The following is a 137,060-nucleotide window of genomic DNA, read 5'->3' as shown; positions in this document are numbered from 1 at the left end:
TAAAACTACACACCAGTAGAGGCGAGGTGCTAAACTACACACCAGTAGAGGCGAGGTGCTGACCACAGGAGATAAAACTTTGACTAAAGAATAGAAGAAGAACCAACGTTTCGGCAGGAGGCCTTCTTCAGGGTATGATCATATAACAGATCTAACACTAACCCTAACCCAGGGTATGATCATATAACAGATCTAACACTAACCCTAACCCAGGGTATGATCATATAACAGATCTAACACTAACCCTAACCCTAACCCAGGGTATGATCATATAACAGATCTAACCCTTACCCTAACCCAGGGTATGATCATATAACAGATCTAACCCTTACCCTAACCCAGGGTATAATCATATAACAGATCTAACACTAACCCTAACCCAGGGTATGATCATATAACAGATCTAACACTAACCCTAACCCAGGGTATGATCATATAACAGATCTAACACTAACACTAACCCAGGGTATGATCATATAACAGATCTAACACTAACCCTAACCCTAACCCAGGGTATGATCATATAACAGATCTAACACTAACACTAACCCTAACCCAGGGTATGATCATATCATACCCTGAAGAAGGCAACCTGTTGCCGAAACGTTGGTTTATTAAAGTTTCTAGCATCGTGACTATGAGCTGTGCATCCTCTTTTCTTTAGTCAAAACAACACTGATGTTATCACTGTTTAAAGTGTTTAAACTATGACACTGATGATGTTATCACTGTTTAAAGTGTTTAAACTATGACACTGATGATGTGGACCCTGTTTAAAGTGTTTAAACTATGACACTGATGATGTGGACACTGTTTAAAGTGTTTAAACTATGACACTGATGATGTGGACACTGTTTAAAGTGTTTAAACTATGACACTGATGATGTTATCACTGTTTAAAGTGTTTAAACTATGACACTGATGATGTGGACACTGTTTAAAGTGTTTAAACTATGACACTGATGATGTGGACACTGTTTAAAGTGTTTAAACTATGACACTGATGATGTGGACACTGTTTAAAGTGTTTAAACTATGACACTGATGATGTGGACACTGTTTAAAGTGTTTAAACTATGACACTGATGATGTTATCACTGTTTAAAGTGTTTAAACTATGACACTGATGATGTGAACACTGTTTTAAGTGTTTAAACTATGACACTGATGATGTGGACACTGTTTAAAGTGTTTAAACTATGACACTGATGATGTGGACACTGTTTAAAGTGTTTAAACTATGACACTGATGATGTGGACACTGTTTAAAGTGTTTAAACTATGACACTGATGATGTTATCACTGTTTAAAGTGTTTAAAATATGACACTGATGATGTTATCACTGTTTAAAGTGTTTAAACTATGACACTGATGATGTGGACACTGTTTAAAGTGTTTAAACTATGACACTGATGATGTGGACACTGTTTAAAGTGTTTAAACTATGACACTGATGATGTGGACACTGTTTAAAGTGTTTAAACTATGACACTGATGATGTGGACACTGTTTAAAGTGTTTAAACTATGACACTGATGATGTGGACACTGTTTAAAGTGTTTAAACTATGACACTGATGATGTGGACACTGTTTAAAGTGTTTAAACTATGACAGTGATGATGTGGACACTGTTTACAGTGTTTAAACTATGACACTGATGATGTGGACACTGTTTAAAGTGTTTAAACTATGACACTGATGATGTTATCACTGTTTAAAGTGTTTAAACTATGACACTGATGATGTTATCACTGTTTAAAGTGTTTAAACTATGACACTGATGATGTGGACACTGTTTAAAGTGTTTAAACTATGACACTGATGATGTTATCACTGTTTAAAGTGTTTAAACTATGACACTGATGATGTTATCACTGTTTAAAGTGTTTAAACTATGACACTGATGATGTGAACACTGTTTAAAGTGTTTAAACTATGACACTGATGATGTGGACACTGTTTAAAGTGTTTAAACTATGACACTGATGATGTGGACACTGTTTAAAGTGTTTAAACTATGACACTGATGATGTGGACACTGTTTAAAGTGTTTAAACTATGACACTGATGATGTGGACACTGTTTAAAGTGTTTAAACTATGACACTGATGATGTGGACACTGTTTAAAGTGTTTAAACTATGACACTGATGATGTGGACACTGTTTAAAGTGTTTAAACTATGACACTGATGATGTGGACACTGTTTAAAGTGTTTAAACTATGACACTGATGATGTGGACACTGTTTAAAGTGTTTAAACTATGACACTGATGATGTGGACACTGTTTAAAGTGTTTAAACTATGACACTGATGATGTTATCACTGTTTAAAGTGTTTAAACTATGACACTGATGATGTGGACACTGTTTAAAGTGTTTAAACTATGACACTGATGATGTGGACACTGTTTAAAGTGTTTAAACTATGACACCGATGATGTGGACACTGTTTAAAGTGTTTAAACTATGACACCGATGATGTGGACACTGTTTAAAGTGTTTAAACTATGACACTGATGATGTGGACACTGTTTAAAGTGTTTAAACTGACACTGATGATGTGGACCCTGTTTAAAGTGTTTAAACTATGACACTGATGATGTGGACACTGTTTAAAGTGTTTAAACTATGACACTGATGATGTGGACACTGTTTAAAGTGTTTAAACTATGACACTGATGATGTTATCACTGTTTAAAGTGTTTAAACTATGACACTGATGATGTGGACACTGTTTAAAGTGTTTAAACTATGACACTGATGATGTGGACACTGTTTAAAGTGTTTAAACTATGACACTGATGATGTGGACACTGTTTAAAGTGTTTAAACTATGACACTGATGATGTGGACACTGTTTAAAGTGTTTAAACTATGACACTGATGATGTTATCACTGTTTAAAGTGTTTAAACTATGACACTGATGATGTGAACACTGTTTTAAGTGTTTAAACTATGACACTGATGATGTGGACACTGTTTAAAGTGTTTAAACTATGACACTGATGATGTGGACACTGTTTAAAGTGTTTAAACTATGACACTGATGATGTGGACACTGTTTAAAGTGTTTAAACTATGACACTGATGATGTTATCACTGTTTAAAGTGTTTAAAATATGACACTGATGATGTTATCACTGTTTAAAGTGTTTAAACTATGACACTGATGATGTGGACACTGTTTAAAGTGTTTAAACTATGACACTGATGATGTGGACACTGTTTAAAGTGTTTAAACTATGACACTGATGATGTGGACACTGTTTAAAGTGTTTAAACTATGACACTGATGATGTGGACACTGTTTAAAGTGTTTAAACTATGACACTGATGATGTGGACACTGTTTAAAGTGTTTAAACTATGACACTGATGATGTGGACACTGTTTAAAGTGTTTAAACTATGACAGTGATGATGTGGACACTGTTTACAGTGTTTAAACTATGACACTGATGATGTGGACACTGTTTAAAGTGTTTAAACTATGACACTGATGATGTTATCACTGTTTAAAGTGTTTAAACTATGACACTGATGATGTTATCACTGTTTAAAGTGTTTAAACTATGACACTGATGATGTGGACACTGTTTAAAGTGTTTAAACTATGACACTGATGATGTTATCACTGTTTAAAGTGTTTAAACTATGACACTGATGATGTTATCACTGTTTAAAGTGTTTAAACTATGACACTGATGATGTGAACACTGTTTAAAGTGTTTAAACTATGACACTGATGATGTGGACACTGTTTAAAGTGTTTAAACTATGACACTGATGATGTGGACACTGTTTAAAGTGTTTAAACTATGACACTGATGATGTGGACACTGTTTAAAGTGTTTAAACTATGACACTGATGATGTGGACACTGTTTAAAGTGTTTAAACTATGACACTGATGATGTGGACACTGTTTAAAGTGTTTAAACTATGACACTGATGATGTGGACACTGTTTAAAGTGTTTAAACTATGACACTGATGATGTGGACACTGTTTAAAGTGTTTAAACTATGACACTGATGATGTGGACACTGTTTAAAGTGTTTAAACTATGACACTGATGATGTGGACACTGTTTAAAGTGTTTAAACTATGACACTGATGATGTTATCACTGTTTAAAGTGTTTAAACTATGACACTGATGATGTGGACACTGTTTAAAGTGTTTAAACTATGACACTGATGATGTGGACACTGTTTAAAGTGTTTAAACTATGACACCGATGATGTGGACACTGTTTAAAGTGTTTAAACTATGACACCGATGATGTGGACACTGTTTAAAGTGTTTAAACTATGACACTGATGATGTGGACACTGTTTAAAGTGTTTAAACTGACACTGATGATGTTATCACTGTTTAAAGTGTTTAAACTATGACACTGATGATGTTATCACTGTTTAAAGTGTTTAAACTGACACTGATGATGTGAACACTGTTTAAAGTGTTTAAACTATGACACTGATGATGTTATCACTGTTTAAAGTGTTTAAACTATGACACTGATGATGTGGACACTGTTTAAAGTGTTCTAAACTATGACAGTGATGATGTGGACACTGTTTAAAGTGTTTAAACTATGACAGTGATGATGTGGACACTGTTTAAAGTGTTAAACTATGACACTGATGATGTTATCACTGTTTAAAGTGTTTAAACTGTGACACTGATGATGTGGACACTGTTTAAAGTGTTTAAACTATGACACTGATGATGTGGACACTGTTTAAAGTGTTTAAACTATGACACTGATGATGTGGACACTGTTTGAAGTGTTTAAACTATGACACTGATGATGTGTCCAGTAGATGTTTTAAAGACACGTAGATTCAGGACAGACAAAGTCCAACAGCAGATAAGAGACAATCTTCTAACTCCACACAGTCTGAAACTACTTCACTAAAATGAGTTTATATAGGATTATGTTTAGTTGAAACTACTTCACTAAGATGTGTTTATATAGGATTAAAATTATATTAAACTACTTCAATAAAATGTGTTTATATAGGATTATATTTAGTTGAAACTACTTCACAGGTATTTATTGTGTCCACCAGTGAGAAAGAACTACCTCGCCTCTGTTGGGAGTGACATGTATAGTATTTATCATAGTATTTATCGTAGTATTTGTATATAAAATGTATAGTATTTATCGTAGTATTTGTATATAAAATGTATAGTATTTATCATAGTATTTGTATATAAAATGTATAGTATTTATCATAGTATTTCTATATAAAATGTATAGTATTTATAGTAGTATTTGTATATAAAATGTATAGTATTTATAGTAGTATTTGTATATAAAATGTATAGTATTTATCGTAGTATTTGTATATAAAATGTATAGTATTTATCATAGTATTTGTATATAAAATGTATAGTATTTATCATAGTATTTGTATATAAAATGTATAGTATTTATAGTAGTATTTGTATATAAAATGTATAGTATTTATAGTAGTATTTGTATATAAAATGTATAGTATTTATCGTAGTATTTGTATATAAGTACCTGCGGAGGCTCCTGGCCTCGTACAGAGTCTCATCCTCGTCAGACTCCATTCCATCCAGATCCATGTTTGCCAGAAGACCGTACTTCTTCTTATGCTGAGGCTTCTTCATCCTACGCACACGCGCACACACGCACGCACACGCACACACACGGTTAACACATTCAGACCGTACGAAGTGTGGGAACGTCATAACTAATGCTACCCACTGATTGCGACGACATGTGTACACATCGTAGCGCTTTTTCATTGATATCAAACGGAGAAAATATATTCCGATTTTTTTTTGGGTTGGCCTATCCTTCTGCAATGTACTCCTTGCTTTTGGCGCCATGCGCGCTGCCGTTCACTTCCCTGTTTACGGCAAGGACAGTCTAAGAAGGACGAGACGCGAAGACCGTACGGGCGACGCCATGTTGCTTTGGAAGGAAAGAAACATGCGCAGTTGAGACCAAGGAAGCTGAACGCGGAAGTGTTGGCTGCATATAGCCCATTGCGCATGTTTCTTTCCTTCCAAAGCAACATGGCGTCGCCCGTACGGTCTTCGCGTCTCATCCTTCTTAGACTATCCTTGGTTTACGGATAAGATCAGGAAGGCTCGCCGCGCGTCATCTAAGGAGCTCTCTATGGTTTTGACCAGATGGATATACTTCAACATGCCTCTCGCCCGGAAAACGCTTCCTGAAATCCTGATTCATGAAAACGTCTTAAATCTCCTGTTAAAAACCAGAGTTCTTCATGGATTTCTCCGGTGTTGCCATGTCCGCTTGTTATAAGCGACTTTGGTCTTGTTTTTCAGTAAAGTTGCTTGAAAATATTGACAGGTTAGGTTGCGTTTTTTGGGGCTTGTTTCTAAAGTGTAGTTGCTTATTTTCCCTAATGTTGTTTAAACCTGTGATTCTGCTCAAACATTGTCATAAAGCCAAGGACCCCCATGTATTCGTGCACACGGACCCCCATCTGAATGTTTTGTGCCAGGTTTTTATTTCTTTATTTGTATAAAACAAAAACTGTTTTGGAAAGCATCGTGAGCTTGTAGATCTGCTATTCTCAAGTAGCTGCCGATGTCCTATAGTCTTAGTATATAAAAATGAAGTATAAAAGTAGCTCATTTGTGGAGTGGCTTCTTTTCATAGACCTGATTGCTTATTTCTCTCACACAATCTGGCAACACCGGTTGTTACACTGCTGTGTATAACAGCTGGAGACAGGTGTCGCCAGATTGTGTGAGAGAAATAAGCAATCAGGTCTATGAAAAGAAGCCAAGCTCCAAGTCGCTTATAACAAGCGGACATGGCAACGCCGGAGAAATCCAAGAAGAACTCTCGTTTTAACAGGAGATTTAAGACGTTTCTAACTCATGTCAACGTCGCAACACAAATAATACAAACTATGAAAAACTACGCCATCACATTATCAAATGAAATAGTGTTGTATAAAGTACTGAACTTTATTCCTACAAAATCACGACCGTACGTTCAAAGTGAATGAGTGGCTGCCGACGGGAAGCGTTCTGGTGGCCCAAACTGAATGCGGAAGTGTTGGCTGCATAGAGCCCATTGATCCAGAATGCCGCAGCAGGAACTATTGGTTCTCACAGCACAGACCAGGAAGTACAGAACTGGATAGGGACAGTAAGGATAGGTATAGGTTATGGATAGGGTTAGGTTTTAGGGAACTATAGGTTCCTACCTCACAGCACAGACCAGGAAGTAGAGAACTGGATAGGGACAGTAAGGTTAGGGACATGGAACAATTGGTTCCTACCTCGCAGCGCGTACCATGAAGTAGAGAACTGGATAGGGACAGTAAGGTTAGGGACATGGAACAATTGGTTCCTACCTCGCAGCGCGTACCAGGAAGTAGAGAACTGGATAGGGACAGTAAGGATAGGTTTAGGGACATGGAACTATTGGTTCCTACCTCACAGCGCGTACCAGGAAGTAGAGAACTGGATAGGGACAGTAAGTATAGGTTTAGGGACATGGAACTATTGGTTCCTACCTCACAGCGTGGACCAGGAAGTAGAGAACTGGATAGGGACAGTAAGGTTAGGGACATGGAACTATTAGTTCCTACCTCACAGCACAGACCAGGAAGTAGAGAACTGGATAGGGACAGTAAGGATCGGTTTAGGGACATGGAACTATTGGTTCCTACCTCACAGCGTGGACCAGGAAGTAGAGAACTGGATAGGGACAGTAAGGTTAGGGACATGGAACTATTGGTTCCTACCTCACAGCACAGACCAGGAAGTAGAGAACTGGATAGGGACAGTAAGGATAGGTTTAGGGACATGGAACTATTGGTTCCTACCTCACAGAGCGGACCAGGAAGTAGAGAACTGGATAGGGACAGTAAGGATAGGTTTAGGGACATGGAACTATTGATTCCTACCTCACAGCACGGACCAGGAAGTAAAGAACTGGATAGGGACAGTAAGGATAGGTTTAGGGACATGGAACTATAGGTTCCTACCTCACAGCGCGTACCAGGAAGTAGAGAACTGGATAGGGACAGTAAGGATAGGTTTAGGGACATGGAACTATTGGTTCCTACCTCACAGCGTGGACCAGGAAGTAGAGAACTGGATAGGGACATAGAGACACACGGGGACTACAAATTTCACGCCCCCAAATGAGACAGCGGCCCCACTTCTGGTCCGTTTCAACTGTGTACTGCAGCTGCCAATGCAATCCCTATGAGAGGCATCATAAAATACCCTAATTTCACTGGTTCATTACTGAGGCTACAGCGATTTTTTTTGTGTTCTAATAAAGTGTCCCATATGTTTAATTTGTCCTTTTCAATGTCACATACCTGCCATTTCAATATACATCCTACAATCCTTACTATAATATACTCCATCAGTTTGTGAAAAGTGCTAGCATTGTAAATCTCAAGTCAAAGTGGTCGCACGGTATATACGTCACGGATACATCCCTTGAGGTTTTCAATACCCAGATATATTTGTTGTATTTCGTTTTATATGCTATGTATTTGTTGAAAATGATCTAAACAGCATCTTGCAAGACTATTATTAATACTCATCTGGAGAATTCACTAGCTAGTTGAAAATGTCAGGATGTCACTCCTCCATTTAGCTGGGTTATTTTCCCATGCAACTATTCAGCAAAGTTAATTATACAACAAGTTGACAGCGGTAAAACACACCGTCGGAGCTCCGTGGTAGGTAGAACATATATAGTAAGCCTGTGACATGTTCAAAATATAGACATGAATAACAAAGTCAGTCGGGATCGGGATGCATATTGAGAATTCCACTCTTCAAGTCGGCGCTCGTAGCCTCGTAAAGGCAGTGACGTCCCGTAAAAGCGACAGGTTCTCTGTCTGCCGTCAACCCTCTGCTCCGTTAACATTATGGGTAACTCATTCAAGTGGTAAAATAAATGTGAAATACATCCTCTATTGAGAAAACAACAATATATGTTGACAAAGACACTACATACATTTGGAAACATATTTTTATTCAAATCAATTCAGTTAATTTGATATTATTTTAAAAGTAGGCTAACTACAGTTGAATTTCAATGGACTTCTATTGAAATTTGTAGTCCCCGTGTGTCTCTATGGAACTATTGGTTCCTACCTCACAGCACGGACCAGGAAGTAGAGAACTGGATAGGGACAGTAAGGTTAGGGACATGGAACTATTGGTTCCTACCTCACAGCACGGACCAGGAAGTAGAGAACTCCCACCCCGGTGATTCCGATCAGGACGTACATGGCTCTACGGATCATGGAGGGGTCGACGTTCAGACTCTTCAGGAGGTTGCTGGTTCGAACGCCGGACTCATCGCTGCCGTTGGTCGCCGGGCCTGGAGACAGTGGTGCTGCAAAGCATCCAAGTACATTTACTAAAGTACTGTGGTTACGTTAAGGTTACGCTGTTACCTCTTGACCTAAAGTACTGTGGTTACGTTAAGGTTACGCTGTTACCTCCTGACCTAAAGTACTGTGGTTACGTTAAGGTTACGCTGTTACCTCCTGACCTAGACACTTAAATAACACCATAAAACCACCCCTTGTATAATATACGCCAGTAACATAATTAATGTATAATAATATACGCCAGTGGTTCCCAAACCTTTTCATGTCAAGGAACCCAAATTGACACTAATCAGCCTGCAGACCCCCATTAGAAAATATATGCCAGGGACCCCCATTAGAAAAGATATGCCAGGGACCCCCATTAGAAAAGATATGCCAGGGTCCCCCATTAGAAAAGATATGCCAGGGACCCCCATAAGAGAAGGTTTTTACGGCTCTAGCAGTGATTCTCAACTCGTTTAATTTCAAGGACCCCCAGTTTGACATGCATTAGTCTACGGACCCTGAGACCCCCAATTTATATTGTAAAATCAATGTTCATTTAACTCCGAGTGTAGAAATGGAACCAAATGGACCCGTATGGACCCATGAGGGTCCATTTGGTTCCAAACTATCATTTAGCTGGGGACCCCCTGGAACTCCCTCAAGGACCCCTGGGGGTCCCCGTAACCCACGTTGGGACCCACTGCCCTACAGGGTCTGTATTTCTACATTATACACTTTTAAAGTATATTTTACTCAGCAACAGTAACAGATATAACTGTATTTGTACTTGTATAGTATTTAACTCACCCACTACAGACTGTTAGGGTTAGGTTGGTAACATATATAACTGTATTTAACTCACCCACTACAGACTGTTAGGGTTAGGTTGGTAACATATATAACTGTATTTAACTCACCCACTACAGACTGTTAGGGTTAGGTTGGTAACACAACAGTTTATAGTATTTAACTCACCCACTACAGACTGTTAGGTTGGTAACATATGGTTTTATAGTATTTTACTCACCCACTACAGACTGTTAGGGTTAGGTTGGTAACAGATATAACAGTTTTATAGTATTTTACTCACCGACTACAGTACTGTTGGTCGCAGATGGAGCTGTAGTTTTATCGGCTCCAGCTGTAGTTTTATCGGCAGCTGTAGTTTTATCGGCAGCTGTAGTTTTATCAGCCGTCACAGCCAAACAACACAACACCATCAGAACAATATTCTGGAGCAGCAACATGCCGGAGAGTTCAGAAGTCGGTTCGGGTTCGGATCGGGTCTGGTTCTAGTTAAACTCCGTTAGGAAGCAGAACTCTAGTCTCTAGTTATAATACAGTTAACTAACTCTAGTTATAATACAGTTAACTGTTCTGCTGATTCTGTCTGTTGTTCCTCCAACTAACCGACATGTAACACTCTATACAACCCATAGGCCGGGGGAACAGGACAGCCCTGCGGCGCTGTGATTGGCTGGTCCGTTGTCAGGGGCGACACACATTCCATGATGCTGTAGAAATGAATGGATGTTGTGTTGATGTAAATCATGATGTACAGTGAGTTACAGTAAAACATTAAAACGGTTAATAGTACGTTAAATTCTAAATATTATTAAAACTGCGTGATTGATTTGCTGCCTCTGGTTGCCCTGGTAACTCAGTAGCCAATCACAGCGTGAGCTGACCCTCCAGGCGATGGGATTAGTAGGAAAATTGGTTGCGGATCTTGAAGTACTTCCTGGTGATGACGTTGCCTCAGTTCCGTGTGTGCGTGTGTTTGTGTGCGTGCGTGCGTGCGTGCGTGTGTGTGTGTGTGCGCGCGCGAGTGTGTTCAGGGACAGGTCACCCAAGATTTCAAACTGGCCAAAGTAACCCCCTTGCACAAGAAAGGGAGTAAATTAGACCCAGGCAACTACCGCCCTATTTCTATTCTAAGCTCCATCTCGAAAGTGATGGAAAAAATTGTCTATGAACAGGTTGAAAAGTATCTTGCCACAAATAAATTAATGTACGAGTTCCAATCTGGTAATTGGTTTCGATAGCACATCAGTGAGGATGCAATCCTACCTGGAGGGGAGAGAACAGATGGTGGAGGTGAATGGAACACTGTCCCCCCCCCCCCCTCCCAGTGTAGCCTGGTTAATAAACCAGACCGAATCAGCCGTTGGCAAAAAAAAAATTGCCTGCCAGCGGATTACCGCGACAGTGTTGTGTGATATTAGTCTGGCTACTCCCAGTGAGCTTTGGCGTTCCACAAGGAAGCATACTAGGGACTTTACTGTTCCTAATATATGTTAACGACATGACTTCAGCTTGTGACTGCAACTTGTTCCTGTTCGCAGATGACTCGGCACTGCTGGTCTCGGACAGGAACAAACTGCAGGTTGAAAAGGCCCTCAGCTCTGAACTCTGCACCTGGCTCGCTGATAACAAACTATCTTTACACCTGGGAAAAACTTAATCCATTCTCTTTGGCTCTAATAGTAATCTCAGCAAGGCAAATGGCTTCTTGGTTAGAGTGGGTGACAATGTTATCACACGTAAAGATGAAATTACCTACCTAGGTTCCATCCTGGAGGCTAATCTTTCCGGTGATAAAATGGCCACCAACGTAATCAAAAAAGTCAACCAAAGAACAAGATTCCTTTACAGGATCTCCTCACTGGTCAACAAAAACACCTTGAAGACCTTAACAGGAGCCCTCGTACAAGGTTTTTTTGACTATGCATGCACCTCCGCATCTTGCAATGGGTCTGGTCCACAAGATTCGATACACCACCAAGATACCCATGTACCTGTCTAGATACTTCCTTAATGTTAACGAAGTCCACACCCACAACACCAGAGGGAGTGCAACGAACCATGTACAACCCAGATTCGGCACAAACAAGGGACTAAATTATTTTCGCTCCTATGCCATCAAAATGTGGAACGCCCTACCAACAGTCATTAAGACATGCGAATCCCTTGACTCCTTCAAAACCGCTCTCAAAGGGCACCTACGGACGGCTGCAATTCGAAACTGGCCCCCGTAAAATCTGAATCCCCCCCCACCGCCCCCCTCCCCCCCCCCCCTTTCCCCTCACTGTATATGTTTCTTTTCCCTTTTTACATCCATTATGATGAATTCCTGTTCTGTTCTTTGTCTATATAGAAGTGTCTATTTGTACGTTTCTAAATGTTTTGATGAATTGTACATGGTTGACCCTCTTGTAAACAAGTGTAATGCTTAATTGGGTCGTCCACTCACAGTTAACAGCCTTTGTATTGAGTTTGTGCTTGAAATGTAGCCTACTGTAATTCTGCAAACGGTTAATAAATATTTCAATCAATCAATCAAAAGAGTGTGCGTGCGTACGTGCGTGCTTGCGTGCATGCGTGCGTGCGTATTTACATTGTGTCTATGTTCACGTGTTTGTATTATACTGTCTTTGTCGCCCTCCTGTGGACAACATGAATCATTACAAGTGAAGTCGTCATTAAATCCAGTTTTCACTCATAAAATAAGAACGAGATGACGCAATATGGAGCTACATTATTAAAGGACCAAGCAGTTCTGAAAGGACTTGGTCCTTTTTTGAAATTGCTATTTATTTTCTTCCGCCAAAATAGCAGTTCTGGCTGAACCGTGCAGTCGGTTTTCGCGAAATTTGGAGATGAAATGAAATGAAATGAAATCTATATTTACCCAGGGTATCTGGGCTAAGCTCAAGAACTTGTTTCCAGCCAGGCCCTGCTCATAGAACACATTTCATCGTAGTGGTTGATGCCTTGTTCAAGGGCATTTCAGCGGTGGTAATTTTAACGTGTCGGACGGCTGATTCGAACTGGGAACCTTCCGGTATCTAGACCGCGCCGCTATCCGTTCGGCCACCGCTGCCACATACCAGATATGGTAGAGGGCCATGCCAAACGGTGAGGATGCGAAGCCCACAACCATTGGCCAAAGGGTGGCGCTATATTGAAAATGCAAATTTGACCAGGCATAGCTCATGAACTGTTTGACCGTCGGCAATGAAACCTCGACACACATATGCGTCTCCTCATGCCGAACAAGTTACGTGCTGTTACTTTTGACCTCTGACCTCTAGATCCCCCACCATTTTGAATTATATGAAAATCAATTAAAATGCATCTCCTCCCAGGACCTTTGATCAAAATGCACGAAAACTTCCACACGTGAACTTTGGACCTATACGGACATGGGAAAGTATAGTACGTTTTTGTAAGTGAAAAAATTAAGGTTTTATGAGCCAATGAAAATTGCCGGAATTGTAATTTATTTTCTTCCGCCAAAAATAGCAGTTCTGGCTGAACCGTGCAGTCGGTTTTCGCGAAATTTGGAGATATGGTAGAGGGCCATGCCAAACGGTGAGGATGCGAAGCCCACAACCATTGGCCAAAGGGTGGCGTTATATTGAAAATGCAAACTTTGACCACGCATAGCTCATGAACCGTTTGACCGCCGGCAATGAAACCTCGACACACATATGCGTCTCCTCATGCCGAACAAGTTCCGCACTGTTACTTTTGACCTTTGACCTCTAGATCACCCGCCATTTTGAATTATATGAAAATCAATTAAAATGCATCTCCTCCCAGGATCTTTGATCAAAATGCACGAAAACGTATACACGTGAACTTTGGACCTATACGGACATGGGAAAGTATAGTACGTTTTTGTAAGTGAAAAAATGAAGGTTTTATGAGCCAATTAAAATTGCCGTTTTGTGAAATTCTGTCTTTACTTTGTTCTGTTGTAGTGCCTGTGGCTTTGCTGACCTCTGCTGGTCAAAAGTGCCTCACCTGTCAATCACCTGAGCCACACCCTTAGTCAGCTGTTCTTGATTAGTTGCAGGCTATATAAGAGGACTTGTGGCCAGCAGCTCATTGTCTCCCAAACACCCAAACTGAACAGTTGTGTTCCCTTTTTGTTGCTGTTATTAGTTAAGTTTCAGATGGGCTGGTCGTAATTACTGTATTCTTGTCCATCAGTCCCTGTTTTGCAATGCAGGATTTTAAATACATGTGTAATATCTTTGTAAACCTTTGATCTGACTTTGTGTCCTTTTATGTTAGCCCTTGGTTGAGCCAAGTTTAAAGGGCCGTAACAATGCTAGAAACTGATTTGTTTAGTGAGAAACATGTATAAAGAACTTGATCCTGATCAAATCAGGTTCTTTACTCATGAATTGATAGATTCAGATTGATAGATTGATAGATTGATAGATTCATGAGCAGACGCTCTGGATTAAGAGCGTCTGCTAAATGCCTAAATTGTAAAATTGTAATTATTTGATGTTGTACAACAGTGATTTTGAAACGAAGACTGATTTGGACACCTGGCCTTTCAGTTCAGGTTTTTTGTGTCCTGAAAGGATTCCCTTGCATGGATGGTTCTGGTACCGGATGGTACCCACTACCCAGACCGACCCGGAACTCTGAACCCCCCCCCCCCCCCCCCCCCCCCCCCTTCACCCACAAATGTGGTAATCTGGTTCTCCAAATTGGAGAAAGAGACTGCTTTCCATGAACTGAACTGGGACTTTTCAAGTCAACAACTTAAAGTGGGCCCCATTTGTTTGTTTTTCATAAATGTTCAAAGCTGTTTATTTTCCCTGAAGTTTAATAATACATTTTCAGTTAACCTTTAATCCCTGTTTCAGACTCATTTCATTGCTGCTCATCCGAATTTGGTATATTTTCTGGTTTATACACAGTCAATTCATTAATCTTTATACCCACCTTATCAGTTATCCTTGCGCAACTTGCTACAAAAACACTGATTTTGCTTGTTAGCTCGGTAGAGCTCTTGCCTTTGCAACACAAGGTCATGGGTTCAAATCTGGGCACCGCCAACTCTGTGTATGAGTCTTCAAGAACCTTTACCTGCCTCCCACTATAAAAAACCGACCCTGTCACAATTCCATGGTCTTTTTCTCAAGTTTAGTCTTCCAAAGCGATCCTTTTCTAGTTATTATTATTATTATGATGTGTATGGACATAGTTTCTACAATATAACATGATAAAATCTACATTTATTATTATTATAAATCTTATTATGACCATTTAGATTTACAATGGAGGCATTTATCAGACTTAAATGAATCCATTTACAGGTGATTTTACAGCACTTGGTAATACTGTATATTACCATGTGCTGTAAATCACTCTGGATTACGAATACATACAATACATAGAAATAGTCATCAAGGATCATCAGTAAACCCAGAACCTAACATCTGTCTAACAGTAGAATATATAAATATATGTGACCGGATTTGACTGAGAGACTGCCATCGCGCAAATTACAGCTATTCACCATGAGGAGAAAAACTTTTTCCAAAATGAGTTAATAGCACAGGCAGACTCTTCACATACTAGAGCATGTCTGAAATAAGTGTCAGAGCTGAAATCGACATGTAAATATGAAACAAATGCCCAAACATATAGCTAGGTGTAATGTTAGAGACCACAGAAGTGAACCTTTCAAGCCTGTTTTCTCAACTCGCTGTTTTCTGCAAGACATTACTCTATAAGCCATATCTCCAAAACTGGTGGGTCAAACTGAACAACCAATATGTCAATTTGAAGCTATGATTCCCTGCTTTCATATGACATGAAAAAACGAAAATTCAAAAAAATCCAATGGCAGTCCCTAGTTTCTACAACATGTTAAAATCTACAAGCTCACAGGTCATGAGGTAACGCTAAAGAAAAGTGCTTTTTACCAACATCAGGATCGTGGATTAATTTACTCAATTATGACAGAAAAATAAGACAGAAAAGGGATTTAAAAAAAACACAAAGGTCTCCACCTGAGCAGTCCTTTTCTTCTCCCACAGTTTCCTCCATCCATCTTCAACCGCTTATCCGTAGTCGTGTCACGAGGGAATCACATCACTGTGTTCTGCTTTCCTCCATCCATCCATCTTCAACCGCTTATCCGTAGTCGGGTCACTGGGGAATCACATCACTGTGTTCTGCTTTCCTTCCCGTCAGAATGTCGCATCCTTTCTCCTGGTCTTTCCTGTTCTTCTGTTCCGTCGTCTGGAACTCCTTCTCTGACAGAACCATCTTTTATTTTCCTGTTGCTCTTGGTAGTCATGGCTGTCAATTCCTACCTGACGTCTGATTGGTCGGTAGTCATGGCTGTCAGTTCCTCCTACCTGATGTCTGATTGGTTGGTAGTCATGGCTGTCAGTTCCTCCTACCTGATGTCTGATTGGTTGGTAGTCATGGCTGTCAGGTTCCTATCTGACGTCTGATTGGTCGGTAGTCATGGCCGCCAGTTCCCAGCATACGTCGCGGGGCAGACCGGACTGCTCCAGACCGTCCTGAAGGACCGCTAGCTGACACAGCGTCTTCAGACTAGGACTCAGGTCTAGGATGTACAGGTCGTCGGAGACCTCGGGGTCATCTTGGACGTCCAGCGGAACGGACGCACCGTCTCGGTATCGGTATCCTCCGAAGAGGACCACGCGCTCTCCCAGCATGCAACAGCTCATCCGGGACATCCAGCACGGGCATTTCCCTTTAGGCTCCACCATCTTCCAGGAGAGGCTCTCCGGGTTGAACTTCCACAGGTCGTTGAAGGTCCGTTCCAGACGGAAGGTGTGGCCGCCGAATATGTACAGCTCTCCCCTGTAGGCAAAGGCCGAGTGACCCATGCGTCCTTCTGGAAAACACGGGGCGGAGTTAGGCATCTTCAGCCAGAGGTTGGTCTCCGTGTCAAACACCCTGACCATGTTGTGGTCCATCTCGTCTTGGTTCCTTTGGCCGCCGAATACAAACATCTTTGTGTCGATGATGGTGGCAGAGTGATACTGCGAGACCATGTGGTCACAGTTGTCCTGTGAAACGGGTCGTTGTGGAGTTCCTCTGCTGCTGATTGAAGTCCAGACCATTGCGGTGGTGTCCAGCTTGTAGACGTCGTCAGACTGCCCGCTCGTCAGGTTGAATCCTCCGAACACGTACATGACCTTCGCCGAGACGCAGGCGGAGTGGCCCCACCTCGCCTCGGGGACGCTCCCACGGACGCGAGGCTCGGACCAGGCGTGAGTGTCCACGCTAAACGCGTACAGCGCGTTGCATTTGTCCCCTCGGATGGTGGTGACGCCACTGCCGTCCATCTCTATCTCGATGTTCACGATTCCCCCGAAGATGTAGACCATGTCTCGTAGCAGCGCGGCCGTGTGAGCCACGCGCATGGAGGGAACCTCCTCTGGGGGGAGATGATCTCCTCCTTCGCTCCCCGCGGTCACCACCGAGGGGAGCAGCTCTTCTCCTTCGCTCCCCGCAGTCACTACCGAGTGGAAAAGCTCTTCACATTCGCTCCCCGCGGTCACTACCGAGGGGAGGAGCTCTTCTCCTTCGCTCCCCGCGGTCACCACAGAGGGGAGGAGTTTGGTCCAACGCAGAGACACCGTATTGAAGACGTGAACGTCCATCTGGCCCACGTTGTACGTGTGAGTCTCTCCATAGTCGTAACCTCCGAACGAGTAGACCTTGTGACCGACCGCTACAGCGGCGTGGTGAATCCTCTTTGAGCCTTTCTGGTGCACTGTCCAGCACAGCATGGCAGCTCTACTAGTACTACTAGTACTGCTAGTACTACTAGTACTACAGCTCTACTAGTACTACTAGTACTACAGCTCTACTAGTCTACTCTACTGCTGCACTGTCCAGCACAGCGTGGCAGCTCAGCTCAGATCCGAGCATGTCTTCTTGCGTAAAAACCTGAGGTCTGTTATATGAGCTACAAGACTTATATGCAGTTACAACGTCACCAATGACACACAAGGCTTGGCCAATCCTGCGGTACGGTGACCAAGGCTGACCAATAGGGCGACCAGTAGGGTGAAACAAAAGCAGTGATGAGTCCTTTTATGGGTGAACTAATGATGTCACAGACATGATGTCAGTTGTCACCGACATGATGTCACAGACATGATGTCATGGACATGATGTCACCACATGTGCAATCAGGAAACTCAGTTAATTGGTCCGCCTCAGCATCACGTTCTCATTCATATGATTCACTTCATCCAATCACACTCATTCACATGATTCACTTCATCCAATCACACTCATTCACATGATTCACTTCATCCAATCACACTCATTCCATCTTCATACCGGCTATTTAAACTGGAAGTTTGTACTGCTCATCCTGTCTCACCCTACTCCACCCCAGCTCCCACCTGTCTCACCCTCCTCCACCCCAGCTACCACCTGTCCCACCCTCCTCCACCCCAGCTACCACCTGTCCCACCCTCCTCCACCCCATCTACCACCTGTCTCACCCTCCTCCACCCCAGCTCCCACCTGTCTCACCCTCCTCCACCCCAGCTCCCACCTGTCCCACCCTCCTCCACCCCAGCTCCCACCTGTCTCACCCTCCTCCACCCCAGCTACCACCTGTCCCACCCTCCTCCACCCCAGCTCCCACCTGTCTCACCCTCTTCCACCCCAGCTACCACCTGTCCCACCCTCCTCCACCCCAGCTACCACCTGTCTCACCCTCCTCCACCCCATCTACCACCTGTCTCACCCTCCTCCACCCCAGCTACCACCTGTCTCACCCTCCTCCACCCCAGCTACCACCTGTCTCACCCTCCTCCACCCCAGCTACCACCTGTCTCACCCTCCTCCACCCCAGCTACCACCTGTCTCACCCTCCTCCACCCCAGCTACCACCTGTCTCACCCTCCTCCACCCCAGCTACCACCTGTCCCACCCTCCTCCACCCCAGCTACTACCTGTCTCACCCTCCTCCACCCCAGCTACCACCTGTCTCACCATCCTCCACCCCAGCTACCACCTGTCTCACCCACCTCCACCCCAGCTACCACCTGTCCCACCCTCCTCCACCCCAGCTCCCACCTGTCTCACCCTCCTCCACCCCAGCTACCACCTGTCTCACCCTCCTCCACCCCAGCTACCACCTGTCTCACCCTCCTCCACCCCAGCTACCACCTGTCTCACCTATGGTTGGGATTGATGCGCTTTATCTGAGTACCTAAAAAGCAGATCCAATTAATCACCAAACCATAATAAATATATTGCTCAGTTTATATTGAACTAGAAAAAGTGCCCTTCTGGGCACAGGTCTCCACCAGGAGGATAGGAGTGTGTGTGTGATGTTTGGCAAAATGTTTAGGAGCAATATAAACGTGTGTGTGTGTGTGTGACGCGGCTTGGCCTGTTGTAGCGCCACCATGAGGCTGATTTGAAAACTGTCAAGTGGCATTTCTTCCAAAGCCTAGTGGGAATATGCATGCACAGTTTCAACACAAACGGACGCTGCGTTGAGTAGTTGTGGCGATTTGTACAAAACGGGTACAAAGCGGGCTACTCCTGCAAAGTTTAGAAGCCAATCGTAGCCAATGAGGGTGGATTATGAGAAATCAAACAAACCCGTCTTGATCACATGACTATGAAGAGCATGTGTACCGATTTGTGTGAAATTTGGATAAAATCTGAAGGAGTAATATTAGAAAATGTGTTTTACATATGTCGGCCTCCTGGTGGCGCTATAAAGAGCAGATATGAAAAATTCCAGGCAAAGGTTTTTCCTTGGCCTCTAGGGAGTTGGCATAGAAAGTTATACACAGATCCGTGCAGTTAGAGGTAAAAACACTTTTCGGCCAGTTATAGCGCCACCATGAGGCTGAGTTGAAAATGTTCATGTGGCATTTCTTCCTCAGCCTAGTGGGAATGTGCGTGCACAATTTCACGGAAATCACACGATGTGTTCATGATTTGCAGCATTTTGTTTGAAACTGAGCACTCCTGCGAACTTTGGAAGCCAATCTTAGCCAATCTGGAAGGAGTCTGAGAAATCTGAAAGACCCGTTTCGTTGAATGGCTCTAGAGAGACTGTGTGTACCAATTTGCGTGATGTTTGGACAAAATCTGTAGGTGTACTGTCCAAAAACTTGTTTTGCACAAAGCGGCCTCCTGGTGGCGCTATAACAGGCCGTTCTGGACATTTTGGGGCAGTGGTTCTGGTTCATCGTTGGCATCCAGGGAGTGTGTGTGCAAAATTTGGCATCGACCGGGTTAACGTTGCCGGAGATTAGCTGTTCACAGACGGAATGACGGAAGGACGGACGGACGGACGGACGGACGGACGGACGGACGGACGGACACACACACGGACGGACGGACGGACGGACGGACGGACGGACGGACGGAGTGCAAAACATACTCTCTCCCCATGCCTTCGGCATGGTGGAGACAATAAATATATATTTCATCCATTCATGAGTTGTCCTGACTGAACTCCTATAAAGACTAATATTTCTAAAATATAATATAATATAATTTACTATAGCCAGTCATTTTGGCCACAAATAAGAACATGACTATAGCCTACATCATCATCATCATCATCATCATCATCATGTAGGCCTACTCATACTGAGTGGAAAAAAAACCTACTTTCTGGCCCTGACACTCACACTGATTGCCAGCCCATACATCCAACAGAAAAGTCCTATATATTAATAAAGTATTCAATCAATCAATCAATCAATCAATCAAACAAACATTATTATGGTTTTAACATTGAGGTGCTCCGGGCGTTCCGGCCTGGCGGAGATAATCATCTCTCTATATTTGCAGGAAGAGGATTGATGGAGAAACGAACAGAAGGCGAGATTAATCCACACACACGCACGCACGCGCGCACACACACACACACACACACACACACACACACACACACACACACGTACACGCCAGCGCCAGAGAAACAGCGCCAGAGAAACAGCCTCCTCCTGACAGCTGTCACATGGAGAATTGTGACTTAAATAATTGTGTGCCTGTGGAGGGGGTCCCCGACTCAGTGGACCGTGTGTGGGACGCATAATTCGATAGGTCACCGTTTGTAGTGTGACGTAGGAAGCGAAACCCAGCCCCGTCGGAGCATCTGTTCTGTATCCGTGTTGGATGTGAATGATCAGCGACACACAGCCAGGACTGCAGCCGCTCCGAGGACACTGTTTCTGAGCTTATGATCAGCGACACACAGCCAGGACTGCAGCCGCCCCGAGGACACTGTTTCTGGGCTTATGATCAGCGAAATGAAATGAAATGAAATGAAATGAAATGAAATCTATATTTACCCAGGGTATCTGGGCTAAGCTCAAGAACTTGTTTCCAGCCAGGCCCTGCTCATAGAACACATTTCATCGTAGTGGTTCAATGCCTTGTTCAAGGGCACTTCAGCGGTGGTAATTTTAACGTGTCGGACGGCTGATTCGAACTAGGAACCTTCCGGTATCAAGACCGCGCCGCTATCCGTTCGGCCACCGCTGCGACACACAGCCAGGACTGCAGCCGCTCCGAGGACACTGTTTCTGGGCTTATGATCAGCGACACACAGCCAGGACTGCAGCCGCGGATGGAGGGATTTGTGATGAAAATAAAGAAAGCGGAGGAGTGGAAGTGAAACGTCAGGAAGAAGACATGGATGGATGGTGTGTTTTATAACAACAGAAATATATCATTAGTCCAGATGTGATAATCAGGATGCTCTGCTAATCTATAAACCTAAATATATTATTATTCCAGATGTGATAACCAGGATGCTACTCTATACTATAGGCTAAATATATTAATCTATACTATAGCCTAAATATATTAATCTATATACTATAGCCTACATATATTAATCTATACTATAGGCTAAATATATTAATTTATCCTAAATATATTAATCTATACTATAGCCTAAATATATTAATCTATACTATAGGCTAAATATATACATTAGTCTATAGTCTAAAAAACTGTTAGTCTATATAACTACAGCATAATATTAATATAGTCTATAGCCTATATTCCATCAATCCATCCATCTTCAACCGCTTATCCGTAGTCGGGTCGCGGGGGCAACAGCTCCACCAGAGTGCTCCAGACTTTACTCTCCAGAGCAACATTAATGACTTCCTCCTGGGGGATTCCGAGACGTTCCAAGGCCAGTGAGTCGATGTGTTTCCTCCAACTGCGCCTTGGTCTGCCCCGGGGTCTCCTCCCAGTGGGACATGCGTCGAGGACCTCCCTAGGGAGGCGCCCGAGAGGCATCCTAACCAGATGCCCGAACCACCTCAGCTGACTCCTTTCCAGGCGAAGGAGCAGCGGTTCTACTCCGAGTCTCTCTCGTGTGACTGAACTTCTCACCCTATCTCTAAGGGAGATGCCAGCCACCCGTCGAAGAAAACTCATTTCGGCCGCTTGTATTCGCGACCTTATTATTTCAGTCATGACCCACACTTCATGACCATAGGTGAGAATAGGAACGAAGATTGCTCGGTAGACAGAGAGCTGTGCCTATATTGTTATATAGTATATAGGCACATATATTATAGCCTATATATAGAATGAGCGCTTCCGCATTCCATTGTTACAATGAGAGTCAACGGGAGTGTCATTACTCTCTTTTATACTACTCTGAGGTCAACACAACAACTGCTACGAAGATAAAACCAGGAAAAGCTCTAAGACTTGTTTCCATCAGGATCAGGGTCCTCCATGTTCAATTCATCACAACATTTAGAGACGTACCAAGAGATGGCCTATGTTTACAGTGTCTGTTGTTTACAGTGTATGTTGTTTACAGAATGTCTGTATGTTTACAGAGTGAATGTTTACAGTGTATGTTTATGTTTACAGAAGTTCGGTGTTGACTTCACACATCAACAACTGACATCCACTGTCTGCTGGACATACTGGACCGGGTCTGCTGGACATACTGGACCGGATCTGCTGGACATACTGGACCGGATCTGCTGGACATACTGGACCGGATCTGCTGGACATACTGGACCGGATCTGCTAGACATACCGGAGCGGATCTGAAGACTCCACCAGATCGGAGCGTTGAGGATTAACAGACTGTGTTATCATCCATCATGTTCCTTAATCTGGGAATTACTGACTATTGACACACACGCTCAGACGCACACACACACGCACGCACACACACACGCTCAGACGCACACACACACGCACACACGCACGCACACACACACGCACGCACACACACACACAGACTCACACACACACGCTCAGACGCACACACACACGCACACACACACACACGCTCAGACGCACACACACACGCACGCACACACACACGCTCAGACGCACACACACACGCTCAGACGCACACACACACACACGCACGCACACACACACGCTCAGACGCACACACCCACACACGCACACACACACACTCAGTGAACTGTGTGCATGTGACATCATCACCATGCCCACATCTCGGCCCTCTAGCGCCGCCCTGGTGGAGTTCTGGGTCGACGGATCCAGACGAGACGCCACAGTGGAGGAGTTCTACACCATGGGCTCTGAACTGGGCAGGTAAGAGTTAACCTGTGTTCTACACCATGGGCTCTGAACTGGGCAGGTAAGAGTTAACCTGTGTTCTACACCATGGGCTCTGAACTGGGCAGGTAAGAGTTAACCTGTTCTACACCATGGGCTCTGAACTGGGCAGGTAAGAGTTAACCTGTGTGCGTGCGTGCGTGCGTGCGTGCGTGCGTGCGTGCGTGCGTGCGTGCGTGCGTGCGTGCGTGCGTGCGTGCGTGCGTGGTAATATTAGGACCATAACATGTCAGAGGGCCACACTGTTGAGAACTGGGAATGTCGCCAGGTGTTGTTGTTCATCCAGACAGGTGTTGTTGTTGTTGTTCATCCAGACAGGTGTAGTTGTTGTTGTTGTTCATCCAGACAGGTGTAGTTGTTGTTCATCCAGACAGGTGTAGTTGTTGTTGTTGTTCATCCAGACAGGTGTAGTTGTTGCTGTTGTTCATCCAGACAGGTGTAGTTGTTGTTCATCCAGACAGGTGTAGTTGTTGTTGTTGTTCATCCAGACAGGTGTAGTTGTTGTTCATCCAGACAGGTGTAGTTGTTGCTGTTGTTCATCCAGACAGGTGTAGTTGTTGTTCATCCAGACAGGTGTAGTTGTTGTTCATCCAGACAGGTGTAGTTGTTGTTGTTGTTGTTCATCCATACAGGTGTAGTTGTTGTTCATCCAGACAGGTGTAGTTGTTGCTGTTGTTCATCCAGACAGGTGTAGTTGTTGTGCAGAGAGACAGTAAACTATAGGATCATAGAATGCAGAGAGACAGTGTAGCGTCTCAGTAAACTATAGGATCATAGAATGCAGAGAGACAGTGTAGCGTCTCAGTAAACTATAGGATCATAGAATGCAGAGAGACAGTGTAGCGTCTCAGTAAACTATAGGATCATAGAATGCAGAGAGACAGTAAACTATAGGATCATAGAATGCAGAGAGACAGTGTAGTGTCTCAGTAAACTATAGGATCATAGAATGCAGAGAGACAGTGTAGTGTCTCAGTAAACTATAGGATCATAGAATGCAGAGAGACAGTGTAGTGTCTCAGTAAACTATAGGATCATAGAAAAGAATGCAGAGAGACAGTGTAGCGTCTCAGTAAACTATAGGATCATAGAATGCAGAGAGTTTGATTGATTGATTGAAAATTTTATTAACAGTTTGCAGAATTACAGTACATTTCAAGCACAAACTCAATACAAAGGCTGTTAACTGTGAGTGGACGACCCAATTAAGCATTACACTTGTTTACAACAGGGTCCACCATGTTCAATTCATCAAAACATTTAGAGACGTACAAATAGACACTTCTATATAGACAAAGAACAGTACAGGAATTCATCATAATGGAGGTAAAAAGGGAAAAGAAACATATACAGTGAGGGGAAAAGGGGGGGGGGGGCGGTGGGGGGGGATTCAGATTTTACGGGGGCCAGTTTCGAATTGCAGCCATCCGTAGGTGCCCTTTGAGAGCGGTTTTGAAGGAGTCAAGGGATTCGCATGTCTTAATGACTGTTGGTAGGGCGTTCCACATTTTGGTGGCATAGGAGCGAAAATAATTTAGTCCCTTGTTTGTGCCGAATCTGGGTTGAACATGATTCGTTGCACTCCCTCTGGTGTTGTGGGTGTGGACTTCGTTAACATTAAGGAAGTATCTACACAGGTACATGGGTATCTTGGTGGTGTATCGAATCTTGTGGACCAGACCCATTGCAAGATGCTGTACTCTGTCGCCGACCCTAAGCCATGCCAGTCTGTCAAAGTGGGCAGGGGTGAGGTGGGTTCGGGGGGTGAGGCCAAGTAGGAGCCTGACCAGTTTGTTTTGGGAGGTCTGGAGCCTAGTTTTAAGGGCCTTTGAGGTGCTGTGGTACCAGGAGGTGCATGCATAGTCAAAGAAGCCTTGTACAAGGGCTCCTGTTAAGGTCTTCAAGGTGTTTTTGTCGACCAGTGAGGAGATCCTGTAAAGGAATCTTGTTCTTTGGTTGACTTTTTTGATTACGTTGGTGGCCATTTTATCACCGGAAAGATTAGCCTCCAGGATGGAACCTAGGTAGGTAATTTCATCTTTACGTGTGATAACATTGTCACCCACTCTAACCAAGAAGCCATTTGCCTTGCTGAGATTACTATTAGATCCAAAGAGAATGGATTCAGTTTTTCCCAGGTGTAAAGATAGTTTGTTATCAGCGAGCCAGGTGCAGATTCTACCGAGTTCAGAGCTGAGGGCATTTTCAACTTGCAGTTTGTCCCTGTCCGAGACCAGCAGTGCCGAGTCATCTGCGAACAGGAACAAGTTGCAGTCACAAGCTGAAGTCATGTCGTTAACATATATTTGCAGTGTAGCGTCTCAGTAAACTATAGGATCATAGAATGCAGAGAGACAGTGTAGCGGCTCAGTAAACTATAGGATCATAGAATGCAGAGAGACAGTGTAGCGTCTCAGTAAATTATAGGATCATAGAATGCAGAGAGACAGTAAACTATAGGATCATAGAATGCAGAGAGACAGTGTAGTGTCTCAGTAAACTATAGGATCATAGAATGCAGAGAGACAGTGTAGTGTCTCAGTAAACTATAGGATCATAGAATGCAGAGAGACAGTGTAGCGTCTCAGTAAACTATAGGATCATAGAATGCAGAGAGACAGTGTAGCGTCTCAGTAAATTATAGGATCATAGAATGCAGAGAGACAGTAAACTATAGGATCATAGAATGCAGAGAGACAGTGTAGCGTCTCAGTAAACTATAGGATCATAGAATGCAGAGAGACAGTATAGCGTCTCAGTAAACTATAGGATAATAGAATGCAGAGAGACAGTGTAGAGTCTCAGTAAACTATAGGATAATAGAATGCAGAGAGACAGTAAACTATAGGATCATAGAATGCAGAGAGACAGTAAAAGAGTAAACTAGAAAAAGTGCCCCTCGAGGCATAGGTCTCCACCAGGGCAGGTCAGGTTGTGGCCTCCTGGTGGCGCTATAATAGGCCAATGTGAAAAGGGTGCCATTTCTTCATACGCCTTTGATGGCAATTGGATGATTTGAGGCATTTTGTTCCAAAAATGTGTTTTGCAAAAATCAACCTGTTGGTGGCGCTATAACAGGCCAATGTGAAAAGGGTGGGATATATTCCTCAGCCTAGTAAGAAAATGTGCTACACTATAGTTTACTGAGACGCTACACTGTCTCAGACTCTGCATTCTATGATGCGTGTGTGTGTGTGTGTGCGTGTGTTTGTGTGTGCGTGCGTGCGTGCGTGCGTGCGTGCGTGCGTGCGTGCGTGCGTGTGTGTGTGTTTGCGTGTGTGTGTGTGTGTGTAGAGGAGCTACCTCTGTGGTGTTTCGCTGTGAGGAGAAAGTGACCCAGAAAGCTTACGCAGCAAAAGTCCTGAAGAAAACCGTGAGTTAAATATGTATTATTTTATTATACGTTCAATATGTAACATTTTATTATACGTTCAATATGTAACATTTTATTATACGTTCAATAACATTTTATTATTTTATTATTATGTTAAAGGTTCAAACGGGCAGTGATTAACGCAGATCAAAGAGCGGCGCGACGACGCAAGTGTAAAAAATAGCTGAACAGAATCCAGGTCTGGTGAGTCGCGGGGGGCGTGTGCACGTCGTAACGTGCACGCGCCCGACAATTTCACGGGACCGCGCCCACGTAAATACGCTTGCGTTGTCGTCCCTCTCCGCACGACGCACGTACATTTAAACCCTAAATCACTGCCCGTTTGACCTAAACCCTAAATCACTGCCTGTTTGACCCAAACCCTAAATCACTGCCCGTTTGACCCAAACCCTAAATCACTGCCCGTTTGACCCAAACCCTAAATCACTGCCTGTTTGACCCAAACCCTAAATCACTGCCCGTTTGACCCAAACCCTAAATCACTGCCCGTTTGACCTAAACCCTAAATCACTGCCTGTTTGACCCAAACCCTAAATCACTGCCCGTTTGACCCAAACCCTAAATCACTGCCCGTTTGACCCAAACCCTAAATCACTGCCCGTTTGACCCAAACCCTAAATCACTGCCCGTTTGACCCAAACCCTAAATCACTGCCCGTTTGACCCTAAATCACTGCCCGTTTGACCCAAACCCTAAATCACTGCCCGTTTGACCCAAACCCTAAATCACTGCCCGTTTGACCCAAACCCTAAATCACTGCCTGTTTGACCCAAACCCTAAATCAAACCCTAAATCACTGCCTGTTTGACCCAAACCCTACATCACTGCCTGTTTGACCCAAACCCTAAATCACTGCCTGTTTGACCCAAACCCTAAATCACTGCCCGTTTGACCCAAACCCTAAATCACTGCCCGTTTGACCCAAACCCTAAATCACTGCCCGTTTGACCCAAACCATAAATCACTGCCCGTTTGACCCAAACCCTAAATCACTGCCCGTTTGACCCAAACCCTAAATCACTGCCCGTTTGACCCAAACCCTAAATCACTGCCCGTTTGACCCAAACCCTAAATCACTGCCCGTTTGACCCAAACCCTGAATCACTGCCCGTTTGACCCAAACCCTAAATCACTGCCCGTTTGACCCAAACCCTGAATCACTGCCCGTTTGACCCAAACCCTAAATCACTGCCCGTTTGACCCAAACCCTAAATCACTGACCGTTTGACCCAAACCCTAAATCACTGACCGTTTGACCCAAACCCTAAATCACTGCCCGTTTGACCCAAACCCTAAATCACTGCCTGTTTGACCCAAACCCTAAATCACTGCCTGTTTGACCCAAACCCTAAATCACTGCCTGTTTGACCCAAACCCTAAATCACTGCCTGTTTGACCCAAACCCTAAATCACTGCCTGTTTGACCCAAACCCTAAATCACTGCCCTTTTGACCCAAACCCTAAATCACTGCCCGTTTGACCCAAACACTAAATCACTGCCTGTTTCAAAGAACCATTATGTATGTTTTTATTATGAAGTAAAACTGATTTTCTTTTGTTAAGATGTCGTTCAGGAAGATTAGCTGTTGTCATGGCAGCAGCTAATGCGATCCTAATAAACAATACGCACGCACGCACGCACGCACGCACGCACGCACGCACGCACGCACACACACACACACACACACCACACACACCATGTAAGCTTTGACCTCTGACCTCAGATGTGTTTCACAGATCGACAAGAAAATCGTGCGGACGGAGATCGGAGTCCTGTTGCGTCTGTCTCACCCGAACATCGTGAGTTAAACCTACGTATACCCACCGTACCCTAAACCCTAAACCCTATACATACCACCACCGTACCCTAAACCCTAGACCCTATACATACCACCACCGTACCCTAGACCCTGAACCCTAACATACTGTACATACTACCACCTTCACTACTGTATACACTATAGGCCTCCATTTACCACCTTCACTACTGTATACACTATAGGCCTCCATTTATACTACCACCTTCACTACTGTATACACTATAGGCCTCCTCTACCACCTTCACTACTGTATACACTATAGGCCTCCATTTACCACCTTCACTACTGTATACACTATAGGCCTCCTCTACCACCTTCACTACTGTATACACTATAGGCCTCCATTTACCACCTTCACTACTGTATACACAATAGGCCTCCTCTACCACCTTCACTACTGTATACACTATAGGCCTCCATTTACCACCTTCACTACTGTATACACTATAGGCCTCCTCTACCACCTTCACTACTGTATACACTATAGGCCTCCATTTACCACCTTCACTACTGTATACACAATAGGCCTCCTCTACCACCTTCACTACTGTATACACTATAGGCCTCCTCTACCACCTTCACTACTGTATACACTATAGGCCTCCTCTACCACCTTCACTACTGTATACACTATAGGCCTCCTCTACCACCTTCACTACTGTATACACAATAGGCCTCCTCTACCACCTTCACTACTGTATACACTATAGGCCTCCATTAATTCTGATGTAGCCTCAGTCTTTTGAACACAACATGTAGCTTTAACAACATGTTAAAGATGGATTGATGAATGTGACTCAATTAATGACAAAACAATATTACTTTTGTTAATTGCGTGCGTGCGTGCGTGCGTGCGTGCGTGCGTGCGTGAGAGCAGATCAGACTGAAGGAGATCTTTGAAACAGAGACAGACATCTCTCTGGTTCTGGAACTGGTGACTGGAGGAGAGCTGTTTGACAGGTACATGCACGTACACACACACACACACACACACACACACACACACACACACATGTACACGCACACACACACACACACATGTAAAGTACACGCACGCACACACACACACACACGTGTAAACACGCACGCACGCACGCACGCACGCACGCACGCACGCACGCACGCACACACACAAACACTTATTTTGCATACTATTAATACAGTATTCAATCAGTCAATCAATTAGACATCCATTCATCTATTATATATGATCTATTAAAATTATATCTATAATTATATGATGATGATACTCCAGTGATCACTGGAAAAAAGTAAGTACTCAATTAACATAGATTTTACAATATTAATATAATATAAATAGAAATTCCATTAAATGTGTGTGTGTGTGCGTGTGCGTGTGCGTGCGTGCGTGCGTGCGTGTGTTCCAGGATCGTGGACAGAGGTTATTACAGTGAGAGAGATGCAGCGCACGTCATTAAACAGATACTGGAGGCTGTAGCGGTAATTCTTTATTATTACACATATAGTGGAGGATTTCACAGCTAGAAGGTCCTGGGTTCGATTCCCACCCTAACCCTAACCCACCGGGGACGCTGTGGACGCTGTGGGCGCTGGGGGCGTGTTCTCTCCTCCACGTCATCAGTGCCCATACCCGAGGCGGGGTTGGTGAAAGGGCCTTTCGGAGTTTGCATGTTCCCCCCGTGTCCCCTAGGGTAGGTACCCTCACATGTTCTCCCCGTGTCCCCTAGGGTAGGTACCCTCACATGTTCTCCCCGTGTCCCCTAGGGTAGGTACCCTCACATGTTCTCCCCGTGTCCCCTAGGGTAGGTACCCTCACATGTTCTCCCCGTGTCCCCTAGGGTAGGTACCCTTACATGTTCTCCCCGTGTCCCCTAGGGTAGGTACCCTAAAAAAAACATGCAGTAATCCTGGTCTCTATACTGCCCCCGCCTGGCCGGCCGGGGCGCCTGATGGAGGGGAAAGGAACTGGTCGGAATAACGTGTTCCTTCCACGCGCTACGTCCAGCCGGGGAAACTCTCCATCCTGTCAGGTGAAAAGAAGCAGCTTGGTTTAATGCCGGGATCCCGGGATTCCGGTCCTCCCAGGTACAGGGCCTCCCGGGTACAGGGCCTCCCGCGTACAGGGCACGCAATTTCCCGCCCGGAAATGGCTTCGGGACCCGTCGTCCCGGAGGTTGTTGTTTTTTCTTGTTAGAAATGACACTAAAGGAGTTTTCACACAGTGCGTTCTTTCCCCTGATCTATGAGTGGTCAAATGTCCAATCTAAACCCTCCCATCATTTTCAAACATGTTTGATGATATTTATATGGAATTATGGATCACACTCAAAGGGCTGCAACGGGAACGGGAGCCAGCGGGACGCAACGTAAATGTTAGCGGCACGGGCGGTATTTAAATACCTGCGGGCGGGCACGGGCGGTATTTAAATACCTGCGGGCGGGCACGGGCGGTCGAGATAAAATCCGCGAATCCTGCATCCTCCCGCAATTAACCAGATACAGATACACTTTAGCAAAATATGAATGTCTGAGGAGAACGTATAATGTCCTGTCTGCGCTGGACAAGCACCGAGTCACTCTCTCCAGAACTGTGTTGGACATCTTCAGGCACGCTCCCAAAGCTGCTGCACCTGTCAATCATTAGTAGCCTAATCAGTCTCTGTGAGAAGTGTGTTTTACCGACGGAGCGAGCTGAGTTTCCTTTCCCCGTGATGGACATTGTCACTTCTAAACCACACACTGAGTTCTAAACCACACACTGAGTTTCCTTTCCCCGTGATGGACATTGTCACTTCTAAACCACACACTGAGTTCTAAACCACACACTGAGTTTCCTTTCCCCGTGATGGACATTGTCACTTCTAAACCACACACTGAGTTCTAAACCACACACTGAGTTTCCTTTCCCCGTGACATTGTCACTTCTAAACCCCTTTTATGGACATGGTCACTTCTAAACCCCTTTTTGCTGCCTGCATGTGTGCATCACTCAGCAATAACGTGAAACGGAACACAAACAAAGATGAGTATAGGCTACAATTTGTTTTATAATAACCACCAGCACGCAGCCTCTCTCTCTCTGTCTCTGTCTCTCTCTCTCTCTCTCTCCCAATATAATAATCACTAATCAGTGTGCTGTGCTGCGCAATGGCCGTGCTGGCTATTTTAACACCCAATCAGACTTTTCATAAAGTAGGCCTACAAAGCGGGATGATCATATTCTCAACATTATCTGCAGCGGAGAAGGGGACCCAGCAGCACTGCTCAAAGGGTGAAAGACCATAGCTAATCTATGTGAAAGACGTGAGGTTGTTTATTTTTTTCCCTGTGCTTCGACAGTCACATTAGGCCGTTAAGTATCTTAACACTTGGGCCGCTATCATTTATTGAAAAATTAGGATCTAATTCACGCCAGCATTTTTTTATTTTGAAAAGCCGCCATTTCCGGTCCATGAGCAGTAGTCATAACCTTGGAATCTACACGGAGCTAGGCAGGCCTTGTTTACAATCTGAATCCAGCCCGGAGCTCTGGAGAGCTCTACATCGTCAGATCTGTGCCGTCAAAGAAACGCTGTTTTGACCAAAATGCCATCTGGGACAAGGAATAGGAGATACAGGCGATTGAAAGAAATGGATAGAATGGATTCTTATGGCGACGACGATCTAAGATGGGCGATCCAGTGCTGTGCTAACAACACAGCTAGCTAACCGGCTAACGTGAGTAGCATTTTGGCTCGAGCAATCGAACGCGCTATAAAAGCTCAATTGCCGAAGGCCGTCGGCAATGGCGTTAAGCGTCACTATCAAAATTAGGCGTCAATTGACTTTAATCGTCGGCAATGGCGCTGAAAGTGTCACTTTTTCTGAATAGCGTAGTAGGCCTATAACATATTTTAATTTAATAATTTTATTGTAGGCTATATGTTCATATTTCGTTCAAATAAAAACCAAACAATATCACTATTCTATTGAACATATGAAGTATCTATACATATAAATGCATTTTGGTGGGCACTCTTTTTCTTCTCTTATTTTTTTTCTGACAGGAATTCCCGCGGGAGCCCGGGAAAAGGTCTGCAAATTCCCGGGAATTAAAATGAGCCAAATCTGGGAAAATATTAAACCCTAGCTTGGACTCCTCATGCATAGAAGGAAGCATGAGGTCAGTCCGTTTCTCTCCCCAAGTTGGCAGAGGAATTGTAGCGCCCAGGATTACATTAGATAATTATTGACACTGTGTAAAAAATTACATAAAACATTGTGGGAACAATGTAAGAATAAACAAGTCTGCTAGAGGCTGTAGCAGAATCAAGATATATATATATATATATATATATATATATATATATATATATATATATATATATATATATATATATATATATATAATGTAAGGCATTAAAGGTCAAACTAGTGGATTAATGTTGCACAGATTTACCATGAAATGGTTTGTAATCCCCCCCCCCACACACACACGCAATTTCACGCACAAACACACACACACACACACACACACACACACACACACACACACACGCAATACACGCACGCACACACACACGCACGCACGCATGCACGCACGCACGCACGCACGCACACACACACACACACACACATACGCGCACAAACCGTTCACTCATACTTCACTACTAATATTAAAAGCAGACATACTGTCAACATCCTGACTATGGGACCCTAATGGTCACTTAGTGTAACTACACTAAATGCACCTATGCTATTCACCTATTCAACTAACATTAAATATTATATTATTAATAAATAGTATAACACAGGACATTAAAACCACAAGATTCACATTCAAACTATCAATATCTTAGTCTTATCACCATAGTCTAAACACCCACCTGTTCACACTCCATCCCCCCCCCCACACCACCCACCCCTTTTCCCCTCACTGTATATTTTCCCTTTTTACCTCCTTTATGATGAATTAGACATAGAACTCTATAGTGTGGACTCATAGTTTAATTATATAGATATTGTACTGTTAGACAGATGTTAGGTTCTTATCTTCCTTATGATCCTAGATGACTATTTCTATGTATGTGATGTATTTTATCACCATGTGTTGTTCTTGCTTAATGTAAATCACTCTGGATTAAGAGAGTCTGATAAATGACTACATTGTAAATTGATTTTCTGTACGTACATGCGTGCGTGCATCGTGCGTGCGTGCATCGTGCGTGCGTGCGTGCGTGTGCGTGCGTGCGTGCGTGCGTGCGTGCGTGCGTGTGTGCGTGTGTGTGTGTGTGTGTGTGTGTGTGTGTGTGTGTGTGTGTGTGTGTGTGTGTGTGTGTGTGTGTGTGTGTGTGTGTGTGTGTGTGTGTGTGTGTGTGTGTGTGTGTGTGTGTGTGTGTGTGTGTGTGTGCGTGTGTGCGCGCGTTCCAGTATCTTCATGAGAACGGAGTCGTTCACAGGGATCTGAAACCAGAGAATCTTCTTTATGCTGATCTGAGTCTGGATGCTGCTCTGAAGATAGGTAAATACACCCCCCTAGTGGAACCTTAATGTAACTACACCTGATACACCTGAAGATAGGTAAATACACCCCCTAGTGGAACCTTAATGTAACTACACCTGAAGATAGGTAAATACACCCCCCTAGTGGAACCTTAATGTAACTACACCTGATACACCTGCAGATAGGTAAATACACCCCCTAGTGGAACCTTAATGTAACTACACCTGATACACCTGAAGATAGGTAAATACACCCCCCTAGTGGAACCTTAATGTAAGTACACCTGATACACCTGAAGATAGTTAAATACACCCCCCCCTAGTGGCACCTTAATGTAACTACACCTGATACACCTGAAGATAGTTAAATACACCCCCCTAGTGGAACCTTAATGTAACTACACCTGATACACCTGAAGATAGTTAAATACACCCCCCTAGTGGAACCTTAATGTAAGTACACCTGATACACCTGAAGATAGGTAAATACACCCCCCCTAGTGGCACCTTAATGTAACTACACCTGATTCACCTGAAGATAGGTAAATACACCCCCCCTAGTGGAACCTTAATGTAACTACACCTGATACACCTGAAGATAGGTAAATACACCCCCCCTAGTGGCACCTTAATGTAACTACACCTGATACACCTGAAGATAGGTAAATACACCCCCCCTAGTGGCACCTTAATGTAACTACACCTGATACACCTGAAGATAGGTAAATACACCCCCCCCTAGTGGCACCTTAATGTAAGTACACCTGATACACCTGAAGATAGTTAAATACACCCCCCCCTAGTGGCACCTTAATGTAACTACACCTGATACACCTGAAGATAGTTAAATACACCCCCATAGTGGAACCTTAATGTAACTACACCTGATACACCTGAAGATAGTTAAATACACCCCCCTAGTGGAACCTTAATGTAAGTACACCTGATACACCTGAAGATAGGTAAATACACCCCCCCTAGTGGCACCTTAATGTAACTACACCTGATTCACCTGAAGATAGGTAAATACACCCCCCCCTAGTGGAACCTTAATGTAACTACACCTGATACACCTGAAGATAGGTAAATACACCCCCCCCTAGTGGCACCTTAATGTAACTACACCTGATACACCTGAAGATAGGTAAATACACCCCCCCTAGTGGCACCTTAATGTAACTACACCTGATACACCTGAAGATAGGTAAATACACCCCCCCTAGTGGCACCTCAATGTAAGTACACCTGATACACCTGAAGATAGGTAAATACACCCCCCCCCCCTAGTGGAACCTTAATGTAACTACACCTGATACACCTGAAGATAGTTAAATACACCCCCTAGTGGAACCTTAATGTAACTACACCAAATACACCTGAAGATAGTTAAATACACCCCCCTAGTGGAACCTTAATGTAAGTACACCTGAAGATAGGTAAATACACCCCCACTAGTGGCACCTTAATGTAACTACACCTGATACACCTGAAGATAGGTAAATACACCCCCCCTAGTGGAACCTTAATGTAACTACACCTGATACACCTGAAGATAAGTAAATACACCCCCCCCCTAGTGGCACCTTAATGTAACTACACCTGATACACCTGAAGATAGGTAAATACACCCCCCTAGTGGAACCTTAATGTATCTACACCTGATACACCTGAAGATAGGTAAATACACCCCTCCCCCCTAGTGGAACCTTAATGTAACTACACCTGATACACCTGAAGATAGTTAAATACACCCCCTAGTGGAACCTTAATGTAACTACACCAAATACACCTGAAGATAGTTAAATACACCCCCCTAGTGGAACCTTAATGTAAGTACACCTGATACACCTGAAGATAGGTAAATACACCCCCCCTAGTGGCACCTTAATGTAACTACACCTGATACACCTGAAGATAGGTAAATACACCCCCCCTAGTGGAACCTTAATGTAACTACACCTGATACACCTGAAGATAGGTAAATACACCCCCCCTAGTGGCACCTTAATGTAACTACACCTGATACACCTGAAGATAGGTAAATACACCCCCCCTAGTGGCACCTTAATGTAACTACACCTGATACACCTGAAGATAGGTAAATACACCCCCCCTAGTGGCACCTTAATGTAACTACACCTGATACACCTGAAGATAGGTAAATACACCCCCCCTAGTGGCACCTTAATGTAACTACACCTGATACACCTGAAGATAGGTAAATACACCCCCCCTAGTGGCACCTTAATGTAACTACACCTGATACACCTGAAGATAGGTAAATACACCCCCCTAGTGGAACCTTAATGTATCTACACCTGATACACCTGAAGATAGGTAAATACACCCCCCTAGTGGAACCTTAATGTAACTACACCTGATACACCTGAAGATAGTTAAATACACCCCCTAGTGGAACCTTAATGTAACTACACCTGATACACCTGAAGATAGGTAAATACACCCCCCCCTAGTGGCACCTTAATGTAAGTACACCTGATACACCTGAAGATAGTTAAATACACCCCCCCCTAGTGGCACCTTAATGTAACTACACCTGATACACCTGAAGATAGTTAAATACACCCCCATAGTGGAACCTTAATGTAACTACACCTGATACACCTGAAGATAGTTAAATACACCCCCCTAGTGGAACCTTAATGTAAGTACACCTGATACACCTGAAGATAGGTAAATACACCCCCCCTAGTGGCACCTTAATGTAACTACACCTGATTCACCTGAAGATAGGTAAATACACCCCCCCCTAGTGGAACCTTAATGTAACTACACCTGATACACCTGAAGATAGGTAAATACACCCCCCCCTAGTGGCACCTTAATGTAACTACACCTGATACACCTGAAGATAGGTAAATACACCCCCCCCTAGTGGCACCTTAATGTAACTACACCTGATACACCTGAAGATAGGTAAATACACCCCCCCTAGTGGCACCTTAATGTAACTACACCTGATACACCTGAAGATAGGTAAATACACCCCCCCCCCTAGTGGAACCTTAATGTAACTACACCTGATACACCTGAAGATAGTTAAATACACCCCCTAGTGGAACCTTAATGTAACTACACCAAATACACCTGAAGATAGTTAAATACACCCCCCTAGTGGAACCTTAATGTAAGTACACCTGAAGATAGGTAAATACACCCCCACTAGTGGCACCTTAATGTAACTACACCTGATACACCTGAAGATAGGTAAATACACCCCCCCTAGTGGAACCTTAATGTAACTACACCTGATACACCTGAAGATAAGTAAATACACCCCCCCCCTAGTGGCACCTTAATGTAACTACACCTGATACACCTGAAGATAGGTAAATACACCCCCCTAGTGGAACCTTAATGTATCTACACCTGATACACCTGAAGATAGGTAAATACACCCCTCCCCCCTAGTGGAACCTTAATGTAACTACACCTGATACACCTGAAGATAGTTAAATACACCCCCTAGTGGAACCTTAATGTAACTACACCAAATACACCTGAAGATAGTTAAATACACCCCCCTAGTGGAACCTTAATGTAAGTACACCTGATACACCTGAAGATAGGTAAATACACCCCCCCTAGTGGCACCTTAATGTAACTACACCTGATACACCTGAAGATAGGTAAATACACCCCCCCTAGTGGAACCTTAATGTAACTACACCTGATACACCTGAAGATAGGTAAATACACCCCCCCTAGTGGCACCTTAATGTAACTACACCTGATACACCTGAAGATAGGTAAATACACCCCCCCTAGTGGCACCTTAATGTAACTACACCTGATACACCTGAAGATAGGTAAATACACCCCCCCTAGTGGCACCTTAATGTAACTACACCTGATACACCTGAAGATAGGTAAATACACCCCCCCTAGTGGCACCTTAATGTAACTACACCTGATACACCTGAAGATAGGTAAATACACCCCCCCTAGTGGCACCTTAATGTAACTACACCTGATACACCTGAAGATAGGTAAATACACCCCCCTAGTGGAACCTTAATGTATCTACACCTGATACACCTGAAGATAGGTAAATACACCCCCCTAGTGGAACCTTAATGTAACTACACCTGATACACCTGAAGATAGTTAAATACACCCCCTAGTGGAACCTTAATGTAACTACACCTGATACACCTGAAGATAGATAAATACACCCCCCCTAGTGGAACCTTAATGTAACTACACCTGATACACCTGAAGATAGTTAAATACACCCCCTAGTGGAACCTTAATGTATCTACACCTGATACACCTGAAGATAGGTAAATACACCCCCCCTAGTGGAACCTTAATGTATCTACACCTGATACACCTGAAGATAGGTAAATACACCCCCCCTAGTGGAACCTTAATGTATCTACACCTGATACACCTGAAGATAGGTAAATACACCCCCCTAGTGGAACCTTAATGTAACTACACCTGATACACCTGAAGATAGTTAAATACACCCCCTAGTGGAACCTTAATGTAACTACACCTGATACACCTGAAGATAGATAAATACACCCCCCCTAGTGGAACCTTAATGTAACTACACCTGATACACCTGAAGATAGTTAAATACACCCCCTAGTGGAACCTTAATGTATCTACACCTGATACACTGAAGATAGGCAAATACACCCCCCTAGTGGAACCTTAATGTAACTACACCTGATACACCTGAAGATGGGTAAATACACCCCCCCCTAGTGGCACATTAATGTAACTACACCTGATACACCTGAAGATAGTTAAATACACCCCCCTAGTGGAACCTTAATGTAAGTACACCTGATACACCTGAAGATAGTTAAATACACCCCCCCCCCTAGTGGCACCTTAATGTAACTACACCTGATACACCTGAAGATAGTTAAATACACCCCCCTAGTTGAACCTTAATGTAACTACACCTGATACACCTGAAGATAGGTAAATACACCCCCTAGTGGAACCTTAATGTAACTACACCTGATACACCTGAAGATAGGTAAATACACCCCCTAGTGGAACCTTAATGTAACTACACCTGATACACCTGAAGATAGGTAAATACACCCCCCTAGTGGAACCTTAATGTAACTACACCTGATACACCTGAAGATAGGTAAATACACCCCCCTAGTTGAACCTTAATGTAACTACACCTGATACACCTGAAGATAGGTAAATACACCCCCTAGTGGAACCTTAATGTAACTACACCTGATACACCTGAAGATAGGTAAATACACCCCCCCCTAGTGGAACCTTAATGTAACTACACCTGATACACCTGAATATAGGTAAATACACCCCCTAGTGGAACCTTAATGTAACTACACCTGATACACCTGAAGATAGGTAAATACACCCCCTAGTGGAACCTTAATGTAACTACACCTGATACACCTGAAGATAGGTAAATACACCCCCTAGTGGAACCTTAATGTAACTACACCTGATACACCTGAAGATAGGTAAATACACCCCCCTAGTGGAACCTTAATGTAACTACACCTGATACACCTGAAGATAGGTAAATACACCCCCCTAGTGGAACCTTAATGTAACTACACCTGATACACCTGAAGATAGGTAAATACAGATAGGGCTGCACGATTATGAAATTATGACCGATATCCGATCTCTGATTATCTGATTATCTGATTATCTGCAGGGTCATTTCTGCCGATACCTATTCTGACCCATTCTGATATTATACAGAGACCACAATGGAAACAAGCCTAGGCCCTATAGGGGCTTATTATTATTAGGGCCGAAGGCATGGGGAGAGAGTATGTTTTGCACTCCGTCCGTGTGTGTGTGTGTGTCCGTCCGTCTGTCCGTCCGTCCTTCCATCCGTCCGTTACCAGCTAATCTCCGGCACCATTAACCCGGTCGATGCCAAACTTTGCACACACACTCCCTGGATGCCAACGATGAACCTCTGCCCCACATTTTCCAGAACGGCCTGTTATAGCGCCACCATGAGGCAGCTTTTCACATTTTTTACCTACAACTGCACCGATCTGCGTGAAATGTTGCATACACACTCCCTAGAGGACAAGGTCAAACCTTTGACCTGAATTTTCCGCATCTGCCTTTTATAGCGCCACCAGGAGGCCGACTTTTGTAAAACACATTTTTTGATATTACTCCTCCAGATTCTGTCCAAAAATCTCACAAATCGTTACACAGTATCTCTATGGTCATGTGCTCAAGTCGGATCTGTCCGATATTTCATATTCCATCCTAATTGGCTATAATTGGCTTTCACAGTTTGCAAGATTGCCCCGTTTTGAACAAAAGCCTCAAATCATGAACGCAGCATGCAATTTACGTGAAATCTTTCACACATTTTCTTACTAGGCTGAGGAATATATCCCACCCTTTTCACATTGGCCTGTTATAGCGCCACCAACAGGTTGATTTTTCTAAAACACATCCAATTGCCATCAAAGGCGTATGAAGAAATGGCAATCGGTACACATGATCTCTGTAGTCATGTGATCAAGACGAGTCTGTTGGATTTCTCAGATTGTACACTGATTGGCTAAGATTGCCCTCCAAAGTTTTCAGGAGTGGCCCGTTTTGAGACAAAATGCTGCACATGTCCTGCTCATCCAGAATTCTATCCTCAGAGATTCTATGAGTGATCTGGCTCTGCATTTCCTCAACAAAATGAAGACAATTGTTGCAAAAACAAAACAAAAAAAACATCCTCCTAAACATTTTGCCAAACATCACACACACTCCTGTGCCCGGAAGGGCTGTTGTCAGAAGAAGTGAAAATAACTTTTACTTTAACAGAGTACTCTTTATTGTTTGATTGACAGCTGACTTCGGCCTGTCTAAAATCATTGATGAACAAGTTACTATGAAGACTGTCTGTGGAACCCCAGGATACTGTGGTGAGACACCTGTCTGTCTGTCTGTCTGTCTGTCTGTCTGTCTGTCTGTCTGTCTGTCTGTCTGCCTGTCTGCCTGCCTGCCTGCCTGCCTGCCTGCCTGTCTGCCTGCCTGTCTGCCTGCCTGCCTGTCTGTCTGTCTGTCTTTCAGAAATATCAGCAATTTACTCACCAAGCGTTGAAATGGATGATGAAACGTTACAGAGCTGTCCGTCTACCTGTCTACCTGTCTGTCTGTCTGTCTACCTGTCTGTCTGTCTGTCTGTCTGTCTGTCTGTCTGTCTGTCTGTCTGTCTGTCTGTCTGTCTGTCTGTCTGTCTGTCTGTCTACCTGTCCGTCTACCTGTCTACCTGTCTACCTGTCTGTCTGTCTGTCTGTCTGTCCGTCTACCTGTCTGTCTACCTGTCCGTCTATCTGTCCACCTGTCTGTCTGTCTGTCTGTCTGTCTGTCTGTCTGTCTGTCTGTCTGTCTGTCTGTCTGTCTGTCTGTCTGTCTGTCTGTCTGTCTGTCTGTCTGTCTGTCTGTCTACCTGTCTGTCTGTCCGTCTACCTGTCCGTCTACCCGTCTACCTGTCTACCTGTCTACCTGTCTGTCTGTCTGTCTGTCTGTCTGTCTGTCTGTCTGTCTGTCTACCTGTCTGTCTCCCTGCAGCTCCAGAGATCCTCAGAGGAAATGCTTACGGTCCAGAAGTGGACATGTGGTCAGTCGGTGTCATCCTGTATATACTGTAAGTATTAATACTACTGTAAGTATTAATACTACCTGTAAGTATTAATACTACTACTATTAATACTACCTGTAAGTATTAATACTACTGTAAGTATTAATACTACTGTAAGTATTAATACTTATACTACTACTACTATTAATACTACCTGTAAGTATTAATACTACTGTAAGTATTAATACTACTGTAAGTATTAATACTACTACTATTAATACTACCTGTAAGTATTAATACTACTATTAATACTACTGTAAGTATTAATACTACTACTATTAATACTACTGTAAGTATTAATACTACTACTATTAATACTACCTGTAAGTATTAATACTACTACTATTAATACTACCTGTAAGTATTAATACTACTACTATTAATACTACCTGTAAGTATTAATACTACTACTATTAATACTACCTGTAAGTATTAATACTACCTGTAAGTATTAATACTACTACTATTAATACTACCTGTAAGTATTAATACTACCTGTAAGTATTAATACTACTACTATTAATACTACCTGTAAGTATTAATACTACTACTATTAATACTACTGTAAGTATTAATACTACTACTATTAATACTACCTGTAAGTATTAATACTACTACTATTAATACTACCTGTAAGTATTAATACTACTACTATTAATACTACTGTAAGTATTAATACTACCTGTAAGTATTAATACTACCTGTACGTATTAATACTACTACTATTAATACTACCTGTACGTATTAATACTACTACTATTAATACTACCTGTAAGTATTAATACTACTACTATTAATACTACCTGTAAGTATTAATACTACCTGTAAGTATTAATACTACCTGTAAGTATTAATACTACCTGTAAGTATTAATACTACTACTATTAATACTACCTGTAAGTATTAATACTACTACTATTAATACTACCTGTAAGTATTAATACTACTATTAATACTACCTGTAAGTATTAATACTACTGTAAGTATTAATACTACTACTATTAATACTACCTGTAAGCGACCCTGGCTTTTTAAAGGATGGACTCTTGAACTGATGATGTAGAATGTTTAATTCTGGTAACACCGTAAGAGCTAGGTGAGAAAACAACAGAAAAATAGACAAAATGTTACATATATGGCAACAGACATAAGTTGTCTGACGAAAATGTTCTATACAAAGACATTTCAATAAAATAATCAATACAGAATAAATCAAAATGTATGATTGTAACCTGTCAGTTACCAAATAACACCTTGAATAGCTCAAAACAAAGACAATCTCCCTTTAGAGTGTAAAACATGAAATATAAAACACTAAAGTGTAATTTTATCCTTTTAACCAAAAACCATGAAATGTATCCTTAGTTTAGTCCATAGAATCACTGTCTAAACCCATCTATTTATTCATTGAAGTTACCCAAGGCTTCCCAAAATGTCCCAAAACAGATATCATGCAGCAATAACAAACTGTACTGTACCTTGTGGCCTAAGCCAGGTGCTTAAACAAAACGAACATTTGTGGCGTTGTAAACACTAAACACTGAAGTGTTCCTTTGCTGGTGTTGTTTACATTACTCTATTCGGCTCTGTACGAGTGCCATGTCATTGTCGCGCCAAATGGTACTCTTACTGAACCACTTCCTTCCGGTCTCTCAGTTTCTCAGTTTCAAAACAAAAGCTTGCCCAAAACAGTGTAACAAAACAAACTCAAACACAACCATGTCAGGCAAAACACAATACAGAAGTAGGTTGAGGCACTGACAATAAACCATCACATAAGCACGAAAACAGTTTCAAGACCTCAAAGAAAGAGAAAAGAATAAAAGTAGTCCAGCGTAACTTTGAAGGTCCAAAGGCTAGATTGTCCCAAAAGGCAACAGCGCCCTCCTCTGGTCAGGATGAGTAACTGTAGGGCCACTTATGGAAAACAACACTTCATACTAAAGATAGCTCTTAAATGGTTAGTTACACTACCTACACATACTTGCAGGCCCCAGAACCAAGTGCATAACAATTATGCACTTGGTGACAAGTTCTTGATTTTTGGTATGGTGTTAGGGATGGGCATAAGGTTTTCAAAAACCATCGCAAACGAGTTGGGCTCGCCCCCTAGTGGTCCGTTTGCAATTAATCTAATATTAAATGGGCCAGTATATGGTTAAAAACCATAATAATGGATAAAAGAAAAAATTCAATGGATTCTATTAGTATTGGGTGTGCTAAATAACATACTAAAAATGTAGGATAAAATTACTTCTGGAAAGGCATCATTTTCAAGATTGCGTCCACAATAGCTGCAAAATGCCTATAAAGCTTGGATTTAATATGTAAAAAAATAATAATAATAATTGATAAAATAGATTTTCCAATGGATTCTATTAGTATTGGGTATGCTAAATAACATATAAACATTTTGGGTGAAAATAACTTCTGGAAAGGCATCATTTTCAAGATGGCGTCCACGGTGGCCTCAGTAAGCTTAAAATGCCTATAAACTGGGATTTAATACATAAAAAATCATAACAATTATGCACTTGGTGACAAGTTTTAGATTTTTGGCATGGTGTTAGGTATGGGCATGAGGTTTTCAAAAACCATCGCAAACGAGTTGGGCTCGCCCCCTAGTGGTCTGTTTGCAATGAATCCAATGTTAAATAGGCCAGCATTGGATTCATTGCAAACAGACCACTAGGGGGCGAGCCCAACTTGTTTGCGATGGTTTTTGAAAACCTTATATCCATACCTACCATCATACCAAAAATCAAAAACTTGTCACCAAGTGCACGATCTTGTTGATTTTGGACGAATTCAGACCCAGCTATCAGACTACTTTTACTTTAATTAAAAGGTAAGATGCAGTGGCTGTAATTGGGTCAAGGATCTTGCTTTCGTGAGCAATGGTGTAGGAGATTGGTAATACATTGGTCAAATCATGACATTGTTAGACCATCTGGGGGAAATAAATAAATAAATCTGCGTCGTCGTCGTCCCACCTAGCTAAAGGTAAAATCCACCCGCCGCTTATGGCTGAAACAATTTAATTATTTACTGTTGATCATGCTGAAATGTTGAAACAAGATGCTGAAACAATTGAATGTGTTCGTTAATCGTATTTATTAGCAAACTGTAAATAAAGTACAAAAAAAAAAGTTTTTTCCCGCGCTGCGGCCGGGGGGGGGGGGGGGGGGGGGGGGTTGGCTGGGGGGCGGGGCGGGGGGCACCCACTGCCGTTATAGGAACCTTCCGCCACTGTGTGTGTACGAAGCCTAACACAGTGTGTGTGTGTGTGTGTGTGTGTGTGTGTGTGTGTGTGTGTGTGTGTGTGTGTGTGTGTGTGTGTGTGTGTGTGTGTGTGTGTGTGTGTGTGTGTGTGTGTGTGTGTGTGTGTGTGTGTGTGACAGACTGTGTGGGTTCGAACCATTCTTCGACAGTAGGGGGGATAACTTCATGTATTCGAGGATCCTGAACTGTGATTATGAGTTTGTGTCTCCGTGGTGGGACGATGTTTCTGTCAACGCCAAGGACTTGGTGAGACGCACGCACACACACACACACACACACACACACACACACACACACACACACACACACACACACACACACACACACACACTAGAGACCTGCAAGCTCGTTGGGACCCGACCAGGACCGTGTCTGTCCGTGACCAACGGGCCCATGGCCGGGCCGGGCCCATGGCCGGGCCGGGCTCACGCGCCGTTATGTTAATTTTCCGATGTGAATTTCAGCCAGACTGGACTTGCTTCTGCAGCATGGAAGCATGTCCGTTCCACCCCCCACCCCTCCCCCCACGCACACACAAGCACAGTTAATCTGGTAAAGACTTTTAACAAACAGCGTGTTGAATTCTCTTCAGACATAAAACATTTCTCCTTCCTTCTCTGTGTCCGTGCTACAGTGCTCTCATCCTCTCTCTCTCTCTCTCTCTCTCTCTCTTCTAATTAGTTATGCACTGCAGCTGCACACACTCACACACACACACGCACACGTGCACGCGCAGGCACACATGCACGCAGGCAGGCGCGCACGTACACCATAACATCTTCAAATAATTAAAAGCAGGTGCCGCTTCCTCTGCTAACTATAAACAAACTGTATAATAGCATCCTTAAGGCGTTGGTACTTTAGCACCTTGGTAAGGAATGGGTTAACCCTAACCCTAACCTTGGTAAGGAATGGGTTAACCCTAACCCTATACATCCTGACTCCACTACCAATCTATCAGTCAATAAACCTTTCAAGTGTGTGCGTGCGTGCGTGCGTGCGTGCGTGCGTGCGTGCGTGCGTGCGTGCGTGTGCGTGTGTGTGTGTAGGTCAGTAAGCTGATAGTCTTAGATCCTCTGAAGCGTCTCAGCGTCCAGGAAGCTCTAACTCACCCCTGGGTTCTGGGGAAGGCAGCTCGTTTCTCACACATGGACTCAACGCAGAGGAAACTGCAGGAGTTCAACGCCCGGCGCAAACTCAAGGTTCAACTTTAACCCTGAATCTAACCCTGAATCTAACCCTAACACTAACCTGAACACCCGACGCAAACTCAAAGTTCAACTTTAACCTTAAAATAACCCTAACACTAGTCTTGCGTTGCCAGACTGTTGCCTCTCACAATTTCCAAATGCTTCCGTCGTACAGTCTGGAGCAACGGAAGCTCTGATCATGAGTCAAATATAAATGCTTCCGTCGTACAGTCTGGAGCAACGGAAGCTCTGATCATGAGTCAAATATAAATGCTTCCGTCGTACAGTCTGGAGCAACGGAAGCTCTGATCATGAGTAAAATATAAATGCTTCCGTCATACAGTCTGGAGCAATGGAAGCTCTGATCATGAGTAAAATATAAATGCTTCCGTCGTACAGTCTGGAGCAACGGAAGCTCTGATCATGAGTAAAATATAAATGCTTCCGTCATACAGTCTGGAGCAACGGAAGCTCTGATCATGAGTAAAATATAAATGCTTCCGTCGTACAGTCTGGAGCAACGGAAGCTCTGATCATGAGTAAAATAGAAATGCTTCCGTCGTACAGTCTGGAGCTACGGAAGCTCTGATCATGAGTAAAATATGAATGCTTCCGTCGTACAGTCTGGAGCAACGGAAGCTCTGATCATGAGTAAAATATAAATGCTTCCGTCATACAGTCTGGAGCAACGGAAGCTCTGATCATGAGTAAAATATAAATGCTTCCGTCGTACAGTCTGGAGCAACGGAAGCTCTGATCATGAGTAAAATATAAATGCTTCCGTCATACAGTCTGGAGCAACGGAAGCTCTGATCATGAGTAAAATATAAATGCTTCCGTCGTACAGTCTGGAGCAACGGAAGCTCTGATCATGAGTCAAATATAAATACTTCCGTCGTACAGTCTGGAGCAACGGAAGCTCTGATCATGAGTAAAATATAAATGCTTCCGTCATACAGTCTGGAGCAACGGAAGCTCTGATCATGAGTAAAATATAAATGCTTCCGTCATACAGTCTGGAGCAACGGAAGCTCTGATCATGAGTAAAATATAAATGCTTCCGTCATTGTAAAATAGCTCAAACCAGTGCTGGTTATTTAGTTAGGACCCACGACAGTGGTGTTCGATACGAACTTAACCGGGATGTTGAAACCTCCAATGAAAAGCTCTATAATTTGCTTGGCCAGATATTCCGTCCTATCCAACTGACTCAGGCCAAAGATATTAGAAGATATTCTGGCCCTTAAGTCTCTGACTGTAATCCTTTTATACTTTTTAGTTATATGTGTGTCATAATGACAATGCTATCCAATCGCATATGACGATGACACACGTGTACATCCCTATATGGGGTTCCCACATCAATCCGATGTCAGCATTGGATATTTCCATTATCTCCACATATGGGCCATAAATCATCATCATATGTGGAGATCCAAGTGACAGCCTTTTATCCCCATATATGGAGATCCATTTGAGAGCCTTCGCAACAGTCATACAGTCTGGAGCAACGGAAGCTCTGATCATGAGTAAAATATAAATGCTTCCATCGTACAGTCTGGAGCAACGGAAGCTCTGATCATGAGTAAAATATAAATGCTTCCGTACAGTCTGGTCGAGGGTTGGGAGGGTTGGGATTCGGAACCGGGTCCATTTCAGACCCGGTTCCGACATTGCGGATCCGGAGCCGGTTCCATCGTTTTTTTATTAACGGTTCCCCAAACGTATCTAATCAGTCGTCATTTAGCTCCGCTGTGTCTGTGCATGCATGCAAGCAGAGCCAAGTTACTGGGGTGACGTCACCCAACCTACATGAGTAAGTGAGTGAGTGAGTGGGGTCGGGGAGGATACGCCCACTGTTCTGTGCATTCAGCGACCGCTCGGCGGTCACCGCCGCGGAGCGAGTGTGGTTAACAGAGAGGGAAATGACTCTGAGGCTGAGCACGCAAAGTACAATAAATGCGATGCTATAGTTCCCTGGCTGCAAAGGTTGTTGCAACTTGTACCAGTTGCAGTTTTGCACCACGTCCACATTGAGGAAACATCTCAAAATCAATATGCCTACACGAGTCCACAACTCGAGAGAATAATCTGGCACATCGCGTTTGTGAGCCATGCGGAAAGCCGTGCCTGCACTCCCCGCAACTCCACCACAGCTAGCCGGCGGACGAGGATGATGCAAGGCTCGTTCACTTTCGCGTGGCTGTTGAGAGCCCAGCGTTTAGGTGCATGTACCTCCATAGATTGATTACTTTATAAACAGTTTGCAGAAAAAAGCACAGGAACGTAGCCTACAGTTCAATACAAGGTCTGCTAGATTTTATAATCCAAGAAAGCACTATGGCTTGTTTCCATTAGGGTAAGGGGTCCTTCATATTAAATTAATCTGAACATTAAAGACAACATTTGTCACCACAACAATATCATTATTGCAATGTGTACTGTAGGCTATATTTAATATACAGTACAAATTGCAATATACAGTACAAATTGCAACAATGATATTGTTGTGGTGTCTAGCTGGTGGTGGTGGTGGTGGTGAAGTTTAAATAATAGTGCCACCTCATAATTGTAAAGTGCATTTTCAATAATTGAATGAATGAATTTGTGTTTATTATGTACTTGGTTAAGTTAGTTATAATATAAGCATAATCTATGTCAGAAAAAAATAATATTAGGATCCGTTAAGGGAACCGTTAGGAACCGGAACCGTTAAGAGGGATCCGGGAAGGATCCGGAACCGTTCAATTCCTAACGAATCCCAACCCTAGTCGTCGCCACCAGTATGTTATTTTATATAAATTATAGCGTTATTTACCGTTATTTTCCAGGCTGTGGTGAAAGCGGTCGTCGCCACCAGTATATTTTAACGTTATTTAACCTATAAATCGTATATTAAAGGTACATATCGTATATTTAACGCAGGCTGCGATGAAGGCCGTCGTCGCCACCAGTCGGATGCACGAGAGTTCTCGCCGTCGAACCGACAGCTGCGAGATGCCTGGCTCCGCCTCCAGACAGGGCAGCATGCAACAGGACACGCCCCCTGAGGCAGAGGACACACCCTTTTCCCAGGAGGAGGAGGATCAGAGCTCCGCCCCCAAACCCCCTGCGGCCAATCAGGTCCTTCCTCCCAGACCTCCTCTGAAGGCCGATAGGCTGCACCGGGCGTCCGTCGTCCCCGCCCTCACGGCCGGCGGCCAATCGCGGCTGCCCCAGAGGAGCTGCTCCTCGGTAGACACGCCCCCAAGTCCCATGAATCTGTCCAATGGCGCCGCAGGAGGGGAGGGGGTTAGCAGTAAGACAGCCATCTGACCAATGGCGTCGCATGAGGGGAGGGGCTTAGCAGTAAGATAGCCCACTGCCAGTGAGACACACTGTCTGTCTGTCTGTCTGTCTGTCTGGGGGTGGAGCTGTTTGGTTTACAGACAAAATGTTGTCAGATTTTTCTATCGTTCTTTCTACTGTAAAATATTTTAATTAGTGGTTCATTATGTTATTTCTACTGTAAAATACTGAATAATAATTAGGTGTTAATTCATTATGCAACAAAGTGTATAATATGCTGTATATAGTACACATATAATATATAGTAAGATGTTTACGTTGGACCTAGTCTAGTGTATTCCAATAGATCACCCGTTTTGCAACCAGAGCTTATTTTAATGTTTAGGAAACAAGAAACACTTTCCTGAGGTTTGTGTCATTTGTGTTTTTAGATATTTTAGTGACGCCAACATGTTCATGACCAAAAACATGTCATGGAAATGTGCTCTCACTTTCTTCCTGGACTACAAAGCCACATGTGTTGGTTCATCATGTCTTGGTTCATCATGTGTTGGTTCATCACGTGTTGGTTCATCATGTGTTGGTGTTGGTTCATCATGTCTTGGTTCATCATGTGTTGGTTCATCATGTGTTGGTTCATCATGTGTTGGTTCATCATGTGTTGGTCTGACATGTCTTGGTTCATCACGTGTTGGTTCATCATGTGTTGGTCTGACATGTCTTGGTTCATCATGTGTTGGTTCATCATGTCTTGGTTCATCATGTGTTGGTTCATCATGTGTTGGTCTGACATGTCTTGGTTCATCATGTCTTGGTTCATCATGTGTTGGTTCATCATGTGTTGGTTCATCATGTCTTGGTTCATCATGTGTTGGTTCATCATGTGTTGGTTCATCATGTGTTGGTTCAAAGTCTTTCTGGATCAAAACACTCATTATTTATTATTAAACTCTGATGTATTTATTATTTATTATACTGATGTATTTATTAACTGATGTATTTATTATTTTTCAATTAAGATTCAATATGTATATTGACACTGATTGGCAGTGGTGGAAAAAGTAGTCAAAGTTTTTACTTATGTAAAAGTATCGATACTGCAATTTAGAAATACTAACACACATTTGAAGCTACTAGACCTGTACGTGCCCGTCGCAGTCAGCCACTGGCCTACTTGGGTACGATGCAACTTGGGAACCTAATGATATACGTTGTCATAGCACCCGTTTTAACTGTCAGCCGGTGTCCCATATGGAGATATGTGTATGTGCCTGTGTGTGAAGACTGCAAACTGACTGTGAAAAGTGTACTTGGCAATCAATTCGGCCCACTAGCAGAGCCTGATTGGTTGAGCCTCAATTGGCTGAGGCAGAGGCTGGAAATTGCTCAGGTGAAAGGAGTTGGCCTCATTAGGCCCACTGGCAGAGCCTGGCCCAGGTGAAAGGAGTTGGCCTCATTAGGCCCACTGGCAGAGCCTGGCCCAGGTGAAAGGAGTTGGCCTCATTAGGCCCTGGCAGAGCCTGACCAGAGCCTTTTGTGGTGGTTCTGGAGAACCGTGGGTCCGACCGACTCGATACCTGGCACTACACTCACTGTGGGGGTGTGGAACGCGTGTGTCGAATGTGAAGTCGGTGGACCAAACGGTTCTCGAGTTACGTGCATTACACACACGTACACACACACGCAGACAGAGGCGTGGCACATTTATAGTGTGCTCTCTTGTCGTTCGTTTATTCAGTGCACTCGTGTGTTGTCGTTCGAAAATCCCGCACTGAGCAACCCTACCCTGAAGCTGGGGTTGTCCGGTGTGAATCGGTGTGATTGCGTCACAGCTGTGGTCGTTCGTAAATAAGGCACACTGAACGCACTCTGTGACGTCACCGCCCACCACACTCAACAAACTGACCACATTCCCGGTGCGCATTTCCGAACGCACCCATAGTAGGATGATTCGCTGCTTTCACATGACATGAAAACACAAAAATTCAAAAAAATCCAATGGCAGTCCCTCAGTCAAATGTGGTCATAGTCTCTGAGATGTAGTGGATTAGAAGTCAAAATATTGGAAATTGGAATTAATAATTATTATAGAATTATTATTAAAAGTCAAAATATTGGAAATTGGAATTACTCAAGTAGGCCTACCTAGTACAAAATTACAAATACCTCAAAAATACTTGTAAATGTATGTAGCTACTTTCCACCACTGCTGATAAGAGATTAACTATAGTTATAATTGATTAACGCTGACTCTGCATGTTGTGTATAAACCTAGCGCTGCATCTTCACTCACTAACTGCCAAATGTTATATAACGTATTACTAGCCTAGCCTAGCCTAGCTTAGCCTAGCTTAGCCTAGTGCTGCATCTTCACTAACTTACTGCCAAATGTTATGCATCGTATAACTTATTACTGTCACGTTAAAGTTACGCATCGTATAACTCATTTAAAGAAATGCTTCCTTGACTCAAATACACCAGAGTAAGGCCGAGTGTGGACAAGGATGGACGCATGCACAGACGCACAGACACACACCGCACAGACGCACAGTCTGGTGAGACGTAGGAGGACACTAGGCAGGAGGAAGACCACAATCCTAGAGACCTCTCAGTGCCTGCAGTCCCCCAAGAACACACAAGGCAGAGAGAGCCTCCTGTTGGTTCTGGCATGAGAGAAAGGACAGTGGGCGGGTCCGCGAAGAGGGGGGGTCGGGGGGAGGGCCTGGGTGCGGTGGTCGCTGGGGTGTGGTCAGCACTGGTTTGCTGCACCTGGCCGGCAGGACTCTGACTTCCCTGTTGGCCGGGTGTGGCCAACGCTACAGCTGCACCTCGGTGGTGGTGGGGCGCCCTCTGCTGACTCATCTATAGCTGGAAGCCTGGAGGAGAGGGGCAGTGACTGGCCAATCACTGGAGGAGAGGGGCAGTGACTGGCCAATCACTGCTGACCCGCCAACTGGAGAGTGTAGTGGTTGAAACACTGAGAAGGTTGGAGACCCCCTGATGACCTCTCTTCAGGGTCAGGGACCCCCTGATGACCTCTCTTCAGGTCAGAGACCACCTGATGACCTCTCTTCAGGTCAGGGACCATCTGATGACCTCTCTTCAGGTCAGGGACCATCTGATGACCTCTCTTCAGGTCAGGGACCACCTGATGACCTCTCTTCAGGGTCAGGGACCCCCTAATGACCTCTCTTCAGGGTCAGGGACCCCCTGATGACCTCTCTTCAGGTCAGACCACCTCACATCAGTACAATCATGTAAAACAATATGAATATTTTAGCTTATATGCACAGCAGTTTATGCTGTGAGAAGCATAACTGTTTTATTTATATTTATCGAGGCCTGTGAGAAGCATAACTGTTTTATTTATATTTGTCAAGGCCTGTGAGAAGCATCAACTGTTTTATTTATATTTACCGGGGCATATGAGAAGCATAACTGTTTTATTTATATTTATCGAGGCCTGTGAGAAGCATCAACTGTTTTATTTATATTTATCGAGGCATGTGAGAAGCATCAACTGTTTTATTTATATTTATCGAGGCATGTGAGAAGCATCAACTGTTTTATTTATATTTATCGAGGCATGTGAGAAGCATCAACTGTTTTATTTATATTTATCGAGGCATGTGAGAAGCATCAACTGTTTTATTTATATTTATCGAGGCATGTGAGAAGCATCAACTGTTTTATTTATATTTATCGAGGCATGTGAGAAGCATCAACTGTTTTATTTATATTTATCGAGGCATGTGAGAAGCATCAACTGTTTTATTTATATTTATCGAGGCATGTGAGAAGCATCAACTGTTTTATTTATATTTACCGGGGCATGTGAGAAGCATCAACTGTTTTATTTATATTTATCGAGGCCTGTGAGAAGCATCAACTGTTTTATTTATATTTATCGAGGCATGTGAGAAGCATCAACTGTTTTATTTATATTTACCGGGGCATGTGAGAAGTATCAACTGTTTTATTTCAACATTCATACTAATTATTCCACCAGGTGAACAGTGTATTGCTCTAGTGTTATATTTACACATCAGATGATTGACTGTATGTACAGTATCTATTCTACACTCTGTTCTCGTTCTAAAGAAATAAAACTTTGATTTGGATCCAGAAATGTTGCTAATTTCATTATTTAATGTTATCCTGCTGCTAAAGTGTCTTAATACATTCTTTAATAATGTTATTCTGGAGCTAAAGTGTATAATACATTCTTTAATAATGTTATTCTGGAGCTAAAGTGTCTGATAGATTCTTTAATAATGTTATTCTGGAGCTAAAGTGTCTGATAGATTCTTTAATTATGTTATTCTGGAGCTAAAGTGTCTGATAGATTATTTAATTATGTTATTCTGAAGCTTAAGTGTCTGATAGATTATTTAATGTTGTTAAACTAACTACCGTAATACAGTGTGATAAATATGTAGTTCTTAGAGGCTTAGAATGTAGTTTTTCCAGCGTCCCGTGGTCCATGGAACATGTAGTTCTTAGAGGCTTAGAATGTAGTTTTTCCAGCGTCCCGTGGTCCATGGAACATGTAGTTCTTAGAGGCTTAGAATGTAGTTTCTCTTGCGTCCCGTGGTCTACATGTAGTTCTTAGAGGCTTAGAATCAAGGGGCCAGTGCAAGCTCACAACGTGTCTCACTGTGAGCTTGTAGATCTAACATGTTATTGTAGAAACTAGCTCCATATTGTGTCTGTCAGTAGCCTATAAGTGATTTATTTATCACACTGTATTGTTTAATAACATTATTAAAGAATATTAAATAATCTATCAGACACTTTAGCTCCAGAATAACATTATTAAAGAATCTATTAGACACTTTAGCTCCAGAATAACATTATTAAAGAATCTATCAGACACTTTAGCTCCAGAATAACATTATTAAAGAATCTCAGACACTTTAGATCCAGAATAACATTATTAAAGAATCTCAGACACTTTAGCATAATCCTCGTGAGCTCTGGAAGCTACTAAACAATCAACTAGGCTGCGGTCAGAAAATAAAAAACAGGTTTTCAAACATAAACATCAAATCGAACGACACTCTAATCACTGACAAGCTTGATGTGGCCAACTACTTGAACATCTTCTTTACAAACATAGCAACAACTCTGGTAAACAAACTGCCCTCCCACTCTGGGCTCTTTGGTGTAGAGCACATTAAAACCTTCTACAGAAACCTAGGTGTTTGTAAAGATGATTTTAAACTAGTTATGGTAACAACTGATGAGGTAATTAAGAAAATGAGTGCCCTCCAACCCCACAAGGCCACTGGCCATGACAATATTCCCTCCAAATTTCTCAGAGACTCAGCCATTTCTATAGCTCCAATTATCACCCACATAGTAAACCTCTCCATCAAACAGGGACAGGTCCCCCAAGATTTCAAACTGGCCAAAGTAACCCCCTTGCACAAGAAAGGGAGTAAATTAGACCCCGGCAACTACCGCCCTATTTCTATTCTAAGCTCCATCTCGAAAGTGATGGAAAAAATAGTCTATGAACAGGTTGAAAAGTATCTTGCCACAAATAAATTAATGTACGAGTTCCAATCTGGCTTCAGAACATCCCACTCCACTGACACATGCCTTCTCTATTTGAGCAACCACATCAAACATGAGGTGGATGCTGGCAAATACTGCGGCATGGTCATGCTGGACCTCCAAAAGGCTTTTGACACCGTGAACCACTCCATACTGGTTAACAAGCTTAAAGCAATTGGTTTCGATAGCACATCAGTGCTATCGAATCCTGCAATCCTACCTGGAGGGTAGGTTCACACTCTATAACATACGACGAATTAGACCGTTCCTCACCCAGGAATCAGCCCAGCTCCTAATCCAGACAACAGTCTTGTCAAAACTTGACTATTGTAATTCGCTCCTTACTGGCCTACCGGCATGTGCACTTAAGCCTCTCCAAATGATCCAAAATGCCGCAGCTCGTCTGGTCTTCAACCAGCCAAAATTCTCACATGTCTCCCCCCTGCTCCGCTCCCTGCACTGGCTCCCAGTCGCTGCCCGCACAGAATACAAAACTCTGATGCTGGCATTCAAAGCAACCAAAGGTATGGCTCCCCCATATCTTGCAAGCATGATTGAACCCTCCCGCGCACTCAGATCAGCCAACGCAGGAAAGCTGGAAGTACCCTCACTAAAAACGCCGGGCCAACGCTCCACACGTCCCAAACTCTTCTCCCTTCTGGCCCCAAAACTGTGGAATGCACTCCCCGTTGCAGTCAGAACTGCGGCATCACTCCCAATCTTCCGCCGTAGTCTGAAGACCTTTTCAGACTCCATCATGGCCCATAGCACTTATCCTACCCCCTTAGATAGCACTTTTTAGACTTAGATAGCATTTGAAACAGACTTATAGCATGTCATGTAGACAGCACAATAATTGCATTGTATATAGTCATAGCACATCATAGTAGCCTACATATGTATAGCATAGTATAGTATATATGTATAGTTAATATGTATAGTGTCATTATATAGATATGTTCTAGTTACGTTCTTAGCTTACGCATGTTTCTTGATAAATGCATTTTATATATGTGATGTATTCCCATACTTTTGTTCCTGCCTAATGTAAGTCGCTCTGGATTAAGAGCGTCTGCTAAATGCCTAAATTGTAAATTGGAGGGGAGAGAACAGATGGTGGAGGTGAATGGAACACTGTCCCCCCCCCCCTCCCAGTGAGCTGTGGCGTTCCACAAGGAAGCATACTAGGGTCTTTACTGTTCCTAATATATGTTAACGAATAACGACATGACTTCAGCTTGTGACTGCAACTTGTTCCTGTTCGCAGATGACTCGGCACTGCTAGTCTCGGACAGGAACAAACTGTAGGTTGAAAAGGCCCTCAGCTCTGAACTCGGTAGAATCTGCACCTGGCTCGCTGATAACAAGCTATCTTTACACCTGGGAAAAACTGAATCCATTCTCTTTGGCTCTAATAGTAATCTCAGCAAGGCAAATGGCTTCTTGGTTAGAGTGGGTGTTCCGCTGGATATAGTAATTAGCGTTTGGTTTCTGTTAATAAATATGCACTGTACAACTTGCCAATAGTTATCAGTACTAAACATGGGAGTGAGGGCCTTCACTGGGCCTTTCACCCAAAAGCAAGCCCTGACATTGCTAAAGTTAACAGGGAGGTGTGAAATGTGACACCTCTCCATCTCAATCTTAAGGAAAGAGAACATGCAGATGTTTGTATCAATGATTGTCTACTAATACTCCTCAAGTTATCAATTATCCATTGAATGTCTAATTATTGTAATGTAGCAGTAATGTCATGGGTTGAACTTGTAGTCAGACAAAGAACTGCCATAAATAGAGCAAGCCGGAGAACTTCCTCAAATAGGCCTCACACACAGCGGGGGTTCTGATAACCACAGAACCACTAGTAAGTTCCACCAACAAACTGCTTCTCCCATGCCAGACCTCATGGCTAGCACATGTCAGTGGGAAAATACTTCCTGGTCTTTCAACCAATAGTAAGGCACAGGAAAGGCTGTTACAATGTGCTCAGCAGCCAATAATGCCAAGCACTAAACAGAGTTTTTATAAGGCCTTGCGCCGGTTTCAGTAAGTTAGATTCAGCAACCAAGGAATGAATCCATACCTCTCCAGAAACCTGGAGAAGAGAGACTCGGATGGGGATCTGGTAATTACTGTTTATACTGCCTACTATCTCTGTTTAATACAAATGATTAGAACGTATTATGGGAATGTAACAAATGTATATTCTTGTGTTTCTATATCTATTTCAGGTTTAAAATCTATGCCTATGCCACCAGCATATAAACTATGCCACTAAGCCATACCTGACACTAACATCTGTCCATTTAAGACTACTTATAATTGGTTATGATAGACACTTTTCACTGTCTTTAATAGCTCAATTAATCTGTTACCATACTTATCTAAAACCAGGCAGTCTGTGCAGATAAGCCATTTATAGATGTGTTTAACTAAATGTTGTTTGTTGAAACCGATGAATTAATAATAAAGTTTATAAAATACACTCTGTAGTCCTAAAAGTATGTTGGCATGAATATTAGCTACTGCTCTTCCGAGTTCTCAATCTAGGTGTCTTCTACCTATAGTATAATGTGACAACCACAGAGTGCTAGAAAGATGTACAGTGGGTGATAATGTTATCACACGTAAAGATGAAATTACCTACCTAGGTTCCATCCTGGAGGCTAATATTTCCGGTGATAAAATGGCCACCAACGTAATCAAAAAGGTCAACCAAAGAACAAGATTCCTTTACAGGATCTCCTCACTGGTCAACAAAAACACCTTGAAGACCTTAACAGGAGCCCTCGTACAAGGTTTCTTTGACTATGCATGCACCTCCTGGTACCACAGCACCTCAAAGGCCCTTAAAACTAGGCTCCAGACTTCCCAAAACAAACTGGTCAGGCTCCTACTTGGCCTCACCCCCCGAACCCACCTCACCCCTGCCCACTTTGACAGGCTGGAATGGCTTAGGGTCGACGAATGGCTTAGGGTCGACGGACCAGACCCATTGCATCTTGCAATGGGTCTGGTCCACAAGCTTCGATACACCACCCAGATACCCATGTACCTGTCTAGATACTTCCTTAATGTTAACGAAGTCCACACCCACAACACCAGAGGGAGTGCAACGAACCATGTACAACCCAGATTCGGCACAAACAAGGGTCTAAATTATTTTCGCTCCTATGCCACCAAAATGTGGAACCCCCTACCAACAGTCATTAAGACATGCGAATCCCTTGACTCCTTCAAAACCGCTCTCAAAGGGCACCTACGGATGGCTGCAATTCGAAACTATATAGAAGTGTCTATTTGTATGTCTCTAAATGTTTTGATGAATTGAACATGGTGGACCCTCTTGTATACAAGTGTAATGCTTAATTGGGTCGTCCACTCACAGTTAACAGCCTTTGTATTGAGTTTGTGCTTGAAATGTAAACTGTGCAAACTGTTAAAAATTATTTCAATCAATCAATCAATCAATGTATTACTCGACGACACTGAAAATTAGTTTAATTACTTGTCCAGGAGGGCGACAAAGAGCGTTGAATACAAACAGATGAACGTGACGCTAGAGATAAAGTAGAGTCTATAGACTCTAGACTATACTGTATCTCTAGCCCAAACATTTAGACTCTCGTAGAGGTTTTTTTCGATTCTGACGAATCTCTCTACGAGAGTCTAAAAGGGATAGTCCCTTAAAAAAAGTTGCGTGTTTACGTTTGTGCTTCAAAATCACTCTTACCTTGTACAAATGCACAATCTAAAATCTAAATCGTTTTGCCCCACATGTCCGGCGGGTGTTCGGCAAACAATTACACCCAGAGGGACCGTAGTTTTCAATAAAAATAATATTTTAATCCACTCTGTCCATACTCTGTCTCGGAATCTGGCGGCCATCTTGGTTTTCTCTCCATTGTAAATGCGCAACAGAACCCTGGCCGCTAGGGGCGCGGCCAATGTTCTGTTGCATTTACAATGGAGGAGTATGGACGGAGTGGATTAACGCACGCACGCACGCACGCACACACACACACACACACGCACGCACACACACACACACACACACACACACACACACACACACACACACACACACACACACACACACACACACACACACACACACACACACACAACATAAGTCATTAATCCTCATGTTTTAAATGTTTCCATTCCTTACATGTTTTTATTCATGCAAAGTTTGTTAGCACTTTGAGGAATGTAAAGTGAATTAATTATACATGAAATGAAAATTATTATTATTATTATTATTATTATTATTATTATTATTATTATTATTATTATTATTATTATTATTAACTCCAGAGGAATCAGAAGTGTAGTGCTCACTCCAGTCCAGTAGGGGGTGTTTGCAGTGTTTGCGATACAACAAAGCGGCGGCAGGCAGCGTCATAGATATATATATATATCTATGGGCAGCGTGGTGTTGTGAACTACATTCAAGATGGCGGCGCCCATGGAGGTGGTGTTGTGCTGCGATGCTGCAGGTCTGTTTATCTTACATATCTTTATTATATTATATTATATTATATTATATTATATGTTGTAAAGACCCATCCGTAAGTCGCTCCTTCAAAGGGAGATAAAGCTCTCTTGGCTCCGTGGCTGGTACCCCCCCCCCCCCCCCCTCTGGGCTGGTAGCCCCGATAGTTCCCTCAGTGAATACCCGTTACCCCCTCAGTCCCTCCGCTCCGTTAGATAATACCCGTTACACCCTCAGTACTATATAGTAGTATAGTAGTATTAGTCGTAGTATAGTATAGTACTAATACCCGTTACCCCCTCAGTCCCTCCGCTCCGTTAGATAGTTCCCTCAGTCCCTCCGCTCAATGTGATGCTCCGTTGTTCCAGTTCTAGTGCTGGTTGCCCATGTTATGTTTAATATGTTATCTCTATCACGAAGCCTTCCGCAGATCATGTTGTAGAAACAAGTCAATGATGTTGGTAAATGGTGTGAAACACAACAAACTGTAGTTGGACCCATGAAGTCTGTCGGACACATGATGCACAATAGCATATTCTACATTTATATCGAGGCTACTGCAGTAACAGAATAGCATATTCTACATTTATATCGAGGCTACTGCAGTAACAGAATAGCGTATTATACATTTATATCGAGGCTACTGCAGTAACAGAATAGCATATTCTACATTTATATCGAGGCTACTGCAGTAACAGAATAGCATATTCTACATTTCTATCAAGGCTACTGCAGTAACAGAATAGCATATAAATGTATAATACGCTATTCTGTTACTGCAGTAGCCTCGATATAAATGTATACATTTATATCGAGGCTACTGCAGTAACAGAATAGCGTATTATACATTTATATCGAGGCTACTGCAGTAACAGAATAGCATATTATACATTTAAAATGTATAATGTGCTATTCTGTTACTGCAGTAGCCTCGATATAAATGTAACATTTATATCGAGGCTACTGCAGTAACAGAATAGCGTATTATACATTTACATTTATATCGAGGCTACTGCAGTAACAGAATAGCGTATTATACATTTATATCGAGGCTACTGCAGTAACAGAATAGCGTATTATACATTTACATTTATATCGAGGCTACTGCAGTAACAGAATAGCGTATTATACATTTATATCGAGGCTACTGCAGTAACAGAATAGCGTATTATACATTTACATTTATATCGAGGCTACTGCAGTAACAGAATAGCGTATTATACATTTACATTTATATCGAGGCTACTGCAGTAACAGAATAGCGTATTATACATTTATATCGAGGCTACTGCAGTAACATAATAGCATATTATACATTTACATTTATATCGAGGCTACTGCAGTAACAGAATAGTGTATTATACATTTATATCGAGGCTACTGCAGTAACAGAATAGCGTATTATACATTTATATCGAGGCTACTGCAGTAACAGAATAGCGTATTATACATTTACATTTATATCGAGGCTACTGCAGTAACAGAATAGCGTATTATACATTTATATCGAGGCTACTGCAGTAACAGAATAGCGTATTATACATTTACATTTATATCGAGGCTACTGCAGTAACAGAATAGCGTATTATACATTTATATCGAGGCTACTGCAGTAACCGCCACCATTTGAATTGCTGCAGCTTAATATAGGATGTACTGGATGTACTGGACAGCAGGTGGTGCTGTTTTATGTCCACATTGCTCGATATGTGTTGAAACGATTAATATGCTGTTCTGCATTTGTCAGACTTCACAGAAGAGTTTGTGTTTCATGGTGTGACTATCTCTCTCTCTCTCTCTCTCTCTCTCGCTCTCTCTTTGTCTCTCTCATACCAACATCTCTCTCTCTCTCTCTCTCTCTCTCTCATACCAACATCTCTCTCTCTCTCTCTCTCTCTCTCTCTCTCTCTCTGTCTCTCTCTCTGTCTCTCTGTGTCTCTGTGTCTCTGTGTCTCTGTCTCTCTCTCTCTCTTCTCTCTCTCTCTCTCTCTCTCTCTCTCTCTCTCTCTCTCTTGTCTCTCTCTCATACCAACATCTCTCTGTCTCTCTCTCTTCTCTCTCTCTCTCTCTCTCTCTCTCTCTGTCTCTCATACCAACATCTCTCTCTCTCTCTCTCTCTCTCTCTCTCTCTCTCTCTCTCTCTCTCTCTCTCTCTCTCTCTCTCTCTGTCTCTGTCTCTCATACCAACATATCTCTCTCTCTCTCTCATACCAACATCTCTCTCTCTCTCTCTCTCTCTCTGTCTCTGTCTCTCATACCAACATCTCTCTCTCTCTCTCTCTCTCTCTGTCTCTGTCTCTGTCTCTCTCTCTCTCTCTCTCTCTCTCTCTCTCTCTCTCTCTCTCTCTCTCTCTCTCTCTCATACCAACATCTCTCTCTCTCTCTCTCTCTCTCTCATACCAACATATCTCTGTCTCTCTCTGTCTCTCTCTGTCTCTCTCTCTCTCTCTCTCTCTGGTTACTGGTCCATAGCTCTAAGGTTGGGGTCCATTAGGTACTGGTCCATAGCTCTAAAGGTTAGGGTCCATTAGGTTACTGGTCCATAGCTCTAAGGTTAGGGTCCATTAGGTTACTGGTCCATAGCTCTAAGGTTAGGGTCCATTAGGTTACTGGTCCATAGCTCTAAAGGTTAGGGTCCATTAGGTTACTGGTCCATAGCTCTAAAGGTTAGGGTCCATTAGGTTACTGGTCCATAGCTCTAAAGGTTAGGGTCCATTAGGTTACTGGTCCATAGCTCTAAGGTTAGGGTCCATTAGGTTACTGGTCCATAGCTCTAAAGGTTAGGGTCCATTAGTTTACTGGTCCATAGCTCTAAGGTTAGGGTCCATTAGGTTACTGGTCCATAGCTCTAAGGTTAGGGTCCATTAGGTTACTGGTCCATAGCTCTAAGGTTAGGGTCCATTAGGTTACTGGTCCATAGCTCTAAGGTTAGGGTCCATTAGGTTACTGGTCCATAGCTCTAAAGGTTAGGGTCCATTAGGTTACTGGTCCATAGCTCTAAGGTTAGGGTCCATTAGGTTACTGGTCCATAGCTCTAAGGTTAGGGTCCATTAGGTTACTGGTCCATAGCTCTAAGGTTAGGGTCCATTAGGTTACTGGTCCATAGCTCTAAGGTTAGGGTCCATTAGGTTACTGGTCCATAGCTCTAAGGTTAGGGTCCATTAGGTTACTGGTCCATAGCTCTAAAGGTTAGGGTCCATTAGGTTACTGGTCCATAGCTCTAAGGTTAGGGTCCATTAGGTTACTGGTCCATAGCTCTAAGGTTAGGGTCCATTAGGTTACTGGTCCATAGCTCTAAGGTTAGGTTCCATTAGGTTACTGGTCCATAGCTCTAAGGTTAGGGTCCATTAGGTTACTGGTCCATAGCTCTAAGGTTAGGGTCCATTAGGTTACTGGTGGGTCTGGCTCTAAATGGTAAATGGTGCATTTATATAGCGCCTTTATCCAAGGCGCTTTACATAGATTGTGCATTACATTCACCCATTCATACACACATTCATACACCATGCAAGGTGCCAACCAGCACATCGGGAGCAATTTGGGGTTCAGTGTCTTGCCCAAGGACACTTTGACATGTAGACAGGAGGAGCCGGGATTCGAACCGCAGACCCATGGATCATTGGATGACCTGCTCTACCTCTTGAGCCACAGTCGCTGCACTAATGATCTGCACTAATGATCAGTGCAGTGGATCCGTGGGTCGGGCTCTAATGATCAGTGCAGTGGATCAGTGGGTCGGGCTCTAATGATCCGTGCAGTGGATCAGTGGGTCGGGCTCTAATGATCCGTGCAGTGGATCAGTGGGTCGGGCTCTAATCAGTGCAGTCGATGCATTCAAAACGAAGCTGGATTTGTGGAGCTCACAGATTCCACGTGGAAGGCTTCAGAAAAACCTCACAAATCTTGAGAAGGTGTTTAATGACCAACGGAGCGGAACCAACGCCATGTTGTATATATACATTTATATATATATATATATATATATATTCAAAACAACGTTACAAAGTGCTTTACAAAAGGAAACAGCAAAAGTAAACAGCACACAGCAGGAAAAACACAAACAATGCAAAGCAAATAATAATAATACAAGGCAGAGTAAACAATCAATAGAACACAATCAGGAGAAATCAGAATTAAAAGCTAGTCTATAAAAATGAGTTTTAAGTAGAGATTTAAAATGTGGCCCAAGGACATATGTATATTTCAGGTACATTAATGAACACCAACGTCACAGACCGGTCCTTCAGAGTGGAACCAACGTCATGTTGTGTATATATATATATATATATATATATATATATATATATATTTATATATTTATAGATATATTTATATATGTATTTATATTTCAGGTACATTAGTGAACACCAACGTCACAGACCTGCAGAGTGGAACCAACGTCATGTCGTATCGAGGAGGAAACACCACGCCTAGAACGCTGACCGTTCTGAACGGACAGTTTATTCTGGGAGCTCAACTCCACAAGAACTACATTAATGTGTGGGAGATACAGAGAAAGGTAATACTATTACTAATACTACTATAACACTACTATAATACTACTACTTTAATACTACTACTACTACTACTACTTTAATACTACTACTACTAATACTACTACTACTACTATTAGAAGTACATTAATGTGTGGGAGATACAAAGAAAGGTAATACTATTACTAATACTACTATAATACTACTATAATACTACTACTTTAATACTACTACTACTACTACTTTAATACTACTACTACTACTACTACTACTATAATACTACTACTTTAATACTACTACTACTACTACTACTACTTTAATACTACTACTACTACTACTACTACTAATACTACTACTACTACTATTAGAAGTACATTAATGTGTGGGAGATACAGAGAAAGGTAATACTATTACTAATACTACTATAATACTACTACTACTACTACTATTAGAAGTACATTAATGTGTGGGAGATACAGAGAAAGGTAATACTATTACTAATACTACTATAATACTACTACTACTACTACTACTTTAATACTACTACTACTACTAATACTACTACTATTAGAAGTACATTAATGAGTGGGAGATACAGAGAAAGGTAATACTACTATTAGTGGGGGGAGGGGGAGAGTAGTGTACCAAACTTTGGGTCGTCTTTTTTTCGCATAATCCCATTAATTAAAGTCACTGAATTCACTAATAAATTCATAGTAATTAAACTATTGAAGATATCTCAAGCCAGATGTCAAATCCACACCCGGGTTCATCGGGAGAACATGGCGTGTCCGTCCAGGCATCGCTGTGTGTTTACATTATTAAATATTAATGTTTGTTTGTAATGTTTTATATGTTTAGGACCAGGTGCAGCAGAACATGGTGTGTCCAGGCATCGTAACGCATCTATATATGTATACTTATATTTATATGTTTAGGACCAGGTGCAGCAGAAGATGGTGTGTCCAGGCATCGTAACGCATCTATATATTTATACTTATATTTATATGTTTAGGACCAGGTGCAGCAGAAGATGGTGTGTCCAGGCATCGTAACGTGTCTATATATTTATATGTTTAGGACCAGGTGCAGCAGAAGATGGTGTGTCCAGGCATCGTAACGTGTCTATATATTTATATGTTTAGGACCAGGTGCAGCAGAAGATGGTGTGTCCAGGCATCGTAACGTGTCTATATATTTATATGTTTAGGACCAGGTGCAGCAGAAGATTGTGTGTCCAGGCATCGTAACGTGTCTCACTGCGTCTCCTGATGGTCTTTGGCTTCTGGCTGGAATCGCTGAGTCCCTCTACCTGTGGGAGGTATGAATTACACCATTTATTAATATAATACTGTGTCCCTCTGCCTGTGGGAGGTAAAAGTTACCCCCCCCCCCCCCTCATAGGACTGGGCAGTTCAGAAACCAGTCTGTGTCTCATAGGAGGGCTGTGGGCAGTTCAGAAACCAGTCTGTGTCTCATAGGAGGGCTGTGGGCAGTTCAGAAACCAGTCTGTGTCTCATAGGAGGGCTGTGGGCAGTTAAGAAACCAGTCTGTGTCTGTGGGCAGTTCAGAAACCAGTCTGTTTCTCATAGGAGGGCTGTGGGCAGTTCAGAAACCAGTCTGTGTCTCATAGGAGGGCTGTGGGCAGTTCAAAAACCAGTCTGTGTCTCATAAGAGGGCTGTGGACAGTTCAGAAACCAGTCTGTGTCTCATAGGAGGGCTGTGGACAGTTCAGAAACCCGTCCACCAGTGACATCATCGATGGGGAGTCCAAGCTAATAGAAACTGCAGGCTTTCTATTCCTGAAAAGTTACATTGTTCTCACAATGATAGAAATCACACCTGTGTGAAGTGAGGGGCGCTTTGTGTTGCCACATATTCACGTGGTATTTGGCGGTCATTTGACTTAATTTCGCCTTGTCGTGTGGGGGTGAGATTTAAAATGATAAATATATTATTGTGTTGTGTTTATAAAGTTTTAAATACTAGTCCTTACTAGAGACCTGCAAGCCCGTCGGGACCTGATGGGGCCCGACCCGGCCCGTTTGCCGGGCCGTCTCTGTCCCTGACCAACGGGCCGTGGGCCGGGCGGGCTCACGCGCCGTTATATTAATTTTCCGATGTGAATTTCACCCAGACTGGACTTGCTTCAGCAGCGCGTCAGCATGCTGCTGCCTGCTCCATAGTGACGTGACAATAACCCCCCCCCCCCCCCCCCCCCCACCCACACACACACAAGCACACTCAAATCTGGTAAAAACTATAAAGACTTTGAAACAACGTTTTACATTCTCTCTCGCTCCGCGTCTAAACTCTCTCTCTCTCTCTCTCTCTCTCTCTCTCCTAATTATTATGCAGCGCAGATGTGTGCGCGCACACACGCACTCGCACAGCACACACACAAACACACACACCGACTCCGAGTAGGCTACCGCTAGGTCCGCGTCCGCAATAAAAACAATCTAAATACGGCGGGAGCATTATTACCACACTAAACAAAGTTGGATTTGTACAGTGCAGAAACTGCAGATACATAACGTAAGTGTTCTTATTATTGTGGGTCTGGGTTTTATAATGCAGCGTGAGTCCGCGATAGCCGATCTACAAGCTCACAACGCGTTGCGCTGATTGACAGTGCACGTGCAGCAGTAACTGTATAAAACTATAATTAAGTAGGCTACTTTTTAGTGTGATTTAGTTATTGACTTCTTGTTCTTAATGTGGGTTTATCAGAGCGCCAGATAGTGCAGCTGTAAGAGTGGCTGCTGCTGCTGCATCCGTGCACCAATAAAGCGACCGCGGCGGCACGCATGCTAGAAATAATAAATAAAAATATGTCAGGCTTCGGGCCGGGCCCGGGCCGTTTCTGGACTTTACCAACGGGCTTAGGTCCGGGCCGGGCCTTAACTCCACGGGCCCGGCCCGGGCCAGGGCCTATATTTTAGGCCTGTGCAGGGCTCTAGTCCTTACCCGTTCTGAATATAATAACTTGTGGGTAATGTGATGTAATAGATCTGAATATATGAACTTGTGGGTAATGTGATGTAATGGATCACATTACTGATGGGGGGGGGGGATTGTTTACAGATGGTCTTGGGAAGTTGGGTTGGGCACAAAAGTAGGCTAAGAAAATGCTGCAGTACAATCATAAGTACACCATTGATGTGTGATGTAAATTTGGTGATGCTATTCTGCCTATAAAAGTTATTGAATATTTTCACGTTCGGTGTTGCACTTTACAATTTACAATTTAGGCATTTAGCAGATGCTCTTAATCCAGAGCGACTTACATTAAGCAAGAACAAAAGCATGGGAATACATCACATATATAAAAAGCATTTATCAAGAAACATGCGTAAGCTAAGAACGTAGCTAGAACATATCTATATAATGACACTGTACATATAAACTATACATATATACTATACTATGCTGTACATATGTACTATGAAGTGCTATGACTACATACAATGCAATTATTGTGCTGTCTACATAACATACTATAAGTCTGTATCAAATGCTATCTAAGTCTAAAAAGTGCTGTCTAAGGGGGTAGGATAAGTGCTATGGGCCATGATGGAGTCTGAAAAGGTGGGTTTTCAGACTACGGCGGAAGATCGGGAGTGATGCTGCAGTTCTGACTGCAACGGGGAGTGCATTCCACAGTTTTGGAGCCAGAAGGGAGAAGAGTTTGGGACGTGTGGAGCGTTGTCCCGGCGTTTTTAGTGAGGGTACTTCCAGCTTCCCTGCATTGACTGATCTGAGAGGGTTTGTAGGGTTCAATCATACTTGCAAGATATGGGGGAGCCATACCTCTGATTGCTTTGAATGCCAGCATCAGGGTTTTGTATTCTGTGCGGGCAGCGACCGGGAGCCAGTGGAGGGAGCGGAGCAGGGGGGAGACATGTGAGAATTTTGGCTGGTTGAAGACCAAGCGAGCTGCGGCATTTTGGATCAGTTGGAGAGGCTTAAGTGCACATGCCAGTAAGGAGGGCGTTACAATAGTCGAGTTTTGACAAGACTGTTGTCTGGATTAGGAGCTGGGCTGATTCCTGGGTGAGGAACGGTCTAATTCGTCGTATGTTATAGAGTGTGAACCTGCAGGATCGAGTGACAGCTGTGATGTGAGTTTTGAACGAGAGCTGACTGTCCAGGACAACACCAAGGTTCCTGGCTGTTGGGACAGACGTTACCAGGGCGTTGTCTACGGAAATAGTTAGCTCCCGCATAGGGCAGGACTTAGCTGGGAAGAAGAGAAGCTCAGTCTTGTCTGGGTTCAGCTTGAGGTGGTTAGAGGACATCCACTGTGAGATGTCAGCCAGGCATGCAGTGATGCGCTCTTCCACCTGAGAGGCAGAGGGGGGGAAGGATAGAAACAGTTGTGTGTCATCGGCGTAGCAGTGATTTAGGAATGCACTTTGTAGACGGTCCCTAACCGCTCACCGTCTGATATAAGCTATTCAACGGTGAACGCGGAGGTTGGCTTTTTGGGCTGCAAAGCAAGTTGTAGTTTGTCCTTTATATAATCAGGTTAACAGCTTCCGCGCCATTGCCGACGATTAAAGTCAATTGAAGCTTAATTTTGATACTGGCGCTTAACGCCATTGCCGACGGCCTTCGGCAATTGAGCTTTTATAGCGCGTTCGATTGCTCGAGCCAAAATGCTACTCACGTTAGCCGGTTAGCTAGCTGTGTTGTTAGCACAGCATTGGATCGCCCATCTTAGATCGTCGTCGCCATAAGCATCCATTCTATCCATTTCTTTCAATCGCCTGTAACTCCTATTCCTTGTCCCAGATGGCATTTTTGGTCAAAACAGCGTTTCTTTGACGGCACAGAGCTGACAATCTAGAGCTCTCCGGAGCTCCGGCCTGGATTCACATTGTAAACAAGGCCCATCCAGCTGTGTGAAAACTCCTAACGTAGGACTACCGGTTGTGGACCGGAAATGGCGGATTTTCAAAATAAGAGCTCAAATTAAAAAAATGCTGGCGTGAATTAGATCCTAATTTTTCAATAAATGATAGCGGTCTAAGTGTTAAGAATGAGATGTTTTGTGTGATTTAGGAATGTGTCGTTCGTGAGCTACTGAGCCAGCGTTGGTCATTGCATCTGTCTGTATGTATTTTTATCATTGTGTTGTTCCGACGGCACAGGATCTGTCTTCCCTGGATTATAGTATTCATATGTTATGATCCAACAGATATAAAAGTGCACAGTATTGTAACTGTTGCCAAGGCAATGCCCCGTCCGGGTGGAGTTAAACCCTGTTGTTGTTGTGTGCTAACGGTAGGCGGTTAAGAAAACGTCTATTTGGCCACCCCGAGTCCCCGACAGATAAGCATTCCGTTGTGATGTAGCTGTTCAGTGTGTCACGCAGCCACGCTGGGTGATGGAGCTGTTCAGTGTGTCACGCAGCCACGCTGGGTGATGGAGCTGTTCAGTGTGTCACGCAGCCACGCTGGGTGATGGAGCTGTTCAGTGTGTCACACAGCCACGCTGGGTGATGGAGCTGTTCAGTGTGTCACGCAGCCACGCTGGGTGATGGAGCTGTTCAGTGTGTCACGCAGCCACGCTGGGTGATGGAGCTGTTCAGTGTGTCACGCAGCCACGCTGGGTGATGGAGCTGTTCAGTGTGTCACGCAGCCACGCTGGGTGATGGAGCTGTTCAGTGTGTCACGCAGCCACGCTGGGTGATGGAGCTGTTCAGTGTGTCACGCAGCCACGCTGGGTGATGGAGCTGTTCAGTGTGTCACGCAGCCACGCTGGGTGATGGAGCTGTTCAGTGTGTCACGCAGCCACGCTGGGTGATGGAGCTGTTCAGTGTGTCACGCAGCCACGCTGGGTGATGGAGCTGTTCAGTGTGTCACGCAGCCACGCTGGGTGATGGAGCTGTTCAGTGTGTCACGCAGCCACGCTGGGTGATGGAGCTGTTCAGTGTGTCACGCAGCCACGCTGGGTGCGCGCAGGGCTGTAACCTGTCGTTGTCAGTGTCCAGGCTTTCAGCGTGCTTGTAGCCCATGTGTACGGCACTGCGAAGGAGGTGGTAGAGGAGGGAGCGGACAGTGTGGTTACGGCACGGCGAAGGAGGTGGTAGAGGAGGGAGCGGACAGTGTGGTTACGGCACGGTGAAGGAGGTGGTAGAGGAGGGAGCGGACAGTGTGGTGTCGAAACAGCGCGTGTGTTCATGTGAACATGCCCCGTCCAACTGTCAGAGCTGGCTTTCAGGTGCCTGTGCCACGCAACCCCCGCGTTGGCCGCGATGCTTCCCCAAAGAAGAAGTTATGTCGACGGACGCAAGAGTAGCTGTAGGCTACTATGGGTCCGAGTTGTTTTCCCCCTGTGGGTCTGATGTATAGGTCTGATGCCTGCCTGGGGGCAGTGTGGAAAAGGGGAGGTGCGTTGGAGAATTCAAGGAGGATGTTGCGTGGAAAACTATGTCCCAGTATTAATCAGTGTCCGTCCCAACATGCATTTCACTGGTGACACTGGTGACACGTGATTTGCGGGGAGATGAGTTGTTTTTGACGCAAATTAATTTAATTAAGATGATTGTTAGAATGTTTGGCGTGTGTAATGCAGGGCAGATTGAGGGTGGAGGACAGGGCTGCCCGGCGCTAGGTTCCGTGAGGCTGTCCGTGCGTTGTGGCGTTGTGAGGAGGCGCTGGAAGCGAGCAGCTGCCTTGCTCTATGCTAGGGAAGTGGATAGACAGACAGCGGTTCTTGAATTTAGAAGACATTATTGTATTGTATAACAGTATATTACATTATAATAAATGTAAACAGAGGCTATAGATATACACCCGACGGACCACAGACTTATTATTAAAACAGTATATTATATATAATACTTATTACTTATATATAAAAACAGTGTTATTGTGTATATTGTAGGTTTCTTCAGGCAGTCTGCTGGCAGTTCTCTGTAGATACTATCAGGACCTCACCTGTACATTAATATGGTGTTTCCTCTGTAGACACTATCAGGACCTCACCTGTACATTAATATGGTGTTTCCTCTGTAGACACTATCAGGACCTCACCTGTACATTAATATGGTGTTTCCTCTGTAGACACTATCAGGACCTCACCTGTACATTAATATGGTGTTTTCTAATGTATATTATATTATATTGTAGGTTTCTTCAGGCAGTCTGCTGGCCGTCCTCTGTAGACACTATCAGGACCTCACCTGTACATTAATATGGTGTTTCCTCTGTAGACACTATCAGGACCTCACCTGTACATTAATATGGTGTTTCCTCTGTAGACACTATCAGGACCTCAACTGTACATTAATATGGTGTTTCCTCTGTAGACACTATCAGGACCTCACCTGTACATTAATATGGTGTTTCCTCTGTAGATTCTATCAGGACCTCAACTGTACATTAATATGGTGTTTCCTCTGTAGATTCTATCAGGACCTCAACTGTACATTAATATGGTGTTTCCTCTGTAGACACTATCAGGACCTCACCTGTACATTAATATGGTGTTTCCTCTGTAGATTCTATCAGGACCTCAACTGTACATTAATATGGTGTTTCCTCTGTAGATTCTATCAGGACCTCACCTGTACATTAATATGGTGTTTCCTCTGTAGACACTATCAGGACCTCACCTGTACATTAATATGGTGTTTCCTCTGTAGATTCTATCAGGACCTCAACTGTACATTAATATGGTGTTTCCTCTGTAGACACTATCAGGACCTCACCTGTACATTATATTATATTATTATTATATTGTAGGTTTCTTCAGGCAGTCTGCTGGCCGTCCTCTGTAGACACTACCAGGACCTCACCTGCATAAAGTTCACAGACGACAGCAGCCATTTTGTTTCTGGAGGAAAGGACAACGTAGCGCTGATCTGGAGTCTGTACAGGTAATAAATACTACCTTAATACTGATCTGGAGTCTGTACAGGTACATTCATACTACATTAATACTGATCTGGAGTCTGTACAGGTACATAAATACTACCTTAATACTACCTTAATACTGATCTGGAGTCTGTACAGGTAATAAATACTACCTTAATACTGATCTGGAGTCTGTACAGGTACATTAATACTACCTTAATACTGATCTGGAGTCTGTACAGGTACATAAATACTACCTTAATACTACCTTAATACTGATCTGGAGTCTGTACAGGTAATAAATACTACCTTAATACTGATCTGGAGTCTGTACAGGTACATAAATACTACCTTAATACTGACCTGGAGTCTGTACAGGTAATAAATACTACCTTAATACCGATCTGGAGTCTGTACGGGTACATTAATACTACATTAATACTGATCTGGAGTCTGTACAGGTACATAAATACTACCTTAATACTACCTTAATACTGATCTGGAGTCTGTACAGGTAATACATACTACCTTAATACTGATCTGGAGTCTGTACAGGTACATTAATACTACCTTAATACTGATCTGGAGTCTGTACAGGTACATAAATACTACCTTAATACTACCTTAATACTGACCTGGAGTCTGTACAGGTACATTAATACTACCTTAATACTGATCTGGAGTCTGTACAGGTACATTAATACTACCTTAATACTGATCTGGAGTCTGTACAGGTACATTAATACTACCTTAATACTGATCTGGAGTCTGTACAGGTACATAAATACTACCTTAATACTGATCTGGAGTCTGTACAGGTACATAAATACTACCTTAATACTGATCTGGAGTCTGTACAGGTACATAAATACTACCTTCATACTGACCTGGAGTCTGTACAGGTAATAAATACTACCTTAATACTGATCTGGAGTCTGTACGGGTACATTAATACTACATTAATACTGATCTGGAGTCTGTACAGGTACATAACTACTACCTTAATACTACCTTAATACTGATCTGGAGTCTGTACAGGTAATAAATACTACCTTAATACTGATCTGGAGTCTGTACAGGTACATTAATACTACCTTAATACTGATCTGGAGTCTGTACAGGTACATAAATACTACCTTAATACTGATCTGGAGTCTGTACAGGTACATTAATACTACCTTAATACTGATCTGGAGTCTGTACAGGTACATAAATACTACCTAAATACTACCTTAATACTGATCTGGAGTCTGTACAGGTACATTAATACTACCTTAATACTGATCTGGAGTCTGTACAGGTACATAAATACTACCTTAATACTGATCTGGAGTCTGTACAGGTACATAAATACTACCTTAATACTGATCTGGAGTCTGTACAGGTAATAAATACTACCTTAATACTGATCTGGAGTCTGTACAGGTACATTAATACTACCTTAATACTGATCTGGAGTCTGTACAGGTACATAAATACTACCTTAATACTGATCTGGAGTCTGTACAGGTACATAAATACTACCTTAATACTGATCTGGAGTCTGTACAGGTACATAAATACTACCTTAATACTGATCTGGAGTCTGTACAGGTACATAAATACTACCTTAATACTGATCTGGAGTCTGTACAGGGGTACAGGCGGTGGCTCAGGGGTAGAGTGGCTGGATGGGAACCGTGAGGTTGCCAGTTCGAACACGGGCTCCCCCAGAGTTACTGTCGAAGTGTCCTTGAGCAAGACACTGAACCCCAAATCGCTCCCGATGTGCTAGTTTGTGCCTTGCATGGTTTCCGCTGCCATCGGTGTATGAATGGGTGAATGTAATGCACAATCTCTGTAAAGCGCCTTGGATAAAGGCGCTATATAAATGTAGCCTGGCTAATAAGCCAGACTAATATCACACAACACTGTCGCGGTATATCAGTCTGGGCTGGCTCCACTTGGATTTCATTTCCCGGGGAACATTTTCTCTTTGACGCAATTGGTCAGAGCTACTGTCAGTCAAAAGTCTCAAGCATTGAACGTCACTGTACCAAAGCCCGCCTATATTGCATACCGTGTCCCGATTGGTCCGACCTGTTCTCTGCTGTAGGAAAGAGGCGTGCTACTGAGCCTCGCCAGACCGTAATCCGCTGGTAGGCAACTTTTTTTTGCCAACGGCTGATTCGGTCTGGTTTATTAACCAGGCTAATATAAATGCACCATTTACCATATAAATGCACCATTATAAATACTACCTAAATACTGATCTGGAGTCTGTACATACATACTACCTTAATACTGACCTGGAGTCTGTACAGGTACATAAATACTACCTTAATACTGACCTGGAGTCTGTACAGGTACATAAATACTACCTTAATACTGATCTGGAGTCTGTACAGGTACATAAATACTACCTTAATACTGATCTGGAGTCTGTACAGGTACATAAATACTACCTTAATACTGACCTTGAGTCTGTACAGGTACATAAATACTACCTTAATACTGACCTGGAGTCTGTACAGGTACATAAATACTACCTTAATACTGACCTGGAGTCTGTACAGGTACATTAATACTACCTTAATACTGATCTGGAGTCTGTACAGGTACATACATACTACCTTAATACTGATCTGGAGTCTGTACAGGTACATAAATACTACCTTAATACTGATCTGGAGTCTGTACAGGTACATAAATACTACCTTAATACTGATCTGGAGTCTGTACAGGTACATAAATACTACCTTAATACTGATCTGGAGTCTGTACAGGTACATAAATACTACCTTAATACTGACCTGGAGTCTGTACAGGTACATAAATACTACCTTAATACTACCTTAATACTGACCTGGAGTCTGTACAGGTACATAAATACTACCTTAATACTGACCTGGAGTCTGTACAGGTACATTAATACTACCTTAATACTGATCTGGAGTCTGTACAGGTACATAAATACTACCTTAATACTGATCTGGAGTCTGTACAGGTACATAAATACTACCTTAATACTGATCTGGAGTCTGTACAGGTACATAAATACTACCTTAATACTGACCTGGAGTCTGTACAGGTACATAAATACTACCTTAATACTGATCTGGAGTCTGTACAGGTACATAAATACTACCTTAATACTTGATTGATTGATTGAAGAATTTATTAACAGTTTGCAGAATTACAGTACATTTCAAGCACAAACTCAATACAAAGGCTGTTAACTGTGAGTGGACGACCCAATTAAGCATTACACTTGTTTCCAATAGGGTCCACCATGTTCAAATCATCAAAACATTTAGAGACGTACAAATAGACACTTCTATAGACAGAACAGGAATTCATCATAAAGGAGGTAAAAAGGGAAAAGAAATATATACAGTGAGGGGAAGCGGGGGGGGGGGGGGATTCAGATTTTACGGGGGCCAGTTTCGAATTGCAGCCATCCGTAGGTGCCCTTTGAGAGCGGTTTTGAAGGAGTCAAGGGATTTGCATGTCTTAATGACAGTTGGTAGGGCGTTCCACATTTTGGTGGCATAGGAGCGAAAATAATTTAGTCCTTTGTTTGTGCCGAATCTGGGTTGTACATGGTTCGTTGCACTCCCTCTGGTGTTGTGGGTGTGGACTTCGTTAACATTAAGGAAGTATCTAGACAGGTACATGGGTATCTTGGTGGTGTATCGAATCTTGTGGACCAGACCCATTGCAAGATGCTGTACTCTGTCGTCGACCCTAAGCCATTCCAGCCTTTCGAAGTGGGCAGGGGTGAGGTGGGTTCGGGGGGCTAGGTCAAGTAGGAGCCTGACCAGTTTGTTTTGGGAAGTCTGGAGCCTGGTTTTAAGGGCCTTTGAGGTGCTGTGGTACCAGGAGGTGCATGCATAGTCAAAGAAACCCTGTACAAGGGCTCCTGTTAAGGTCTTCAAGGTGTTTTTGTTGACCAGTGAGGAGATCCTGTAGAGGAATCTTGTTCTATGGTTGACTTTTTTGATTACGTTGGTGGCCATTTTATCACCGGAAAGATTAGCCTCCAGGATGGAACCTAGGTAGGTAATTTCATCTTTACGTGTGATAACATTGTCACCCACTCCAACCAAGAAGCCATACTACCTTAATACTGATCTGGAGTCTGTACAGGTACATAAATACTACCTTAATACTACCTTAATACTGATCTGGAGTCTGTACAGGTACATAAATACTACCTTAATACTACCTTAATACTGATCTGGAGTCTGTACAGGTAATACATACTACCTTAATACTGATCTGGAGTCTGTACAGGTACATTAATACTACCTTAATACTGATCTGGAGTCTGTACAGGTACATAAATACTACCTTAATACTACCTTAATACTGACCTGGAGTCTGTACAGGTACATTAATACTACCTTAATACTGATCTGGAGTCTGTACAGGTACATTAATACTACCTTAATACTGATCTGGAGTCTGTACAGGTACATTAATACTACCTTAATACTGATCTGGAGTCTGTACAGGTACATAAATACTACCTTAATACTGATCTGGAGTCTGTACAGGTACATAAATACTACCTTAATACTGATCTGGAGTCTGTACAGGTAATAAATACTACCTTAATACTGATCTGGAGTCTGTACAGGTACATAAATACTACCTTCATACTGACCTGGAGTCTGTACAGGTAATAAATACTACCTTAATACTGATCTGGAGTCTGTACGGGTACATTAATACTACATTAATACTGATCTGGAGTCTGTACAGGTACATAACTACTACCTTAATACTACCTTAATACTGATCTGGAGTCTGTACAGGTAATAAATACTACCTTAATACTGATCTGGAGTCTGTACAGGTACATTAATACTACCTTAATACTGATCTGGAGTCTGTACAGGTACATAAATACTACCTTAATACTGATCTGGAGTCTGTACAGGTACATAAATACTACCTTAATACTGATCTGGAGTCTGTACAGGTACATTAATACTACCTTAATACTGATCTGGAGTCTGTACAGGTACATAAATACTACCTAAATACTACCTTAATACTGATCTGGAGTCTGTACAGGTACATTAATACTACCTTAATACTGATCTGGAGTCTGTACAGGTACATAAATACTACCTTAATACTGATCTGGAGTCTGTACAGGTACATAAATACTACCTAAATACTACCTTAATACTGATCTGGAGTCTGTACAGGTACATTAATACTACCTTAATACTGATCTGGAGTCTGTACAGGTACATAAATACTACCTTAATACTGATCTGGAGTCTGTACAGGTACATAAATACTACCTTAATACTGATCTGGAGTCTGTACAGGTAATAAATACTACCTTAATACTGATCTGGAGTCTGTACAGGTACATTAATACTACCTTAATACTGATCTGGAGTCTGTACAGGTACATAAATACTACCTTAATACTGATCTGGAGTCTGTACAGGTACATAAATACTACCTTAATACTGATCTGGAGTCTGTACAGGTACATAAATACTACCTTAATACTGATCTGGAGTCTGTACAGGGGTACAGGCGGTGGCTCAGGGGTAGAGTGGCTGGATGGGAACCGTGAGGTTGCCAGTTCGAACACGGGCTCCCCCAGAGTTACTGTCGAAGTGTCCTTGAGCAAGACACTGAACCCCAAATCGCTCCCGATGTGCTAGTTTGTGCCTTGCATGGTTTCCGCTGCCATCGGTGTATGAATGGGTGAATGTAATGCACAATCTCTGTAAAGCGCCTTGGATAAAGGCGCTATATAAATGTAGCCTGGCTAATAAGCCAGACTAATATCACACAACACTGTCGCGGTATATCAGTCTGGGCTGGCTCCACTTGGATTTCATTTCCCGGGGAACATTTTCTCTTTGACGCAATTGGTCAGAGCTACTGTCAGTCAAAAGTCTCAAGCATTGAACGTCACTGTACCAAAGCCCGCCTATATTGCATACCGTGTCCCGATTGGTCCGACCTGTTCTCTGCTGTAGGAAAGAGGCGTGCTACTGAGCCTCGCCAGACCGTAATCCGCTGGTAGGCAACTTTTTTTTGCCAACGGCTGATTCGGTCTGGTTTATTAACCAGGCTAATATAAATGCACCATTTACCATATAAATGCACCATTATAAATACTACCTAAATACTGATCTGGAGTCTGTACATACATACTACCTTAATACTGACCTGGAGTCTGTACAGGTACATAAATACTACCTTAATACTGACCTGGAGTCTGTACAGGTACATAAATACTACCTTAATACTGATCTGGAGTCTGTACAGGTACATAAATACTACCTTAATACTGATCTGGAGTCTGTACAGGTACATAAATACTACCTTAATACTGACCTTGAGTCTGTACAGGTACATAAATACTACCTTAATACTACCTTAATACTGACCTGGAGTCTGTACAGGTACATAAATACTACCTTAATACTGACCTGGAGTCTGTACAGGTACATTAATACTACCTTAATACTGATCTGGAGTCTGTACAGGTACATACATACTACCTTAATACTGATCTGGAGTCTGTACAGGTACATAAATACTACCTTAATACTGATCTGGAGTCTGTACAGGTACATAAATACTACCTTAATACTGATCTGGAGTCTGTACAGGTACATAAATACTACCTTAATACTGATCTGGAGTCTGTACAGGTACATAAATACTACCTTAATACTGACCTGGAGTCTGTACAGGTACATAAATACTACCTTAATACTACCTTAATACTGACCTGGAGTCTGTACAGGTACATAAATACTACCTTAATACTGACCTGGAGTCTGTACAGGTACATTAATACTACCTTAATACTGATCTGGAGTCTGTACAGGTACATAAATACTACCTTAATACTGATCTGGAGTCTGTACAGGTACATAAATACTACCTTAATACTGATCTGGAGTCTGTACAGGTACATAAATACTACCTTAATACTGATCTGGAGTCTGTACAGGTACATAAATACTACCTTAATACTGACCTGGAGTCTGTACAGGTACATAAATACTACCTTAATACTGATCTGGAGTCTGTACAGGTACATAAATACTACCTTAATACTTGATTGATTGATTGAAGAATTTATTAACAGTTTGCAGAATTACAGTACATTTCAAGCACAAACTCAATACAAAGGCTGTTAACTGTGAGTGGACGACCCAATTAAGCATTACACTTGTTTCCAATAGGGTCCACCATGTTCAAATCATCAAAACATTTAGAGACGTACAAATAGACACTTCTATAGACAGAACAGGAATTCATCATAAAGGAGGTAAAAAGGGAAAAGAAATATATACAGTGAGGGGAAGCGGGGGGGGGGGGGATTCAGATTTTACGGGGGCCAGTTTCGAATTGCAGCCATCCGTAGGTGCCCTTTGAGAGCGGTTTTGAAGGAGTCAAGGGATTTGCATGTCTTAATGACAGTTGGTAGGGCGTTCCACATTTTGGTGGCATAGGAGCGAAAATAATTTAGTCCTTTGTTTGTGCCGAATCTGGGTTGTACATGGTTCGTTGCACTCCCTCTGGTGTTGTGGGTGTGGACTTCGTTAACATTAAGGAAGTATCTAGACAGGTACATGGGTATCTTGGTGGTGTATCGAATCTTGTGGACCAGACCCATTGCAAGATGCTGTACTCTGTCGTCGACCCTAAGCCATTCCAGCCTTTCGAAGTGGGCAGGGGTGAGGTGGGTTCGGGGGGCTAGGTCAAGTAGGAGCCTGACCAGTTTGTTTTGGGAAGTCTGGAGCCTGGTTTTAAGGGCCTTTGAGGTGCTGTGGTACCAGGAGGTGCATGCATAGTCAAAGAAACCCTGTACAAGGGCTCCTGTTAAGGTCTTCAAGGTGTTTTTGTTGACCAGTGAGGAGATCCTGTAGAGGAATCTTGTTCTATGGTTGACTTTTTTGATTACGTTGGTGGCCATTTTATCACCGGAAAGATTAGCCTCCAGGATGGAACCTAGGTAGGTAATTTCATCTTTACGTGTGATAACATTGTCACCCACTCTAACCAAGAAGCCATACTACCTTAATACTGATCTGGAGTCTGTACAGGTACATAAATACTACCTTAATACTGATCTGGAGTCTGTACAGGTACATAAATACTACCTTAATACTGATCTGGAGTCTGTACAGGTAATAAATACTACCTTAATACTGATCTGGAGTCTGTACAGGTACATTAATACTACCTTAATACTGATCTGGAGTCTGTACAGGTACATAAATACTACCTTAATACTGATCTGGAGTCTGTACAGGTACATAAATACTACCTTAATACTGATCTGGAGTCTGTACAGGTACATAAATACTACCTTAATACTGATCTGGAGTCTGTACAGGTACATAAATACTACCTTAATACTGATCTGGAGTCTGTACAGGGGTACAGGCGGTGGCTCAGGGGTAGAGTGGCTGGATGGGAACCGTGAGGTTGCCAGTTCGAACACGGGCTCCCCCAGAGTTACTGTCGAAGTGTCCTTGAGCAAGACACTGAACCCCAAATCGCTCCCGATGTGCTAGTTTGTGCCTTGCATGGTTTCCGCTGCCATCGGTGTATGAATGGGTGAATGTAATGCACAATCTCTGTAAAGCGCCTTGGATAAAGGCGCTATATAAATGTAGCCTGGCTAATAAGCCAGACTAATATCACACAACACTGTCGCGGTATATCAGTCTGGGCTGGCTCCACTTGGATTTCATTTCCCGGGGAACATTTTCTCTTTGACGCAATTGGTCAGAGCTACTGTCAGTCAAAAGTCTCAAGCATTGAACGTCACTGTACCAAAGCCCGCCTATATTGCATACCGTGTCCCGATTGGTCCGACCTGTTCTCTGCTGTAGGAAAGAGGCGTGCTACTGAGCCTCGCCAGACCGTAATCCGCTGGTAGGCAACTTTTTTTTGCCAACGGCTGATTCGGTCTGGTTTATTAACCAGGCTAATATAAATGCACCATTTACCATATAAATGCACCATTATAAATACTACCTAAATACTGATCTGGAGTCTGTACATACATACTACCTTAATACTGACCTGGAGTCTGTACAGGTACATAAATACTACCTTAATACTGACCTGGAGTCTGTACAGGTACATAAATACTACCTTAATACTGATCTGGAGTCTGTACAGGTACATAAATACTACCTTAATACTGATCTGGAGTCTGTACAGGTACATAAATACTACCTTAATACTGACCTTGAGTCTGTACAGGTACATAAATACTACCTTAATACTACCTTAATACTGACCTGGAGTCTGTACAGGTACATAAATACTACCTTAATACTGACCTGGAGTCTGTACAGGTACATTAATACTACCTTAATACTGATCTGGAGTCTGTACAGGTACATACATACTACCTTAATACTGATCTGGAGTCTGTACAGGTACATAAATACTACCTTAATACTGATCTGGAGTCTGTACAGGTACATAAATACTACCTTAATACTGATCTGGAGTCTGTACAGGTACATAAATACTACCTTAATACTGATCTGGAGTCTGTACAGGTACATAAATACTACCTTAATACTGACCTGGAGTCTGTACAGGTACATAAATACTACCTTAATACTACCTTAATACTGACCTGGAGTCTGTACAGGTACATAAATACTACCTTAATACTGACCTGGAGTCTGTACAGGTACATTAATACTACCTTAATACTGATCTGGAGTCTGTACAGGTACATAAATACTACCTTAATACTGATCTGGAGTCTGTACAGGTACATAAATACTACCTTAATACTGATCTGGAGTCTGTACAGGTACATAAATACTACCTTAATACTGATCTGGAGTCTGTACAGGTACATAAATACTACCTTAATACTGACCTGGAGTCTGTACAGGTACATAAATACTACCTTAATACTGATCTGGAGTCTGTACAGGTACATAAATACTACCTTAATACTTGATTGATTGATTGAAGAATTTATTAACAGTTTGCAGAATTACAGTACATTTCAAGCACAAACTCAATACAAAGGCTGTTAACTGTGAGTGGACGACCCAATTAAGCATTACACTTGTTTCCAATAGGGTCCACCATGTTCAAATCATCAAAACATTTAGAGACGTACAAATAGACACTTCTATAGACAGAACAGGAATTCATCATAAAGGAGGTAAAAAGGGAAAAGAAATATATACAGTGAGGGGAAGCGGGGGGGGGGGGGGATTCAGATTTTACGGGGGCCAGTTTCGAATTGCAGCCATCCGTAGGTGCCCTTTGAGAGCGGTTTTGAAGGAGTCAAGGGATTTGCATGTCTTAATGACAGTTGGTAGGGCGTTCCACATTTTGGTGGCATAGGAGCGAAAATAATTTAGTCCTTTGTTTGTGCCGAATCTGGGTTGTACATGGTTCGTTGCACTCCCTCTGGTGTTGTGGGTGTGGACTTCGTTAACATTAAGGAAGTATCTAGACAGGTACATGGGTATCTTGGTGGTGTATCGAATCTTGTGGACCAGACCCATTGCAAGATGCTGTACTCTGTCGTCGACCCTAAGCCATTCCAGCCTTTCGAAGTGGGCAGGGGTGAGGTGGGTTCGGGGGGCTAGGTCAAGTAGGAGCCTGACCAGTTTGTTTTGGGAAGTCTGGAGCCTGGTTTTAAGGGCCTTTGAGGTGCTGTGGTACCAGGAGGTGCATGCATAGTCAAAGAAACCCTGTACAAGGGCTCCTGTTAAGGTCTTCAAGGTGTTTTTGTTGACCAGTGAGGAGATCCTGTAGAGGAATCTTGTTCTATGGTTGACTTTTTTGATTACGTTGGTGGCCATTTTATCACCGGAAAGATTAGCCTCCAGGATGGAACCTAGGTAGGTAATTTCATCTTTACGTGTGATAACATTGTCACCCACTCTAACCAAGAAGCCATACTACCTTAATACTGATCTGGAGTCTGTACAGGTACATAAATACTACCTTAATACTACCTTAATACTGATCTGGAGTCTGTACAGGTACATAAATACTACCTTAATACTACCTTAATACTGATCTGGAGTCTGTACAGGTACATAAATACTACCTTAATACTACCTTAATACTGACCTGGAGTCTGTACAGGTACAAGTAGATACTACAGATGCAATACTACCTAATATCAATAATATACTACCCTTAATATTAACTTATGCATTTTAGGCAGCATTTTAGGCATTTATCAGACGATCTTAATACAGTGTCGTTAAGTGTGTATTATAACATATACATGTGTATGTGTATATGTGTATATATATATATATACATATACATATATATATTAGAGATACCCGATACTGTATCGGATCGGCCCTTATTTGGTGATATCGGGTCATATTGGTGCCAGTCTAACCAGCGATCCACTGGTGGAGGGAATGTCCCAACGGGCCCTGATGGAGGCCCTGGTGGAGGGAATGTCCCAACGGGCCCTGATGGAGGCCCTGGTGGAGGGAATGTCCCAACGGGCCCTGGTGGAGGGAATGTCCCAACGGGCCCTGATGGACTGGTGGAGGGAATGTCCCAACGGGCCCTGATGGAGGCCCTGGTGGAGGGAATGTCCCAACGGGCCCTGATGGACTGGTGGAGGGAATGTCCCAACGGGCCCTGGTGGAGGGAATGTCCCAACGGGCCCTGATGGAGGGAATGTCCCAACGGGCCCTGATGGAGGGGATGTCCCAACGGGCCCTGGTGGAGGGAATGTCCCAACGGGCCCTGATGGAGGGAATGTCCCAACGGGCCCTGATGGAGGGAATGTCCCAACGGGCCCTGATGGAGGGAATGTCCCAACGGGCCCTGATGGAGGGAATGTCCCAACGGGCCCTGATGGAGGGGATGTCCCAACGGGCCCTGGTGGAGGGAATGTCCCAACGGGCCCTGATGGAGGGAATGTCCCAACGGGCCCTGATGGAGGGAATGTCCCAACGGGCCCTGATGGAGGGGATGTCCCAACGGGCCCTGGTGGAGGGAATGTCCCAACGGGCCCTGATGGACTGGTGGAGGGAATGTCCCAACGGGCCCTGATGGAGGGAATGTCCCAACGGGCCCTGATGGAGGGAATGTCCCAACGGGCCCTGATGGACTGGTGGAGGGAATGTCCCAACGGGCCCTGATGGAGGGAATGTCCCAACGGGCCCTGATGGAGGGAATGTCCCAACGGGCCCTGATGGAGGGAATGTCCCAACGGGCCCTGAAGGGAATGTCCCAACGGGCCCTGAAGGGAATGTCCCAACGGGCCCTGGTGGAGGGAATGTCCCAACGGGCCCTGATGGTGGAGGGAATGTCCCAACGGGCCCTGATGGAGGGAATGTCCCAACGGGCCCTGATGGAGGGAATGTCCCAACGGGCCCTGAAGGGAATGTCCCAACGGGCCCTGATGCCAGATTGACAGCCCAGGTTCAGTCAGCAAATACGTCTGTACTCTCTAACGCGCAGCCAGACCAGACAGCCAGCCAGCCAGTAAGCAGCCCCGTTTAAACACTTTCTCTAACGCACAGCCAGACCAGACAGCCAGCCAGCCAGTAAGCAGCCCCGTTTAAACACTTTCTCTAACGCACAGCCAGACAGCCAGCCAGCCAGCCAGTAAGCAGCCCAGTTTAAACACTTTCTCTAACACGCAGCCAGACCAGACAGCCAGCCAGCCAGTAAGCAGCACCGTTTAAACACTTTCTCTAACGCACAGCCAGACCAGACAGCCAGCCAGCCAGTAAGCAGCCCAGTTTAAACACTTTCTCTAACGCGCAGCCAGACCAGACAGCCAGCCAGCCAGTAAGCAGCCCAGTTTAAACACTTTCTCTAACGCACAGCCAGACCAGACAGCCAGCCAGCCAGTAAGCAGCCTAGTTTAAACACTTTCTCTAACGCGCAGCCAGACCAGACAGCCAGCCAGCCAGTAAGCAGCCCAGTTTAAACACTTTCTCTAACGCACAGCCAGACCAGACAGCCAGCCAGCCAGTAAGCAGCCCAGTTTAAACACTTTCTCTAACGCGCAGCCAGACCAGACAGCCAGCCAGCCAGTAAGCAGCCCCGTTTAAACACTTTCTCTAACGCACAGCCAGACCAGACAGCCAGCCAGCCAGTAAGCAGCCCCGTTTAAACACTTTCTCTAACGCGCAGCCAGACCAGACAGCCAGCCAGCCAGTAAGCAGCCCAGTTTAAACACTTTCTCTAACGCACAGCCAGACCAGACAGCCAGCCAGCCAGTAAGCAGCCCCTTTCTCTAACGCACAGCCAGACCAGACAGCCTGACCGACCAGACAGACAGACAGTAAGCAGCCCAGTTTAAACTCTATTTCCGGCGGGCGCCGTCAGTCAGTCAGTAGTGTACTGTATATTATATGTACAGTGTGTATTATATGTATATATTTATGTATATATGTGTATATATATTTCCAGTGTCATACAGTGTGATGGGAGTCAGTCTTCGGAGCCTCGCCACGTTCTGTCTCGTCACTCTCTGCCAATCACTGACCTGCACTGTGGCATGATGGGAACTCAGGCCAGAGTGGCTACGAGCTCATTGGACCAGACCGCTAAGGTAATAGAACTACAAAACTACAAAACACTGTGGCATGATGGGAACTCAGGCCAGACTGGCTACGAGCTCATTGGACCAGACCGTTAATTCTTTCAGGGCCATTGCCGTAGATGTAGGTCAATTGAAGCCTATTTTTTGATATTACGCTTATCGCCATTGCCGTTGATTAATGGCAATTGCGCTTTTATAGTGCATTCGATCGATCGAGCCATAATGCTACTTACGTTAGCCGGTTAGCTAGCAATGTTGTCACAGCACTGGATCGTCCATCTTAGATCGTTGTCGCCATAATAATCCATTCTATCCATTTCTTTCAATCGCCTGTATCTCCTATTCCTTGTCCCAGATTGCATAACGTTTCTTTGACAGCACAGAGCCGACGATGTGGAGCCCTCCAGTGCCCCGGTTTGGATTCATATTGTAAACAAGGCCTGTCCAGGCTCTGTTGAGCTTACTAGGATAATACTACTTCCGGTAGACTGGAAATGTGGCTTTTCAAAATAAGAGCTCAAATGGGAAAAATGCTGGCGTGACTTAGATCATAATTTTTCGTGTGTGTGTGTGTGCGTGTGCGTGTGCGTGTGCGTGTGCGTGTGCGTGCGCGCGCGCGCGTGCGTGCGTGTGTGAAGACTGCAAACTGAAAAGTGTACTTTGCAATCAATTCGGCCCACTGGCAGAGCCTGATTGTTTGAGCCTCAATTGGCTGAGGCAGAGGCTGGAAATTGCACAGGTGAAAGGAGTTGGCCTCATTAGGCCCACTGGCAGAGTTGGCCTCATTAGGCCCACTGGCAGAGCCTGGCCCAGGTGAAAGGAGTTGGCCTCATTAGGCCCACTGGCAGAGCCTGGCCCAGGTGAAAGGAGTTGGCCTCATTAGGCCCACTGGCAGAGCCTGGCCCAGGTGAAAGGAGTTGGCCTCATTAGGCCCACTGGCAGAGCCTGGCCCAGGTGAAAGGAGTTGGCCTCATTAGGCCCACTGGCAGAGCCTGGCCCAGGTGAAAGGAGTTGGCCTCATTAGGCCCACTGGCAGAGCCTGGCCCAGGTGAAAGGAGTTGGCCTCATTAGGCCCACTGGCAGAGCCTGACCAGAGCCTTTTGTGGTGGTTCTGGAGAACCGTGGGTCCGACCGACTCGATACCGGGCACTGCACTCCCTGTGGGGGTGTGGAACGCGTGTGTCGAATGTGAAGTCGGTGGAGCAAACGGTTCTTGAGTTACGTGCATTACAACCACATGCACACACACACACGTACGCACACAGACGTGACGCATTTATAGTACTGTAGGATGTGTGTCTCTTCCAGGTATGGGAACTATCCTTGGGTCAGATGTTAGGTGAATATTTAACATTAATGTGTGTGTATATATTTAACATTAGTGTGTATGTGTGTCTCTTCCAGGTATGGGAACTATCCTCAGGTCAGATGTTGCTCTCCGTTCTCTTTGATGTCGGCATCATGTCGGTGACCTTTGACCCCTGTGAGTACTTCTTGTTCTGTGGAGGAAGTGACGGGAACATCTTCCAGGTGTCACTGTCCAGCCAGGTAATTATTAATGTCACCACTAGGTGTCACTGTCCAGCCAGGTAATTAAACACTTTTTTTGCCGGGAATTCTTCATAATAAAGGCTCTAGAGTGCCACGCAGATGAGGCAGATTTTACTCTGAAATTCCCCGCCTTTTCATTTCCCCCAAAAAACCGGGAGGCATAATGTTCCCTCAGTACCTCAACGCTACCTCGTCTGATGTCTCTGTAGAAGTGTTAATATTCCACTACCTCGTCTGATGTCTCTAGAAGTGTTAATATTCCACTACCTCGTCTGATGTCTCTAGAAGTGTTAATATTCCACTACCTCGTCTGATGTCTCTATAGAAGTGTTAATATTCCACTACCTCGTCTGATGTCTATAGAAGTGTTAATATTCCACTACCTCGTCTGATGTCTGTAGAAGTGTTAATATTCCACTACCTCGTCTGATGTCTGTAGAAGTGTTAATATTCCACTACCTCGTCTGATGTCTCTGTAGAAGTGTTAATATTCCACTACCTCGTCTGATGTCTCTAGAAGTGTTAATATTCCACTACCTCGTCTGATGTCTCTATAGAAGTGTTAATATTCCACTACCTCGTCTGATGTCTCTATAGAAGTGTTAATATTCCACTACCTCGTCTGATGTCTCTCTAGAAGTGTTAATATTCCACTACCTCGTCTGATGTCTGTAGAAGTGTTAATATTCCACTACCTCGTCTGATGTCTCTAGAAGTGTTAATATTCCACTACCTCGTCTGATGTCTCTATAGAAGTGTTAATATTCCACTACCTCGTCTGATGTCTGTAGAAGTGTTAATATTCCACTACCTCGTCTGATGTCTCTAGAAGTGTTAATATTCCACTACCTCGTCTGATGTCTCTATAGAAGTGTTAATATTCCACTACCTCGTCTGATGTCTCTGTAGAAGTGTTAATATTCCACTACCTCGTCTGATGTCTCTATAGAAGTGTTAATATTCCACTACCTCGTCTGATGTCTATAGAAGTGTTAATATTCCACTACCTCGTCTGATGTCTCTGTAGAAGTGTTAATATTCCACTACCTCGTCTGATGTCTCTATAGAAGTGTTAATATTCCACTACCTCGTCTGATGTCTCTAGAAGTGTTAATATTCCACTACCTCGTCTGATGTCTCTAGAAGTGTTAATATTCCACTACCTCGTCTGATGTCTGTAGAAGTGTTAATATTCCACTACCTCGTCTGATGTCTCTAGAAGTGTTAATATTCCACTACCTCGTCTGATGTCTCTGTAGAAGTGTTAATATTCCACTACCTCGTCTGATGTCTCTATAGAAGTGTTAATATTCCACTACCTCGTCTGATGTCTCTGTAGAAGTGTTAATATTCCACTACCTCGTCTGATGTCTCTGTAGAAGTGTTAATATTCCTAACGAGGTGCTGCTGAGGTCAGAAATGAAGACAGAACATCGTTCTGATCTAAACCATGGAGAGCTCCGTAGATTTAGAGTTATGAGCAACTTTAGTCGGCCCGTAAACAAGGAAGTGAACGGCAGTGAAACCGTTCTAGGATCGCTGAAGAAGGAAAGAAAAAAAAATTATATATATATATATTTGGAAGAATGAAAAAAATAAATATGTATCTCAGACATTCTAGGGCTATACACGTCATTAGCATAATAAGTGTTAATATAATATAATAATATATAATAATGTCACCACTAGGTGTCACTGTCCGGCCAGGTAATTTATAATTGTTTGTTGTGTTTATTTTTATTCAGAGTTTAAGTCGTGAAAAAACCTTCCAGTCCGACAACGATGGAAACCAAGTGTTCAAAGGACACAGGTAGGAAATACTGCCCCCTAGTGGTCTAACCCTAACACTACTGCATGTCTGATCGAACCCTACAAACCCTCAGCGCGCTCAGATCAGCCGACGCAGGGAAGCTGGAAGTACCTTCTCTAAAACACCCTGGACAATGCTCCACACGTCCCAGACTCTTCTCCCTTCTCTAAAACACCCTGGACAACGCTCCACACGTTCCAGACTCTTCTCCCTTCTCTAAAACACCCTGGACAACGCTCCACGCGTCCCAGACTCTTCTCCCTTCTCTAAAACACCCTGGACAACGCTCCACACGTCCCAGACTCTTCTCCGTTCTCTAAAACACCCTGGACAATGCTCCACACGTCCCAGACTCTTCTCCGTTCTCTAAAACACCCTGGACAATGCTCCACACGTCCCAGACTCTTCTCCGTTCTCTAAAACACCCTGGACAACGCTCCACACGTCCCAGACTCTTCTCCCTTCTCTAAAACACCCTGGACAACGCTCCACACGTCCCAGACTCTTCTCCCTTCTCTAAAACACCCTGGACAATGCTCCACACGTTCCAGACTCTTCTCCCTTCTCTAAAACACCCTGGACAACGCTCCACGCGTCCCAGACTCTTCTCCCTTCTCTAAAACACCCTGGACAACGCTCCACACGTCCCAGACTCTTCTCCCTTCTCTAAAACACCCGGGACAACGCTCCACACGTCCCAGACTCTTCTCCCTTCTGGCTCCAAAACTATGGAATTAACTTCCCATTGCAGTCAGAACTGCAGACTCACTCCCAATCTAAACTATGGAATGAACTTCCCATTGCAGTCAGAACTGCAGACTCACTCCCAATCTAAACTATGGAATGAACTTCCCATTGCAGTCAGAACTGCAGACTCACTCCCAATCTTCCACCTCTTCAGACTCCATCTTAGCCCATAGCACTTGCCCTAGCCTCGACGACCTTACAGGCATATAAAAGGCTCAATTTATGTAACCTAGATAGCATTTTATGTAGACACACTAGACAGTATATATGGATATTTTCATTATATAGATATTCCACTGTTACGTTCTTAGCTTACGTATGTTTCATGATAACTACTTCAATGTATGTGATGTATTGCCATGTTTTTTGTAAGTCTGTAAGTTTTGTAAGTCTCTCTGGATTAAGAGCGTCTGATAAATGCCTTCATTGTAAATTGCCTGGTGCGTGCGTGTGTGTGTGTGTGTGTGTGTGTGTGTGTGTGTGTGTGTGTGTGTGTGTGTGTGTGTGTGTGTGTGTGTGTGTGTGTGTGTGTGTGTGTGTGTGTGTGTGTGTGTGTGTGTGTGTGTGTGTGTGTGTGTGTGTGTGTGTGTGTGTGTGTGTGTGTGTGGGAGCATGGTGACGTGCCTCTAACCCTAACCCTGTGTGTAGGAGCATGGTGACGTGCCTCTAACCCTAACCCTGTGTGTAGGAGCATGGTGACGTGCCTCTCTGTGTCGATGGACGGTACTCTGCTGCTCTCTGGGTCACATGACGAGTCTCTGAGGCTGTGGGACGTCCTTAGCAAGCAGACCATCCGATGCTCCCCCCACAAAGGTACTGTATTAGACCATCCGATGCTCCCCCCACAAAGGTACTGTATTAGACCATCCGATGCTCCCCCCACAAAGGTACTGTATTAGACCATCCGATGCTCCCCCCACAAAGGTACTGTATTAGACCATCCGATGCTCCCCCCACAAAGGTACTGTATTAGACGGCTCGGGGTTAGGTTAGGTAGGTATGGTAGGGTGGGTTAGGTAGGTTAGGGTTAGGTTAGGTAGGTATGGTAGGGTGGGTTAGGTAGGTTAGGGTAGGTAGGTACGGTAGGGTGGGTTAGGTAGGTTAGGGTTAGGTTAGGTAGGTATGGTAGGGTGGGTTAGGTAGGTTAGGGTTAGGTTAGGTAGGTATGGTAGGGTGGGTTAGGTAGGTTAGGGTTAGGGTAGGTAGGTACGGTAGGGTGGGTTAGGTAGGTTAGGGTAGGTAGGTACGGTAGGGTGGGTTAGGTAGGTTAGGGTTAGGGTAGGTAGGTACGGTAGGGTAGGGTGGGTTAGATAGGTTAGGGTAGGTAGGTACGGTAGGGTGGGTTAGGTAGGTTAGGGTTAGGTTAGGTAGGTACGGTAGGGTGGGTTAGGTAGGTACGGTAGGGTGGGTTAGGTAGGTTAGGGTTAGGGTAGGTAGGTACGGTAGGGTAGGGTGGGTTAGATAGGTTAGGGTAGGTAGGTACGGTAGGGTGGGTTAGGTAGGTTAGGGTTAGGTTAGGTAGGTACGGTAGGGTGGGTTAGGTAGGTTAGGTTAGGTAGGTACGGTAGGGTGGGTTAGGTAGGTTAGGGTTAGGTTAGGTAGGTACGGTAGGGTGGGTTAGGTAGGTTAAGGTTAGGGTAGGTACGGTAGGGTAGGGTGGGTTAGATAGGTTAGGGTAGGTAGGTACGGTAGGGTGGGTTAGGTAGGTTAGGGTTAGGTTAGGTAGGTACGGTAGGGTAGGTTAGGTAGGTTAGGGTTAGGTTAGGTAGGTACGGTAGGGTGGGTTAGGTAGGTTAGGGTTAGGTTAGGTAGGTACGGTAGGGTGGGTTAGGTAGGTTAGGGTTAGGTTAGGTAGGTACGGTAGGGTAGGGTGGGTTAGATAGGTTAGGGTAGGTAGGTACGGTAGGGTTACAATTTACAATTTAGGCATTTATCAGACGCTCTTAATCCAGAGCGACTTACATTAAGCAAGAACAAAAAGCATGGCAATACATCACATATATAAAAAGCATTTATCATGAAACATGCGTAAGCTAAGAACGTAACAGTGGGATATCTATATAATGAAACTATACATATATACTACTAGAATTTCGCGGGCCTTCGGCCCGCTCATCCCAGAGTTGCGTTGCCCCGCGTTGCGATACAGAAGTCCACAGATACAGAAGTCCACAGTGACACGCGTTTTATGCAGGCGTTTTGTGTTGCAGCGCGTGCGCGCGCGCGTGTAGTGTTGTTGTTCTTATCCATATATGCGCCTCGGTTCGTCCCGTTTGTTCCACACCAGGTGTCGACGCAGTCGTTCGCGCAATTTTCGTGTTTGCATTATTTTAACTGTAGGCATACCATATTCTGAATTACCAAAAAGAGGACACATGCGCGCGTGCATGTGCATGTGTGGTGCGTGGGCGGTTCTGTTAAATTCAGATGTCAAAATAATCTATAGCCTAACAATAAATTGATCAAATATGCTCTATATGAGTTATGTATTTATTTAAAGCAGTGGCTGTCAAAGGTGTGATCCAGGGACCCTCATGGTTCCTTGAGGGGGTTCCAAATGGACCCATTATAGGTCTGTAACTCTGAGAGTGTACAAATGGAACCAAGTGCACCCTACAGATCTGTAACTCTGAGAGTGTACAAATGGAACCAAATGGACTCTTTTATAACTTTTAACTGTGATACTGTACAAATGGAATCAAATGGGACTCTTATGGGTCCATTTGGTTTTACTCTCAGAGTTATGGGGGTCCTTGAAATTAAAAAGGTTGAGAACCTGTATGCAATGGCTTATGTCTTGTAAAAAGAGAGACCAGCCTATTCTCCAAACCATCATATGTTATGCTTTGCTAGGTTGTACAAAATAATATTGGGTCAATATAATTTGCAGGACTCACCGCGCGCACAGCTGCCTTGTCTGTGTTGACATGACATGGGCTTGCAGGACAGAACTTTTATTTGTGACAGACACATAGTTCCTTTGCAGACAATACAATCTGCTTCTCATTGGTCAGTCACAAAGCTAAGAAAACAATTTGAGGAAAAATGTAAGGACTGGAAAGCTCTGTCTTTCTCTATCTCTCTCCCTTTCTCTCTGTCTCCCTCCCTCGCTGGGGTGAAGACGTGTGTGCTCTCTCTCTCTCTCGCTCTCTTCTCTCTCCTCCCTCTCTGGGGTGTGTGGGGGGGGGGGGGATTAGTTGCGCTGCCTTCGACAGTGCTATACTTCTCCAGCAGCGGTGCAGAACCGAGAGAGTGACACATTCTTTTGGATGTAAACTGCGCAACTTTTAGCTTTAAAGATCGGATTGTGTAGTCGCACCGGTGCTACAAAGTGAATGTTACAACTCGCACGGTGATATGTTAAGTCGCAAATGCGAGTACGTAGTCGCACTTTCGAGCCCTGTGTAGTGTAGTGCCATTTGCGCTGCATCGCGAGGCGATCCAAAAAACCCCCCCGCGCACGCACGCACGCACACACACACACACTGTACGTAGCTGTTTGTTGTTGCAGCGCGCGCGTGTGCGTGTAGTGTTGGTGTTGTTGTTCGTATCCATATATGCGCCTCGGTTTGTCCCGCTTGTACCACGCCAGGTGTCGACGCGGTCGTGTTTGCATTATTGTAAGTGTCCAAGTTAGAATCAGTGTGTGCGGTGTGTAGTTCTTCTTCTACTTTTGGTATGTGTGTGTGTGGGTCACGTGGTGGGCTTTGAGCAAATGGGAGAGGGAATGTAGTGTTGCCAGGTCCGCGTATTGTAAGCGAGTGGTAGTGTGTGTAAGTAGCGTGTTGAATGGCATTTTTTCTGTGGTTGTTTTCATAGACGTGGCAACAAATTAGGCGGGGGTGTCGGTGCTTGTGGCGTGTTTGTGTTTGTTATTGATATTGATATTGTTTGTGAGTCTGGACGGGAGCCGGCTTTAGTGGCAGTGCAATGACAATGTTTACGTGGGTGGTGTTGAGTGTGGGCGTGCGGCGCGCCATGAGGAGATAGGCGTGGATCGACGCGGAGGGTAAGTCTGTGACGTGTTAGTGTGTTGTTGCAGTGTGTGTTGCTCCTGCTTCGGCTTCGGCACCCAGCGTGTCGTGACGTAGTAGCTGGTGACTTTGGGTATTGGGTTGCGTACATGTTTTCAATTGTATAATAAATACTATGCTATACATATGTACTACAAGTAAGACGCGCGAACGCGGGAAGCGAACGCAGCTCGTAAATTGCAATAACAACAATTAGAATAAATTACGTACTTTTTTAAGGTTTTTTTGTTTTGATTTTTTTAAGATTTTTTTAAAGGTTTTTTTTTTAAAGTTTTTTCTATTTAAGTTTTCTTTTTAAGTTTTCTTTTTAAGTTTTTTTAAGTTAAGTTTCTTTTTAAGTTAAGTTGTGTGTGTGTGTGTGTGTGTGCGTGCACGTGTGTTTGCAATAACAACAATTAGAATAAATGACGTACTTTTTAAAGATTTTTTTAAAAGTTTTTTTTTTAAAGTTTTTTCTATTTAAGTTTTCTTTTTAAGTTTTCTTTTTAAGTTTTTTTAAGTTAAGTTTCTTTTTAAGTTAAGTTGTGTGTGTGTGTGTGTGTGTGTGTGCGTGTGTGTGTGCACGTGTGTTTTTGTGATACAGCTGCGCCCTCTGGTGGCGGGCAGGTGGTGTTACAGCGTGACACACACAGACAGACAGACATGATCTGCTGGGTCTCATAGTAAATGCTCACTGCGTTTGCAATCACTGCGTTCGCAATGACGTGCTATGGCTACATACAATGCAATTATAGTGCGGTCTACATAACATGCTATAAGTCTGTATCAAATGCTATCTAAGGGGGTAGGGTAAGTGCTATGGGCCATGATGGAGTCTGAAAAGGTGGGTTTTCAGACAACGGCGGAAGATTGGGAGTGATGCTGCAGTTCTGACTGCAACGGGAAGTGCATTCCACAGTTTTGGGGCCAGAAGGGAGAAGAGTTTGGGACGTGTGGAGCGTTGTCCCGGCGTTTTTAGTGAGGGTACTTCCAGCTTCCCTGTGTTGGCTGATCTGAGTGCGTGGGAGGGTTTGTAGGGTTCAATCATACTTGTAAGATATGGGGGAGCCATACCTTTGGTTGCTTTAAATGCCAGCATCAGAGTTTTGTATTCTGTGCAGGCAGCGACTGGGAGCTGATGGAGGGAGAGGAGCAGGGGGAGGGGCAGCGACCGGGAGCTAATGGAGGGAGAGGAGCAGGGGGAGGGGCAGCGACCGGGAGCCGGAGCAAGGGGAGGGGCAGGGGGAGGGGCATCGACCGGGAGCCAGTGGAGGGAGAGGAGCAGGGGGAGGGGCAGCGACCGGGAGCCGGAGCAGGGGGAGGGGCAGGGGGAGCGACCGGGAGCTGATGGAGGGAGAGGAGCAGGGGGAGGGGCAGCGACCGGGAGCCAGTGGAGGGAGAGGGGCAGGGGGAGGGGCAGCGACCGGGAGCCAGTGCAGGGAGAGGGGGAGGGGCAGCGACCGGGAGCCAGTGCAGGGAGAGGGGGAGGGGCAGCGACCGGGAGCCGGAGCAGGGGGAGGGGCAGCGACCGGGAGCCAGTGGAGGGACAGGGGCAGGGGGAGGGGCAGCGACCGGGAGCCAGTGGAGGGAGAGGGGCAGGGGGAGGGGCAGCGACCGGGAGCCAGTGGAGGGAGAGGGGCAGGGGGAGGGGCAGCGACCGGGAGCCAGTGCAGGGAGAGGGGCAGGGGGAGGGGCAGCGACCGGGAGCCAGTGGAGGGAGAGGAGCAGGGGGAGGGGCAGCGACCGGGAGCCAGTGCAGGGAGCGGAGCAGGGGCAGGGGAGGGGCAGGGGTAGGGGACCACCTGGAACTCCCTCAAGGACCCCTGGTTGAAAACCACTGGCTTAATGTATAATACAATAATATATATATATATTTTTTTTTTTCTTCCAGGACCAATCACCAACGCTGTCATCATGCCGTGTCCGGCCAACATGATGACATCATCAGACAGCCGTCCAGTCATATCTCTCCCTCGCTTCAGTCGTCACCTGATAAGCTCCGTCTCCCAGCAGCAGGGGGAGGGGCTGGGGGGGGAGGCGGGGGTGCTGAGCCTCAGACTGGGTCTTAATGTACAGGTAATAATAATAATAATAATAACTAGAAAAGGATCGCTGCAAGCAGCGATAAGGCCGGACCAAGCATGAAGGCAATAAGAATAATATGCACAAGAAACATGGAAGACTAAACTTGAGGAAAAGACCATGGAATTGTGACAGGGTCGGTTTTTTTATAGTGGGGGGCAGGTACAGGTTCTTGAAGACTCATACACAGAGTTGGCGGTGCCCAGATTTGAACCCATGACCTTGTGTTGCAAAGGCAAGAGCTCTACCTACCGAGCTAACAAGCAAAATCTGTGTTTTTGTAGCAAGTTGCACAAGGAGAACTAATGATAAAGGTGGGTATAAAGATTTATGAATTGACTGCGTATAAACCAGAAAAATATACCAGATTCGGATGAGGAGCTCAATGAGTGAAAACCAATGAAATGAGTCTGAAACAGGGATTAACTGAAAAAATATTATTAAACTTCAGAGAAAATAAACAGCTTTGAACATTCATGAAAAACAAACAAATGGGGCCCACTTTAAGTTGTTGACTTGAAAAGTCCCAGTTCAGTTCCTATTCAGTTCAGGGAAAGCAGTCTCTTTCTCCAATTTGGAGAACCAGATTACCACATTTGTGGGTGAAGGGGGGTTCAGAGTTCCGGGTCGGCTAGCCAGGTCTGGGTACCATCCGGTACCAGAACCATCCATGCAAGGGAATCCTTTCAGGACACAAAAAACCTGAACTGAAAGGCCAGGTGTCCAAATCAGTCTTTGTTTCAAAATCACTGTTGTACAACATCAAATAATCTATCAATTCATGAGTAAAGAACCTGATTTGATCAGGATCAAGTTCTTTATACATGTTTCTCACTAAACAAATCAGTTTCTAGCATTGTTACGGCCCTTTAAACTTGGCTCAACCAAGGGCTAACATAAAAGGACACAAAGTCAGATCAAAAGTTTACAAATAAATTACACATTTATTTAAAATCCTGCATTGCAAAACGGACTGATTGACAAGAATACTTACAACCAGCCCATCTGAAACTTAACTAATAACAGCAACAAAAAGGGAACACAACTGTTCAGTTTGGGTGTTTGGGAAACAATGAGCTGCTGGCCACAGGTGACTAAGGGTGTGGCAGCCAGAAATCTCAGGTGATTGACAGGTGAGGCACTTTAGACCAGCAGAGGTCAGCAAAGCCACAGGCACTACAACGGAACAAACTAAAGACAAAATTTCACAAAACGGCAATTTTCATTGGCTCATAAAACCTTCACTTTTTCACTTAAAAAAACGTACTATACTTTCCCATGTCCGTATAGGTCCAAAGTTCACGTGTAGAGGTTTTCGTGCATTTTGATCAAAGATCCTGGGAGGAGATGCATTTTAATTGATTTTCATATAATTCAAAATGGCGGGTGATCTAGTGGTCAGAGGTCAAAAGTAACAGTGCGGAACTTGTTCGGCATGAGGAGACGCATATGTGTGTCGAGGTTTCATTGCCGACGGTCAAACGGTTCATGAGCTATGCCTGGTCAAAGTTTGCATTTTCAATATAGCGCCACCCTTTGGCCAATGGTTGTGGGCTGCGCATCCTCACCGTTTGGCATGGCCCTCTACCATATCTCCAAATTTCGCGAAAACCGACTGCATGGTTCAGCCAGAACTGCTATTTTTGGCGGAAGAAAATAAATAGCAATTTCAAAAAAGTCCTTTCAGGACTGCTTGGTCCTTTAATAATAATGAGCCTCAGACTGGGTGGTATGCAATTATATAATAATAATAATAATAATATGTAAGATAGCTCTTCTAATATAATTATTCAATTCAACTTAACACAAGTTTTCCTAAGGACATGTATAGGTGCCTTTTGGTCTAGAAATGTCCCAAACCTTACTGTGTGTGTGTGTGTGTGTGTGTGTGTGTGTGTGTGTGTGTGTGTGTGTGTGTGTGTGTGTGTGTGTGTGTGTGTGTGTGTGTGTGTGTGTGTGTGTGTGTGTGTGTGTGTGTGTGTGTGTGTGTGTGTGTGTGTGTGTGTGTGTGTGTGTGTGTGTGTGTGTGTGTGTGTGTGTGTGTGTGTGTGTGTGTGTGTGTAGGACCAACCACAGTCCTACCTGGATAGATCTGACAGACTGTACTCTCTGATGAGCGCTGTGACCAACAAGGTATGTATAACCTGTCTGTCTGAATATACCTGTCTGTCTGTCTGTCTGTCTATACCTGTCTGTCTGTCTATACCTGTCTGTCTGTCTGAATATACCTGTCTGTCTGTCTGTCTGAATATACCTGTCTGTCTGAATATACCTGTCTGTCTGTCTATACCTGTCTGTCTGTCTGTCTATACCTGTCTGTCTGTCTGAATATACCTGTCTGTCTGTCTGAATATACCTGTCTGTCTGTCTGTCTGAATATACCTGTATGTCTGTCTGAATATACCTGTCTGTCTGTCTGTCTGAATATACCTGTCTGTCTGTCTGAATATACCTTTCTGTCTGTCTGAATATACCTGTCTGTCTGAATATACCTGTCTGTCTGTCTATACCTGTCTGTCTGTCTGTCTATACCTGTCTGTCTGTCTGAATATACCTGTCTGTCTGTCTGAATATACCTGTCTGTCTGTCTGAATATACCTGTCTGTCTGTCTGAATATACCTGTCTGTCTGTCTGTCTGAATATACCTGTCTGTCTGTCTGAATATACCTGTCTGTCTGTCTGTCTGAATATACCTGTCTGTCTGTCTGTCTGAATATATCTCTATACAGGTCCATCTCAACGAATTAGAATCGTTTTCTTCCATAATATAATTCAAAAAGAGAAACTTTCTGCATAAAGTGAAGTATTTAAAACCTTTTTTATTTTTAATCTTGATGATTGTGGCGTACAGCTCATGAAATCAAAAAATCCTATCAATGAATTAGAATATTTTACGAGACCACTAAAAAAATGATTTTTTTTTTAACGAGAAATGTCGACCATCTGTCAAGTATATTAATGTATGCAGTTAATACTGGTCTGGGCTACTTTTGAACAAATAATTTCATCAATGATATTTTACACCACTGTGTGCCTCCGTACACTGACCAGCTTTATGTTGATGCTGATCTTCCTTTTCCAGCAGCGTGTGTTGAGACTCAACACAAAACACACTGATGATTTAGGCCAGGGGTGCCCACACTTTCTAGACTTGAGAGCTACTTTCAAAATGACCAGCTCAACCAGATCTACCCACCCAAAATATATACATATATTATCCCATTGCTGAAAATACAAATGCACTTCTTTTCCTTTTTTGTAATATTGATGTTTGTGCCAACACTTTTGAAAACACGGTAGGCCTGTTGCATTGTCACCTTAATGTGTGGCAGATGCCAAAAATAGTTTATTATTTATTTTTAATTGTATATTTTTAGGGGCCATGTCATGTGTTCTACCTGCACAGCCTGTGTGATCTACTGGTAGATCACGATCTACCTTTTGGGCACCCCTGATTTAGGCCATGTTATCTGCTATGTTGATGTTGATCTCTCTCTCTCTGTCTCCCTGTGTCTCTCTCTCTCTGTGTCTCTCTCTGTCTCTCTCCCTGTGTCTCTCTGTCTCTCTCTCTGTGTCTCTCTCTCTCTGTCTCTCTCCCTGTGTCTCTCTCTCTCTGTCTCTCTCCCTGTGTCTCTCTCTCTCTGTCTCTCTCTCTCTCTCTCTGTCTCTCTCCCTGTGTCTCTCTCTCTCTGTCTCTCTCTGTCTCTCTCCCTGTGTCTCGCCCAGGGTGTGTATGGTGAGGGAGAGAACACCATGGTCAGAGTTTCCGAGTTGGAGGAAGAAGTGAAAACTCTGAAGAAAGTCAACAAAGATCTTTACGACTTTTCTACACAGCTGTTAACCAAACCTACATAGACACGCACGCACGCACGCACACAAAAACACACACAAACACACACTTTTCTACCCAGCTACCAGCTGTTAACTAAACCTACATAAAACAAGCATGCTCACGTGCATGCGCGCGCACACACACACACACACACACACACACACACACACACACACACACACACACACACACACACACACACACACACACACACACACACACTCACTGTCTCAACTATATGATAATAAAGTTGGTTAAAGTGTGAATTGAAGGTTTTATTTGGGGGTTTTGTTATTTGGTTTTATTTGTTCTTGACTTTTAATTCAGTGAATTATGTCTCTGACGACCTGTCTGTCTGTCTGTCTGCTGACACCCATCTGGCTGTCAGATAGATAGATAGATAGTTAGATAGATAGATAGATAGACTAAGGCCCCATTTAGACTGCAGTCAAATCTGATTTATTTCTCAAATCTGATCTTTTCGTTCACACTGCATCTGATCTGTCACAGATCTGTGTTCAGACTGGCAGCTGAATCCAGCCTGAATCAGGTCTGTGTTCAGATCCAGATTGAAATGCGATCTGTTTAAAGAAGTGACTCTAAACACAAACAAGTCACATGGAATCCGATTTAGATCAGGTTACTGCGCATCTTTATCACTGCGTTCAGACTGAGACGGATCTTTATCACTGCGTTCAGACTGAGACGGATCTTTATCACTGCGTTCAGACTGAGACGGATCTCCTGAATCCGATTTGAATCGGACTTGAAACCACCTCTGAATGTGGCTCAAGTCGCATTTGTAAAAATCGGATTCCACTTGTTTGTGTTTAGACTTAATGCAATCAAATCGGATTCCAGTCTGGATGTGGCACAGATCTGATTCAGATTCTTTTTTTTTTCTTCTCAAAAGTGTTTGAAGCGCAATTAATCTTTGTTAGAGGTTTGGGCTGTGTTAACAACATCATGATGTTAACTCCAAGTTATCCTAATGGTACCAACATCAATACAGCATGGAATTGTGGACAATGACAACAAAATAGTGCATAGTTCCAACATTCTGCCTGTCTGTCTGTCTGTCTGTCTGTCTGTCTGTCTGTGTCTGCCTGCCTGCCTTTCTGTCTGTCTGTCTGTCTGTCTGTCTAGCCGCTGCCACACTATCGAAAGAGCTGCGCACGTTCTCGGCTGCGCGCAGCTTAAAGCTTGAGTTTTTAGACAGCTGGTGCTGGAAATTAAGCTCCACCTCCGTGGAATTCTTGCGCGACGGCCAGATTCCCAGAAACGCTCTCCTCCGCTCAAGTCTTCCGCGGAGGTGGAGCTTCTTTTCCATCCACCAGCTGTCTAAAAACTCAGAATTTAAGCTGCGCAGCTTAAGACCGTTTTGCGCTAAGGTGTGGAGACGGTGACTCTGCCTGCCTGCCTTTCTGTCTGTCTGCCTGCCTGTCTGCCTGCCTGCCTGCCTGTCTGTCTGTATGTCTATCATCAGAATGTTAATTTAAAAATAATCCATTCATTATATTAATAATTATGAATAATTCATATTTTATCACCATGTGTTGTTCTGCTTACTGTAAATCACTCTGGATTAAGAGTGTCTGATAAATGACTACTTTGTCATTTAAATACTAGTTTACTATAGTTGTATTATATACTAGTTAAATTCACAAACATTGATTTAAAGTTAAAGTTGTGGTGATCTTTATAAGTTATAGCTATATTATAGCATTTCATATATTATACTACATTCATCTAAAGTCTGTAAGTGCTGTCTTAAAACATAAATCTTTAATAGTGATTCCATTATTCATAATAAATTGATTTCACGTGAGATTAAAAATGTAAAAACATGATGTGATGATAACATTCTGAGGCAGAACAAACGTTCCCTGTCTGTCAGTAACGCTACACTGGACCATTGATTGATTGATTGCAGTCATTGAACACAGCTGGTGCAAACATTTCGTCTCACTCAGGAATCTGTACACTACTATAATATATTACTACATAGCCTACATAGTTACTGTACTATACTATAACTGTACACTTGCAGCTTATATTGTTAGTGTTTAGTTGTTATTTATAATAATAATAATAGTTATTATATATCGCGCTGCTAAAGACGTGTGAAGCCATGGAAGGACAGACGCTCCAACATTCTGAGAACTTCAACAACTCCAGAAGAACAGAACGGGTTTTTCCACAACAAGAAGTAAATGTATTTATAAAGAACGTCTTTTCCACAACGAGAGGCCAAACAGGTAATAATAATAATAATAATAATAATAACAATAGCGGTCAACGTAACGAGGTATTTTATTTTAGAGTTCTCTGTGTTGTGTTTGTGGGACGAGTTCAGCTGCGCATGTTTTCTATTTACATTTATGTGCGTTTGGTCAGTCTAATGTTGGACCGTTGTTCAGCTGCGCATTATTTCTACATGTTTTCTCTATTTACATGTTTCTACCGTATGTTAATTTGGTCAGTAATATTGGGCGCGTTCTGAAATGAGCAACAATACAAACTAATAGGCGAGTTAATGCTTTAGCTCCGAGAGGAGGTTGTCAGGATATCCCTGCCCAGGTAGAAATGGATACCTCGTCAATAAACAGTGGATTACACCCTTTTCACAGTATCGTTTCCCAAACGTAAAGGTATCAGAACCGAGATACAGTTGATAAACTTAACACGGGAACGTAACATTTTAAGACGGGGGTGAAACAACCGCTTACAAAGCTTATGAAGTCAGACAGTACCATGTTTTCACAATGCAATCTTACGGAAGCAGAACTGCGCATGCGGACGAGGGTTGACTGGACTACATTGTTATTTAAGTCTGATTTAAGCGCCTGTTTCACCCCTGACTTCACATTTTACATTCCTGTGTGAAGTTTATCAACTCTATCTCTGTTCTGATATGTTTACTTTTAGATAACGATACTGTGAACAGGGTTTAATCCACTGATTGTGGACGGTTCGACTACATTTCTACCTGGGCAGGAATATCCTGACACGGAACCTCGGCTCGCCTGTGTGTGTGTGTGTGTGTGTGTGTGTGTGTGTGTGTGTGTGTGTGTGTGTGTGTGTGTGTGTGTGTGTGTGTGTGTGTGTGTGTGTGTGTGTGTGTGTGTGTGTGTGTGTTTTGATTGATTGATTGAAGAATTTATTAACAGTTTGCAGAATTACAGTACATTTCAAGCACAAACTCAATACAAAGGCTGTTAACTGTGAGTGGACGACCCAATTAAGCATTACACTTGTTTCCAATAGGGTCCACCATGTTCAAATCATCAAAACATTTAGAGACGTACAAATAGACACTTCTATAGACAGAACAGGAATTCATCATAAAGGAGGTAAAAAGGGTAAAAAGGGAAAAGAAACATATACAGTGAGGGGAAAAAAAGGGGTGGGCGGTGGGGGGGATTCACGTTCAGCTCCGTTAATTTGTTTGTTTTCCTTGGAGGAGCTGCGTTGGGTCCCCAAGTCGGCTCCGTGGCCGTACCTTGAGTTGGCTGTGTGGCCGTGACCGTCTCTTGTGTTGTCCTTGCGTTGGGTCCCCAAGTTGGCTCCGTGGCCATACCTTGAGTTGGCTGTGTGGCCGCGACCGTCTCTTGTGTTGTCCTTGCGTTCGTGTTTGAGGGATTCCGATTTTACAGGGGCCAGTTTCGAATTGCAGCCGTCCGTAGGTGCCCTTTGAGAGCGGTTTTGAAAGAGTCAAGGGATTCGCATGTCTTAATGACAGTTGGTAGGGCGTTCCACATTTTGGTGGCATAGGAGCGAAAAGAATTTAGTCCCTTGTTTGTGCCGAATCTGGGTTGTACATGGTTCGTTGCACTCCCTCTGGTGTTGTGGGTGTGGACTTCGTTAACATTAAGGAAGTATCTAGACGGGTACATGGGTATCTTGGTGGTGTATCGAATCTTGTGGACCAGACCCATTGCAAGATGCTGTACTCTGTCGTCGACCCTAAGCCATTCCAGCCTGTCGAAGTGGGCAGGGGTGAGGTGGGTTCGGGGGGCTAGGTCAAGTAGGAGCCTGACCAGTTTGTTTTGGAAAGTCTGGAGCCTGGTTTTAAGGGCCTTTGAGGTGCTGTGGTACCAGGAGGTGCATGCATAGTCAAAGAAACCCTGTACAAGGGCTCGTGTGTGTGTGTGTGTGTGTGTGTGTGTGTGTGTGTGTGTGTGTGTGTGTGTGTGTGTGTGTGTGTGTGTGTGTGTGTGTGTGTGTGTGTGTGTGTGTGTGTGTGTGTGTGTGTGTGTGTGTGTGCCCGTGTACGCGCCCGTGTTTGCGCGTACCTGCACGTGCGCAGATGTTAAGGTACAGTGTAAGAAAAGAGAAAGTACTGTCACTTAATTTCAGCTCCGTTTACATTACAACATATAGAGGAAATATAGGCTTTGCTGCCACCTAGTGGTGACAACGGACAATCACAGAATGATACATCAAGTGCTGTATGCGTCTGCGTTAGTTTTATTTTATCTTTATTCATATTAATACAAACGTGACGTCACGTTACAAACGGCTTAATGTTGTTCTAAAAGACAGAAGATGATTTAACACAAACTGTCGATTAAAATAAAGAACGTTTTATTACAAATAAACACTTGTTTTTATTATGTTTACAGTTCTGAGAAACTAGCTAGCTGGCTGACTAATAGCTCCTACAGCTAGCGGATGTAAACACGGTCACGTGACTCTGGTCACATTAGAAAACAGAGGTTTTCGGTGTGTTGCGTTGAAATCTGTGAACCTACCGAATTCTGTGACTCTGTACTGCGGCTGCGCCGTCGTTGCCATGGTGTTTGGGAAATGTAGCCATTGAATGTAGTTTTACAGGCCCATCCCTATGTTTTATAGATCTGTTCTAAAAGCCAATCCCCATGTTCTATGGATCTAACCATATGTTTTACAGATAATATGAATTAAAAATAAATAAATCATCATATATACAGTTAAACAAAGTAGAAAAAAATCACACCTGTGTGAATTGAGGGGAGCTAATATATTAAAGTCTAACTCATGTTGATTAGGTGATGTAATGGTGATGTAAAACAAACGGTGCCAACACAAACATTAAACGCCTTTAACAATAAAGAGAATATGACATAATGACGCACATTTTTATGTACATTTTCCCTTCATTGTCAATGGCCTTTACAAAACAAACATTGAACTAAAGAAAACATTAAACCTGTATATAGGAAATGAAATGAAATGAAATCTATATTTACCCAGGGTATCTGGGCTAAGCTCAAGAACTTGTTTCCAGCCAGGCCCTGCTCATAGAACACATTTCATCGTAGTGGTTCAATGCCTTGTTCAAGGGCACTTCAGTGGTGGTAATTTTAACGTGTCGGACGGCTGATTCGACCTAGGAACCTTCCGGTATCAAGACCGCGCCGCTATCCGTTCGGCCACCGCTGCCACTAGGGCTGCCACTAGGGCTAGCACCCCTCAAAAAGGGAAAAACATGTACAGTATGGACAAATGGGGGGGTGACGTTTTTTTTTACAGGGGCCAGTTTAGAATTGCAGCTGCCCATAAATTGAGAGCGGTTTTGAAGGAGTCTAGGGATTCATTCTTAATGTCTGTTGGTAGGGCATACACCGTTTTAGTTGCATAGGAGCGAATTTAAATGTAATCCCTTGTTTGCTGAATCTGGGTTGAACATGGTTTGTTGAACTTTTTTGTGGTGCTGTGGTACCAAGAGGTGCATGCATAGTCGAAGAGACCTTGTACGAGGGTTCCTGTTAGGGTCTTCAAGGTGTTTTTGTTGACCAGTGAGGAGATCTTGTACAGGAATCTTGTTCTTTGGTTGACTTTTTTGAATACGTTGGTGGCCATTTTATCACCGGAAAGATTTGCCTCCAGGAGGCATTTTCCCGCTTTCTCCTTTTCTCCTATAGCGTTCACAAACGTCTTACACAAACATTAAATTCCCATTGACAATGAATGGAGAATTTTACGTCATAGTATCTGAGCAAATAGGCATAGTGTCTATTTTACGTCAGGTGTGAGGTGGGTTTTGGGAGGCCAAGTAGCTTGACCAGTTTGTTTTGGGAAGTCTGGAGTCTTGTTTTAACCCATTCATGTTATTTAAGTTATACTTTTAGCTATTGAAAAATAGCAGATCTACAAGCTCATAGATCTAAAAGCTCATAGCACGGCACTCTGTGCCGCACTATGAGCTTGAAGATCTGCTATTTTTGAAAAATCGTGAAATTGTGGCGCACATTTTTAATATATATATTCTTTTACAGTGAACGTTTAACTCAAATCTTTGCTTCTGGGGGTCCCTGGAACAACATATTTTGAGATGGGGGTCTGCGGCCAAATACATATCATTATGGGGCTCCTTGACATGAAAAAGGTTGAGCATCACTGATATAGAAACATAGGGTTTTTCAGAAAACTGTCTACAGGTGTTTGTGGTGATGTTACAACGTTACTTCCTGTCTACATTGTAGGATCCTCTCTGATTGGCTGGAGGTGAAGCTGGGCGGAGACAAGAGGTCAGAGGTCACAGAAGCAACCGGATCAAGGTACACACACACACACACAGGGGTTCAACCCAGCTCAACTCTAGATTTCATTTCAAGGACCCCCAGTTTGACATGCATTAGTCTACAGACCCCCATTTAATGACATCTCTATCTCTGGGACCCCCAATTTAGATTGTAAAATCAATGTTAATTTAACTCTGATTTGGTTCCATTTGTACACTCTCAGAGTTAAAGACCCATAAGGGTCCATTTGGTTCCAAACTATCATTTAGCTGGGGACCCCCTGGAACTCCCTCAAGGACCCCTGGGGGTCCCCAGACCCCACTTTGAGAACCACTGTTGTAGACCAGCCAGAGCTATTCAACCAAATTGTTCAGGGGGCCACATTGCCAGAAAGTCAAAGATCACATCGGGACTTGGTTTGAAAATCATTTTCAGTGTATGTCTGTTGCTAGGGCGTTCAATGTTTTAGTTGCATAGGATTGACATTAATTTAGTCCCTTGTTTGTGCTGAATCTGGGTTGCACATGGTTTGTTGAACTCCCTCTGGTGTTGTGGATGTGAACTTCGTTGACATTAAGGAAGTATTTAGACAGGTACATTGGTATCTTAGTGAAGTATTTAGACAGGTACATGGGTATCTTAGTGAAGTATTTAGACAGGTACATGGGTATCTTAGTGAAGTATTTAGACATTTACATGGGTATCTTAGTGAAGTATTTAGACAGGTACATTGGTATCTTAGTGAAGTATTTAGACAGGTACATGGGTATCTTGGTGGTGTAGTGAATCTTGTGGACCAGACCCATTGCAAGATGCTGTACTCTGTCATCAACCCTAAGCCATTCCAGCCTGTCAAAGTGGGCAGGGGTGAGGTGGGTTTTGGGAGGCCAAGTAGCTTGACCAGTTTGTTTTGGGAATGGGTTTTAACCCATTCATGTTATGTAAGTTATACTTTTAGCTATAGAGGGTATGCGCGTGACATCATCATCATACCAGGAAGTTATGCGGGAAAGCCTACTGAGTGGCAAAAAACTACTTTCTGGCCTTGATAGCCCACATCCAAACAGAAAAGTCCTATTTGATTGCATGAAATTACTTTAAACAATATTAAATTCCCTTTGTCACTCACTTTGCCACTCGATTTGCCACTCGATCTGCCATTCACTTTATGCATGCGCATACCCTCTATTAAAAATAGCAGATCTACAAGCTCATAGATCTACAAGCTCATAGATCTACAAGCTCATAGATCTACAAGCTCATAGATCTACAAGCTCATAGCGCGGCACTTGGTGCAGCGCCATGAGCTTGTAGATCTGCTATTTTTGAAATATCGTGAAATCGTGGCACACATTTTTAATATATATTCTTTCACAGTGAACCTTTAACTCAAATCTTTGCTTCTGGGGGGTCCCTGGAACAACATCTTTTGAGATGGGGGTCTGCGGCCAAATACATATAATTCTGGGGCTCCTTGACATGAAAAAGGTTGAGCATCACTGATATAGAAACATAGGGTTTTTCAGAAAACTGTCTACAGGTCTAAATGGGTTAACACTAGGATGTCTGAAAAAAATGCACTACTACTATGACGGCTAACGGTCAGGATGACCGTATTTTTCGTGCTATTTGATTGGCCATTCTCTCCCCCACTGTCTAATGATCTTCACACCTCTCTCTGCACCCGTTGACGGCTTGCCATTGTCTTCTAAATGTTACATTCCAACAAATTCAAGGCAGCAGTTTCAACTCGACAGGACAACTCAAGTTATTTTTTATTTCAGTTTACCAAACTATAATTATAGTGACGGTGTGAGCGCTATATTGAATACCCTTGCGCAGCAAACACTGTCCGACTTTGTATTGAGCCAATAAAATAGGCTACCACACGTTATTGCCAGAGCCAGGCACATTGCTCAGACGAAATACGACATTAGTTATATATTGTCATTTTTATATAGAGGGGGAAACATCGATGTAATTAATATATATTTGATTGATTGTGCCAAAAAAAGGAAAGAGCTGTGCGTGCGTGCGTGCAAATCAGAAAAGTTTACAGACAAAGGAGTTGGGAGTTTGGGAGCGGCTAGCCTTCTATATAATGCTGCGCACATATTAGCCTATATATATTTGACAGGACAACTCAAGTTATTTTCTTTTTCATTTCAGTTTACCAAACTATAATTATAGTGACGATGTGAGCGCTATATATTCAATATAGCGCTCAGGGTTAGGGTTAGGGTTAGGGTTAGGGTTATAATTAATTACCCTTGCGCAGCAATTACACTGTCCAACTTTGTATTGAGACAATAAAATAGGCTAACACAGCCAGAGCCAGGCACACACAGATAAATACGACATTAGCGTTAGCGTTTTGTCATTTTTATATAGAGGGGAAACATTATAGGGAGGGAGGTCTATCGCGTTGGAATGATTCATGTCATTGATGTCATTTTTACACTGTTCGTTTAGCGTGCCCTCCGAAAAATAAAGTAAAAAAAATGTCTGTTTACTTGGATCCATGAACATAAAAAGAGAGACGTGTTTTGCCGATTCAATATACCCTGCAGAAGGCAACCTGTTTGCCGAAACGTTGGAATAATAACGTTTATAGCATCGTGACGAGCTGTGGACCTCTTTCCTTTCTTAGTCAAAGGCTGTTTTCAATGAAATGACATAATATGAATAAATTATATGGTGTGGTATGGTACAGAAACTATGCACAATGTAGGATGTAGCATTTATTCAAGTCATTTCATTGAAAACAGCCTTTGACTAAGAAAGGAAAGAGGTCCACAGCTCAGGGTATATTGAAAACGGCCTGGGGAAAAAAAATCGCATCGGCAAAACATTCTCGCTCCAAGGAAAGGAAATGTCATGCACAGCTCAGTCACAATGCTATAAACTTTATTATCCCAACATAATTATGCTAAAGATGGCGTCTATAGTCAACATGTATTTATTTAGCTATGCTCAATAGATAGGTGGAAACAATACGCCAGTCAGTCAACACACCATATTTCACCATATTTTTGATGCGCTGATATATGAAATGAATATGCGCGACATAGTCACAATGCTATAAACTTTATTATTCCAACATAATTATGCTAAAGATGGCGTGTATAGTCAACATGTATTTATATCTATTGAGCTATGCGCTTGGTGGAAACAATACCACACACCATATTTCTTTTTCCGTTTCGAGAAATAAAGTCAGACATCGTTATTTCTGCAAACCGCATATAACAAATATAACATCTAAAACAACATTTAGTTTATGTAAGTTTGTAATGTAAGTTTGCCTACATGTGGAAGTAGTTGGAATGCAAATGACACATTAGCTTGAACAATGCCCGTCTCCAGCCGGGAGGGAGGTGTGAACAGCACTGCTTGTGGGGGAGAAAGGGTGAGGAGTCTATAGAGCGGTCCCACAGACCGAAAAAGAGCAGACATTTTAGTAGAATTATGTCTAAAATCATATTTCTAAAACGTTTCAGATGGAAAAAAAAACAGAGATGGTTTGAATCGAACATTTAGAAAAAGTCATGCAAGGGGAACTTTCTCAGGACTTCATGGGCAAAGAAAATCCACTTCAAAATTTCAAAATCGGTCAGCCTGACCGCTCCGACGCGCTAGTGTTAAGGGCCTTTGAGGTGCTGTGGTACCAAGAGGTGCATGCATAGTCGAAGAAACCTTGTACGAGGGCTCCTGTTAGGGTCTTCAAGGTGTTTCTGTTGAACACACACACACACACACACACACACACACACACACACACACACACACACATGCTCTCTCTCTCTCTTTCAAGCCGGATCTGTCTGATATTTCATATTCCATCCTTATTGGCTAACATTGGCTTTCAAAGTTTGCAGGACTGGCCCGTTTTGAACAAAAAGCCTCAAATCATGAACGCAGCGTGCAATTTACGTGAAATCTTACAAGCACTTTCATACTAGACTGAGGAATATATCCCACCCTTTTCACATTGACCTGTTATAGCGCCACCAGGAGGCTGACCTGTGTCCCGAGGGGAACTTTTTCTAGTTTGGTCTTGTTTCTAAAGTGTAGTGTTTATTTGATCTTGTTTCTAAAGTGTAGTAGTTTATTTGGTCGAGTTTCTAAAGTTTAGTAGTTTATTTGGTCTTGTTTCTAAAGTGTAGTTATTTATTTGGTCTTGTTTCTAAAGTGTAGTAGTTTATTTGGTCTTGTTTCTAAAGTGTAGTTGTTTATTTGGGCTGGCTTCTAAAGTGTATAGTTTAGACCATGAATGAGACTATATATTTATATTGTTTAATACAAAATAAGAATGTATAGTTCGACAGTGATAAGTGGCATTACTATCATTATGTAGCTATATGATTGTGAATGTATGTACGCACACACACACACACACACACATGCAGACAAGCGGCTTTGGGTTAGATTGAGAAAATAATGCACTGTGCAACTCAATAAATGACAAAAATAATAATTGATAAAAGACCAGTAATGCATCAAAGGTCAACACACTGACTATACAATACAAATCCATCAAACATGAATTGTCAAATGACACTCACTCATGCACGCACGCACGCACGCACGCACGCACGCACGCACACACATTTACTTTGTAGATTTTGATTAATATTGCAAAACATACATTTACCACTTCAGCACTATAAAGTGCTGAAGTGGTAAATGGTAAGTTGGGTGGCTCCTTTCACTGATGGTTGGATGAAGGTTAAAACAAAGTTGTTCCAAGCCCACAGCACTTGGAGTACACTCCTCTGAATTCAACGTTTTAGGTTGATGGCACATGATATGTGAGACTTCACTTTATATAGCAGCACAAATTATCTTTTTAGTTTTTGTTATTAACTCTAGCACCTACTTTTAGCCCTGTACCTGTTTCTCTGAAGCAACTGCACTTCTCATCACTGTGACGTGTTGAACCAGCCTCACCCGGATGTGTTTTTGCACTTCTGAGCTATTCCTGGAGTGAGAGTTGACCTGCCCAGCCGGCCACCACGATCACACCTCCCAGAGTCTGGTGCCTTTAGCATGCTATTTTCTTTTTCTGGGCTGGGCAGAGCTCCCTCCCTGCCACGTCAAGGCCTCTACTAGATGTGTGTGTGTGCGCGTCTAATTATAAATGCTTTTTATGAATTAGTTGGAGATGACAATCATAACACAGCCTTTTGCATGGGTGTCATATTTCTAAAAGGCAGTCTGCTGTTTGTTTTGTTTTGGTGTATGGGTTATGGGCCATGTGAACATGTTCACGGTTACATCAGGGATGCATCGCATTGGTTTGATTTGATTTGCACCGTTTAAATACAATACGAAATACAATGAAAAGGTAGAAAGTGCCAGGAAGTGGAAAGAAGCCAAAGGGGCTTATGCGTTATCTCTGCCTATTGTATAAGTCTTAGGTATACATGTGTTGTACATGTATAGCCTACCTATGTGAGATATCTGCCTATTGTATAAGTATTAGGTTGCATGTGTTGTACATGTATAGCCTACCTATGTGAGATCTCTGCCTATTGTATAAGTCTTAGGTCGCATGTGTTGTACATGTATAGCCTACCTATGTGAGATTTCTGCCTATTGTATAAGTCTTAGGTTGCATGTGTTGTACATGTATAGCCTATGTGAGATCTCTGCCTATTGTATAAGTCTTAGGTTGCATGTGTTGTACATGTATAGCCTACCTATGTGAGATCTCTGCCTATTGTATAAGTCTTAGGTATACATGTGTTGTACATGTATAGCCAACCTATGTGAGATCTCTGCCTATTGTATAAGTCTTAGGTATACATGTGCTGTACATGTATAGCCTACCTTAACACAAATCTATGCCAAACCCACGATTTCCAAGGTTTATTGCTTAAACCCTGATTTGCCAAGCCGAGAAATCTCTGGTTTCTTTAATGTCTATTCATCCAGAATTAATTGTATTTTATTTTCCGTCCGTTAGCAGTTTTTAGCATAGCATTGATTAATGGCAATTGCGCTTTTATAGTGCATTCGATCGATCAAGCCTTAATGCTGCTTACGTTAGCCGGTTAGCTAGCTATGTTGTTGTCACAGCACTGGATCGTCGTCACCATAATAATCCATCTGTTTCTTTCAATCGCCTGTATCTCCTATTCCTTGTCCCAGATGGAATTTTGGTCAAAACAGCCTTTCTTTGACGGCACAGAGCCGACGATGTGGAGCGTTCCAGTGCCCCGGTTTGGATTCATATTGTAAACAACTCCTGTCCATGCTCCATTCAGCTTGCTGGGATAATACTACTTCCGGTAGACTGGACATGTGGCTTTTCAAAATAAGAGCTCAAATGCGAAAAAATGCTGGGATGAATTAGATCCTAATTTTTCAATAAATGCTAGCGCTGTAAGTGTTAAAGGAGCATTCAGTGATTTGGGTGATTTGGAAAACCACCCAGTCCGCCCTGGTAACAAAATGTGCACATGCACGCTCTACAGTGGGGGGAAGTGCAACAGGCCAACAGCATGTGCACCAAGGCCCGCCCCCACTCGATCATGATTGGAGGAAGGCCCCACTCATCCTGATTGGATGAAGGTTTTGCCACCCGCCACCGAAACTGAAACTAGGTTTTTTTGACCCCAGGGGCTCACTGGGGACAGGGAGGAACTCCTTATATGGTCAGCACACTCTATAGTAGGGAGGATTATCCAGAAAAAAAGAAAAAATAAGTGATATTTGAATTAAGTCAACTCATCCATCGCCACTAGGGGGCGCCAAAAGGCCCTGACCGCCACCATATATCTTTTATTTTATTTTATATATTTTTATTTTTTTCAAAAAAAAGTCTAAAAAAAGGGTTAACCCTTTTTTTTTTTTTTTTTTTTTTACCATGTTATAAAACACGAAAAACACGTCCTTGGCGCTCCAGGACATCATGAAAAAGAAGTTAAATAAGTCCTTGGCGATGGATGAGTTAATACAACTTTAATCTGACCTCGCAAGTGGAAAAGTAATGTTTACATTGACAGATGATGGCCTGGACTATGGGTGGATGACTATGAGTCATCACACACTCACTTCCAGTTCAACCAACAAGTTCACAGCTGTCTAAAGAGTTTACTTTTCTGCTTTAAGATGGCACTGGCTCCTGAGTGGAGCCATCTGGTGGTGGCATGTATTCGGTTAAGTGAGTCTAATCAAAATGAAGATTTCCAAAGTAACTAGTAACTAAAGTTTTCAAATTATTGTAGTGGAGTAAAAGCAAATAAAATTGGCCCAGAGGTGTAGCGGAGTAGCAGTGAAAGTGAAGTATCTGAACCAAACAGAGACCGCTTTTCTCTCCCTATAGCTCATAAACAAACTACTAAAATACTTAGGCAAAAGTACTCAGAATAAACGCGGAGGCAGACAGGCAAATTAATGAAGGTTTCGGAGTCCAGATTTATTGCATAGAGTACAAAACAGCTTCATGGCCGGAGCCATGCATCCCAGCCTGACGGCAGGACACACTACCCCACAGACAGATATTTCAGTTGATTGTATACAAGCCCAATACACATTTGAAACAGACAGTCACCAAATGGTCCCAGGTCACTAGGTGTGGTCACAGCTAAGAACAACAGGAGACCTCTCTCTAGATGCTGCTAGATCAAAGTAGGCCTATAGCTATTTAGCATAGAGTGCCAGCTGTGATCATCATGGTGCCTAAATGTCTACCCAAACACGTCCTGTAGCCTGCTCTCACTCATGAGGAGAGACGAGAGTAACCCTTTTAGTTTAAAACAGATATTTTATGCTATATTAATGAAATGTGGTTCCATCAGATACGACAAAAGTATTCAAGTAAAGTACAAACAATACCTCCAAATTGTACTTAACCCATTTTGAAGCATTATGTTATACTTTAGCTATTGAAAAATAGCAGATCTACAAGCTCATAGTGCGGCACCGACTGCCGCGCTACGAGCTTGTAGGTCTGCTATTTTTTTTAAATCGTGAAAATATAGCCCGAATGTTTGAATATATATTCTTTCAGAGCGTTCATTTTTGGCTCAAATCTTTGCATCTGGGGGGTCCCTGGGACAACATATTTTCAGATGGGGGTCGGCGGCCAATTACATATAATTCTAGGGGTCCTTGACATTAAATAGTTTGAGAACCACTGGCATGGAAACATGGGGTTTTTCAGAAAACTGTCAGGATTTAGAAGGCATTTGTAGAATCGTTCCCAGGTCAAAATGGGGTTAAGTACAGTATTTGGACTATAATATGTTGGCAATTTCATCAACCAATTAAAACAAGACTGAAATGTTATGGAGGGACTGGTGGAGAATAGATCTATTAGAATGTATTTGGTCGCATGGTGAAAATAGCCGATCTGCAAGCTTGTAGATCGGCTATTTTCAGCAAGCGTAAAATCAGCCATTACGACGCCACCAAGGTCTGCCAAAATACATTTTATTCAACCAAATCAACTAACAGACTAATAATCTCATGACATTTAGTCGACTCGACACACAAACATTTCAGGTGACTAAAAAGTGAAAAAAGTGACGTTTTGTGAGCTTGTAGATCTGCTGTTTTCACTAGTTTGGGTACCAGGCAAACAATGACTTCATCCTGACAGGTTACATCATTTATCCCACCTCCCCAATGCAACACAGTGATTCTATTTTGCACGCACGCACGCACGCACGCACGCACGCACGCACGCACGCACGCACGCACGCACGCACGCACGCACGCACGCACGCACGCACGCACGCACGCACGCACGCACGCATGCACGCACGCACGCACGCACGCACGCACGCACGCACGCACGCACGCACGTACACAGAGTGATTGACTTAAACATGGACAGCCAACTAGTGCTGCACAAGTCCAGGGCAACCTCAGTTGATGGCCCAGGGCAACCTCAGCTGATGGCCCAGGGCAACCTCAGCTGATGGCCCAGGGCAACCTCAGCTGATGGCCCAGGGCAACCTCAGCTGATGGCCCAGGGCAACCTCACAGAGGAGGAGGGAGAGGCTGGGAAAGCCTCCGAGTGGCCAGCATAGACTGACAGGCCAGGTACACACACACACACGCGGACGGACGGACGGACGGACGGACGGACGGACGGACGGACGGAAACCATGCAAGGCACTAGCCAGCACATCGGGAGCAATTTGGGGTTCAGTGTCCTGCTCAAGGACACTTCGACACACTGGGGGAGCCCGGGTTCGAACAGGCAACCTTGCGGTTGCCATCCAGCCACTCTACCCCTGAGCCACCGCCGCCCGTTACTGTGTGTGTGTGTGTGTGTGTGTGTGTGTGTGTGTGTGTGTGTGTGTGTGTGTGTGTGTGTGTGTGTGTGTGTGTGTGTGTGTGTGCGTGTGCGTCTATGCCTCAGAATATTTTGATAGTACTTTGGAATGTATCAGTGTCACTTGCACTGTACTTGACATATAGCAGACCTACAAGCTCACAACACGTCTGAGCAGATCTACAAACTCACAAAGCATCATAGCAGATCTACAAGCTCACAACGCATCAGAATGTGTTATTTTTGGTGATTGTTCCTCCCAAAATAGTGACTGTTTACTGCTGTAGGCCTAGTTTATGACTTTCAGCACCAGAGACAGCTCCCCCATGGCTGTGGGACTAGTTTATGACTTTCAGCACCACAGACAGCTCCCCCATGGCTGTGGGACTACTAGATTATGGTTGTCAGCACCACAGACAGCTCCCCTCCCTGCTGCAAGACTAGTTTATGACTTCAGGACCATAGACAGCTCCCCTCAATGCTGTGAGAGTAGTTTATGATTTCAGGACCACAGACAGCTCCCCTCACAGCTGCTGCATTAGGCTCTATTTGTTAAATAACTCTTCCTACTTATCCGGGCCTCTTCCGACTTCCGACTAACCCTTCACAGGCCAGATTAACCCTTTGTGGTTTCTCCCTGCTGTTTGTCCTCTCTCTCTCTCTCTCTCTCTCTCTCTCTCTCTCTCTCTCTCTCTCTCTCTCTCTCTCTCTCTCTTTCAAGACTGATCTGTCTGATATTTTATATTCCATCCTAATTGGCTAACATTGGCTTTCAAAGTTTGCAGGATAGGCCCGTTTTGAAGGAAAAAAAAGCCTCAAATCATGAACGCAGCGTGCAATTTACGTGAAATCTTTCAAGTACTTTTCTACTAGGCTGAGGAATATATCCCACCCTTTTCACATTGGCCTGTTATAGCAGGCACTTAAAACACTTTTTTGGAACAAAATGCCTCAAATCATCCAATTGCCATGATGTGGCAGTTTTAAACACACTAAACGCGTGAGGAATCAGGAGGCGAGCAAGGTCTGTCTGATGATCTTTATTTAACGTGCACAGGAGTACACGGATGCTGCAGCACACACAGGTCTCAAGGCAGGCATAAATGTCAGTGATAGACCACACCCAGAAGGTGGGGCAGAAAGAGATATGAGAGAAGGGCTTTTTTTAGGGACAGGATGCAGAGGTGAATACAAGCTTACAAAGATGAAAGGGCCATTTGCTTATAGACAAAAGGAAGAGAGGGGAGTGGGGGGGAACAGGTGAGAAGGGGGTTCCAGGTCACCAGAGCCAAGGTTGTCTCTGGTTGCTCTGTTGGTCTCACAGCATGGTTCAGAGCTTCAAAGCTGGGCTTGTATAGACCAATATCAATGTATTTAAATGTCCTTTTGTGATTGGAAATTCCTCGTCAAATCCATCCTTTTGTTAATTAAACAACAACTTAATTAAACAATAATTGTGAATTTTCCATCAATATAATACATCATAATATCACATTTGAAGAAAATACATAAAAAATAGAAGCACTTGTAACATACATGTAATTGAGCTAAGCAAAAGAATGACACAAGGGTTTAAGCATATAACAATCATAACCAAAATATCCCTAAGAATGATACTTGCAGTACCCTGTTGAATCAATTTGACCTGTGTCTATCCAACCAGAGACGTCCAACACTTTTTTTAATTGTGGTCAGTCCGGGCTGTCAGGTGCCTTTGTGGTACTCGGCTGAACGTTTGGCGCATCCAATGGGCGCGCGTGTGTGTGTCTGGTCAGTGGTCGTACAGTCCTCCTAGCAGGCATATGAACCGCGTGCACTGAAGACCGTATGGTGTGACTGTGGCATTTTCTTTGGGCTCAGGCTGTGCTCCTTTCCTGTACCGAGGTGCACATGGTGAAAGCCTGATGATGATCGCTTCCCCGTTCTCCATCCGCTGGGCAGTTATAACAGCACGCTGTCTGCTGCCGCTGGTAGACAGTAGCATGTATCACCTGCTTGTTGGCTTGACTGCGGCACGCAGATCCTGGGCGCCATTGTTCGTCGCTGTGTAGACGCGCCACTGCACACCGGATCTGGTCCTGTGTCCTTGCAATGAGGTCACCGGGCTAAACAGTTAGGGGGCAGGGCTTGCTGTCCTGTGCTGTGGGGGGTTTCTGTTAAAGCAGGAGATGAGACTGCACAAGTCCTTTGAAGTCATATGTATATTCCCTAATGTAGGTCCCCCCTTGTAACTATGAAATACATCCAGTCATTCATTCACACATTCATTACTGTCTAATAGCAAACATTTCACTCACACCACGCAATACGCCAGGCATGTGATCGTCTCATTGAAACCTCCTGGCTCCCCTTACCCCAAACTCAGGCTTTGACGCCAGGGCGAACTAAGTTCCTCCCGACACTTTCCGACACTGGACGTGTAACCAACCGTTCCCACCACCAAAATAAGAAAATTTGGTAGAAGACTGCGTCCGCCGTCTAATACCACTATGCCTATTTCAATGAGTCGATTCCATGCCTGTACAAACACACATTTACAGAATTGATTTAGATGCTACCATAAGTTGTATTTGTAGGAGTATCAATTATCCAAGTCTTCAACCATAAAACTCTTTTTATGGGAATAATGAGCTAAACTTTTCATGTTATTTACGGAAAAATAAATCTACTTTTAGACAATCACGAGACGATCACATGATCCTAGTTCTGTTTACTTATCTCTTTTATTCATTAACCTCTCCGATACATTTATAGAATTACAATTTTAATTGACAAACATAACCTATTTTAACCACTTTAATCCTATAAATCCTATAATTTTTGGCCATTGTAAAATAGTCAATCTACAAGCTCAAAATCACAATGAGTCTTGATGTGAGACATCCTACATAATGAGTACTTTTACTTAACCTGGATGATGATTGAATCCTCGTCTGGACGTGCAGCCCTGCATCGGCCCAGCTCTCCTGTCCGCCACCCCTCGCCAGTCAATCCGGCTTCTTCATCCCTCTGGTCTCTGTTTCCTTGGAGTTGCTTGGCCCCTCTCTGACCTCTAGTCCTTTTTGGCTGTGGGCAGGCCGGTCTCCAATGGTCTGGGCTGTTGCAGTTGAAACAGCGCCCATCATTCAGCTGAGTTTGCTTGGTCACTCTCTGACCTCTAGTCTTTCTCAGCTGTGGGCAAGCTGGTCTTCTTGGCTGTGTGCAGGCCGGTCTCCAATGGTCTGGGCTGTTGCAGTTGAAACAACGCCCATCATTCAACTGTTGGTGGTGGTTCATTCCACGTCCCCTGCCATCATGGTTTGAAGATGGCTCAGTTGATGGGCAACGGGGTTGAACGTAACTGTTGCTGCTGACTTTGTCACTGTCAGCCAGCACTGGGTTGGAAATGTCGATGCAGGATGAGCACTGGCTGCTGTCAGCGTCACTGAATTGTCCTTTCTGCGTTTCTTCTAATACGCTGAGAGCAGCAAACATCTGTGCTCCTTCCAGAATGGATAGAACTGTTGATATGGCTGAGGAGTAGGCTGTGCGGTTGCAGAGGCTGCAGGCATGTGTCACTCCAGGAGCATCCTCTTTGTCGTTGGAGAGGGCAGAGGGCTGAGGTGTTGCCTGCTGCTTCGGCAGGCTGGTATGGAGAGTGGATGGGACAGCTGTCTGTAGAGAGGGGGTTTGCATGTTCTGTGGCAGGCTGGGAGACATGACAATCACGTGCTGGAATGCTGGCTGTTTTGCTGGACGGGTTGGATTGCTGGCTTGGGGTGGGGGCAGTCAAGGCCTGGGCCGATCCGTGGCAACACCTGTAGACAGGAGGAAAACACTATGTGACTATGTGTCCTAACCTATGTGACTATGTGTCCTAACCTATGTGACTGTCCTAACCTATGTGACTATGTGTCCTAACCTATGTGACTATGTGTCCTAACCTATGTGACTATGTCTAACCTATGTGACTATGTGTCCTAACCTATGTGACTATGTGTCCTAACCTATGTGTCCTAACCTATGTGACTGTGTCCTAACCTATGTGACTATGTGTCCTAACCTATGTGTCCTAACCTATGTGACTATGTGTCCTAACCTATGTGTCCTAACCTATGTGTCCTAACCTATGTGACTATGTGTCCTAACCTATGTGACTATGTGTCCTAACCTATGTGACTATGTGTCCTAACCTATGTGACTATGTGTCCTAATCTATGTGACTATGTGTCCTAACATGTGACTATGTGTCCTAACATGTGACTATGTGTCCTAACCTATGTGACTATGTGTCCTAACCTATGTGACTATGTGTCCTAACCTATGTGACTATGTGACTATGTGTTGGACTATGTGACTATGTGTTGGACTATGTGACTGTGTCCTAACCTATGTGACTATGTGTTGGACTATGTGACTATGTGTTGGACTATGTGTTGGACTATGTGACTGTCCTAACCTATGTGACTATGTGTTGGACTATGTGACTATGTGTTGGACTATGTGACTATGTGTTGGACTATGTGACTATGTGTCCTAACCTATGTGACTATGTGTTGGACTATGTGACTGTGTTGGACTATGTGACTATGTGTCCTAACCTATGTGACTATGTGTCCTAACCTATGTGACTATGTGTTGGACTATGTGACTATGTGTCCTAACCTATGTGACTATGTGTTGGACTATGTGACTATGTGTCCTAACCTATGTGACTATGTGTTGGACTATGTGACTATGTGTTGGACTATGTGACTATGTCCTAACCTATGTGACTATGTGTTGGACTATGTGACTATGTCCCAATGTTTAGAGTACCAGTAGGGGCAAAAGTGGCGCTGTTGTGCCAGAAACAGAGAGAGATATAGTGTTGCACTGTTGCCTGCTAATTACAGAGAGAGGCAGGGGGAGAGGGGAGTTGCACCACTCAGTTCACACAGGTGTGATTTTGTTTTTGTTTTTGCAAAACAACAAGCTAAATGCTATAACTAATTAGCCTCAGGAAGGATCCCTCAGGAGGAACTTAAACTAATGTTGCTCTAGAGAGGGAAGTCTGTAGCTCTCTGGTGGAGCTGTTGCCCCCGCGACCCGACTACGGAGAAGAGCTCTCTGGTGGAGCTGTTGCTCCCGCGACCCGACTACGGAGAAGAGCTCTCTGGTGGAGCTGTTGCCCCCGCGACCCGACTACGGAGAAGAGCTCTCTGGTGGAGCTGTTGCCCCCGCGACCCGACTACGGAGAAGAGCTCTCTGGTGGAGCTGTTGCCCCCGCGACCCGACTACGGAGAAGAGCTCTCTGGTGGAGCTGTTGCCCCCGCGAGTGGGCCGCGACCCGACTAACTTTGCAAGGGATGCTTTTTGAAACCAGTAGAAATCTTTAGGGACAAACGGCAGCATGTTTCCCTCTCAAAACTATTTAATAGTCTCTAGAAGCTTCAGATATTAACATGGTGACATCCACTATGAATATGAATGTTATACTAACACTAGTTTAACTAACTCATTTAAAATAATCCATTCGTAAAAATAACCAACTAATTTAAAATAATCCATAAAAAATATTTATATTATATAACTAAAACGTTATCTCACACTTTACATCGGTACATTTATTTACCTTCGTATTATAATTATGATCCTCGAACGGGAGGCGAACCAGGGTCTTCGTACATACGAGCCGCGTACGTTACTATTCGGCTAAAGAGCCATGATAGGAAGGTGTGTACCGCCACCCACTATAGCCTACAGTGAAGGTGGAGTGTGCCGAAAATAGCGGATCTACAAACCCACAGCGCGTCTCTGATGCAGCTCGTTGTGGGCTTGTAGCTCTGACGATAGCGCCCCTAGTGGTTAATCTACCAATTTTGTGTGTTTTTATTAGTAATTGCTTTGAGCTGCACTGTGATGCAAAATGTATTGAAAAGTGGATAATAGCGCCATCTGGTGGTTATTTTAGTAATGTGCGTTGTCAAGTTAAAGCTCGAAATTCTGAGGTTAAACGCTGCATTTCCGCTTTCCCTTCAAAATACAACGGTTCTACTCGTCAAGTTAAAGCGTCAAAATGCTGACGTGAAACGATGCATTTCCGCTTTCTCTTCAAATTAAAACGTGGCAGCTTGCGTTAGCTTTAGCTATTATTTATTTATTTGCTCTTCATTCATACATGTTGCATGTTTTAATGTTGTAAAGGATAGATTTTTAACACAAACTGTCGATTAAATAAAAAATGTTTTACAACAAATACAGTTTTGTTTTTTTCCCGTTTTACTACATTGATTGATTGAAATATTTATTAACAGTTTGCAGAATTACAGTACATTTATTAACAGTTTGCAGAATTACAGTACATTTCAACCACAACAGAATTACAGTACATTTCAAGCACAAACTCAATACAAAGGCTGTTAACTGTGAGTGGACAACCCAATTAAGCATTACACTTGTTTACAACAGGGTCCACCATGTTCAAATCATCAAAACATTTAGAGACGTACAAATAGACACTTCTATATAGACAAAGAACAGTACAGGAATTCATCATAATGGAGGTAAAAAGGGAAAATAAACATATACAGTGAGGGGAAAAAGGGGGGGGGGGGGGCGGTGGGGGGGGATTCAGATTTTACGGGGGCCAGTTTCGAATTGCAGCCATCCGTAGGTGCCCTTTGAGAGCGGTTTTGAAGGAGTCAAGGGATTCGCATGTCTTAATGACTGTTGGTAGGGTGTTCCACTTTTTGGTGGCATAGGAGCGAAAAGAATTTAGTCCCTTGTTTGTGCCGAATCTGGGTTGAACATGGTTCGTTGCACTCCCTCTGGTGTTGTGGGTGTGGACTTCGTTAACATTAAGGAAGTATCTACACAGGTACATGGGTATCTTGGTGGAGTATCGAATCTTGTGGACCAGACCCATTGCAAGATGCTGTACTCTGTCGCCGACCCTAAGCCATGCCAGTCTGTCAAAGTGGGCAGGGGTGAGGTGGGTTCGGGGGGTGAGGCCAAGTAGGAGCCTGACTAGTTTGTTTTGGGAGGTCTGGAGCCTAGTTTTAAGGGCCTTTGAGGTGCTGTGGTACCAGGAGGTGCATGCATAGTCAAAGAAGCCTTGTACAAGGTCTCCTGTTAAGGTCTTCAAGGTGTTTTTGTCGACCAGTGAGGAGATCCTGTAAAGGAATCTTGTTCTTTGGTTGACTTTTTTGATTACGTTGGTGGCCATTTTATCACCGGAAAGATTAGCCTCCAGGATGGAACCTAGGTAGGTAATTTCATCTTTACGTGTGATAACATTGTCACCCACTCTAACCAAGAAGCCATTTGCCTTGCTGAGATTACTATTAGATCCAAAGAGAATGGATTCAGTTTTTCCCAGGTGTAAAGATAGTTTGTTATCAGCGAGCCAGGTGCAGATTCTACCGAGTTCAGAGCTGAGGGCATTTTCAACCTGCAGTTTGTCCCTGTCCGAGACCAGCAGTGCCGAGTCATCTGCGAACAGGAACAAGTTGCAGTCACAAGCTGAAGTCATGTCGTTAACATATATTAGGAACAGTAGAGGCCCTAGTATGCTTCCTTGTGGAACGCCACAGCTCACTGGGAGGGGGGGGACAGTGTTCCGTTCACTTCCACCATCTGTGCTCTCCCCTCCAGGTAGGATTGCATCCAGCTCACTGATGTGCTATCGAAACCAATTGCTTTTAGCTTGTTAACCAGTATGGAGTGGTTCACTGTGTCAAAAGCCTTTTGGAGGTCCAGCATGACCATGCCGCAGTATTTGGCAGCGTCCACCTCTTGTTTGATGTGGTCGCTCAAATAGAGAAGGCATGTGTCAGTGGAGTGGGATGTTCTGAAGCCAGATTGGAACTCGTACAATAATGTATTAGTGGCAAGATACTTTTCAACCTGTTCATAGACTATTTTTTCCATCACTTTCGAGATGGAGCTTAGAATAGAAATAGGGCGGTAGTTGCCGGGGTCTAATTTACTCCCTTTCTTGTGCAGGGGGGTTACTTTGGCCAGTTTGAAATCTAGGGGGACCTGTCCCTGTTTGATGGAGAGGTTTACTATGTGGGTGATGATTGGAGCTATGGAGATGGCTGAGTCTCTGAGATAGGATAGATATATGTGTGATGAAGGAAGAGACGGGACAGAAGGCACACTGAATAGACAATCAAAGGCCAACACTATGGGGGAGGGTGGTCGGCTGAGAACTGGTGAAACAAGGTCTCATGGCCAACACTCTAGGATAAACTGAGCCTCTGAATAGGCCTATGTTACGTAAATACACAGAATATGAAATATGTAGGCTAGAATTATAGGTTCCGGAGATACTTCAAATGCTATACTATACCAACACTATAGGCTAGTATTACTACAGATGAAACGAATGACATAAAGCTTGCTCTACTTGAAAACCATGACAAAAGAGAAGCATGCACATCCCCACCCCAACCTAGGGCCAGGTGCTGAGCGACAAACGGTAAGCAGAGCAGATTAAATAAATAAGCATCTGTCTCTGTGTGCGAGTGTTTATTCTTCTTTGATTTACTTGAAAATCAACCACCACTATAGCCTAAGCCTTAATGACACGGCAAGACTGAAAGTGCTACACTCTTCTATCTATTGATTGATTGAAAAATGTATACTTTACAACAGAGTATAATATAGGCTATGTTATCTCTCTTCTTTTATGGTTCTTTAATCAACAAAATGTTTATAATTTATTCATGATCATTTAATTGAATATATTAAACGTTTTTGAGTGCATGCAGGCTCCCTACTTCCAAGTTCCACCACTTGCCTCTGTGACTTGTAACAGTCAGTATGCAGTGCCGGTTGGTGCCACAGGGTGGTGCACTGCTCCTTTTTGTTTCGCTGTAGTACAAGATCTGACGTCAGTGTGACAGACTGTATGCTCCGTTCACTTGACACTTATGTTTATTATATTGGTATTGTCTGCCGTGAGACCTGGCTTGATATGGTCAATAATGAATGCTCTATTAGTTGGCTGCTAAATAAACCAGATTATTGACATTGTCTTTGTCTGTGTGAAATTCCTGGACATCTATTCTGCTGTCCACACACAGCTGTGACCCCTTCACTTTGACTGACCAATGACCGACGGACTTTCCAATGACGTAGTTCAACTGCGCGGAATCAGTAGGCGGGGCTTTAGATTTAAAATGGAGTCACATACCGTTCAACAGCATTATGTTTGGGGCGTGCTGCTGAAAGGTAAGATTTGTTTGAGAACCACGAGGTTTTGTTTTAATCCACCATTAACTCTGTTATTGTTTAAACATTTGTGCTTTGAACAATGTTTTGCTTGAAGCAAAACATTGTTCAAACTGTGGTGGAAAGTAAATAATTACATTTAGTGGTATACAGTATACTGTGAACAATGTGCTCCACCACTATTTGGATACTTTTAATTACTAGTTACTTTGTCGATTTGGGCTTATTAAAAAAACATAGCCTGGCTACATTGCGATTTACCACTACAGACATATTTTGGCTATTTGAAAGTAGCTGATCTACAAGCTCATGTGACACACTGAGCTTTTTTCCTGCTTAATGAGTACGACATTTTTAAGTACATTTTGATGCCGATACCTTAATTTTACTTGAGTACATGATGGTAACACAAGTTGTAACGATAGCATACGCATTCATAAGATTAATCTAAAAAATGTCTCTCTGCTGGATGGAAAACTCAAATGTACAAACTACTTTTGTTTGTTTTGATTTTAAAGTCTGGGGGCCACACATTTGACCGTCAGTAGCCTCGGAAACCCAGACGTTTTTTATTTCCAGGGAGAAAAGTCTGGGTCCGAGTCCACTTCAATTCGGCATACAGTAGAGCAAACGTCGCTTTCCGATCGTCTGCACCTTTGTTAAATTGATGTACACAGTCACACGCACTCCTCTCCCTCTGTCGCTCTAATTAGTCTCATGTCACGCAGCTGCGTCTAGATTCTCCCGGCGGATCATGTCAGGAGCTGCCTATGCCATAGAAAGCATAGGTGGACCCCACCCATGTCAGTGACATGGTACTGTTTTGTGTCCAGTATCGCTACGCCAGAATCACAACATTTCCATGTTACAGAGGGCTCACTAGTTTTGTGGATTAATTATTTTTTTAATGAGTGGCCCCCAGTCAGTGCCCCCCACCACACCTTTTTTAAATCTGTTTTTTTCTACAATGTATAAAATCTGGATAAAGAGTAATGTTGGTATATGTGTATGTGTCTTACAGGTTGATCATGTGAACATGGTGTCATGTGGTGACCTTGGATGCCGTCATCAGGAGATGGCTGGTATAATAGAGTGTCTACTCAGGAAAGGGGGCGTGGAGATTGAACCTGGGTGTTTCAGTAGAGAGCCCCGAGAGCTGAAACGTATAACGGTGCCAACGGACGCTCTCCCTGAGATTACGAGGCGAACGGTGCTCTGGACGTATCCTTCGTGGCTCTATTAATACCAGCTATCTTCAACCGAGCGACAGAAGGCCCCACACGGTATGTACCTGGATTACATGGGGCTGTAGTAAAAACTAGGGCTTTGTCACCATTAGGCTACAACATATTAAGTTTGTCATACAAATTATTGCGATTAACAATTGTAATTGTGTTTGACGTTTAACATATACGTTTTAATTTCTTTATGGCTTAGGCTTCATAAAAAAGTTGCATGAGGCAGATATGACTAATTATATGCATGAATTACATTTATACTTTTCCAAAAATACATTAAAGGGACACTTCACCCCTTTTGTCTCCCAAACATTATTAAAATAAAATCTGGTTGCAAAACATTTTCTTGGGTTTGATGTGGGTAATATGTGTTTTATTTATTTAGATATTTTAGTATTTCAAAGTATCCATGATGTCATGGACACTGGGCCACCTCCTTCCCATCATTCTTTGGTGCACTGCTCCTTGTGGATAGGGGTCGGTTAATTTGACTATTGGGACGCTTCACCCCTTTTGCAACCAGATCTTATTTTAATTATGTTTGGGAGACCAGAAACACTTTCTTAGGGACTTTATGTGGGTAATATGGATTTTTAGATATTTTTGTATTTCAAAGTGTCCATGATGTCATGGACACATGTGGAAAAAACAAACCTATTATACACATAAACCCCCAGAAAAGTGTTTCTTGTGTGCTAAACATCATTAAAATAAGATCTGGTTGCAAAAGGTGTGAAGTGGCCCCTTAATGGGTTGAATCGTTAATCACAATTTGTGTGACTATATAAAGTAAAATAATGGTGACACAGCCCTGTCAGTGACTGTTATGACTTTCAAAATGTCTTCCTGTAGGCCGACGACTAATTATTTTCTTCCCCCCCCCCCCCCCCCTGCCATTTTAGAACGTGAAGCTGACAGAAGGTGTGAACTCTATGCTGTTGCCACTGCTGGTTGCTGTTAGCAGTGAAGGTTAGTTAACCGTCTTGTTCCTGCTGCTCCTTGTGTAAGTGGGCTACATGCTTCCATACAGTAGGTTGTCTTTCGCGCCATGTATCGTTTCACGTAATTTGCGTGTATAATGCCAGTCCACATCACATGCTGCTATGTGATCTTTGTGGAGGCATGTGATTTATTTATCATTTAACTTAATTTACGGGTAAACTCTGTCCACATCACATATGTATGTTCTCTTCTAGTGTCTCCTTTCTCTTCTCTATTCTTTGCTTTTAATAAAGTTATTTATTTTTTGTTGTCAGAGTTTTTAATCGCATTTCGCTTTATTTGTTTATAAGTAATTTATTTCTTCTTGCCTTTGCCCTAGTTCTTCACTAGTGGTTTTTGTGTGTACAAATGTGATGTGGAGGTATGCGATTTATGGTAGCATGTAGCCCCTTAACACTGTTTACAGCCTACTATGCTGTAGGTCTGTGCAAACTTAACAGGGGAAGCAAATGATGGCCGCTGTGTCATTTGCTTCCTTGGTTGGTGTGTGTATTGAGTTAAGTGGCTGATATTGAAGGTAAGTGAGCATAGTTTATTATCTTTGGCTGTTGGGCAGAAACCTGGGCAGAAACCTTGTATCTCCATAGTCTTTTGTAAATTAATTTCCTTACTTACTAAAGTAGCAAAATAGCCGATCTACAAGGCAAAGATCATCAATTATTGAATATTTTCATTTTATTTAATATAACATGTATTGTATTTTATATTTATATTGTGGGGGTTTTATATCGAACCTACAAGAGTTTGACTAAATAACATTGGAACACAGATATTATATTAATAATATCATTGGATCACAGGTTTTTTTTTGGACGTACAAGGTTTCTACCTGACCTTAATCTTTTCTCTCTATTCTTTGCTTTAATACAATTATTTGTTTTTGTGGTCAGAGTTTTTAATCGCATTTCGCTTTATTTTCTTTATAAGTAATTTCTTTCTTGCCTATCTATGACACTAGTTCTTCACGTGTGTGTGTGTGTGTGTGTGTGTGTGTGTGTGTGTGTGTGTGTGTGTGTGTGAGATTCGGGTTGTGTCTCTTGTACAGTTTCTCATTTGGAGCAGTATCGTTTCATGTAATTTGCCAGTAAAGCGTCATCACGTCAGTTCACATCAGATATGAACACAGGCCCGGTATGTGATGTGCATTTATGTGATTATTTCACAGCAATTGCGACTAGCTCGTCATTCACGTCGGTCGGCATCGTTCACGCCATACACTTTGTATGTCGTGTTCTAATGTCATCCATAGTAGTGTTGTGTACTAATGTTCATAGTATTGCTGACAAATACTGGGGTGCAAAGAATGCTGTCATTGCATAATTTGCACCTCGTATAATTTATGTCAATCGTCCACAAATGGCATAAATTGTTTGTTTTTTCTTGTATGCAATTATTTTGATACCACGTTTTACTCTCTCCACAAACCTAAGGCCAACTGCTTGGGTGGAGACCAAGAGAATTTATTTTGTTCATGTTTATAAAGCGCTCCAAGTGCTTAAAGTGAAAAGTGCATCACCAAACATCTAGGTCATAAGACTATTGTTGGTGCTATATTATCAGATCTAATTTGTGAGTAAAGCTTCATCACGTAAGCCCACATCACCTATGAACACAGGCCCGGTATGTGATGTGTGTTCATGTCTCATTTCACATTTGAGTAAGGCTTCATCATGTCATCCCACATCACATAATGAACATAGGGTTAGGTTAGGGCTAGGTATGTGATGTTGGTTGATGTGATGTCTTATAATGTGCGAGTGAAGCTTCATCACGTCAGTTAACATCACATTATGTGGTGTATATTGATGTGATTTATGCTGCCATTTGCAGCTAAAACTTAATCATTCATGCCGGTCAGTAGGCGAGGCATTGACGATGGGCCGATGACCCAAACGTTTTCTGCTGCACTTTTCACTTTTAGCACTTTGCGGTACTTTATAAGCACGAAAAAATAAAAGCTATTTTCTTTGTCTGAGGAGTTTTCCTTAAAGGAGCATTCAGTGATTTGAGTGATTTGGAAAACCACCCAGTCCGCCCTGGTAACAAAATGTGCACATGCACGCTCTACAGTGGGGGGAAGTGCAACAGGCCAACAGCATGTGCATCAAGGCCCACCCCCACTCGATCATGATTGGAGGAAGGCCCCTCTCATCCTGATTGGATGAAGGCTTTGCCACCTGCCACCAAAACTGAAACTAGGGTTTTTTTGACCCCAGGGGCTCACTGGGGACAGGGAGGAACTCCTTATATGGTCAGCACACTCTATAGTAGGGAGGATTATCCAGAAAAAAATGTTGAAATGTTAGCTTTTGCTTCTGTATTTTAATATATTTCCTACAGTATAAATTGTGAAATGATTACTGTTTTAATCAATGTGATTGATTTTGGACCTGTAAATTACAAAAAAAAACTAAGGCACTGGTGTGGTACTACTGGTTTACCAGAATGGGGTTCAACTCCCTGCGGTGCCCTCATATTTGTTGCATTTACATGGTTCATTTTCTGCTCATTGTGTTGCCTTTTCATAGATGATAACCCCCAGGTTCTTTACTGTGTTTGTACTCCCTACAGTTAGGATGATAACCCCCAGGTTCTTTACTGTGTTTGTACTCCCTACAGTTAGGATGTTAACCCCCAGGTTCTTTACTGTGTTTGTACTCCCTACAGTTAGGATGATAACCCCCAGGTTCTTTACTGTGTTTGTACTCCCTACAGTTAGGATGATAACCCCCAGGTTCTTTACTGTGTTTGTACTCCCTACAGTTAGGATGATAACCCCCAGGTTCTTTACTGTGTTTGTACTCCCTACAGTTAGGATGATAACCCCCAGGTTCTTTACTGTGTTTGTACTCCCTACAGTTAGGATGATAACCCCCAGGTTCTTTACTGTGTTTGTACTCCCTACAGTTGGGTTACAAGTCTACTTGTTTTTTGGCTCCCAATCCGATTACAATCATTTGAAAATGACGTTTGGCCCTGATTTCTGATCACCCCATCTGATCGGGACAACCTCTAGAGGGCGATGGTGAGGACGTGAAGCCCACAACCATTGGCCAATGGGTGGCACTATTGCACTCAACTGAAAATGCAAGCTTTAAAGGAGCATACAGTGATTTGGGTCATTTGGAAAACCCTGGTCCGCCCCGGTAACAAGATGTGCACATGCATGCACTACAGTGGCAGGCCAACAGCACACACACCAAGGCCCGCCCCCGCTCGATCATGATTGGCGGAAGGCCCCTCTCTATTCTGATTGGATGAAGGCTGGGCCACCTAGCCAAAGTGTTTTTTTTTTTTTTTTTTTTTTTTTTAATACCCCCAGGGGTTAACTGGGGACAGGGAGGAACTCCTTATATGGTCAGCACACTATAGTAGGGGGATTATCAAAACAAAAGTGACATTTGAATTGTGAAATCACTGAATATACCTTTAAACAGACATAGCTCATGAACCGTTTGACCGTGAGACATAAAACTGGTACACTTTTGCATACTGTGAACGCACTGGTGTTCTGTTAAGATTGTGGGGATCGATGAGTTCTTTGAGATATTGTGGTGCCTGACCATTGAGAGCTTTATAGGTGAGGATTTTGAACTCTATTCTGGACATACTATAGTCCATGGTCTCGGACAGCATACTATAGTGCAGTGTTTCCCAACCTTTTTTGTCCCAGGGCACACTTTTCATAGCCTAAAAATCTCAGGACACACCTAGATATACGGTGTATAGGCCTATCTATATACATACTATGTGTATATAATATATACAGTGTGTATATATATATATATATATATATATATTTATTTTTATATAATCATTCAATATTTTGAACTAAAGTTCATGGTTCCAAAAAATGAACTATTTTAGTTCGGGTTTTTTTAAATTATTATTACCACAGTGCCATATAGAACCTCAGACTTTATTGAATAAAACAACTTTGGGGGATATAATAATAAAAAATGAATTCCTTTAAAAAAAATACCTCATATGCAATGTGAAATGCCACCTAATTCTTAATCCTTTTCCTTGTCTTTATTATGGGCCAACTTGTGAAAGCTGCATGCTTTTATTGTGAACGGTCTCCGTTCTCACAGCCTGCATATTTCCACGTGCTGAAAATAGCTGATCGACAAGCTCACAACGCGTTGCGAGCTTGTAAATCAGCCATTTTCAGCATGGATCACGTGTACGACTAAGAATAAATCGGGCATCACTGCGCTTCTGTGGAGGGAGATATATTGTGTTGGCCGAACGAGGCGATCATGTATGGACAGTTGGACAGCTGTTTTTCGTGGCACATTATGTTTAATCACAACAACGTCACGTTTACTTTACCTCCTCAGTGTTTGGGTCGGGACATGTAGGACTGTATGTGTCTGCTGTCTACGTGCATATGCGCGAAATGTGGCGTCTTCTGGATGCATCTCTTTTGCATTAACATTTCAAAGGCCGAGGGTCGTAGAGTCTATTGTTCCGTCGTTATCGCACGTCTAATGGTTAGACGTGTGACAACGACGCAACAATAGGAAGCCTGCAGCCCAGTAGCTATAATATTGCTTTCGGGGGAGGGTTAGTGTTATTTTCGGTCAAATCAGGCGCCACACCTGGACACATCAAACGGCACAGTAAAGTGCCGCGGCACACGGGTTGGGAAACACTGCTATAGTGTTCCATTTTTTTCCACGATTTCGGAGGATTTGAAAAAGGCAAATCACGGAAAGGCTATAGTCCATGGTCTCGGAGGGCATGCTATAGTCTTATGAAGGTCATTTATACTGGTCAAGGTCTCCCCAGTGTCCCCAGTGTCCATGGTCTCGGAGTGATTTTCGTCTTTTTTTTTTTAAATCCTCAAATTATGAAAAACGGCATGCTATAGTATGCCCTCCGACACGATGGACTATAGCCTTTCGCTTTTCCGCTATTTTCACCTTTTTTTTTTTCAAATCGTAAAAAACGACATACTATCGTATGCCCTCCGAGACCATGGACCAGGGGTGGGCAACTTTGTATATGGTGAGAGCCACTATATTTCCACACTCAATCTGGGGGGCTGCATTGTTTATCGGCAGTAGTACCCCATCACTCAAATAGCCCATAATAGTCACAGATATGATAGGCATATAAACAATTATAATTTGTTGTAACTTTGTTTTTATTCCATTTCAAACGCATTTAGTAATGCTTAATTTCAACTTTATGAATTTATAAATACAGCTGAATATTGCTGTGTAACCCAATACAAAAATGACAAATTATTAAGGCTTCTATTAAAATAAATGTATGAACTTAAAGCCCACTGCTCAACAAACACAAAGCAGCATTCCTGCTGCATTTCACTACAACAGTAAATCAAAAGTGCAATAATAAATGCTTTTGTTAAATGTATAAACTTTTTTTTTTTTTCTGCTACTAAACAAAACATTCCTGAGTGCTTCATATCCAAAACATGCATTTCAGTGTTATTAGTGTAGTGTTATCTGAACACTACAAAAGTAAACGAGTAGCCAAGTGCAATACTAAGAATAATTAATTAATTTTAGTGCAATTCCACATGCCTCCCATTGACCCTTTATCACCCTCCCCCACAGTGGGTCAATAATGGTGCTGTCTTTAATGAGAACTTCAATGTTTGTGCATGCGATCTGCATCGGATGTAATAACGTTTCATCTGACAGCCTGTTTCTCTCCTTCGACTTAATGTGCTTCATGTTTGAGAAATTGCTCTCACAGATGTATGTGCTCCCAAACATACTGGCCATAGAGAGGGCAAAGTCCCTGAGGAGTGGGAAGCGGGGCTCGGGTAGCAGTTTCCAAAACGACATTCCCCTCATTTCTCCCCTCTCAAAAAAAGGATCTGACTGTAGCTCGCACAGTTCAAGCTGCAATGGTGGGGGCTGCTCTGACACCGTAGCGGTGAGGGGGGCGGCAAACAGCGCTATCCGTGACTGCATGCCGTTGAAATCTTCAAACCGATCATTGAATTGCGTTTGCAGTGTTTCAATGTGGCTCCTGTACTTTCCGAATGTGTCCTTACATTTGGGGTCAGCTTTCCGCATCTCTGTGCGCATTTCTTCACATGCAGAAAAGTGTGTCGACAAGTCCGGGTGGTCAGACGAAAGGCAATGTTTGAAAAGGGCAAGTTTCATCTTAAAAGCGTTCATATGTGCATAGAGATCCGATACCGTTTGATTTCTTCCCTGCAACTGCAAATTGAGGCGATTAAGGTGCGAAGTGATATCCGTGAGGAAGGCCATGTCACAGAAAGCTGCATCTCTGAGTTTAGTGCAGTATGCGCTTGTGTCACTCTTCAGTTGTTCCTCCAAGAATGAAAAAACTGTTTGTACTCCCTACAGTTAGGTTCCCAAGTATATTTATGACTTATGATTCTGTTCACTAGACCCAGAATAGATATGAGAGTCTCTTATTTTTCAAATCCTCATTTTTCTTCATTTTTGACCATGGGCTATAGCCCATCTCAGACGGCTTACTATAGCATGTTGTTGTTCTCGATTTTTGAGCTTTTGAGAGAAAGATGCAAATTGAGAAGAAAGCGACATACTATTATAGCCCATCTCAGACGGCATACTATAGCATGACGTTTTTCATTTTTGAGGATTTAAAAAAAAGACGAAAATCACTCCGAGACCATGGACTATAGCCCATGGTCTCAGAGGGATTTTCGTCTTTTTTTCAAATCCTCAAAAATTATGAAAAACGGCATGCTATAGTATGCCGTCCGAGGCCATGGGCTATATATAGCCCATGGTCTCGGAGTGATTTTCGTCAGACAGTGACGCAGAGACAGTGACGCAGAGAGAGTGATGCCGAGACAGTGACACAGAGAGAGTGACGCAGAGAAATAGAGAGAGAGACGGCATACTATAGCATGCCGTTTTTCATCATTTTTGAGAATTTGAAAAAAAGACGAAAATCACTCCGAGACCATGCACTATAGCCTATCGCTTTTCAGTGATTTTCACCTTTTTTTCCAAATCCTCCGAAACCGTGAAAAATGCCACCCTGTAGCATGTGCTCCGAGACCATGGACTATAGCCTGTCGCTTTTCAGTGATTTTCACCTTTTTTTCAAATCCTCCGAAACCGTGAAAAATGCCACCCTGTAGCATGTGCTCCGAGACCATGGACTATAGCCTGTCGCTTTTCAGTGATTTTCACCTTTTTTTCAAATCCTCCGAAACCGTGAAAAATGGCACCCTGTAGCATGTGCTCCGAGACCATTGACTATAGCCTGTCGCTTTTCAGTGATTTTCACCTTTTTTTCAAATCCTCCGAAACCGTGAAAAATGCCACCCTGTAGCATGTGCTCCGAGACCATGGACTATAGCCTGTCGCTTTTCAGTGATTTTCACCTTTTTTTCAAATCCTCCGAAACCGTGAAAAATGGCACCCTGTAGCATGTGCTCCGAGACCATGGACTATAGCCTGTCGCTTTTCAGTGATTTTCACCTTTTTTTCAAATCCTCCGAAACCGTGAAAAATGCAACCCTGTAGCATGTGCTCCGAGACCATGGACTATAGCCTGTCGCTTTTCAGTGATTTTCACCTTTTTTTCAAATCCTCCGAAACCGTGAAAAATGCCACCCTGTAGCATGTGCTCCGAGACCATGGACTATAGCCTGTCGCTTTTCAGTGATTTTCACCTTTTTTTCAAATCGTGAAAAATGCCACCCTGTAGCATGTGCTCCGAGACCATGGACTATAGCCTGTCGCTTTTCAGTGATTTTCCCCTTTTTTCAAATCCTCCGAAACCGTGAAAAATGCCACCCTGTAGCATGTGCTCCGAGACCATGGACTATAGCCTGTCGCTTTTCAGTGATTTTCACCTTTTTTTCAAATCCTCCGAAACCGTGAAAAATGCCACCCTGTAGCATGTGCTCCGAGACCATGGACTATAGCCTGTCGCTTTTCAGTGATTTTCACCTTTTTTTCAAATCGTGAAAAATGCCACCCTGTAGCATGTGCTCCGAGACCATGGACTATAGCCTGTCGCTTTTCAGTGATTTTCACCTTTTTTTCAAATCCTCCGAAACCGTGAAAAATGCAACCCTGTAGCATGTGCTCCGAGACCATGGACTATAGCCTGTCGCTTTTCAGTGATTTTCACCTTTTTTTTCAAATCCTCCGAAACCGTGAAAAATGCCACCCTGTAGCATGTGCTCCGAGACCATGGACTATAGCCTGTCGCTTTTCAGTGATTTTCACCTTTTTTTCAAATCCTCCGAAACCGTGAAAAATGCCACCCTGTAGCATGTGCTCCGAGACCATGGACTATAGCCTGTCGCTTTTAAGTGAATTTCACCTTTTTTTCAAATCGTGAAAAATGCCACCCTGTAGCATGTGCTCCGAGACCATGGACTATAGCCTGTCGCTTTTCAGTGATTTTCCCCTTTTTTCAAATCCTCCGAAACCGTGAAAAATGCCACCCTGTAGCATGTGCTCCGAGACCATGGACTATAGCCTGTCGCTTTTCAGTGATTTTCACCTTTTTTTCAAATCCTCCGAAACCGTGAAAAATGCCACCCTGTAGCATGTGCTCCGAGACCATGGACTATAGCCTGTCGCTTTTCAGTGATTTTCACCTTTTTTTCAAATCCTCCGAAACCGTGAAAAATGCCACCCTGTAGCATGTGCTCCGAGACCATGGACTATAGCCTGTCGCTTTTCAGTGATTTTCACCTTTTTTTCAAATCCTCCGAAACCGTGAAAAATGCCACCCTGTAGCATGTGCTCCGAGACCATGGACTATAGCCTGTCGCTTTTCAGTGATTTTCACCTTTTTTTCAAATCCTCCGAAACCGTGAAAAATGCAACCCTGTAGCATGTGCTCCGAGACCATGGACTATAGCCTGTCGCTTTTCAGTGATTTTCACCTTTTTTTCAAATCCTCCGAAACCGTGAAAAATGCCACCCTGTAGCATGTGCTCCGAGACCATGGACTATAGCCTGTCGCTTTTCAGTGATTTTCACCTTTTTTTCAAATCGTGAAAAATGCCACCCTGTAGCATGTGCTCCGAGACCATGGACTATAGCCTGTCGCTTTTCAGTGATTTTCACCTTTTTTTCAAATCCTCCGAAACCGTGAAAAATGCAACCCTGTAGCATGTGCTCCGAGACCATGGACTATAGCCTGTCGCTTTTCAGTGATTTTCACCTTTTTTTTCAAATCCTCCGAAACCGTGAAAAATGCCACCCTGTAGCATGTGCTCCGAGACCATGGACTATAGCCTGTCGCTTTTCAGTGATTTTCACCTTTTTTTCAAATCCTCCGAAACCGTGAAAAATGCCACCCTGTAGCATGTGCTCCGAGACCATGGACTATAGCCTGTCGCTTTTAAGTGATTTTCACCTTTTTTTCAAATCGTGAAAAATGCCACCCTGTAGCATGTGCTCCGAGACCATGGACTATAGCCTGTCGCTTTTCAGTGATTTTCCCCTTTTTTCAAATCCTCCGAAACCGTGAAAAATGCCACCCTGTAGCATGTGCTCCGAGACCATGGACTATAGCCTGTCGCTTTTCAGTGATTTTCACCTTTTTTTCAAATCCTCCGAAACCGTGAAAAATGCCACCCTGTAGCATGTGCTCCGAGACCATGGACTATAGCCTGTCGCTTTTCAGTGATTTTCACCTTTTTTTCAAATCCTCCGAAACCGTGAAAAATGCCACCCTGTAGCATGTGCTCCGAGACCATGGACTATAGCCTGTCGCTTTTCAGTGATTTTCACCTTTTTTTCAAATCCTCCGAAACCGTGAAAAATGCCACCCTGTAGCATGTGCTCCGAGACCATGGACTATAGCCTGTCGCTTTTCAGTGATTTTCACCTTTTTTTCAAATCCTCCGAAACCGTGAAAAATGCAACCCTGTAGCATGTGCTCCGAGACCATGGACTATAGCCTGTCGCTTTTCAGTGATTTTCACCTTTTTTTCAAATCCTCCGAAACCGTGA

At 43.4% G+C, this 137,060-nt stretch overlaps 3 protein-coding genes across 3 annotated transcripts in view; 2 read left to right on the top strand and 1 right to left on the bottom strand.

The window, feature by feature from the left end:
• fam174c (family with sequence similarity 174 member C) overlaps positions 1–10,799 on the bottom strand; it is a 14,127-nt gene extending 3,328 nt beyond the window's left edge. The window contains exons 1-3 of the mRNA XM_079506105.1: positions 10,459–10,799; positions 9,217–9,385; positions 5,534–5,644 (exon numbers count right to left, since the gene is read on the bottom strand). Of these exons, the coding sequence (XP_079362231.1) occupies positions 5,534–5,644; positions 9,217–9,385; positions 10,459–10,615 (437 nt within the window). The 5' untranslated portion in view covers positions 10,616–10,799. The remainder of the gene's footprint in view (positions 1–5,533; positions 5,645–9,216; positions 9,386–10,458) is intronic.
• A 12,847-nt stretch (positions 10,800–23,646) lies between these two features.
• Positions 23,647–49,883, top strand: LOC306927317 (calcium/calmodulin-dependent protein kinase type IV-like; the record flags this gene model as incomplete). Its single annotated transcript, XM_079507030.1, has 11 exons — positions 23,647–23,756; positions 27,075–27,153; positions 28,912–28,974; positions 29,872–29,954; positions 30,383–30,455; positions 34,386–34,476; positions 41,303–41,377; positions 42,027–42,102; positions 45,498–45,624; positions 46,428–46,580; positions 49,494–49,883. 11 exons carry the CDS (start codon positions 23,647–23,649, stop codon positions 49,881–49,883), a joined length of 1,320 nt encoding a protein of 439 aa, XP_079363156.1.
• Positions 49,884–59,859: 9,976 nt separating this feature from the next.
• On the top strand, positions 59,860–100,103 carry wdr18 (WD repeat domain 18). The gene is made up of 11 exons (XM_079505895.1): positions 59,860–59,914; positions 64,263–64,429; positions 65,614–65,724; positions 72,158–72,291; positions 85,694–85,835; positions 87,231–87,374; positions 89,123–89,187; positions 90,623–90,747; positions 95,839–96,023; positions 98,094–98,162; positions 99,757–100,103. The coding sequence occupies exons 1-11, from the start codon at positions 59,872–59,874 to the stop codon at positions 99,883–99,885; spliced, it is 1,314 nt and encodes a 437-aa protein (XP_079362021.1). The 5' UTR covers positions 59,860–59,871; the 3' UTR covers positions 99,886–100,103.
• Positions 100,104–137,060: the final 36,957 nt, after the last annotated feature.

The sequence above is a fragment of the Electrona antarctica genome (assembly GCF_951216825.1).
Source record: "Electrona antarctica genome assembly, chromosome: 7".
Classification (NCBI taxonomy): domain Eukaryota; kingdom Metazoa; phylum Chordata; class Actinopteri; order Myctophiformes; family Myctophidae; genus Electrona; species Electrona antarctica.
This window is presented reverse-complemented; position numbering and strand designations above follow the sequence as displayed.

Bases quoted from the DNA above. Each gene is read 5' to 3' on its own strand.
- wdr18 (XM_079505895.1), top strand. From the start codon at position 59,872: ATGGCGGCGCCCATGGAGGTGGTGTTGTGCTGCGATGCTGCAG. The intron at 59,915-64,262 runs GTCTGTTTATCT...TTTATATTTCAG, and splicing joins GTTGTGCTGCGATGCTGCAG to GTACATTAGTGAACACCAAC. The intron at 64,430-65,613 runs GTAATACTATTA...TTATATGTTTAG, and splicing joins TGTGGGAGATACAGAGAAAG to GACCAGGTGCAGCAGAAGAT.